Source organism: Rattus rattus, chromosome X (assembly GCF_011064425.1).
Source record: "Rattus rattus isolate New Zealand chromosome X, Rrattus_CSIRO_v1, whole genome shotgun sequence".
Taxonomy (NCBI): Eukaryota; Metazoa; Chordata; class Mammalia; order Rodentia; family Muridae; genus Rattus; species Rattus rattus.
Window position 1 is genome coordinate 8,619,552 of NC_046172.1, and position 144,179 is coordinate 8,763,730.

The 144,179-nt window shown below is 40.6% G+C and overlaps 3 protein-coding genes across 3 annotated transcripts; 2 read left to right on the forward strand and 1 right to left on the reverse strand.

Annotated features, from left to right (window-relative positions):
- The first annotated feature begins 12,396 nt into the window (after positions 1–12,396).
- On the forward strand, positions 12,397–95,439 carry Med14 (mediator complex subunit 14). Its single transcript, XM_032890208.1, is given in 35 exon segments — positions 12,397–12,908; positions 17,870–17,896; positions 20,015–20,120; positions 25,074–25,247; positions 25,856–25,985; positions 26,430–26,558; positions 26,829–26,936; positions 27,659–27,791; positions 28,531–28,681; positions 29,657–29,768; positions 46,070–46,195; positions 50,386–50,464; positions 53,824–53,983; positions 56,615–56,809; positions 57,700–57,834; positions 59,765–59,777; positions 59,780–59,849; positions 66,794–66,954; positions 67,039–67,166; positions 67,168–67,186; positions 68,252–68,343; positions 69,695–69,847; positions 70,116–70,388; positions 75,324–75,461; positions 78,384–78,495; positions 82,493–82,624; positions 84,835–85,017; positions 85,839–85,955; positions 85,958–86,004; positions 86,006–86,074; positions 87,227–87,406; positions 87,506–87,613; positions 90,103–90,228; positions 90,569–90,761; positions 93,343–95,439. Coding segments are annotated over 35 exon segments (4,386 nt in total). The 5' UTR covers positions 12,397–12,675; the 3' UTR covers positions 93,417–95,439.
- Positions 95,440–95,728: 289 nt separating this feature from the next.
- On the forward strand, positions 95,729–117,912 carry CXHXorf38 (chromosome X CXorf38 homolog). Its single transcript, XM_032890209.1, has 7 exons — positions 95,729–97,606; positions 97,760–97,894; positions 102,173–102,292; positions 104,355–104,504; positions 105,762–105,941; positions 108,836–108,998; positions 117,541–117,912. The coding sequence occupies exons 1-6, from the start codon at positions 97,391–97,393 to the stop codon at positions 108,995–108,997; spliced, it is 963 nt and encodes a 320-aa protein (XP_032746100.1). The 5' UTR covers positions 95,729–97,390; the 3' UTR covers position 108,998; positions 117,541–117,912.
- Mpc1l (mitochondrial pyruvate carrier 1 like) lies at positions 113,607–114,510 on the reverse strand. Its single transcript, XM_032890207.1, has one exon. It carries the CDS (start codon positions 114,360–114,362, stop codon positions 113,802–113,804), a length of 561 nt encoding a protein of 186 aa, XP_032746098.1. The 5' UTR covers positions 114,363–114,510; the 3' UTR covers positions 113,607–113,801.
- Positions 117,913–144,179: the final 26,267 nt, after the last annotated feature.

The following is a 144,179-nucleotide window of genomic DNA, read 5'->3' on the forward strand; positions in this document are numbered from 1 at the left end:
TACACACTGCCTTACACATGACAAACAAATAAGTTTATAAAATTAAGGAGAGAGGGGTTGGGGATTTGGCTCAGTGGTAGAGCGCTTGCCTAGCAAGCGCAAGGCCCTGGGTTCGGTCCCCAGCTCCAAAAAAAGAAAGAAAAAAAATTAAGGAGAGAGACAGGCATGATATCCTGGGTTTGATCCCTAGGACCTAAAATCTAATATCGCTAGGGTTGGATGCAGATTTAGAGATCTGAGTCAATACTGCTGTAGTCTCATGAAAGAGAAAGAAAGTATCAGGAAGGATGAGCTTGCCCTGTAGCAGTACTGCCTGTACTCATGGGCTATGACAGAAGCCCAGCTGAAAACATCACTTCTAAGGACCGTTTAAGATTGTTTTGGAAAAGGGTCACTGGAGAAACAAAGTAGGCCTTTACTGAGCACTGTACTAGCTACTTTTCTTGTCGGTAATCTCAGCATTCCAGAAGTAGTAGATGGACTGGCAGAAGGACCAGTCCAAAATCATCAGCTACATAGCAAATTCAAGGCCAGCCTGAGTTTACAAGTCTGTCTCAAAAATGTAATTAAAAAATAAAGTAGTGTTTTCCTCAGGCTGGGCTTCACTTATTTTTGTTTTTGTGAAGTCAGAGCCCACGGTGTTACAGACTAAGATACAATCTGGTATTTGGCTGAGGTCAGCCTAGGACTGGGCAAGTCTATAAATGAGATGTTACAACTACATACCAGGGACAGATGAAAAGTTCAGTTCCACAACTCATCAAAACAGGATTGTGAATAGTCTCTTCAATCTATTTATTGTTTGTTCTATCTGTAAACATGCTCTCTTGTAAAGATTTAATGCTGTGACATTAAACCATGACCTGCAGTGTCAGACTAATAGAATGCAACATCCATAAAGGCTTTTACTCACATTCAGCAGGACAGACCGGTACCTTTTGCCAAATATAAGGTAATTTTGTCTAACTTTTCTGGAGTTAAGTGGAGATTCTAAGGGCTAATTAAAGGTTGGACCCAGTGTTAGGATTCAAGGTACAGTTTCATTCTCTTGTACTTGGATATCTTGGTGGCACACAGCTTTAATAATCTTTTGACAATATTCAGAGGAAATCATTTATTTAGCCTTCATAAATAGCAAAACACAATTCAAGTTTACAAGAGCAGTATGGAGTTTATATCTATAATCTCAGGCCTTGGGATGCAGATGCAGATGCAGAAGTAAAACAAATGCAAGGCCAACTTGGGTCACACAATTAAATTTCAGTTCAATCTGGACCACGGAGTGAGAACCCTCTCAAATCCCAACCCTCAACAAAGCAACTATAAAACTCAGGTTATAATTTTGATTTTCTGGGTTTAGCCACCAGCAAGTCCCAGATGCCAGAAAAGCAAGAGGCTCCCAGGACCCAATAGGGATGAGATCAGCTGAAACTCTCCACAAAGGAGAAGGAGAAACTGTAGATTCTATATCCAGAGGTTAGGCAGGGCCCCTGGTTGAGGGATGCCACACCCTTGTCAAAAGGTCTAACAGAATGGCTCCTGTCTAAAGGGAATACGGAACAAAAGAGTGGAGCAGAAACTGAAGGAAAGGCCACCCAGAGACTGCCACACCTAGGGATCCATACCATCTGCAGCCACCAAATTCAGTCACTATTCCTGATGCCAAGAAGTGCATGCTGACAGGAACCTGATATGGGTGTCTCCTGAGAGGCTCTGCCAGAGTCTTACTGATACAGATGAGGATGCTTTGCAGCCAACCATCAGACTGAGCACAGGGACCCCAATGGAGGAGTTAGAGAAAGGGTGCTGAATGAATTAAGATTTGCACGCTCCATAGGAAGAACAACTGTGTCAACCAACCAGACCCACTCCCAGAGCTCCCAGGGACTAAACCACCAACCAAAGTGTATACATGGAGGGACCTGTGGCTCCAGCTACATATGTAGCAGAGAATGGCACTGTCTGGCATCAATAGGAGGAGAAGCCCTTGGTCCTGTGGAGGCTGGATTCCCCAGGGTAGGGGAATGCGAGGGCAGGAAGGTGGGAAGGGGTGGATAGTTGGGAGGAAATAGCCTCATAGAAGAAGGAGGGGGGGGATGGGATAGGGGATTTCCAGAGGTGAAATCAGGAAAGGGGATGACATTTGAAATGTAAATAAATAAAATATCCAATAAAAAACATAAAAATAAATATATTCATAATATTCTTCAGAAAAAATAATTTTTATCTTCTTCTGGAATAGTGCTTCTCCCTAAGCTTTATTTAGTTTGGAATTTAGTTTCTCTTTTGATTCATTCCATCTTCTTTAAAACTGTAGGAAATAAGAGTTTAAGTTTGGCGGTTTTAGTTGGGAGTGCCAGAATCAAGGTTTCAGGTTTGTTCTTTGTAGAGCTCAGGAAATCCATAACTGCCTTGGGCAGTTCAGACCTGACTGGAGCTCTTTGTCCTCAGCCTTGCTTTGAACCTAGCACAAAAGTGACTCATTTAACGTCACTGGCTTCCCAACTTTACCCTAAGTTTCAAAGTCCTTCTTTCCTTCCCTCTATCTGGCAGCCTAAGGCATTATTCCTGCTGTCCCACTGTGCTGTCTGCATTTCGGTATACCACCAGTGTGCTCATGGAGGCTAGAAAAGGGGGAACTAAACTTCAGTGCTATGAAGGAGCAGCCAAAAGCTCTTAACCACAGTGGTTTCTTCAGAACTATTCCCACAGGCTTTCCTCTGAAAGATACCATTTCAATAGGTACTTTAGAAAAACAAGTTTCTCAGTCAGCTTGGGAGCAAGAGTCACCCAAAGGTGCTGGCTCTTGCGGTACTTTCTAGCTGTAGTGATCCCTTGGGAGAGAGGTTATTTTCTGTTACCAATCAGTTGGCTTTTTCTGGGTATCATTCCAGCTTAATGAAAGGCTGGGCAAATTTGTACTTTCTCACTCTGAGCTGACTTATTTCCCTTTTGGCCAAGAGCCATGAAATTCAGCCCCCACAACATTATTTTGTGAAATCTAGAAGTGTCTTACTGAAATCCAGTCAGTGGAAGGCCATGTAGACAGTTGGAGTGAAGTCAAGGTTTCTTCTTCCTGGGCTTGTGAGAGGAACTGTTAATTTATGTAACAATGACTGAACAGTAGCATTTATGAGTTAAGATAACACACTTGAACTCTCAACAGACAAATGTAACATGTTTTGTTACAAAGCAAGCTTTGTAGTGAGTGCACTTTGAAAAGGAGTCAAGTGTATCTAAACTAAACTCAAACCGGTTGTCTTCTCTATTCTGTTCTGAGGAGTCCAGAGGCAGACACCTTATAGTAGTAGGTATATCAGCCTAGTTTTCTAAGAGATTTCCTTATTCCCTATAGAGTACTTGGTGGTAAGTGCCATCACCCAGGAAGCTACTTGGTAAACTGGCTGGCCTATCACAAAATGTCTAGACTAAAGGAGTTGGATAGACAGTGAATACAAACTCAGTGGTTGCTTTTCCTTTTCTCTCCTGAGACAGGGTTTCTCTGTTTAGCCCTTGGTGTTCTGGAACTCTCTATATAGACCAGGCTACCCTCCAGCTTGCAGAGATTCACCTGCCTTTGTCTCTCAAGTGCTAGGATTAAAAGTGCATTCTACTGCCACTGGGCTAAGTTGCTTTTTTACCTTTCAGACAAATTACAAACAAATTGCAGTCAGGTGTATTGTTAGACCCAAGAAGCAATTAAAGCTGCAAAGTACAATATTAAAACTATGGGCACACATATTATCGTAGTTGTTTTACATAGTCTCACTGTGTAGCCCTGGCTGGCCTAGAATCCACTAGGTAGCCCAAGCTATCTTAGAACTCACAAAGATCTGACTGCCTTTCTCCCTAGTGCTGGGATTAAAGGCGTGTACTACATGCCTGGTTACAGTTTTGAAGATCTCAGCAATTTAATCCTTATGTGGCAAAAAGGAATCATTTCTAGTGTTATGAGTGGATGAAATTTGGCCACATCTGGCTGTGACCCAGTCATCCTGTGCTTTAGGGACATCATATAAAGGGACACTTTGAGATACTTGGCTCTAAGGAGCAATAACATGGAATATTAGTCTTGTGTTAGGTTAACAGTACTGGCCAATGACCTTCTCCTTATACCTTGCAAGATGTTTTCCTATAATTTTTCCTCCAGAGGACAAAGTGTCTGGCTTTCAATTGTAAAGAGGTTTCTTGTCCTCAGCACCACTGACCAAAATTCTCTGCTGTGGGAGGACTGTCCTAAGCTATAAGGAGCTTCCCAGTGCCTTTGCTTCTACCAGCCCCAGGAATGGAAAGTGCTTCAGGTTGTGCCCTGGTCCTCAGACAGCGGAGGAGCTGCTGCAACTGCCCCTGTTCAGAGGATGTACTGAAAAGTATCCTTGGGCCTGTGACGAGCAGAAGTGATTTGGGCAGTCAAGAGTTGGGTTAAACGTAATCTCTTTTCTTTTCCCTTTCTTTTTAAAAATCAAGGTAAGGTCTGCCTTTGTAGGTTTGTAGGCCTGCTTGGCCGGAATTGTATTTAGATCAGGGTAGCCTCCTCCTTGCAGAGATTTACCTATTCTGGGGTTAAATGGCTGTATTACCGCCATGCCTTATTTCTTGAGACAAGGTCTCCCTTTATAGCCCAGTCTAGCCTTAAATATACACATACTGGAAGACAAACTACAACTTGTTATTCTCCCGTCTCCATTTCCCGAGGACTGAGATTACAGGTACGCATACCATGCCCAACTGATAGGGACTGAAGATAGGCAAAAACTCTACCAACTGGACTCCGTGCCCAGACCAAGATGTGCAATCCTCAAAAATAGTTAGCTGCAGTTATAGTGAAGTATCACTATTATTGGAAAGAAAAGTCAACATTTTTCAATGGAAAAGTATTTGCAGCTTTTTCTGCTACTGTTATAGTTGTATATTTATTTTTCAAGTTTTGTTGATGCTCAGAACAAATACAGAATGGACAGACACATTTATATAATATAGTTGGGGCAGCTAAATAAAAATTAGAAGGAGGTGACGACTTTGTGATTCGGTTTTCTAGTTCATTTTTTACAGTTTGGACAGATTCATACAGAGGTGGGAAGGGCATCTTTGTTTTCCCTACCAGTGCTGGTTTTTATAAATTTGTGAATTTGCTGGTGTAGTACACACACACCTTCAGTCCCAGCAGAGAAGGCTGAGGCAGGAAGATCTCTCTGTAAGCTGGAGGCAGCCTAGTTGCCATAGTGAGTTTTAGGCTTTAACAACAATGAAACAAAATAACAAAGAACAAATCAAGAAGCTACTTAATTTCTTTGGGCCTTGATGATGTGACAGACCAACTCCTGTCAGCACCAGTGGAACAGAAACAAGTGGGATCCTCTCTTAGGGTAAAACACAATGCTTTTACAAGGACAGAAAAAGTTCTGGGGAGTACGAACATGTCACAAACAATGGGGACAGTGACAAGTTTCCAGGCTTCTTTCCTTTTACAAAACATTTACTTACCTTCATTGCCACAGCCCTCCCCACCACTGCGGGGGTGCCAAAAGAGTACAAGGGATGTCCTAGAGCTTAAGTTACTCGCAGCTGTCAGCCACTTCATGGGCATGTGCTGGGAATTGAACTCTTCTTGGTCTTTAGAAACACAGCAGGCCCTCTTAACTACTTAGTCATCTCTCCTGCCTCCAGCCCTTCTTGATTTTTATCTTTTAGCAGTCTAGCATTACCTTTCATTGACAAGGATACTGAAACCTGAAAGGGAAGCAAATTTGTAGACAACTACTGTAGCAATGTATGTGCTATTAGGAGCACATTTACTTTCACTTGAAGGTCCACAATCGCTGACAAGTATTCAAGCGATTTAATTTATATACAAGTGACCTAGGAAGACTGAACTTGTTTGATTGGTTACTCTCACAAATTTTCCTCCTAGTCCCTCCCCACTAAACCTTGGGGCATACAGAATCCTTACAATAGTTTTGAGTTCAAATATGAAAAGGCTGAAGCAAATCAAACTAGTGTTTCTATTTAAGTAGTATGCCTTCCTATTTGTTTGTTTGTTTGTTTGTTTAAGACTGTGTTTCTATGTGTAGCCCTGGTTGTTCTGAACTTGATCTGTAGAATAGGCTGGCCTAGAACTCAGAGATCTGCCTGTCTCTGTCTCTGTGTAATCCTTGGAGGCTGAAGCAGGGGATCATTATAGGAGTTCAAAGGCCATCCTGAGGAAGAGGTGCAAAGATGTTTAAGGTAAAAAGGGAAGACAGTGGATTTGCTACTGTCTTAGTTTGAGTTTTTATTGATGTGAAGAAACCAACATGACCACTGCAATTCTTATAAAGAGCCAAACATTTAATTGGGGCTGGCTTACAGTTTTAGGGGTTTGTCCATTATCATCATGGCAGGAGGCTTGTGGCAGTGTGCAGGCAACAACAGGTACTGGAAAGAGCCAAGGTTCTACATCTTGATCCACAGGCAGCAAAAGGAGACTGTGTGTCACACTTGAGCACAGAAGACCTCAAAGCCCATCCTCACAGTGTCACACTTCCTCAAACAAGGCCTCAAACAGTGCCACTTCCAATGGCTAAGTATTTAAGCACATGAGTCTATGGGGGCCGTATCTATTCAAACTACTACACTGACTTAGAATAAAAATACTATGTGACCTTGGAGACAGTAATAACCCAGTTACCTAAGAAAGACATATTTAGTTCCTAGCAGGTGTAAGTTGGGGGTGTAGGTGCAGCATTTAATGTTTTCTTCATCTCCTAGATATAGAACTGTAGTATCACAAAACATCTTGTTTACCTGTGTTTGGTAGCACTTGACGTTATCAATGGGAGCCTGCTACTGATCCTCATCCTCTCCCATGAAAGAAGAAATGTTCACAGTGGCATGGCTGGATCCAAAATACTTTGTGATACTGGGAAGGCAGGATAGCACAGCCATTCAGCTGGGATAGTTTCCATGGGACTATGACAAAAGCAGAAGTGTGAGCAGGTGCTTCTCACCTGAGCTACTTCCTCATCTGTGCACCGAGACAGCCTCATCTCAATAAGATTGAGAAGGATTAAGGCCTGGAGTTGCTGGGGATGTAGTTCAGGTGGTAGAGTGCTTGTCTAGCAACTACAAAGCCCTGGATCCCATCCACAGCAATTCATAAAAATCAGTACTTGGTATGATGGTGCAGGCCTGGACTGGGAAGTAGAAGGAGAATGATCAAATAGATGTTGAAGTTCATGTATTCTAGGCAACATATGGAGTTTGAGGCCACCCTGAGCTATTGGAGAACCTATCTTAAAACAAACAAAACAAAATAAAATTGAAACCAAACCAAAAGTGAAATTAAAGCCACCAGAACAAAGGGAACAACATAGTGGAGACCCTGGTCCTGGGGCTCTCAGTTGTGGCTCAACTCATTTTGTATAGTGGCTCTATGACAATGAGCCCATCCATGAGACTTGAGGGCACTGGAACTTGGCCATCAGCTATGATGCTGATGATGGCTCTGCTGTTTACTGTGCTGAGATTTATTTGAACCCTTCCTGGAGAGAGGCCCTGTAATCTTTCCAAGCTTCCCGGGTCTGGTAAATTTCACTAGTGTCTTGTAAATCCTTAGCTTTCTGAGTCTGAGGAACCTATTACATTTCTTCAGAACTCAGAACTGAATGTTTCAATTCAGAGGAAATAAATTGAAACAGAACCACAGGTGGGCTACTCCTTAACAAAGAAACAAAGAAACAAAGAGGCATGGGAAAAATTCATCTCCTAAGTGAAAGATAAAAGTTTTAAAGTTGCCCCCCTAGACACAAAGTTTAGAGCAGAAAAAAAAAAAGAAAACAGGTTAGGCCCCAGAATTGTATGTTCCAAGAAGCCTCTCCTAGGGGCTATAGAATGGATAATTACATTGGCCAGCTCAACAGCTTTCTCCCAGAAAACTAAGACCATAAATCTTAGAGAACAATCTTGAGAAGCAGGAAAAACAACTTCTCCCAGGAAACTGGCGGACCATGAAGTTAAACAATCTAAAGCAGGAGACAGCTTCTCCTAAACAATCTTGGGGGACAGAAGTTCTTCCTTGTGAGATTTTTTTACTGTTATTCTACACTTTCCAATGGCGCCATCCTGCCCCCCTCAGGCTGTGGTTTTCCTTTAAATCCTCTTCTCCCAGCCTCTAGGGGTCGAACTCCCTTGCCCCTCGTGGGTCGAGTCTCATTGACCCCTGCAATTTGCTATCGATAAACCTCATGTGATTACAACAAGGACGGTCTTGTGTGAGTTCTTGGGGGGTTGCGTCATCCCGAGACTTGAGTGAGGGTCTCCCCACTCCGGGGGTCTTTCACTAAGGAAGAATAATTAGATTCTGTCTTGATTCGTTTTTGTTGTTGTTTTTGTTTTTTGAGCTGGGGTTTCTTTGTGTAGCCCTGGCTATCCTGGAACTGGATAATCAACTGGCTGGCCTCTAACTCAGAGCTCTGCCTGCTTCTGCCTCCTGAATACTGGGGTTAAAGGCCTGCACCACTCCACTTGGCTAATAATTAGATTCTAAATGGGGACTTCCTTTCCTTCTAAAGTGCCTTTCTTTTTCTTGTTTGCTCACTAGCAACCATTCATTTATAGGATATTAAATTTTGGATAGCTAGAAAAAATTAATGTTCTAAGCCTAGGATTTTTTTTTTTGAGATAAGACCTCACTGTATATCCCTAACACATAGAAATCCCTATGCAGACCAGGCTGGCCCTGAACTTACAGAGCTCTGCCTATCTACATGTCTCACCCTGATAGTCTCCTTTACCCACAACTTGGCAAGACTCTCTCTAGGTAGAACCTTACTGCCTAATTAAATACAAAAAGACAAGGTTTGTGACTATGTTTATACAAGGAAACACAACTGAAATCCTTTCTTTTTTTTTTTTTTTTTTTTTCAGAGCTGGGGACCGAACCCAGGGCCTTGTGCTCGCTAGGCAAGCGCTCTTCTGCTGAGCTAAATCCCCAATCCCTGAAATCCTTTCAACATCATACAGAACTACAAAGTGTTAGAGAAGGCTCATTGAATCATCTTATACAACCATCTTTGGTACGTGACAGCCAGAATGTCTTAACTGAAGTCAATAGTGTTTTCAAAAGAGAGAAAAAACTTTCAATAAGACAAGTCAAAACTGGAAAAGAAATGTCTGATTCTAGTTGACATAAATGTTGTCTGTTCCCCATGGAAATTAAAAAGAATATGACCTTACATCAGTGTGATGAGTATTCCAGGTTGTCAACTTGACTATATCTAGAATGAACACAGTCCAGAACCTGTGATCCAGACCATGAGGCTGGAAGACACAGGCTTCTGACCCAGATCTTGACATGGGGCAACACATGCTTTTGATCCAGAATTTGAGGCATAGTGACCATGAAAAGTTAGGCCCAGACAAGGTAGTACATAGCTTTTATTCTAGGCAACTGAGGCAAGCAGATCTCTAAGTTCAAGGCCAGCCTGAGAGAGAAAGCAAGATCTAAAACCAGGCGGGGTGGCCACACCTTCGGCTGGAGGACTATGTAAGGAAAAAGGAGGAAGGCTTTGCCTGCTTTCGCTTGCTTGCCAGCACAGCTGTTGGAACCTACGTCTTCAGGATTCCAGCTTACACAGAAGAGCAGCTGAAGCCCCTAGCCTCGTGGGACTGAGCAATTAGGAAATTCTTGAACTTCCCACTTACAGTTGCCCATTGTTGAGTTAGTTGTACTGCAGACTATAAGTCATTCCAATAAATCCTCTTTATAAAGACATTCCATAAGCTCTGTGACTCTAGAGAACCCTGACTAATACAATCTTCTACAATGGTCATGAACAAAAAGGATACAAATGGTAAAGATGGTGAGCCAAGAGAACCATTGTCTACTGTTGATGAGAAATCAAAATTCCTACAGCCATTTTGGAAAACAGCACGAAAGACCTAAATCTACTAAAGAGATTACCAAATGACCCAATAATTCAATTTTCTGGGTATACGTTAAAAGGAAATGAAATTACTATGCCACAGAGATATTCGCACTACTATCTCTTTTTTGTTTTTGGGACAGGGTTCTCTTTAAAGTTGTCCCTGGAACTTTCACTCTGTAGACCAGGCCTGACCGTGAACAAAAATCTACTGCCTTTTGCCTCTTAAATACTAGGATTAAAAGGTATGTACCTCCCAGTTTGGGATCGAAGATTTACCACCCCACCAAGGCTAATACTTTTTATTTTTGAAACGGGGTCTCCTACATTGGCCTTGAACTTGTTAGGGCTTTGAGAACATCTTTAACTCCTGGTCTTCCTGGCTCTAATTCCAAAGTGTTTCAATTACAGCAGTCCACTGGACAAATACGGCATCATCCACAATAGCCAAGACACAGAAATAACCTTCGTTATCAATGGAGAGAAATCAAATGGCTAGAGAAGATGCTGAGCTGAATGCAGAATATAAAGGTCTGTGGTTGGTCCCAACATAACCACAAAATGTATGTCCTGTCTCATGCACAGTATTCTAGCATTCAGGAGTGAGGCAGGAGGAATTTAGCTTAAAATCAGTCTGAGTTACTATGAGACTTTGGACATGTGTACTGTATATCATACACACAATGAAATGTCACCTGCAACAACATGGATGGACCATGAGGACATTATATAGTCAAATAAGACAGGCATACAAAGCCAGTATCTCTTCTCACTTTAAGTGGAATCTTAACAAGTTTGATTCATTGAAGCAACAGTAAATAATTTTTATCAGAGGCTGAGGGCAAAGAAAAGGGAAATATTACTCAAAATATAAAATGTTTCAGTTAGGCAGCAATGTGTTATGCAGCTATATTAGTTAATATCTCTGACACAGAATAACAGCTCCTATAGATAAGAGTGGATTTTAGTTCCATATAGGGTGCACACCTACAATCCCAGCCACTTGGGAGATTGAGGCAGGAGATCACAAGTTAATCAGTCTAATGTATGTAGCAAGTCCCAGGTAAGCCTGTCAGTTAAGGAAAACCCAACTCAACAAGAAATAGCCGGGGATATAATGGCAGAAAGTTTGCCTGCTATAGGCAAGGATTTGGTTGGGTTCAATACTTGGTCCTGCCAAAAGGCAGGGGTGCAGCAGGGGGTGGTGGTATATTAGCTGTCACCACAAAGAATAAAGTATGAGGGGTGATCAAAATTAATGAGTCTGATTTGTTCATTCGGGAGTGTATTCTTGTACGGTAGCCCATAAATATATGCAATTTAACACTGTATCCCATTAATACATGATTTACCAATCTGAAAAATGGATGAGGTGTAGTGCAGGAGCTTGTAAACCCAAATACTTTGAGTTCAAGAGCCAAAAAAGGCCAGCCCTGACAACACAGTGAGACCAAGAATCAAGAGCACTGCAATTGTACAAGTGGAGAACAAAGAGAATTGTCTAACCTTAGGTTCAGCATGAGCATCTGTCACATCTGCGAGAGATGAAGCTGCAAAACGATGTTTAGGTAGGGTCACAAAAATAGACGCTTTTAACAGTGAATTTCTTCGTGAGTTGTGCGTGAGAATCGCTAGGTTACTAAACAAAAAGCAAAAATAAACACACGCAGAGAACCTTTCGAAGCCCAGACATCACGAAAGACCAATTGCTCCTGAATCTATGGAAGTGGATGGAACCCATAGATATTTTTAAAGGCTTGCAATTGATTTCAAACAGAAGCCAAGCTTAGAAAACAGACAAATCGTGGATTTTTGGAGAAAGAGGCGGTAGGGAAAGATGAAAACCCAGGCAGGATAGGGCGGCTACTGCAAGGGCAGGGACAAAAGCCAAGAGTACCAGCAAAGGATTTAAGGACATGTGTTTCAATGATGGGTTTTGGGTGACAGCACAAGCGCGGCACACAGAAGGCGGCGTTCAAATGACGTTATTGTGCTGTTGCTCCTGTTAATTGACAAAAAAAAAAAAAAAAAAAAGGGGTTGGTAAATGTTTTTTCTCAAAGCGTCGCTCCCAGAGTCGCCTACAGGCAGAACGCGTTGGACAGTAACAACGCGCAGTCACTGCAAACCGCCTTTGGGGCCTCAGGGGAGACAGGCGGTTTCTCTGCAACCATCCTCTATTCACCTTCCGCTGCGCAATTTGCCCAGGCAGGGTAAAGGGCCTTGGGGACTACGGACGTTACTGTGACGAGGCTGCTGGACTGGCGGCCCGGCTTGGCGCCGTGCGCACCCCTTCCGCTTTCCCGCCCACGCGCCGCTCGGCCCCGCCCGCTCCCACGCACCCCTCGGTCCCCCTCAACCCCCCCGCGCCTCAGAACTGCACAACGCGGGGAACCGTTGCCGGTTGCCTTAGGAAAGGGCCTCCCGCGGGTTCTCCTTCCGTTCTGTCTGGCGACTTCCGCTCTCGGCCCAGCAACATGGACGCTGTAAGGCCGGGCGGCCGCTGAGAAGTCGCGGAAGCTTCCCTCATTGAGTGACTGCCCACCCGCCTGCCTCTCTGCCCTCCCGCCCCGCGCTCGCCTCCCTGTGGCCAGCCGGCCCGGCCCTACATGGGGGCGGGCCTCCGCAGCCTGGGCTCGGCTTCCTGTTCAGAGGCGGCCTGGCAGTAGGCGGCGGCCACTCTGCCTGCGCCCGCTTCGGTGCGGTCACCGAGCCGGGGAGGAGGCTCCAGGGCCGCATCTCAGGCGGTTGCCCGGAGCCGCGCTGTGCGCCGCCATGGCCCCAGTGCAGCTGGAGAACCACCAGCTGATCCCTCCTGGCGGCGGAGGTGGCAGCGGTGGCGGTGGAGGCAGCAGCAGCGGCTCTGCGTCTGTCCCGGCTCCCCCGCCGCCCGGAGCCGCTGTGGCGGCGGCAGCTGCGGCTGCGGCTAGCCCTGGATACCGGCTTAGCACGCTCATCGAATTTCTGCTGCACCGGGCCTACTCCGAGCTTATGGTGTTGACGGACTTGTAAGTACTGCGAACCCATGCCTGCTTCCCGGCGCCTCACTTGCCCTTCCCGCCTTCAATAGAGGCTTATACCTGCCTTTTACTGAGCTAGGCTGCTGAGCGTAGAATTTTGAAATTCATGGGGTTTAGGTTCTGGGGACTGGGAAGAAGTAGCTATTGGGGATCTGGCTGACGATGAAAGCGCGGAGACTGGTTAGTTTCGCGTGTTAACACTTGCGCTGAAGATCGACTTTGGGATTTTCTGTTGGGATTGAGTTCCCAACAGAACGGTATTGATTTCTATGTGGAATCTTTTTAAAAACCTGAGAGGAAGAGTAAGCGTTGAGGACTACGTAGAATTCGAACTCAACGGGATTTTCAAAGGAGGGAACTGTTTTACAGCCTTTTGACAATATGTTTTAAATGAAGGTTGCAATCTTTGGATGCTGGAGGAAGAGTCTGTGTAAAACAATTTACGTTATGAATTCTGAGTCTTTCTGCAATATTTGGAAGCGTGCTAAGTCTTTATGAATGTAGGGAAAGTAGAATACTTCTTTCTAATGAGCCTCCGGATTTCAGTCATCTAGTTACCTATGAAATGCCTTGGGGCGTGATTAGGGAGTTTAATGCTTTCAAGCAGACTACACTGACGGTTCAGTGTGCGAATAAAAGGTATTAGGAAATTTTGGAACTCTTTTGCATCTTCTAGATGAGGTTCATAAAGTTTTCACCTTTTTACCTATTGTTAGGCTCAGTCAGGTTTCCAGGGAAATACATTAGTATGCAGACGCTAGAATCTATCTTGTGATACTTGGCTACTGGAGAATTTGTTTGTACATGACTGAAAGAATTAGAGACGGCTTCGGTTACTCTTGTAAAACACTCTTTTTCAGTTTTGATGTACTATATTTTGTGGAATGAGACAAAAGCTTAACCTTGTCAAAAGAGGTGGTATTATTATTACTATTGAGACGGGGTCTTCCTGTGTAGTCAGGCTGGCCTCAAACCTTCAGTCCTGCTCAGCCTCTTTAGTGTTGGGATTACAAGAATGGGCCACTGACACCTGGCTGAAATTTTTTTAAACGCAGAATTCCCGGATCTACTAAAAGCTGGATTACAGGTGTGTGTGTGTGTGTGTCCGTCCCCACCCTCAACGGCTTCTAAATGAGAGAAATAAATTTCAAGCTTAGGAGTTCTTGTAGTAATATATGTATATTGCATGTGTTCATAAGAATTCACAAGAAAGTTTAATATATGTCCTGTGCATAGCTGTGATAAAAAGACTGTGATCGTGGATCATGTGATTGGTTTTCTGTAAAGAATTTGTAGAAATTTATTGTGTTCTATTTTTAATTTTAGGACTTAGTTTATGGAGAGGGATCTGTTTTATTGATGTAGAATAATATAGCTGTAGTCCCCCACCATTTGTATGACTCCTAAACATATCTCAAGCACAGACCTCAGCTGAATTCCAAATTCTGTGTCCAGATCCATTCAACTCAATATCTAACCCAGGAGCTGTGTTTAGTGAAATGGCTTCAGTGTTTGGGAAGCTAAAAGAGGATCACAAGCTTTAGGCCAGAATCAAACTACAAAGTGAGACTCTATTTCAAAAAGGATTCCACAGCCAAACATGGTGGTGCATGGCTTTAATTCCTGCAGAGGCCCCAAGTACATGCCAGTCTCAAGTTTGAGGCTAGCCTGGTCTATATATAGCGAATTCTAGGACATTGAGGGCTACACAGTAAGACCCTGTCTCAGCCCAACCACCACCACCCCAGTCCAGAAAAGGCACACAAACTTACAAACAATAAAATACACAGAAAAAAAGTTTTTAGAATCACTTCTCTATTAGAACATAAAATTTGTGGTCTAAACCAGGATACCTTTGAACATAGGAAAAAATGTTATAAAGATATACCCCGTAGTCCTAGCACTTTAGAAGTCACAGCAGGAGCCTTAGAAGTGAAAGAACAACCTACAGCCTAAGGCCACACCAGGAAGTTTGATGTCAGCTTGGGCTGCCTTGGTATTATGTTTCAGTAGTAGTAGTAGTAGTAGTAGTAGTAGTAGTAGTAGTAGTAGTAGTTGTTTCAGTTGTAGTAGTAGTATTAGTAGTAGTAGTAGTAATAATAATGATAATAATAATAATTCTACACATTGGGTACAGAATGTAGCCTTGGTATTGTTTCAGTAGTAGTAGTAGTAGCAGTAGTAGTGTAGTAGTAGTAGTAGTATTATTAGTAGGTAGTAGTAATGATAATAATAATACATTAGGTACAGAATGTAGCCTAGTGGTGAAACACTGCCAGGGTCCTGGCTCAGCTCTCCAGCACCCACATTTTTTAAAAAAAAAATAGAATGACAGCCTACCCTGGGTCTATGCTATATCAAGGCTATTTCCCTTTTACCTTTAAGGCCTTGAGAACTGTGCCTTACCTACTTTACCTCTTTAATTCATGTGCTAATAGTATCATTCTGTTCCGTCTACCCACCCTAACCTTGATAGTTCTTCACAAAATTTATAATTGGATAATGTCTTTGTTCTTTTTTCCAGAAATACATGTGGTTTTCCTTCTCTTTTCCTTTAGGTCTTATATAACTTCGATCAAAGACTTTGTCCAAGTGCTCATCCTCCTTTGGTGTTTTTTTTCCCCCCACAATGCTTACTGCTTGAGACATCATTAATATATTGTGCCTTCCCCATGGAATAGGAAATCCAGGAGAACAAGAATTTTGATTTGTTTTGCTTTTCCACATGGCAAGATCAATGTCTGGCATAATGAATGAATTTTCAGCTATATCTTTAAGCCACTGATAATTATAGGAAAAGCAAGTGTTATTCTTGATACTTAAAACAGCAAAAACAACAAAACCTTTTGTAATTCAGATTGGCATAGAACTTTGTATCCTTTTCTACCAGCATATTTAGGTGATTTGGTTTGAGCCCCAAATTTCTAGATTTTTTTTTTCTTATGCCTGTTCACCTCCGATATATACTGATACTTTTTGCCTTAATGTTTTAGGGGTTTATATTCTATTCTTTGCTTTTTAACCTCTTTTTTGTGGTTTGGTTGGTTGATTTTATTTTTGTTATTATTGTTGTTGTTGTTTTGAGACAGGGTTTCTCTGTGTAACCCTCCCTGGCTGTCCTGGATTCATTTGTCTACCAGGCCAACCTCCCAACTCCCAGAGATCCCGTCTGCCACTGCCCCCCAAGGGCTGGGATTAAAGGTGTGAGCCACCCCCTACCCCCTACTGCCTTTTAACCTCTTATGTTCGGAAAATTAACATAAACTTTTACTAAAATTGTGGCATAAATATGTATGCTTTGTGCCTTTTTTCTTTCATCATTTGCATCTAAGCTTTTTCTCCATGTGGTGGATTTTCATAAAGGAATTTAAAATAGAAGTGGGAGCGTTGGGAGAAAAGGGAGGCAGGCAGCAAGTTTTGTCCTTTGTCTTAGAAATGCAGGCTTTCTGGTGGGAGCTGATCCTTTAGTGTGTGTGTTGGGTGGGGGGCAGGTAGGGGCTGGAAGAATAGTTTCTGCCTTCCTAATCGATCCCTAAACTCTACTGTACTCCCATCCCCCAATCCTCACTTTCTCTCTTGAGAACCATGCTTCTCTGGGAGTACTGTGAGGTGCTTTTTTCACGTAGAGGAACTTTCTAGGGGCTGCTTTTATTTGCACTCTTTGAGACAGGGTCTTACTTCCCACCCTAGGCTGGCCTTGTGGCAGTCCTCTTATCTCATCCTCCCAAAATGCTTGTGATCACAGGTATATGAGGTACCATAACTGGTAGTTATTTGTAGCCTTTATAATAGGCCCTTAACTTCTGCTTGACTTCGTGATATCCTAGCCTTTCCAGCCTCTAACTTAGTTTAAACCTTCCCCTAAACCCTACCTGTCTCCTAGGAATTGAACCCTGGAATGAGCTGTGCAGGTGCTTTACCACTGACCTAGATCCTCTGTTACTCTGATCATACCTGTAGCTTTCATCCATCCCAATGTCTTCCCTGAGAATAAGACAGCTCACTTTAGTAGTTTCCCCCTCTTGTACCCTTTCCTGTTTGCCGCACGTGGTGTGTGTGTAAGAACATGAAGCAGCTGGGTTTATTTTTTTCAGGATCTGACGATTGCTGGGCAGGTTTGACACGTATTCAGGCAATTGAGTCTTGGACTGAGAGCTAGAGGATACTGGAATGCGGGGGTTCAGGAAGCTGATTAGGACCTTTCAAAGCATTAATAGAGTAATATAATTTATCAAGGAAAAAGTTGACATAGGTTACTAGCAATCAGTACTGGAGAAGGAGCAAAAAGAAATAAACACAACTGGAGCTACTTAAAAGCAATATAAATCCTTCATCTAACCACCATGCAAAGTCATTACTACTATAAAACCTTGATTGCACCCTTAACATCCAGATTTACCTACAGTAACACAGCATGATGGGATTACTGCTAAGAATCCAAGTGTTCACAGGTTCACAGATGCTGACAGCGAGGTACTATTCCTACAGCTGTAGCCGTTTTGGTCTTAAAAGATACTTTCTCTGCCTCTGATATTTATTTATTGGAGACAGGGTCTCTATATAGTCCTGATTGTCTTGGGACTCACTACGTAGACCAGGCTGGCTTTAAACTGAGATAGATTGTCCTGCCTCTGACTCCTAAGTGCAGGGGTCAAAATGTATGCACTATGGTATCCCCCAGGACTTGAGCTTTTAAACTGTTTAAGGTTTACACAGTATCTTCCGAAGCATTTTGAATGGGAAGAAATATTGCTTTTTCAGTTTTTACTTTATAGCAATATTGTTGGCGAACGTATCAGTGCAGAGAGTTAGCAGCCACTTGAGCCTGTGGTTACATTTTGCTCAATTTTTCTGAAACATGAAGATAGCAAATACAGTCAGAATAAAGCCCATTATCATATTTTGAGAAGGCATGCATATATTTAAACAAGTTTTTTTCTTCTTTTTAGATTGCCAAGAAAATCGGATGTGGAAAGGTGAGTATGATAAAAGTTAAATCTGTCTCCTCATTGATTTTTTTTCCACTGGGAGCATGAGTGTGGTGCTATTTATTGGTGCTGTAGGAACATAGGTCCAAAGCAACTTAGGACTGTATATTTTGTTGGGAGCACCAGGGAATGCAGTTTTTGTCTTCTTGGTACTTGAACGTAGAACCTTTCTTTTTTAAACCTTTATTGATGGCTTTACTGATGGCTGACCAAGGCAAGTCCTTGGGAGGGGGAATAAGAAAATGTTATGGAGGTTGAGTTGTCTGGCTTTGGGCAGCTGGCTGTTAATATAGCAGTTGTTGTAATGATGCTGTTAGATCCTTTTAGCACTTTAGTCTCCTGCTATCGCTATTTTATAATGGAAATTTTTTTTGATTCAATTTAGACTTGGGGCTTAAAATTTAACACTCTTATGTTTCCATAGGCCAAAGGAACAAAATTTAGAGAGATCATGTTATTGGGATTTAAATCGATACTATAAGGCTAAGTTGATAATATCTTTGATCCTACCTATGTTCCTTGGTTTTGGTTTTTCATTCCAAGTCACTAGGGGGAGGTTTGTAGTATTCATTAATAGTTAGCTCTCCATTACCAGCACCAAATGCCATATTTGTAGACTTAGGAATCAAAAAGAGCTGGAAGACACAATTGAAACTTAACCTGGTTTGTGACTTGACTGGTCAGTTTTCAAAGAAGGAAAGAAGCTAGGTTTGTTCTGCCTGTTGTGGAGTAGGAATGAACACTGGGTTTTTGAAGGACTGACTCATGATGCACGAGCACACTAACAGTTGAGAAAGTGTGGTGTCAGAAAACTACATTAGAGTAGTTTACAGAGAAGGGCAGCTTTCTGATAGAGGAGCATATTTAGGGAAAAACATCAGTCAAGTCTTGTGCTTGTGGTAAGGGAGGGACAGCACTGGCATTCCAAGCCTTGAGGTTGGTGGTGTCTAGGTGGTTGTATATTTGTGTGTGGTGCCTTAACATTCTTGAGTTACAACCCCAGCCCTGTCAGATCTTAATGCACTTTTAACACTTGTGTCTCATTCTTGCTTACTTTCTTAACTTGACAGAGACTGACAAAGATCCATAAGTGTGCCCTTGGCTTTTTTCCTTTTGTTTCCATGGTATAATCATAGTGTTGACTGTTCTTCATAGGAAGCCTTTTAGGTTGTATGCAATCTTAACACACTCTCAATAGCTACTTGACTTTAATGTATTCAGTCAGCAATAGACTTCAGCAAAAACTTATGTGGGTGCAAGATGGAGAGATGTTGGTTGGATGTGTAGGTCATTGAAAAGTCACATTAAATTAATACATAGCTTCAACTGCACCTAGAGGTTGGTTAGTATTCTTAGAGGTAGGTTAGTATTCTTCTGGGTCTTGTTAGTAATTAGTCCTGGCATGTTGAAATTTTTTTTTCAGTGTCTTAAACCACGAGAGGTATGATTGTCAGTTGTAGTGGTCCTGAAGTAAGAGGTCTAGCTAATATATAGAGGGTAGAGAATTTTTTAATGACACTCTTAAAGCTTTATGAGATGATAAATATTGGTGATTGCTGGGTAAAAAAAGCATAGAAATGAATACAGTAGAATAATAGATATGGACAGATCTACCCAAAATCAGCATACTATTTTTAATTTGGGTAAGGTAATGGATTCAACTTTGTCATTGAAATTCATTGGAGTTTTGTTTGTTTGTAATGCTATTGTAAGTTGGGAAATAACCCTATATAAAGGACACAATTTCAAGCTTTGGTAAAAAATATATTTCAGCTCCTCTAACCAAAATGGTAACTAATTACCAGTAACTTCAGGTTTATACTTTATAGCTCCTAACTTCCACTATCATATATCCATAGATTTAGTATATTTTAGGAATCATTTATTATAATAAAAAACAATTTCAAATTATAATTCATTGTGGAAAAACTATTGGATTTATTGCTCTGTGGTAAAGATATGAGGACAGAAATGAGATGAAATTAATATTTATGTAAATATTTTAGGTTAATTTTGTTGTGCTTATAAACATGCTTTTTTATTCAGATAAAGCAAATTGTGAAAAATAATGTGCTGATTCAGATGAGAATTGTTTTATTTTTATAGGAAAATAGAAATTGTACAGTTTGCTAGCCGGACACGTCAACTCTTCGTTCGATTATTAGCTTTAGTAAAATGGGCCAATGATGCTGGCAAAGTAGAAAAGTGTGCGGTGAGTTAAACTTTTGGTTTTATTTTGTATAGAATAACTTTGAGAGCTGGACATGGTAACACATGCCTGTGATCTTAGCACCCAGGAGTCTATGTAGTGATGGTCATGAGGTCTAGGTTAGAAACAAAATGGCTGTCTCAAAAAATGCCTTTAAATGTTATATGTATAATTTAGAGATTTAACTTTGACATCCGTTGATTTCAATGTTCTTACCGATGTCAGTAATCATGTTCTTTTATGATAATACATAAATGTGTATCTGTGGAAGGCTAGTATTTGTATATGGACTCTTGACCAAAAAGAAGAAGAGATATGTAAAAGATATTATACTAGGAGACTTTAGATATAACACTGGAGAAACTAAAAGGGAGGGAAGAAATAGTTAGCTTCAAAATTGTATGATTCTTTACAGCAGTGGTTCTTGAATTTTGAGTAGAGGAAAAGTTCTTTCTTCAAAATTAATTATATTACAATTCATAACAGCAAAATTACAGTTGTAAGAATTACAAAATTACAAAAAAATAATTTTAGGGTTGGGGGATCACCACAACATGAGGAATGGTACTAAAGGGTCTCAGCATTAGGAAGGTTGAAAAGTCCTGCTTTGAGGTTAAGGAGATTCTCTTTTTTAAAAGATTTATTTATTAAATATATATGAATACACTGTAGCTGTCTTCAGACACACCAGAAGAGGGCATCAGATCCCATTACAGATGGTTGTGAGCCACCATGTGGTTGTTGGGATTTGAACTCAGGACCTCTGGGAGAGCAGTTGGTGCACTTAACTATGGAGCCATCTCTCCAGCCCAGGAAGATTCTCTTGAAGTTTTTTTTATTGATTTTTGATGCCCTTGTGAGAATGGCAGAGTCTGTATTTTCTGTTTTACAGATTAGATGAATAAATTTCTAGAAAATATGTGGCTTCCTCAAGGTCACAGAACTGATGACAGCATGTATCAGTTCAGTTGTTTTTCATTTACTCAAATTCCAAAAGTACTGAGCATGGGCTGTAAGGGATAGCAGGGAAAGACTTGAGTAAAGCACACTTACTGCTTTCCAGGAGACTCAGTCTTTTGACTGTTGAATTACTCTTAATTCAGAGAAGTGACTTCATTGAGTGAAGTGTAACAAAGATTAAATCTGCCCCTAAAATGTTTTAGGGAGCTGGGGATGTAGTTCAATTGGTAGAGGGCTTGTACAGCATGTAGGAAGCCCTGGATTCCATTGATTTCCAGCACTGCATAAACCAGGCATAGTAATGTTTGCTCGGTAATTTCAGTACTTGGGAGGTGGAGGCAGGAGGATCACAAGTTTAAGATCATCCTCTGCTACTAGTCAGTCGAAGCCATCCTGGGCATCAGATTCTTTCCCACGCAACAACAGTAACACAAACCAAGTTTCAACCTAAGAATGTTAAGAGGATCTCCTAGGGGCCTTGAGTGAGTTCACTGTGAGAACTTGGGGAGGATGATATGGTGTTCACAGATGAGGAACACTGGCTCTTGCTTTACTTACTTCAATCACTCCTAAAGAGGTCATTCTGGAAAGGGCATTAAATAGTGAATGAAGTCCTGAAATGAAGACAGCACTTCCCCACTTTCATTGAGCTTCCCTTTTTAAGCACAGCTCTACAAGACCAACTATATGTCTAGCTGCTCTCAATTAAATTTGTAAATGGAAAGGAAGTACAGAGATCACTAGCTTGGCAATGATTCTCACATTCCTTTTTTTGTTCTCATTCTATTATGTAATGACATGTTTAAAAGGTTTCTAGTTTTCATAGATTAAAGCAGATTAACAAATTGGACCTATCTAGATTAAATTTGAGAGCTTCAAAAGTTCTCTGTAGTTTTTTAAGCTTCTTACAGAAAAATCAGCAGGGTGGTGATGTTGGTGCACATCTTTAATCCTAGCACTTGGGAAGCAGAGGCAAGTGGATCTCTGTGAGTTCCAGGCCAGGTTGGTCCATAGACTGAGTTCCAGGACAGTCAGTCTACACAGAAAAACCCTATCTTGAATAACCAAAGAAAAGAAAAAAAAAAGAAGAGCTGCCAGGCATGAGATATACATACATATATACATACGTACATACATATATATATTATACATACATATATACATACATACATACATATATATTATACATACATATACACATACACACACACACACACACACACACACACACATATACATACACACTCTGGTAAACTAGTGCAAGAATTGAAAATGGAGGAACTTTTCTATTTGTTGTAGCTAGTGAGGTTCTTAGTCCACAAAAGTCCCTAGTCTGCAAGAAATCTACCCAACACAGCTGTATTTTGCAGATGATTTCTGACATTTCACCTCAGTTTAAGCCTGCTTTAGTCTTTGCTTAGCCTGATTTCTAGACTCCCTTATTATTATAACCAAAACTTAGGTGAAAGTTGCCAAACTGAAAGAAGGGATAAGATCATAAAGTTGGACTTTGGAAAATTCTAGAATATAGGTTTGCTTTTTGAAGCATATCCTGTTAGTTTCTATTGTAAGTTTGACACAAACTAGAGTATCCTGGGAAGAGAAAACTCACTCTCCCCAGTTGAATAACTGCCTTGATCAGCTAGGCTTCCGGTCATATATTTAGAGTATTTTCTTGGTTGCTAATTGATATGGGAAGCCCAGTCCACTGAGGGTAATCTTCCCTGCTTAGTATACAAAAGTCTTGGGCGATGTAGACCCCCAAAAAAAAAAGGCTGGGAGGGTGGTTCAGGGGGTTAAGGACACTGACTGCTCTTTAGAGGCCTTGAGTTCAATTCCAGCAACCACTTGGCTCACAACCATCTGTAATGGGATCGATGCCCTCTTCTGGTGTGTTTGAGGATAGCTACAGTGAACTCATACATGAAATAAATGAAAAAGAAAGCCAGCTGAATATAAACTAGTGAGTGAGCCAGCAAGCATCATGTCTTTGTGTTTTCTGCTTGTGTTCCTGTCCTGACCTCCTTTAATGATGAATTAAGATATGGAAGTGTGAATTGTACAAATCCTTTACTCTAAGTTGCTTTTGATCATAGGGTTTTGTCACAGCTGCAAAAAGCAAACTAGAACACGGGGAAATAATTTTTATTGATATCAGTGCATAGTTCTAGTTCTGGCAGCTTAGCCCATGACAGCAGTAGACCAGTTTTGTCAGATATGCTTTTCTGTCTCTGAGTAAGCTAATATACCCTTACAGAATTATATAGAATATTGATCAGAAGCATATTTGGCCTAGGTTGGCCTTAAACTATCAGTCCTCTTGTTTTAGTTTCTCGAGTGCTGATCTTACAGAAGGATACCATCACCACACTCAGTTTTTGAGGTAGAGTGTTTGTATTATATGTTAAATTTTCCTTAAGGTGTGAGGTTGTGCTGGATAGATAGATGGCCCAGTGGTTAAGAGCATTAACTGCTCTTCCGGAGGACCCAGTTTGATTCCCAGCACACACATGGCAGCTCATAGCTATCTCTAACTCCAATTCCAGGGAATCTAATGCACTCTTCTGTTTTCTGAAACCTCTTTGGGCACCAGGTATATACATGCTACATAGACATACATGCAGACAAAACAGCCATGCACAAATAAGTGCATAATTAAGATTTTAGAAAGAAATTCCTTAAGGGAGAAAAGTGTCCATTGTCTGTGTATGTGATTTGCAAACTTTTGTATGCTAAGCAATATTCAGTGTACTAAGGTTAGCGTATTTTGAATGTGTGTTTCATTACACAGATGGAGTAGTGCAGGCTGGATAAACTGATACCTCAGTTTATCTCCCATCATCCCAGAACGAGGTCTCTGATTTTATTTTCCCTTTACTTGGTCTCAAGAATATTTTCACCTGAGTGGCAAGATTCGTAAAATGGCCTAAATCAGAGTTAAAACCAGTTCAGCAGTTGAGACTGTTTTAGTAGTTTCATGGCTACGAATAAGAAGTTAGAGTTGGTGACATTGATAGAACATTGTATCAGGTAACATTTCAACATATGCACTGGGTCTAAAACTAAGAGAAGAAAACCCATTTTCTGCTTCTAGCTTCTCTAATTATTAAGCCATATTGAATATGTGAATCAATTTTCTCATCTCTAGGGTGATAGTAATCATCTGGTTTTGTTTTCTAGAGTTGTAGAAATTGCACAATAAAACTGGAACTATAAAAAAAGATCACTGTGTATGTATGATGCCCTCTTATATTAAGTCTGGTTTGAAGGACATGAAAGAAAGGGAAATTAGATATTGATATAAAACAGAACTAAAGGTTTGAAGGAGATGGTTTTCAGCCCTGTGATGGCTCTACTACTGAAATGACTAGAAAAATGATAGAATTTCTGTATTGGGCAGATAGTTGTCCTGGATCTCATACTGGGCAATATGTACTGTTTCCTGTGTTCTAGGCACTGTTCTTATCCTCAGAACAAATTCATTAGGTTGGGAATAATTACCTCCATTTTACTGTTGAAAACCTGAGTCATCCATGGGCAGTGGTGGCACATGCCTTTAATTCCAGCATTTGGGAGGCAGAGAGGCAGAGGCAGGCAGATCTTTTGAGGTTGAGGTCAGCCTGGTCTATCGAGTTCCAGAACAGTCAGGGCTGCACAGAGAAACTCTGTCTCAAGAAGAAAACCTTAGGCATATTTGCCCAAGTAGACAGAGCTAGTAATTACAGAGTTAAAATTTAGATCAAGGCAGTCTGGGAGTCTATGGTTTTAACCACTTCATTGCTATCCAACACTAAAAATCTGTCAGAATAATTTTTACTCTTACTATTTGATATTATGAATGTGTGATGTCAAAAATAGAGAATGAGAGAAAACTATTTTTAATATCAAATACAAATAGATATTTCATTGAATTAATAAAAAACCACCTGTATTAATTTCTTTTTAAATTTGCTTTGGAGTTTAGAATAAATGATATATTTACCCTTTGCTTTAAAGATGATCTCAAGCTTTTTAGACCAGCAAGCCATCTTATTTGTGGATACTGCTGACCGCTTGGCCTCCTTAGCTAGAGATGCCCTGGTCCATGCACGCCTGCCTAGTTTTGCTATCCCATATGCCATTGATGTACTGACTACTGGTTCTTATCCACGACTTCCAACCTGCATCAGGGTAAGTGCTTTCCCCCTGTACTTAGAAAAGTTAAAGGCTTTTTTGGTTTGCATTGCCAGAAACCGTTTTTTAAAAACAAGTAATTAGTTTCATGTTTTTTTTTCTACAAGTAAAAGTGTGGTAGTTTGAAATAAATTGGGGCAAATTGAACTGGGAAGGCTTTTTTCCCCTCCTTTCTTTTTCCTTTTTTTCTCCCATTTCCTTCCCCTACCCTGTCCTTGTTGGGAGTGAGTAGATGTGCAAATATAGTTTAGTGTGTATTTCAGCTGTGAACATGATTCCACAGCAGTGGTATTTTGGAAGTGCCTAAGATGTATTATGGTAATTGAATGAGTTGTTGCTATTGTATTCTGTACACTTGAGAAGTAGAAGAAGTCATCTAGTGATATTAACTCCGTGTATTAATGGAGCATGATGAAGAACATGATTTTAGCAAGGTGACTGAAAACTATTCACTCAAATGTATAGTCACTATTGGATGTAGACAACAGAAATGAGTGTTATGATTGTCTTGAGTATAGTAAGAAGTACTTAAGAAGTTCAGTCAGGTACAGGTAAACATTTACGTCTTTTGTATATTTAAAAATTTTTTTCTTTTTTTTTTGTAGGACAAAATTATTCCTCCAGACCCAATTACCAAAATTGAGAAACAAGCCACACTTCATCAGCTTAATCAGATTCTTAGACATAGGCTTGTAACGACAGATCTTCCTCCACAGCTAGCAAATCTTACAGTGGGTATGTACCTGAGATTGTTTTTGGAATATTTTCTAAGTGACCTTTTAGATTTTTTTCAAAGAACAAGTAAATGAAATTTTGGTTTTTGTGGTGGTTGAACCTATGATTTGCCAGCCATAACTGTTCTCTTTTTGGTACCTAAAAATAATATGTTGGTCTTTGCACTGGGGAGAAATGAGTGGGATTACCTGAAACTGGAAGAGAAAAGAGGTTCCGAAGTTGAGCCTGGAGGACATACTCTGGTGTTTATTCATAATGTGGGAAGAGTTGCCTTTGGTTTCTTAATGACCTGGGCATTGTGCTTTCTCTGACCCCCCGACTTGTTTCAACACTTAGGACCAAAGTTAAGTCTATTTAAAATGTCTTATAAATGAGACTGAAACTTGGAGATTAGCCAGAAGCTTATTGTTTTAAAGCAATATATACTTTTTCCTCTTCTAAAAGCAAATGGCCGTGTGAAGTTTCGAGTTGAAGGAGAATTTGAAGCAACCTTGACGGTGATGGGTGATGACCCAGAAGTCCCATGGCGTCTTCTCAAGCTAGAAATTCTAGTTGAGGATAAGGAAACAGGAGGTAAATCATCATAGTAATGGTTTTGACATTCTTATATTATTGAAGTATTCCTGTGGAAAAATATGTATAGCAGTTCTATAATTTGAAACAAAATTTTGATAAGCATAGGTACTAATGGAAGAATTTTCAATGTATAATCTATAGTTTTCTCAAAATAATCTGTTACTCTTTTTATAAATTTAAATTTATTTTTAGTGTACACTTGTCTCAGTTAATGCTCTAATGCTGACTTTTCTAATTAACTCCCTTCCTTTCTTCTGCCCATGGAAGATGGGCGAGCTTTGGTTCATAGCATGCAAATTGACTTTATCCATCAGCTGGTCCAGTCTAGGCTCTTTGCTGATGAGAAACCTCTTCAGGACATGTACAACTGCCTACGTATCCTTCTGCTATTTGAGACATGGACTGTAAGGATTTAATGTCTCCTTCTTTCTTCTACACTTTCTGTTTATCCTTTGTGTAGTAGTCTAGCCTCTCCTTCCCATACCCTCCCTTTTTCGGGTATAAATGGGCGTAGTGAGTCAGCCATTCTGTGAACATTAATGATACATCTGTAAGATATATTTCAAATCTTACCACTGCTTTGCAGGCAACTCCTAGAAGTGATTGCTTAGAAGTAGCACTGCTTGCTCAGCCTGTGATCCCAGCCCCTGAGAGGAGAGGCTGCAGGGGGACTTGGAGACCATCCTTGGCCAAGTGGTTAGTTCAAAGTCAGTCTGTTTTACATAATGAGAACCTGTCTCAAGAAAAGGTGCCATTTTGATCTGAAAATGTATTATTTGCTCAATTTGTATTTTCTAAACAATAATCAGTTAAAGGGGCAAACCTAGACCTTAGTTTTGTTTATTTAGGCCAAAATTATTATCCTCTTTTCTAAAATTATGCCACATATTCTACTACTACTTATGATGAGTCATTTGAGAATGTAATTCAGAAAACCACAAATTGTCATATTTAGGATGAGTTATTATACAAAAATGATTCTAGAAAATTTCTCCATAGCCAGCTTTTTTGGAATAGATTCCTTGTTAGATGAAGTTTACCTGTGCTTATTAGCTGCTTGAATAACGTGTTGTATTTTGCTTAACAAGATAAATCAGATTGTTTCTGTTTATCACTTCAATTAGAAGTCTTACATTCCCAGACACTAATGTTAATCCGAGAGAGGTGGGGAGACCTTGTACAGGTGGAAAGATACCATGCTGGAAAGTGCCTCTCCCTCTCAGTTTGGAAGTAAGTAATATTGGTTCTGGTAGTCATTGTAAGTGAATCCTGTCTGTTTGGTTTCTTTCCCTTGTACGACTGATTTATTACACGTGAATAGCCATGTGCCTGTGGAAATGTGCTTTAATTTAGTAAAGTCTCAGTATCATGTAGATCACATGAGGCACTATTACCTTACTGTGGGCACATGCCGTATTGAAAAACTAGGAGAAAATTAGGTTTTGGGTGATGGTGATAATCAATCTGGCCTTACTCATGCAAAGTCAGCACTCTGCCAATGGAGCTATATCCCCAGTCTCCAAAGGTTAGAGCGTTGAGTGTGTCACCTTGTAAACCATACTTGCTTATCACAGTTTCCCATTTTAAACTGTAACTTTGAAACCTGATTGGAGAAATTTACTATGAAGCTATTTGTTGTCTTTAATTCCTGTTTGAAATAGACTATGTTCTGATTTTCTGTGGATAAGTCAGAGGCAAATACTTATAAGACAGTTTCTGTTTCCAGATTTTCTTTTTCTGTGAGTGCATGTATTTTATTTTTAAATTCAGTGTCTATTTCTAAAGTGCAATAGAGCAAATGCTGAATTGGATTATGGGAGGTCTTCTCAGTATTAATTTATTCCCTGCACAAACACTGAGGGCCTGCTATGTTCAAGGTTCTGACTCAGTAGCATAATGCATGTTTCTATTTGACTATAAACGATACAAAGCTGTGTTTATATGTTATTCTCCCCCTGCCCCCTTTCAGTCAACAGGTTCTAGGGAGAAAAACAGGCACAGCATCTGTTCACAAAGTTACAATTAAAATCGATGAGAATGATGTCTCCAAGCCTTTACAGATTTTTCATGATCCTCCTTTGCCAGCTTCTGATTCTAAATTAGTAGAAAGAGCCATGAAGGTAAAGGGTTCTCAGTGTATTTTAATATTGATTTGATTAAATAAATATAATCTAGCACATATAAAACTTTTAGCACAAATTCTTCAAGATATGTAATCATTTCTAAAACCCTGTGTGAAACTTGTTTTAGGTCAGTGTTATACTTCTGTATTTGTTTTTGGTCTTTTAAACATCTGATACTATCTGTATAAGATTAATTTTAATATCTTCTTTCAGTTTTAGTTCATAGGAGAATGCTATGGGTTGCATCTAAGCATACATTTTTTATGAATTATGCTGAGTTATGCCCCTAGCCTAGTTTAAATTAGACTATTTTGTTTTTAAGGTCTGGCATCTGAGAACTGTGACTATAACTATATATAAACTCTAAATTTACACTTATCAAAATACTTTGTTGTTGTTTTGAGGCAGTGTTTCACAGTGTAGCCATGGCTTGCCTGGAACTTGCTGTGTAGACCAGAATGGCCTCAACTCATATAGATGGAGCTGCCAGCCTCTGCCTCCCAAGTATAAGGAAGGATCTCTCATGTCACCCAGCTGGCCTCAGTGCTGTTATGTAACTGAGAATGACCTTGAATTTCTGATCCCCCTGCATGTATCTGCGGAGGGCTGGGATGATAGTCATGATAGTCCCCACACAGTTTTCAATTTTCTGGGAATCAAATCCATAGCTTCTTGCATGCTGAGCACTTTCACCAGCAGGACTTCTCCACTCTCCTATACTTAGCAAAAAAAAAGATTAATTTTAGTTTGGAAGCTTCCAATATAATTAAAATAATTAAATATAGCTAAATATAATTAAAAGAATTAAAAGCTCAATCATTAAGTTATATTCTTACTTTACCTAAATTTGCTTATACTGGATAATCTCCAATACTGAAAGGAAGTATCTTAAGGCATAGCTGTGTCCATTCACATACTTATAGTGAAAACATTTTAATTGTACGTTGGGTTTTATTGTTGCTGTTTATGCAGATTGACCACTTATCAATAGAAAAGCTCCTGATTGACAGTGTACACGCTAGAGCCCACCAGAAGCTGCAGGAACTGAAGGCCATTCTTAGAAGCTTCAATGCCAACGAAAACTGTAGGTGTTTTCAGTTGATACTCTTTATTTTTCTTTTATTTAAGGATTTTCCTCATATGACTTTTCTCTGATGTACAGTTGTGTTGAGGATGCTGGACATTTGTTGCATTTAACCTGAAATCCACCAAATTTGTCCTAATTTTCTCTTTCTCTTACTTAGCTTGTCTTCATTTTTGAACTGTTTGCATGCTGCCTTTTCCTGAAAAATTTATACTTACTGAAATAGAAACATTTTAACGTGGCTCGTAATTTAATGCTTTTGACAAAGCAGTACTGCAGATGCTTTTATAATGTATTTATAAAATATGGCTGAGTAATGCAGAATTCACCCCATCTTCAGTTTTAGAAAAATGCGTAGATACATTGTATCAGTGTTAGTAAGAAATGCACATGTATAGAGTAAGTATTATTATTATAAGTCATAGAAGACATTGAGTCTTCCTGGTTTAATTACCTATCTAGTCTATTATGAGCTCTAGAAAGCAAATTCTGTTTCACCTGCCTCTCTATTTACTATTCTTACTTCCACCCCATCCACTTTTTTTCCTGGATACGGGATATCACTATATAACCCAGGCTGGCTTCAAACTTGTAGTCTTGCTACTTCAGTTCCTCATTGGCTAAGATAACAGGCATGGGGCAAGAACTCCAGCTTCTTCAAATGGTTTTAATCATAATTACCTTGTGTTCAAAGTTCATGTGTAATGAAAGTAGAAATTAGTAGTAGGGAAGGAAAGAGCCTAGATCACTCCATTACACTTATAGAAAAGGGACTTCTTAGGTAGCTTCTAGTAATTGTAGATTAAAGGTCATTCTGATAGAAAGATAAAACCACCTTTAGCAAAGATAATTTTGAGAAATGGACAGTACATATTTATTCAAGAACGTTGAATAGGGGGCTGGAGAGATGGCTCAGTGGTTAAGAGCACCGACTGCTCTTCCTGAGGTCCTGAGTTCAAATCCCAGCAACCATGGTAGCTCCTAACCATCATAATGAGATCTGATGCCCTCTTCTGGTGTGTCTGAGAAGACAGCTACAGTGTACTCCACATACATAAAAATAAATAAAAAAAAAAAAAAAAAAAAAAAAAAAAAAAAGGGCGTTGAATAGTAGACTTACTAACTAATAACAATGTACTATGTATTTTAAAATAGCTACAAATGAAATTTTTGGTTCTCATCACATAAATATTTAAGGAGATGAATATACTAATTACTGACTTGATTATGGCACAACTTATGTTATTATAATATGACATAATCTATAAATGTATGTAATTTTATCAGGAAAAATTCATTCAATGAAAATTAAAGAATAGATGTAAAAAGTAGGACTGATAAGCCAGAGTATTAATGCATGAATATATATTAAAATTTTTCTTTAAATTATTATGCAAAACAATAGGTCTCTTTCTTTTTTTTTTTTTTTTTTTTTTTTTTTTTTTTTTTTTAGGAGCTGGGGACCGAACAGGGCCTTGCGCTTCCTAGGTGGCTCTACCACTGAGCTAAATCCCCAGCCCAATAGGTCTTTCTTTTCATCATTACTTTTTTTTTTTTTCCCAGCTGGGACCGAACAGGGCCTTGCGCTTCACTTCAAGGCAAGTGCTCTACCGCTGAAACTAAATCCCCAACCCCCATCATTACTTTTTTTAAGTCTTATTTATTTTTACTTTATGTGTATGGGTGTTTTGCTTGCATGTATGCCTGATGCCCTGAGAGCCAGAAGAGAGTGCTGAACTAGAGCCCAGAACTAGAGTTACAGACTACGGTTAACTGCTGTGTCGGTACTGGGAATTGAATGAAGGTCTGCTGGACGAATAGTCAGTGTTCTTAACAGCTGAGCCATCTTTCCAGCTCCTTCTTTCTCTTCCTTCACTAGCTTTGTAGACCAGACTGGTCGTGAACTTGCAGCAATCCTGGATCAGTGCTTCCTCTCCTCAAGTGCTATGACAACATACATTAACCCTTCAAACCAGTATGATTTCATTGGGACATTTTCAAATGTGTATGTTGTGCTTTGCTCAGATTCATCCCCACTATTACTACCTCTTGTTCTCTTTTCCCCTCTCTGATGGCTTCCGTTCTCCCCTCAAATATCCCCCATTCTGCTTTCATGTCTTCTGTATATTGTTAAATATCTCTTTTCATACATTCTCTATATTAAATTTTGGTTCTTCATATCAAAGAAAACATACTTATGTCTTTCTGAATCTGGCTTATTTTGGTTAACATGATATTCTCTAGTTGTATTGATTTTCTGAAAATGCCATAGTTTTGTTGTATTTGTAGCTGAATGAAAATTCCATTGTGTATATATTTCACATATTAAAATACACTCATCTCATGATGGGCGTCTAGGTTGATTTTTCAGTCTTGGCTATAGTGAATAGTGCTGTAGTGAACATGCCTGTATATGTGTGTTTGTGGCAAGTTGACTTAGGCTCCTACCCAGGACTGATGTAGTTGTGTTATAAGATACTTTCAGTTTTTTAAGGAAGTTAAATTGTGCATACTGATCTCCCCAGTAAATGTACTAATTTACAGTCCTGTCATTGCCAACATGTTTTATTTGATTGCTTTGTAGTAGCCATTCTAATTAAATTGAAATGGAATCTCAGTGTATTTGCATTTTTTTCTTTTCAAAATTTATCATTTTTTTGGCTCTTGTTGGGAGATGTAATTTATTTATTTTCTCTCCATCTTTATTAAATTGGGTACTTCTTATTTACATTTCAATTGTTATTCTCTTTCCCAGTTTCCAGGCAAACATCCCCCTAACCCCTCCCCCATCCCTTTCTGTGTGGGTGTTCCCCTCCCCATCCTCCCCCCACTACCGCCCTCACCACAACAATCACGTTCACTGGGCGTTCAGTCTTGGCAGGACCAAGGGCTTCCCCTTCCACTGGTGCTCTTACTAGGCTATTGCTATCTATGGATTTGGAGCCCAGGGTCAGTCCATGTATAGTCTTTGGGTAGTGGCTTAGTCCTGGAAGCTCTGGTTGCTTGGCATTGTTATTCATGTATGGGGTCTCGGGCCCCTTCAAGCTCTTCAGTCCTTTCTCTGATTCCATCAGCAGGGTCCCGTTTCTCAGTTCAGTGGTTTGCTGCTGGCATTCGCCTCTGTATTTGCTGTATTCTGGCTGTCTCTCAGAGATCTGCATCCAGTTCCTGTCAGCCTGCACTTCTTTGCTTCATCCATCTTGTCTAATTGGGTGGCTGTATATGTATGGGCTACATGTGGGGCAGGCTCTGAATGGGTGTTCCTTCTGCCTCTGTTTTAATCTTTGCCTCCCTATTCCCTGCCAAGGGTATTCTTGTTCCCCTTTTAAAGAAGGAGTGAAGCATTCACATTTTGATCATCGTTCTTGAGTTTCATGTGTTCTGTGCATCTAGGGCAATTCAAGCATTTGGGCTAATATCCACTTATCAATGAGTGCATACCATGTGTGTTTTTCTGTGATTGGATTACCTCATTCAGGATGATATTTTCTAGTTCCCTCCATTTGCCTATGAATTTCATAAAGTCATTGTTTCTGATAGCTGAGTAATATTCCATTGTGTAGATACCACATTTTCTGTATCCATTCCTCTGTTGAAGGGCATCTGGGTTCTTTCCAGCTTCTGGCTATTATAAATAAAGCTCGATGAACATAGTGGAGCCTGACGTGTCTTTGTTATATGTGGGGCATCTTTTGGGTATATGCCCAAGAGAGGTATAGCTGGGTCCTCAGGTAGTTCAATGTCCAATTTTCTAAGGAACCTCCAGAATGATTTCCAGAATGGTTGTACCAGTCTGCAACCCCACCAACAATGGAGGAGTGTTCCTCTTTCTCCACATCCTCGCCAGCATCTGCTGTCACCTGAGTTTTTGATCTTAGCCATTCTGACTGGTGTGAGGTAGAATCTCAGGGTTGTTTTGATTTGCATTTCTCTTATGACTAAAGATGTTGAACATTTCTTTAGGTGCTTCTCAGCCATTCGGCATTCCTCAGCTGTGAATTTTTGTTTAGCTCTGAACCCCATTTTTCTATAGGGTTATTTGTCACCCTACAGTCTAACTTCATGAGTTCTTTGTATATTTTGGATATGAGCCCTCTATCAGTTGTAGGATTGGTAAAGATCTTTTCCCAATCTGTTGGTTGCCGTTTTGTCCTAACCACAGTGTCCTTTGCCTTACAGAAGCTTTGTAGTTTTATGAGATCCCATTTGTCGATTCTTGATCTTAGAATTGGTGTTTTGTTCAGGAAGTTTTCTCCAGTGCCCATGTGATCGAGATTCTTCCCCTCTTTTTCTTCTATTAGTTTGAGTGTATCTGGTTTGATGAGGAGGTCCTTGATCCACTTGGACTTAAGCTTTGTACAGGGTGATAAGAATGGATCGATCTGCATTCTTCTACATGCTGACCTCCAGTTGAACCAGCACCATTTGCTGAAAAGGCTATCTTTTTTCCATTGGATGGTTTTGGCTCCTTTGTCAAAAATCAAGTGACCATAGGTATGTGGGTTCATTTCTGGGTCTTCAATTCTATTCCACTGGTCTATCTGTCTGTCTCTGTACCAATACCATACAGTTTTTATCACTATTGCTCTGTTATACTGCTTGAGTTCAGGGATAGTGATTCCCCCCAGAAGTCCTTTTATTGTTGAGGATAGTTTTAGCTATCCTGGGTTTTTTGTTATTCCAGCTGAATTTTGAAAATTGTTCTGTCTAACTCTATGAAGAATTGCATTGGAATTTTGATGGAGATTGCATTGAATCTGTAGATTGCTTTTGGTAAAATGGCCATTTTTACTATATTAATCCTGCCAATCCATGAGCATGGGAGATCTTTCCTTCTTCTGAGGTCTTCTTCAATTTCTTTCTTCAGAGGCTTGAAGTTCTTACCATACAGATCTTTCACCTGCTTGGTTAAAGTCACACCGAGGTATTTTATATTATTTGGGACTATTATGAAGGGTGTCATTTCCCTAATTTCTTTCTCGCTTGTTTCTCTTTTGTGTAGAGGAAGGCTACTGATTTATTTGAGTTAATTTTATACCCAGCCACTTTGCTGAAGGTGTTTATCAGGTTTAGTAGTTCTCTGGTGGAACTTTTGGGATCACTTAAATATACTATCATGTCACCTGCAAATAGTGATATTTTGACTTCTTCCTTTCCAATTTGTATCCCTTTGATCTCCTTTTGTTGTCTGATTGCTCTGGCTAGGACTTCAAGAACTATATTGAATAAGTAGGGAGAGAGTGGGTAGCCTTGTCTAGCCCTGATTTTAGTGGTTTTGCTTCAAGTTTCTCTCCATTTAGTTTAATGTTAGCTACTGGTTTGCTGTATATGGCTTTTACTATGTTTAGGTATTGGCCTTGAATTCCTATTCTTTCCAGGAGTTTTATCATGAAGGGGTGTTGTATTTTGTCAAATGCTTTCTCAGCATCTAATGAAATGATCATGTGGTTTTTATCTTTCAGTTTGTTTATATAATGGATTACGTTGATGGTTTTCTGTATATTAAACCATCCCTGCATACCTGGAATGAAGCCTACTTAATCATGGTGGATGATTGTTTTGATGTGCTCTTGGATTTGGTTTGCAAGAATTTTATTGAGTATCTTTGTGTCGATATTCATAAGGGAAATTGGTCTGAAGTTCTTCTTTGTGTGGTTTAGGTATAAGAGTATTTGTGGCTTCATAGAAGGAATTTGGTAGCACTCTATCTGTTTCAATTTTGTGGAATAGTTTGGATAGTATTGTTTTGAGGTCTTCTATGAGGGTCTGATAGAAGTGTATTTGCATTTATTAAGAGCTAAGGATGTTGAACATTCACATTCATTGGCCTCGTCTCTTTTGAGCCAGTTCATTTGCTCATTTATGATTTGCATGATTTTTCTGTATTTAATGTTTTGAGTTTTTTATGGATTCTAGACACTAATATGCTTTCCGTCCATCCATCCATCCATCCATCCATCCATCCATCCATCCATACATACATACATAAATCCATACATATATATGGCAATGATTTTTTTCTTTTACTTTTTTTATGGTCCACCTGTTACTCCTTCCCAGTCTCCAAGAGGATGTCCCTACCCCGCCAGGCCCCCCCAATCCTTTGGGCCTCAAGTCTCTCTAGGGTTAGGTGCATCTTTTCTCACTGAGGCCAGACCAGGCAGTCCTCTGCTGTCTGTGTGTTGAGGTGCTCAGAACAGTTAGTGTAGGCTGCATGGTTGGTGGCTCAGTGCCTGAAGATTTTATTCTATAGTCTCATCTCTTTTCGCTGGTAATTGTTTACTGTGTATAACAGCCTTTTAATCCCACATAATCCTCTTTGTCAATTCTTGCTATTATTTCCTAATCTACTGGAGTCCATTGCATAATAAAATATTCTTCTTGTGTTTTATTTTAGCAGTTTCAAGTCTTTTAAGTTTTAGGCTTTAAAACATTTTGAACTGAAGTCTTAGAGACCTGATATGGAGATCTAGTTTCATTCCTCTATAGACAGATGTTAAAATTTTCTAGCACCATTGTGTTGAAGTTCCCCCCACCTACCCCCAGTGTGTGTTTTTGACACCTACATTAAAAATCAGGTGTGTGTAGTTTAATGTTTTTTTTCCCCTGGGGTTTATATTTTATTCCATTGGTCTGCAGGTCTGTTTTGTGACAGTACCATGCTATTTTTATTTTTCTACAGAATTACTACAGTTTAGAGGTATAGTTTGAAATCAGGCATTATGATGCCACCACTCTTATTGTGTGTCAGCGAGTTCAAGCCATGGGCCAGTATGGCCCTTGTTCTTTAGGAATGACGTTTTACCATAGGGTTCGTTTCTATTTTCTGTCCATTTAGTTTGATGTTAGCTACTGGCTTGCTGTATATTGCTTTTACTATATTTAGGTATGGGCCTTGTATTCCTGATCTTTCCAAGACTTTTAACATGAAAGGGTGTTGAATTTTGTCCAATGCTTTCTCAGCATCTATTGAGATGGTCATGTGGTTGTTTTCTTTGAGTTTGTTTATATAGTGGATTACGATAATGGGTTTCTGTATATTGAACCATCCCTGCATCCCTGGGATGAAGCACACTTGATCATGATGGATGATCATTTGGATGTGTTCTTGGATTCAGTCTGCAAGAATTTATTGAATAATTTTGTGTTGATATTCATAAGGGAAATTGGTCTGAAGTTCTCTTTCTTTGTTGGGTCTTTGTGTGGCTTAGGTATAAGAGTAATTGTGGCTTCATAGAAGGAATTTGGTAGTGCTCTATCTGCTTCTATTTTGTGGAATAGTTTGGACAGTATTGGTATGAGGTCTTCTATGAAGGTCTGGTAGAATTCTGCACTGAACCCATCTTGTCAGACCCTTACCTTTTATCTGACCTCATGTGTCTTGCAAGAAGTAGCTGTATTTGGGTCAGGTCATCTCTCTCGGCTCCAACCACTGCCTGGGGTTTCACCACTGCCTGGCTTGGAATATATTCTTTTTTTGAATTAAATTTATTTACTTATTTAGTTTACAACCCCATATCAGCCCTTCTTCTCCTCCTAGTACCCTTTCATATAAATTTCACCCCCTCAGCTCCATGCCCCCACCACAGAACACACACACACACACACACACACACACACACACACACACACACACACACACACACACAGAAGTCAAGAAAGCAAAGCATGACATCTGTCCTGGAAGACTATGTATCTCAGTGCTTTGAGTACAGCATATGTATATATATGTGTGTGTGTATGCGATATTTGTTTTTATTCATGTGCACAGCATATTTGTAGAAGTCAGTTTTCTTCTACCCTGTGAGTCCTACAGATTGAACTCAAGTCCTTAAGCTTTGTCGTGAGTGCCTTTACCTGCAGTCATCTCACTAGCTCTGTGAGAACATTTCAATGTGCATTTCTTGTTTCATGTTTTTGATCATATTGGAATTCGGTATTATACAGTTGTCTTATCCTGTGAGAATGTTTGGTAAAACAAATTCTAGTGCTTTTCTTGTGTTCAGAGTAGGTTGACTTGCAACATTGACATGTATTTAGAACTGCAAAGAAAGGTATAGTACAGTAGGCATTTAAAGTTTACAAAGGAGACAGAGCCTCGAAGTGCTTTTAAAACTCAGCCATCTTTCTCCTTCATTCCATGGATTCTTAATTTGGCTTTTTGTCATGCTGGTCTGATCTATTTTCTTTGATGTCTGATAGACATCCTTGTCTTCTATCTCTGGTATTGTTTTCTGCTTGATTTAGTCTATTGTTTTATTTAATTATGTATGAATGTTTTGTGTTCATGTTTACCATGTGTGTGCCTGATACTTGCAGATGTCAGATGAAGGCATTGGATCCTATGGAACTAGAGTTAAAGACTAGTTATAAGCCACCATGTGGGTTTTAGCCATTGAACTGGTTCTTCTACAAGAAGCAACAAGTGCCCTTAACTACTGGATCTTCTCTAGCTTCTTAACTTTAGTGTACTGGTGAAACTTTCTACTGTGCTTTTCATTCCAAGCATTTCTGTTCCCTTCCCCGACTCTCAAAGTCTCTTTTTGGTGAACTAATTTCTTTTTGGTGATGCTAATTTCATGTCTATATTTCAGGCTTTTGAAATCTGGATCCATAATTGACTTTCTTACTTAATTCATCTGTTTGTTATTTTCTGACAATATTTCTCCTGCAGAAATCCTTTCTCCAGTATTGGAGCTACCTTAGTATCTTTGGATTTGTTGATTGAGGAATTAGGATCTTTTGTATATGCTATGTTGCCTTGTTTATGCACCTGTCTGAATGGGATCTCTCTTCCACTTTTAATGGGGGATTTCTTACTGAGAAACTTTTTCTTGGATCAGTCTCCACTATCATTCAGAGAGGAGAAAAATGAGGTGCTATAACACTAAATCAAACCTGATATGGAAATATACTGAAAATCAGTTAATGCTAACTTGCATAACTTCTATGGCCACAGAACGGAAAATAGCTAAAAAGGGGCAGAATAAGTTGTTACCTTAAATTTTATTTAGAATAAAAGTAAAAATGATTAAATGAATAAAGTAAAGGTCAAAAGAAAGCAGAAAGAAAAAAAGAATAGGATTAAAGTATTGCACATTAAAGAGAATTGCATAAACACCATTAGATAAATGTAAGAAGAATAAAAAATTGAAACAAAAGTTTTACGTGAGGGAAAAGCTACCATTATGTAGCCTTTTATATCTGGACTATGACTATATTTTTGTGATTATTTTTCTATAATGAGAGCAACTAAAATTCACCAAATATTTACCTGTTTTTTCTGGTTTGTTTTATTAAAAAGTCTCAGTATGATAGTTCACATTTAGAATGCCAGCACTTAAGAGGATGAGGCTGGCAGATCTGGAGTTCAAGACCAGCCTGGACTACATAGTAAGCTCAAGGTCATCTGACCTAACATAGCAAAACCCCGTTCAAGCCCCTCCTCCCTGTATATAAAGTAAAAAATAATACTGAAATTATAATAAAATGACTACCGGTTGGTAGTCAAGAGGGAAAAAAAACTAAATAAGTGTCAGTATTTTTTTCTGTGTATGAAGTCTTCCCATAGGAAGAATGCATAATTGAAGTTGGAGTTTCTTTTTTTTCCTATTAGGAGGGCGCTGAACCTGGACCAGTTAAGTGTCAGATGTCCAACAGAGCTGTCTTCATTTTAGGAGCTTCCCTTCTTTGCATACCAGAAACCTCTTAGATTTCCAGCCTGTGGGCTATGCAGGTTGTCCCATACTCCAGAGACTCCCCAGTTGATTGCATTGGGGAGTCAAAGCAAAGCACTGACATCTGTCCTGGAAGACTATGTATCTCAGTGCTTTGAGTACAGCATTAAACACCCTTTGGGAGGGAGGAGGCTGCAAAAATTGAGAGAACTCCACTGGACCTGAGCTTCAGAGTTCAGTCCCAGCAGCAGAGAACCATGCAGCTGACAGGTGGCTCCAGAGGTTGGGCTGCCTGCTGATATTGGGCTCAGGGGCTGTAAGATGAATGGGGTCTATTCTTATCATGGCCCACCAGACCCTTCAACGCCCAAGCTTCCTGTTGCCTGAACTCAGCATGGCCACATCTGGCTTTCGTCCAGGGGCTCTAGCATGTTGCTTCCCCAGGTCCCTTGACTTGTGATTGTTCCAGAATAGTTTATGCTTTATATAGTAGGCCTTTTCTCAGAGTGGCACCCGGTCACAGCCCTTCTAGACATGAGTGATTAAACGGATCTCGTCTCCATTTCTGACTCATCAACACAGATGGAGTCATTCTCTTACCAAATCCCCAGTCATTATCAGGGCTTCCTGGCCTACCTTTTGGATGAGGCTTCAGTTTTTGGGTCTTGTCCCTCCCAGACCCTCCTCACCAGGGAGTCCTAATATTTCCCAGAACTAGGAAAAGGGAAGCTTAGCAAAAAATGCAAATGCAGGCCTTAGGGAAGAAAGATGGGCAGTCAAGAACTGCGGTGCATGTATTGGTTGGTTTTCTTTCTCCAAGTGTGTGTTAATTGTCAGTGTTCACTAATAGTAATTATAAGAAGCTAACCCCTTTCATCTGTCAAAATAAAAGTGGATTAGAAAGTATAATTGAAACTCATAGGAACTAGAAAGGGCAATAATCCCCCAGGTTTTTCTTAGCAATATTGTTGAAATATTCATGTACACTTAATGGGACTTTTAGTAAATTTAACAGTTCAATTTTAGAATATTTCAGTCATCCCCCAAAGAAACAGTTATACCCACTAGTGGTCATTCTCTATTTACCTCTCTCTAGCTCCTGACAGCTACTCATCTGCTATATATATATTTATCTGTATAAACATTTCATATACATGAATCATGTAATGAGTGTTCTTTTGTGTATTTTTTTGAGGTCTGTCCATGTTATAGCATGTTTTTAATAATTTTATTGTTATATATACCATTCTCTGTGGTTATTTTTAATTTTCGACTATTGTCAATATAGCTGTGAACATTTGTGCACATTTTCATGTGGATGTACACTTGTATATATGCCTTTGAATATAATGGCTGAGCGATCTGGCCACTCTGTTTAACCTTTTTTCATACTGAGCACTACACATCCTCACCAGCAGTGTGTAAGGGTTCTGCTGTCTCCATATTCTTAACTTGTCTGTTCTATATTGGGCATCTTTTCATTTATCTTTGGCAAAAACTGTCTGTTCAGATCCTTTGTCTATTTTATAATTTCATTTATTTTTTTCTTATTAATGAATTGTAAGAGTTTCTTTTTATATTTTGTATATAAGTCCCTTTTCATACATTATGATTTGCAAGAATTTTTTCCACGCTTGGTAACTTTATTAATGGTATTTCTGCTACTGATTTCTTCCTGGCCTCCCTCCATTAGGGTGTCATGTGGTTTATTTTGGCCTCAAACTTGCTATGTAGTTGAAAATGGCTCAAACTCTTGCTTCTTCTACTTCCGTTTTCCAAAGTTTTCAACTGCTAGGACTAAAGGTGTATAGCACCATGCCTGACTTCTTTTTGAGATAGGCTCTCCCAATGTGCCCCGGTTGACCTGTTACTTTGCATCCATCAGGCAGGCCTTGGACTTGAGGCAGCCCTTCTTCTGCCTTTACCATCCCAGTTCTGAGATTATAGGTGTATACCACTATGCTCAGCTTTATTTTACTTTAAATGGCACTCAGTGTAAACTTTTATGTTTATACTTCTTGTGTTGAACTTAAGAATCCGGGCTGGAGAAATGGTTAAGAGCACTGACTGCTCTTCCAGAGGTCCTGAGTTCAAATCCCAGCAACCACATGGTGGCTCACAACCATCTGTAATGGGATCTGGTGCCCTCTTCTGGTGTGTCTGAAGACAGCTATAGTGTATTCCTTTATAATAAATAAAGAAATAAATCTTTAAAATATAAAAAAAAGAATCCATGTGTTAAAATCCTGAGATCCTGAAAACATACACCTACTGTCTTTAAACGTTAATATTTAGCTCTGAATCATTATGAGTTAATTTTTGTGTATAGAATCAGGTGTTGAAGAAGATAGGCAAGTTGTACCAGTAATAGTTCTTCTCAAGGAGAACTCTAAGCATTCTACAATATTTTTTCCCTCCACGGAATCAGGGGTTTGCAACGTAGCTCTGGCTGTCCTGGTTTTCACTTTGTAGACCAGGCTGGCCTGGACAGAGATCTGCTTGCCTTGGCCTCGTGAGTGCTGAGATTAAAGGCCTGTGTCACTCACTACACCTGGCCAAGCATTTTGCAATCTATTTCTTATTTCTAATTTTACAAAATGGGAAGATTCTAAAATTCTGTTGTCAGAGCTGCAGAAAATGAAGATTTGTGGTGTTTTGATAGGCTTTTGTTTACTCTGGTTTATATTATCAGTAAACAAAGCTTAGTAAAAACTGTCAGAATGATTGCCCAGAGGATGTTATTTTCAAAGTGGTCTCTAGGGCAAACTATGCAGCTCAGTTGGTAAAGTGGTTGCCTAGCATCCATAAAAACTGAGTTCAACCTCATTACCACATACCATACGTTACATTGGCCTGTAATGTTAGCACTAATAGGTAGAGACTTAGAAGTAGAGGGTAGTGGGTTAGGAATTCAAGATTATCTTCAAGTACACTGGTTAGCTTATGTGAAACCAAATGTGAGCTCTTATATTTGAAATCAGGGTCTCCTTAAGTATACCTGGTTGGCTTGGAAATCACTGTGTAGTAATTTATGTAGTAATTTGAGGATACCCTCAAACAGAGCTCTGTCCACCTCTGCTTCCAGTTTAAAAGTGTATACCACCACACCTAGTTAGGGGTAAAGTGTAACTGGTAGTGGTAGTTTGGTGCACTGATTTAAGTTCTCAGAATTTCTCTTACATGTATATTGTAGTCGTGTCTCTACCTGAGCCAGAAGGCCTTGAATTCAGGTGCATACTCTCAAACATAAATGTGCTTTTAGCTCTACTCTCCAACTGTAATTGGAAGCCATTGTTAGCATATGTTCTTTCTAGATCTCTAGTTCCAGTAGGAACATGTGCTACCTCAGTTGCTTTAAGCAGTTGTTCCTAATGTCCTAGGTGTTTGAAATAGTGTTATAGGGACTATGATTTGGAGATGAGGAAGGAGCTTCCTTTTGCGATTGGTCCCTCAAGTATCAGTGCTTTTCTACAAGGGAGAAGGGTCTGCTAGTCTACTTTGTTAGGGTATAAGTCGTTCTTGGTTTGGTTTGAGACAGTCTCACTATTTAGCCATGGCTACCATGGAACTCAGAGATCATCTTGGCTCTGCCTCCAAGTCGGCACTGGGATTAAAGGTGTTATGTGCCTGGCCAATAGATCTGGAGCCCATTCTTTGAATCTGTTAGTGCTGTTGCTTTCAAGCTGTTGAATTTCTCCAAATTTCTAACTGGAATGGCCTGAAGTGAGTGATTTAGAGATTAGAATATTTCAAGAAAGGCCTAGGGGATGGACGGCATAGCTGCCGGGATTTGAAGTAGTACAGATAGAAGCACGTAGTTTCCCCAGAGTAAAGTTACCTCAAGGGCAGCCAGGTGTAGAGAAGACTAAATAGTGCAAGGTGGAGAGATGTGATATGGCCAGTTCTCAGTGGTGTCTGAGTCTGGGAGTCTCCACCCACTAGGCCTGGTTTGGCATTGTCAGGTGGAAGCAATAACAAATAACTTTTTCATCATGCTTAATTTCATATTTCTCTTCATTTTCTCAAAAAACAAAACCAACTAACCAAACAAACCTGCCAAAAGTAGATGTTGGTGGCTATAGGATATATTCAAATATATGTATAGACATTATTTTCTTTTGGATATAAATCTTGTGATGCATGTTTATATGAGATCATTCAGGTTTTTTTTCTTTATTTTCAGAACTGGGACGAACCCAGGGCCTTGCGTTTGCTAGGCAAGCGCTCTACCACTGAGCTAAATCCCCCAACCCCAAGAGATCATTTAGTTTTGATAATTATAATTGTTATCCCAATTGACAGTTGTACCTTATTGTTTAAAAATGATTTTGATTTAAAGAATGCATTGTTTTGTACCCCATTACAAATTATAACTGTATAGAAATGTTTTAAAAATTAGTAACCCCTATCAGGTGATGGGACTCAGTAATTGAGTATGGGCTTAGCATGTTTAAGGCTCCAAAGCCACATAAACGCAGAGTCAGCAACCCTGCTTCAAAATTGCATAATGTACTGTTTTCAAGACACTATTAGTTTAATCTCATTTGTTGCACTGGTGTTGAATTATAAAATACTGTATCAAAAATTTTTAGTCTCCTTCAGTTTTTTACCTTAAAAATTTACATTACATTTTGTTTGCATAGATAGTACCGATGGCATTTTAAATATTGTAAATTTATAAGAGGTAATGGACCAATTCTGTGATTCACAAATGGTGACTTGTAAAAGTATCTTTTATTCACTGTCTCAATCTGCTAACTTAAGGCCTAGTCCTGGAAGCTTCTAGCCTCCATACAATCTAATCCAGGCCTAGAATGTTTTTCAGCCACTGAGACTCATTGCTGAATAAGGTCATCCTCTCTAGCTCTTTCTGAACTCTGGCTAGCTGGTTCAATTCAGCTGTTGTGATTCAAAACTCCTCTCCAAGCTGACTGACTCAAACTTAGCTTCTTTCTGCTTCTTACTGAATTGCTCTGCTTAGCCTAAAACTAACTCTAGCAATCTTTTCTAATCTTCTGGCTCCTTTTCATTGTTTGGCTCATTCTATCTTTAACTGTTGTTCTGCTTGCAAACCTGTGTCTGTAAAGCTTTCCACCTCTGAATTCCACAAACTGAACAGGACTGACTAGAAAGAACTAAGATCTGCATGCCTGTCTCCTGAGTACTGGGATTAAAGATGTGTACATGCCTGGACCTAAGCTTTTTTTTTTTTTTTTTTTTTTTTTTTTTTCGGGGCTGGGGACTGGAACCCAGGACCTTGCGCCTTCCCTAGGCAAGCGCTCTACCACTGAGCCAAATCCCCAACCCCTGACCTAAGCTTTTTCTTTACCTGAAGCTTACTCTATACCATGCTGGTCTTGAACTCAGAGATGTTTGACTCTGTCTTCTCAGATTAAGATATGGCTATACTTCAGCCAGATTACACAGACAAGAAGGTTTTTGGGTGTGATCTCTTGCCAGAGCAGCCATGTTCTGAATTAAAATTAAAATTCCTCTACAGTGGTTCATGCTTCTAATACCTTCACTTGGGAAGCTGAAGCAGGAGTATTGCTGAGATGGAGGCTAGCCAGGCTTCCACAGTGAGTGGCTACACAGTTAGAGCCTGTCTTAAAACAAATGTGAATGCAATAATGTGCTTTTCCCACCATGCCACAAGCAGGCCTGGCCCTGCCCGGTCTGCAAGATGACACTGGGCCGTGTTCAAAGTTGTGTGGGCACAGATGACATTTTTTATTTGTTTGAGGCCAGAGGACTTTCCTTTTGTAGGCCTCACCACTCTGAGCCCTGGCGTGGTTTTTAGTGCTTTGAGTTTGCCTATTTGAAGGACGAGTTGGTGGGGCCTGGTGCAAGTACCACCACACTCTTAGATTGATTATCAGCTTTAGAGGTTTGACTGTAGCAGTTTGCTTCGTTCTTACCTCAGCTAGGACTTACAAATGAAAAGAAAAAGTCCCATGTAATAGTACAAAAGAGTTCTTAAGTGCTTCTTAAAAACCATGAGCTCTTGATGTCAGGAAAAAAAAAACACCTGTTGTTTTTAAAATAAAAATTGGATTGAAAATCTTTTTAGGATATAAATTTGTGTTGTAAAATATGTTTTTCCTGATATTTTTCAGCTAATTAAGAAAATCTCAGGTGGGCAGTGGGGACTCACTCCTTTCATGTTTGGGAGCAGAGACTTGGGAAATGGAGACAGGTGGATCTGTGTGAGTTCAAGGCTTGCCAGGCTACAGAGTAAAACCTTGTCTCAAACTAAAACCAAACCAAAAAAGGGGGTGGGTGGAGATAATTTATAAACATTTTAAACCTGACCTACTGAAATGGAAGGAACTCAGTTAACTCCTGGGGTTGGACTTTTACTAGATAAAAGTAACTCCTTTTTTAATGGAATTTCAGGTTTTTTTCCTGTCTTTTTTATCCTTTCTATATATGTGTGTGTGTTTTGTGTATCAACTAGAAAATGCCATTCTTCCTTTCAGCTGCTAGTAATTGACATTGTGATCCAGTTCCAAACTTTATAAAATTCTGTCTTTTACATTCAGACTTCCTCGTGTTTCTACTATTGAAAAATGATTTGAGCACATATTCATATAGAAAAATAATTTTTAATTCTTAACTGTTCAGCTTCCATAGAGACTGCACTTCCAGCTCTTATTGTACCCATCTTGGAGCCCTGTGGTAATTCGGAGTGCCTACACATTTTTGTAGATTTGCATTCTGGAATGTTCCAATTGATGCTTTATGGACTTGGTAAGTTACTAAATGTCGTCACTCAATGTAAGTATTTGTGTGTGTGTGTGTGTGTGTGTGTGTGTGTGTGTGTGTGTGCGCGCGCGCGCGCGTGCATGCGTACTGCTTGCATATATGCATGCACACCACATGAGTGAGTGTTTAGTGCCATTAGCACTAAGGTCAGAAGAGGACACCAGATCTCCTGGACTGGAACTGGAATTACAGATGGCTGGTCCTGGGAATTGAACCTGTATTCTCTGCAATAGCAGCAACTGCTCTTAACCCCTAATCCATCTCTGGCCCAAAGAAAATTTTGTAAGAAAAGCAAAATAAAAATAATGTGTAGAAAGAGGTGGCGAGTGCAGCATTGAGTAAGTATGAAAGGAGTGATGAACTGTCTGACGTCTCTTTCCTCTGACCTCGTTTTTTTTAAAGTCTGATTTGAAATTTTTTTTTTTTTTTGGTATCAGAAGTTAAACTTTTATTATGTAAAAATAACAGTAATGTCTTGTTTTTAGATTATCTGTTTAGGAGTTCAGTTTTTTCATCACTAATAAATTGACATAGAAATGACTACTAGGAATTGCTAGTATCCTTTGTGACTAGAGACCATATTTATGACAAGTCTTTATAATGACTTGAAATATGGAGCCCTACAGGGATTTTCTCTGGACTCAACTCAGTGGAAATGAAAGTTTATTTCTAGTCAAGTATATGAACTGAACTATATTCCCAGCCCTAAAATTGGATTTCTTTCGAGGCCAGCCTGGTCTACAGAGCTAGTTTCAGGACATCCAAGGCTACACACAGAAACCCTGTCTCAAAAAAAAAGTTTGATTTCTAACTTGGTTCTTTATTGTGTGGCTATTCTCAAATGATACATATTTACTAGGAACAAAAATGTTTTCTATGACTGCTCAAAGAATATTCCTGAATATGGTTTACATACTCTATTTGAAGTTAGTATTAAACAACAGAAACTGATTAAGGAATTTTTTTATTCTATTATGCAGCTATAGAGGTAAGTTAAATTTTATTATTAAAATTGTTTTTGAGACAGGGTATGTAGCTTTGGCTGGCCTGGAACTTGCTATGTAGTCCAGGCAGGCCTTGAATTCAAAGAGCTATCCCTATCTATGCTCTGGGCTGGGATTAAAGGCATATACCTACTTGGCTAGAAAGGTAGAATTTTGAAACACATATTAGCAGCTCATGGAAAATAGTACTTTGAATTACATTTATGATAGGTAAATGGCATGTGACAGTGGTTTGTTTTTAAACTGCCCACATCATTTAAAGAGGAAATAGCACTTATTTGTTGCTCAAGTATACAACAGATAGTTCTATATAACAGCAGACAATCCCAAGGAAACACGGAAACTCCATCATCTGGTTACTACTCACCCTTTCCTCATCGTTATTTGCTCTCTAGGGTAGCCATGTCTTCACAGGCTTCAGAAAACTTTCCTTTCTCCATCTCTTCCCTGATATACCAGTTGACAAGGGTAAATTTGGCATCTGTCAGGTCAGACATGATTGATCCAAGTAAGCCTGGGCCTCAGCAGTGACTGTGATTTTGTTCGGACATCCATAGCTCATTGCATATTGGCTAGGTCCACAAGCTACCTTAGTAGGGGCTGCTAAGTATGCTAATCTTGAAGCTAGTGAATAACCAAGCCAAACTGGGTAGTACAGTTTTGAGGCAGCAATGACTGCTTTAACATTTTTGGGAACCATGTCACTGTGATATAACGTTAATACTGTTATAACTGTTAATGCTGTTAATACTGTGCATTTATCATGCCATGGCTGACCATCTCGTTGGCTGAATTAGCAAGATGATGGGCATTTGGGGACAGAGGAAAGACACCATGAAATGTCTCCCAAAGGAAGGCAGTGATTGGAGGCATGGATGGCCAGTAAGGTGGTTAAGGTTGGTTAGTATAGTACTCAATCTCAAGGTTTTTGTAATGGATGGTATAGAGGCCCTGGTTTTTCATTATGAAGGCATACAGTGCTCCAAGTCGGTATGGGCAATAACTGGAGAGCTAGGTAAGTAGACTTCTAGCTTAGACTTCTTGCTGTGATCAGTCTGGACATTCCTCAGGGCAGTGACAAATACAGCTAGCCAGTTCCACCATCAAAGCTACTGAAAATCCTCAAGTTCTGTATATTACTCAACATATTGGGTACAAATTCCTAGCTGTTGATGAGCTGCCAGAGTGTAAGTTCATAAATAACCTGGGTTATTCAAACACAACTTTGGGTTCATGCCTGCCACTCCCGATGCTCCTACTCGGGACCCACTGAAAAAGGATTACCATAGTGATCCTTTCTCTTGTACTTGACCACCTACTGAATACTGTATTCTGTTTAGTAGAGCAGGCAATCATAATTAATCTGGAAACTAGCCTAGCCAATGTGGATGGATATGCTTACATGTGTACCACATGTTTAATATACATAACTTTTAGGTTTCTATTCCACAAGTCAGGAGAGAAGTGGACTACAAGGAACCTCCACTAAGATACTTCCAAAGAGTCTGAGGGAGTAGAGTGATAGGTCAGCTGGCTCTGAGGGTTCAGTATATGGCACACATCCCCAGCTGGGAGGTTGGGCTTATGGTCCCTGCTCCAGCTACGGCTCTTCCACCCCTGTATCCCTGTATGTCTTTTGTTTCCCAAAGCCTTTTCTTTATCTATTTTCTCTAATTCATACTATACACTCAGATAAGCAAATAAAAGTTGAAAAGGATCGACAGTAGGATTTTCTGCATGGAAGTCAAGATGGTCTAACAAGATGCAGTAGAAATGTATTCCTCACTGTTATGGGGGCTGCAGAATAATAAGCTAATGTTAATGGGCTTCTTTTTTTACTCAAAAGAGCAGGCATTTAGTGTTTCCTTTTAATGAAAATGCTAGTAATGAAAGTAGAAATGTCTTCTGAATTGGAGGCTTCATGCAATCTTGTACTTCCCACTCATGACGCGTAAAATCATCCTATAATATGGAAGGACCACAGGCATTACTATGCTGGGGCATTGGGAAGCAATACCTACCTTTATTGGCTAGAATTTTCTGGCTAAAAGCATATTCCAATGCCTTGTGATCATGAAACAGATACTACACAGAAGAGAATAAAGAAATACTAATCAACAGCTACTATTAGAGAACATTAGAGTTTTTAAAGTTACATGACGAATGGGGTTCATTTTAGTGTGGGCTTCACTCCTGACTCCTAGGCTTTCTGCCCATGTCCTTACAAGGGGTGCACACTCTCCTTTCCATTCCTGTAGAGTAGTGGTTCTCAACCTTCATGCTGTGACCCTTTAATGCATTTCCTCAGGTTGTGATTATCCCCACTTTAAGTTATTTTCATTGCTACTTCATAAACTGTGATTTTGTTACTGTGATGAATTGTAATGTAGATATGTGATATGTAGGGTATCTGATATGCGATCCCTGTGAAGGGGTTGTTCACACCCCCCCTACAGGGATCACCACTCATAGGTTGAGAACCACTGCTGTAGAGGTGCTCTTTTCTTTAGAACCCTTCTGAACCTCACAAAGTCTGCCTTTGAACCGCATTGCAGTGGAGATGAGGACCTAATGTGAGTTTTGGGAGATAGAACTGCAATGACTTTTTTTTTTTTAATTCTAGTTAGTTAAAAACATTTTGTGCCCTCCCTTTTTTCCCTTCTTTTCTTTTTCTAGATTTTGATCTAGTTAGTTAAAAACATTTTGTGCCTTTCTTTTTTTCCTTAGTGTATTTCTTACTAATATTTTCTACCACCATTAAAAATTTGGACTGGCATTTAATAAGCCAGTCATTTTTGGACAACGTATCTTGTTTATGCTTGAGAATATTTGTGTGCTGTTAAAAGCAACTTTTTAATAGGCGGTGATTTTTTTTTTACTTTAGTTAAGATTCTAAGTCTAGTAATTTTCTGAATTTTAAGTACTTTATAAGTTGGAAATGCTATTTAATTTATCAAACACAGGCAAAGAACTATTTATGCATTTGATACTTGTTCTTGCCAGTGAAATAGAAAGGAGGAAAAGCAAGTTGATTGATGGTTCCTGTTGGATTTATTTTATTCTATCACTCACAACATGCTTTTCTGCCTAAAAAAAGTTTAAAGTTTGGCTACATAGATAAAGATTTTGTTTGTATTTAAGCAGTGAGTGAATGAATTCTTTATTCTGTAGATCAGGCCACTCTGGAGGACATGGAAAAGTCTTTGAATGATGACATGAAGCGGATCATCCCTTGGATTCAGCAACTTAAGTAAGCTTACTTAATTTAGCTCAAGACTGGAAAGGGAAACTTAGCTTGACAGTATTTATTTTCTTCTCCATCATTAGTCTTAAGCAGTCACTGTCCTTAAAGTTTGTGACATGAAACCTGAGGACCTTTGGTGCCTTGGAACACATCCAAGATGGCTGTCCTCATATCAGATTCCCCTCTAGATCCAATGTTGGTCAAAAGGACATGACACTAAACTTTCATTCCTCAGCATATTTTCTCCAGAACAGGCACTTCACAAACTCTTAGTGAATATTTGTACCATGTCCTCTAATAGAATCCTATTTGTTCTAGTTCAGAACCTTTGTGGTATTGGTCTCTCAGCAGATACTGTTCTTTTTTCCTCTAACATTGTCATTTAGTCTGTTTCAAAATTACCCTTGGAATAGGACCAGAGACAATTGTCTGGGCTTTCATTACCATTCTGGCTCCACTGAGGTAGCACTAAGGCAACTCTTAGCAAACTCTTACTCGTTTATTTCTGTTTGTGAGACAGGGTCTCACAACAGAAGCGTACCTCAGAATTTCTATGTAACTGAGACAAGTTTTGATCTCTTGATCCTCCTTCCTCATGTACTGGAATTATATACATGTGCCACCATGCCCAACTCAGAATCTTTAAAATATTTTATAGGATTTATTAATTTGTAGTAATTTTACCACGTTTGACAGCTGTCTCAACAGTCTAGTTGTACAACATTTTTTTTAGTACCTTTCTATTGCCCATGTACAGTTAATCATCATTGCTAGCCTGAGGTAATCACAAATCTATTTCTCTAAATTTGTTTTTTTTAATAATTTTTCATACAAACAGAAGCATAAGCTGTATGATCTGATGGGCTTCTTCCGCTTGTATTTTTAAGAGTTATATTGTAGCATATATCAGTATTTTTTCCTTATGCTTTAATCATATTTTACTGAATGGATAGACCACATTTTCTTTTTTCTATAATAAATGGGTTTACAGTAAGTGGAGGTGTTACCGCTTCTTGGCTGTCGTGTGAACTTAAATTTTCATTTTCTGTGGCCAAAACTTGTCCATGGAATTGTTGACATAGAGAGTAAAAATTATGCTAGACTTTTGAAAGAAATCCCCAAACTTCTTTCCAAGGTACCTGTCACTTTGCCATTCAGTCAACATATGAGAGTTTCAGTTTTTGCATGAATGCTCAATGTTGTCTTTAGTATAAGGAGGTATCTCAGGGCAATCTTGGAATACTTCGCCCTAATGGCTAATGCTATTGAGCATCTGGTTTACAGGGTATTTTTGTATTATGGAACAAAAACAGATTCTATTTAAAGAAACAGCTGGGCATGGTGGCACATGCCTCTAATTCCACTCCTTAGCAGACAGAGGTAGGAAGATGACTGAGTTCAGCCTGGTCTCCATAGTGACTGTTAGGTCAGCCAGAGGTATATAGTTGGGGGTCCTAATCCCCAAAATACCATGCCAAACTAAACAAACCCCCCAAATACTCATAGATAAAATATAAACCCCAACTTCGTTAGTCAATAGACATGAAGTTATATGTACTCCAATAAAGAAAATCAGACAAACATACCCTAGGAAAATAATTATGGAAGCCGCACAGTTTTCATTCAGAATGTTTATGGGAAGTTAGTGTAAAGTACACATAGACATTTATTTTTGTCCAGAATTAAAGAGTCAAGGGTGAGATACTAAGGTGGGCATGTGGGTACAAGGCTCTTGTCCTAGCCCTCGAGTGGGTGAGATAGGGATGCAGATGGACTACAGAGTAAGACTTTGTCCCAGGGACAAAAAGAAAAGAGAAAAGGCGTATTTCCACATAGACTTTCAAGTGCTACTGTATATATTGATATTTATTTGGTTTTGCAAGACAGGGTTTCTCTGCTTAGCCCTGGCTGTCTTGGAACTTGCCTTGTAGACTTGGCCGGTCTCAGATTTAGGATTTTCAATATAACAGTGAACTTGATCTTATCTTATACCTTATGTAGGTGGTCTGATTTAACTTAGGATTGTGTGTATGTTAATTGTTTATGTGTTTTCTTTTAATGACATTAGTACACATAATAGTCTCAAAAAGATATTTTGGTTGGTATGAACATTTATTTGCAACACTTGCCACAAATGAAGCAAAGGATACATTTTTAAAGTTTACCTTTAGTTTTTCTAGTTGATTCTTTAAAGTTACGATTAACGATAGGTTTTAATGATTAAAAAACAAAAGCTTTCTAGGATTCGAGGGAGAGATGGCTGGGTTTGTGAGTTTGAGGCCAGCCTGATCTATATAGTGAGTTGCAGGCCCAATAGGCTGCATGGTTAGAGCATGTCTCATAAAAACCGAACAAACCCCAAGGACCCCCCTTCCTATTTCACTTTTGGGGAAGCTGGCCCACTACTTTTAAGATGTAATATATTCTGGCACAGTTTCCATGCACATGGCAAGCATACCATTTGTAGCACATGTTGTGTGCGCTAGAGTACGGCTTTCCAAACTGACCTACACAGTTTGATAAATGGAGCAAGTATCTCTCAGTATTTGGCCACTTTGGCACTGCTACATTGACGTGAAAGTCCCTTAGCTCATTGGGCATCAGTGAGTCTGAATGGGTGCTTATCTCTTTCTCTTTAGTTACCTACATTTCATCCTAGCCACAAGGATGGTCACATATAAGCACGGGGATGAGTACTACAGCAAACTCATCAAAGTAAAATCCTGTGTCTGACCTAAAAAGGAGGGAAGAGGGCAGTTAATGCTTTACACATACTTTTTATAAAAAGTGGGGCTGCCATCTATAGTGATGACAGAAATAAAATGTTTTGTGCTTGCTTGTTCAGTTGTATGAACACTTTAGATTATTTTTTATTTTATTTTTGAGACTATACTGTAAGTCCCTCCAAACCCTCCCATTTACTCATCCCTGCTCTTCAAATTCTGGCCTCCTTTTTCTCCTGTTATTGTATGTACAGATGTATATGTATATACATTCATATTCCTAAATATGGCCAGTTGAGTCCATATACTGTTCCATGTATGTATGTTTTTTAGTGCTGACCTTTCAGCACTGGATAGTTGGTGTGCTTTTCCCAGTTTACATAGTCTTTTGTTTATTTGTTTTGCTTTTTAGTTTTTCATTTTAGTTTTCCTCGTGTGGTCAAAGTTACTGTGGAACTTAATTCTGTAGACTAGGCTGGCTAGAACTCATAGAGATTCCTCTGCCTCTGCCTCCTGGGTGCTGGGAGCCACCACTGTCTGGCTTTTCCAGTTATTCTTTAGTGCTCTCTAATTTATTTGTAAATCAGTGGCATATAGTTAACCAGAGAAGTTATGATTTTATGATGTGCATTGTCTTTTAAGGTTTTGGCTGGGACAACAGCGTTGCAAACAATCTATAAAACATCTGCCTACCATAACCACTGAAACGTTGCAGCTTGCCAACTATGCAACACATCCCATTGGAAGCCTGTCTAAGAATAAGCTGTTTATTAAACTTACTCGCCTTCCACAGTACTACATTGTAAGTATGCGAAGCATGAGTGGTAGGTGTATACAGAAAGCTCTCTTGTCTAATTTCACCTGCCTATGAATTTTACTTGGTGCCTAACTTTCATAGAGGAATTTTCAACCCGGGGTGTATGATTGAAGGAATAAAAGAGGTCAAGTAAGTCTCGCTGGGGAATGTAAGGTAGCCGCCATCTCTTACCCTAGTGCCTCTGCCACAGTGAGAACTTGCTTGTTGGTGAGGATTTGTTTATATTAAGCAAGGAGGAAGGCTTAGTTTCTGATTGGAATTAATCTTATCTTTAGCTGGAAACAAAAAAATTGAGTGAAACTAACTATAACTATTATGAAGATTTAGAGATGTTTGGTATCAAGACAAACTTGCTTGGTTTTAGTTGAACAAGAATTTGCAAAAATATAGGATGAGCAAAGTACCTTTATTTTCTCCTTTATTGAAGGCATACTCTATTTTGCAGATGGCATTCTTTTAGTGCACAATGACATTTTTCCTTTTCATATTTCCATTCTTCCTAGATTTTGAGATTTGACTTTTAATATCTTTATTTTTCAGTTTGGTTTTTGTTTTGTTTTGAGATCTTTGAATTGGTTAGAATCAATTTTAAGAATTTAGTATAAATATATTTTCACACTTAAAGAAGTTTCTATTGACAACAAATATTTTTCGATGAACTCTATGGTGCTCATAAGTTTTAATTCAAGGTTTTTGGTTGAAAGGAATAGGAATGAATTTTTAAGATTTTCAGTTGTACCTTTTCATCATACTATCTTAAAGTAATACCAGGTACCGGGTGATCTATTGAGTTAATAGGATCCTGAGTCTATTGGTGACATGAATTTTATCAAAATTCATAAAACACCACGTGTAGAAGTAGATTTGAGTGCGGTGAAGAGCCGTGATTTCAGTTCTCAGTGAGGTGCCTGAGCTACATGTGAAGGATCAACCTGTGAGTATGCGCAGAACTCTGTGCTAAGTCACACCAAGAGTAAAACTGAAGGAAGTGCATACTGTTACGTTTCCGGCTTGATTTAGTGTCAGTGTCCTGGTAATAAAAAAAAAATTTGTTTCAGTGGTTTAGTTCAAACCTGAGTGTAGGTTCTTCTCCTTCCCTTAGATTTATCTCTACATTCATAAACAGAAAAGGAACTACAACCATAGCCATTAACAGTATAGGAGCCAGCGGGTGCTGGCATAGCCTTTAATCCCAGCACATGTAGGGCAGAGGCAAGCAGGTCTCTGGGATCTCTGAAGTGGAGGCCAACCTGATCTACATAGCAAATTTCAGGATATCCAGGGCTATACTCAGAAACTCTGTCTAGGAAAAAAGAAACAAAACAATACAAAAAAAGGAAAAGAAAGTATTGGTATCTAATTGATTGCCTCAGAGTTTCATTGTCCTTTATATTTTGTCACTCACCTCTGTGTTATAATTAGATACTGTGACAATCTGGGTTTTTCAGTTTCTGACATTTATTATTTGGGTGATACAAGAGATTGATTCCATGATATAACACATGCTGGGTGAGCAATTTATTACTGGCCCTTGTTTTTTATGTTTTAAGACAAGGTTTCATTAACTTGCTGAGTTAGCTTGGGACAGAGCTCTCTAGCAAGGCAGGCATTGAACTTATGTGTTTGTTTTAGTGTTGATGGTTTCTTTCATGTATGTTTGTGCTCCATGTGTGTATCAAAGCCCAAAGAGAAGATCTGATTCCCTGGAATTGGAGTTAATGTATAGTTGTGAGCTGCCTGTGGGTGCTGTGAATTTGACTGAGGTCATCTGGAAGAGCAACCAGTGCTCTTAACCTCTTGAGTCCTTTTAGCATTCCCCAGACCTTAAACTTGTAGTGCTCGTGCCCTGTCCTAAATACCTGGGATTAGAGGCCTGACCCACCAGGCGTACATCAAACATTTTTATTTTTGTACAGTATACATTTTGGTAAGTGAATACTGTTATAACTTCTATCTCTGTAAGGATATAGATTTATCATGACACTAAGTGTGCTCATGCTCTGGTTTCTGACTACATGTTGACATTTGTAAGATGCCATAGTGAATAACAGCAGCTTAGCCTCTTGGAAAAAAAAGAAAGAAACTGACACAGGGCACAAAACTAAAGACAAATTGTGGCCCCTTGATGGCACTCTCAGCAGGCTCGTGCAGCCCTGGTGTCCTCAGCTCTGTTTCAGTGCTGCTGCTTTCTTGTGTTGTGCTCACAGTGACTCAGGGTTCAGCTGCATGTGTTGGCACCAGAGGTTTATTCCCAGTCCATGGGAGGTAGAGGCAGGAGGAAATGTCTGTTCCCTTGTTTCCCAGTGACAGTCGTGTCAGGCCTCTAATCCCACTTGTTTTTTCCTTAGTTACAATAATTGAGGTTTTAGGGTGTATTCACAGGAAAGGGAAGTAAAAGGGCAATTTAAAATTAAAGGATAATAAAAATTAAAATATATAACTATAGAAGACCTGGTTGGCTTAAAACAGGAACTATCAATATCAAGGATAAGGAATGGCAGTAATTTAATTATCTCATTTCTTGTGTTTACTGTGTATAAACTGCACTTGATGTAAGATGTACAATGGTTCTTATTCTTCTGGGTCTCACCTCTTTTCTGATTTGGGTCATTTTAGGTTGTGGAAATGCTTGAGGTTCCTAATAAGCCCACACAGCTATCGTACAAGTATTACTTTATGTCTGTGAGTACTGCAGATCGTGACGACAGCCCTGCCATGGCACTGCTGCTGCAGCAATTCAAGGACAACATCCAGGACTTGATGTCCTGTACAAACACTGGGAAACAGACAAGAACTGGTACCAAGCACAAGGTATGCTCACATAGAAATCAGCACAGAATTGATCAGTGTTGATGTTTTTGCAAACCCCTTCCCATTTATTATGACTATTTTGGCTTTTTTTTTTTAAAAAAAGATTTATTCATTTATATATATAGGTACACTGTAGCTGTCTTCATGCACACCAGAACAGGGCATCAGATCTCATTACAGATGGTTGTGAGCCACCATGTGGTTGCTGGGAATTGAACTCAGGACCTCTGGAAGAGCAGTCAGTGCTCTTAACCGCTGAGCCATCTATCTCTCCAGCCTTATTTTGGCTTTTCAAGACAGGGTTTTTCTATTTAGCTCCAGCTGTCCTAGAGAACTGGCTCTGTGACCAGGCTGGCCTTAAACTCATAGATCCTTCTGCCTCTGCCTCCCAAGTGCTGGTTTTACAGGTATACGTTAACCATGCCTGGTTTCATTCTTTTTAAACGGAAAAGAGGTAACTGGTTTTTAAGGTACACAGCAATGAAACAGTTCTGCACATTTTCCTTAAAAGACTTCTTCCTCTTTTGAGAGTAAGGGGTATTGATAGAAGTGGAACCCAGGGCCTTGTGCTCTGTAGGTGAGCATGCTACCACTGAGTAATTCCCAGCCCTTTTGTATGTTTTTGAGAGAGATTTCGAACCTTTGTTTGTCATGTTACCTTTTCTTTGTAGTCCTGGCTAGCCTGGAGCATATAACATCCTTTTGTTTTTTACTCCCTGTGTGCTAGAATTGCAGATGTGTACTTTCACATTTGACCAAATGCTTTTGTTTTAATTAATAATAATATATCATTTGCCACAAAGGAACTTGCTAAACACAAAGTATTTGCTACTTAGTTAATTGTGTCTGTGGTTTTTTTTAACACATTTTTAAAAAAAATTACTTTCTAGTTGTCTGATGACTCGTGCCCGGTAGAATGTAAGAAAGCCAAACGATCAGGAGAAACGTGTGCCTTCAATAAAGTTCTAGCTCACTTTGTCGCTATGTGTGATACCAACATGCCATTTGTAGGACTTCGATTGGAGGTAAGTTAGGACTTTTCAGATGCTAACTGAAATATCATGGCTCCAGCATGAGAAGCAGTCTCTTGCCCACAAGCTCTTTTTGTCTCTGATACCATCACCTCATAATCTTCTCCTTAGATTAATGGAAATTAAATTCTTACCAGTTAAAGAAAGTAGACAACTTTTAAGAATTAATGTCTTCTACCTCATACATTGTTTAGGTCTTATTAGAGATGACTCTTGGGGAAGTAATGTGTGTTGTTTGAGCACTATTTAATACTGGGCTCCTGAGAAGTAAATCAGAAAAATCTTAAATAAATGTTACTTTGATATTGTGGAAGAACATCAGGTTGCTGATGCAGAATCCGTGTCTTTCATGAATATGGTGTTGTAGGGGCTGAAAAGATGACTCCGACATCAGGGGCATTGGCTGGTCTTTCAGAGAACCCAGGTTCAGTACCCAGCACCAACACGGCAGCTCAACACTGTCTATAACTCCAGCCCCAGAGGATCTGACATCTTCATATAGACATACATGCAGACAAAATAACAATGCATATAAAATAAAAATATGTCATTAAAAGAATATTGTGTTATGTCTACCACGGTCATTAACTATGAACGCAAAGTGAAGTGACAGTTCTGTTGGATTTTGTTTTTTGGAAAAGGGTCTTAATGTTTAAGACCTAGGCTGGCCTTGAACTTGCTATGTAGCTAAGTTCAACTTAAATTATTATGTTTTTGTTTCTACTTTCCTATCCTAAGATTATAGTAATATGCCATCATGCCTGCTGCAACTTTCCATTTTTCCTCATCATTATTAGTCTTTTTTATGTGCATTAGTGTTTTACCTACAGGTATGTCTGTGTGAGGGTCCCTAATCCACACTCTTTCTCTCTTGGATCTTATTTCAATTGATTATAGGAGTGTCACTGACTTATTGCTTTGGTGGTGGGAAGAGAATAGGTACATGATTTGGGAGCGGTACAATGCATTCCTATCCTCCTCACTGTGCACTGGGGAGAATTGAAAGAAATGTATGGTTTTGCAGGTGCCACATGGCTTTGAAACCTGTACACAGATGTCTTTGTCTTTTTCTTCTGTGATCCGTGCATGCTGTGCACATGGGAACTTCATGACAGTGCTTTCTTGAATTTGTTCAAGCTCTTAAAAACTTAATTACAGTCTCTCTTTGAATTGATAGATAATGTTAAAACACCAGCTCATTTTCTGCTTATAATGAATGATGTACCCTGAGTTGTGAATAACTACATTTAATCTTAATGGCAGTGTTTTTTCTCTTTATGATAACAAGTCATTTTTTGAACTATTCTAGACTTACTTCCTTTTGAGTGTGAACTTGTATTGTCTATTTGGTCATCAGCTAGCTTTCTAAACTTCTTTTCTTCCTGACCCTCTAAGTCACGCTAGACAAATTTGTGGAAGAGGATATATAAGAATTCAGTCATAGAAGATCTGTCATTGGTTACTGAGGGCAAGCCTTGCTTCACTCCATCAGAGGATCTTCTAGCATGCATGACTTTCAGCCCGCCCTACATTTGCTTGACTTGGAGTTTCATTTTGATCGAACAGTAGAATCACAAATAAAACCACTCTTTGTTTTTAGTTGCTTCATTTGGAACCGCTGGAACTGATTCTGGATTACTTTTAGCTTGTAGCAAAAAATGGGTTTGTTTCCTGAATTTTGAAGATTCCTGTACTGTGGAGATTTTCTTTTTAAGCTAAGGGATGAAGTACCTTCGACTTGCCCTTGCTTTACTATAGTTTCCAAGGAAGTCTAATAACAGGAAGACTGCTCACACTGATATAGTGTCACTTTGACAAAGACTGCCTGTAGAAGAGATTGTGTCAAAAATAGATAGCATGCAGAGAGAAGCCGATTTCCTGTGTGAACTCAACAGTTTAACCCCCGTGCCTTTTCTCATTTCAGTTGTCCAATTTGGAATACCACATCAGGAGTGCAAGTGGAAGGATGGCTTCAGCCATGCAATTGGCTTATTAAAAAGTAAGCTTGTGTTCTGGGTCTTCCTTGGCACCACACGTTACAGTCACTCTGGAGAACGGTTTCTCTACTCTGAAACAGCATACAGCAGCGCTCACAGTCTGTGTGTGTCACGGATTTCTGTGTAGAATTGCAGAAGTCCAAGGGAGGTTCTTCTTTGCTTATTTGGTGGCAATCCAGCACCATCTGGCATTTTAGAGTATCATTTGTTAAACATATTATCTAGTTAATGTAACTGTTTCAGGCTTGATATTTCAGCCCTCCAGAATGCTTTGGCTTTACATAGCAGGAAAATGTGGACTAGTTCAAAGTCAAGGTGGGAATTCCCAAGAAAGTGTCCTTTGTACTCAGACTGAAAGAGTCATGAGAATTAGCTGGAGGAAAGCGAGATTGAGTTAGAGTAGAAGCTTCTAACCAGAAGAGGTAATCGCTAATATGAAGGGCTTCAGGTAAGAGAATGCTCAGCCTGCTGGACTTGAATGTTGAGCAAGGCAGGAGATAAAAGATGCACACAAATGTGTAAGCCTCACAGTTACCTTCACAATTATTCAAGAGCCTGACGCCAGAGGACTAAAACCAGTGTAGACATTACAGTGAGATTCCCATTTTAAGGAACAAAAACAACACAAAAGGAAGCCAGTAGGTGATTTAAAGTACAAGCTGCCATTACTAGACAAGTTTTCTGGAAATCGAACCTTAGCGCAATATGCAGAGTAAAGGAGAGTAGGATTGAAGCAGCAACACTGTAGCTCAAGTGCTTCATGTTACAGTTGCTGTTGGTTCTATAAGGACTTAGGAGACAAAATAGTCAAGGGTTGGGGGCTGCATAGATTTCAGACGTACAGGGATGACAGCAAGGGCACATATTAATTTTTCTAAGTTTTCTACAAATCCATTGAACAGACATGTCTCAAGCTCAGGGCAACAGATTTGGATAGGTGACAAAGTCACCATCCCAGTTGTTAGTAACAGAGCTGAGGTAGCAAATTAGATGAATAGGAATGTGCAAACAAATGGAGTTGGGTGCTGGTGCTACATATCATATTTCTAGCACTTAGGATCTGGAGGCAGGAGGATTGTTATGAGTTCACTTTCAGTCCAAGCTCGGTAGTGAGATCCTATGTTAACCACCCGATCTGCACACATACACAGAAGGGGAAATCAAAGATGGGCACAGGGCCTAGTTTTAAACGGACAGAGGCTAACGACCCAAAGAATCCTGGGAAGGATAGGTAGTTGGGAACGGTGAATATGAGAAACAGATAAAGATGGGGAAATGTCACATGAACCTTCATATTTTGCACATAAAAAATTGACACTTGGAAAAGGGGAGCTGCTGATCTATTTCACTTGATAGCATATTTTCTTGATATACATGAGGCCCTGTATTGATCTTCAGCAACTCATAAACCAGATTTAATCCATGCCTATAGCCTCAGAAGGAAGAAAAGAGAAGATCAGTTCAAGGTTTGAATTGCTTTGCATAAAATATAGATACAAAATCAACAAGTTTTATTTGGCCATCACAGATTATTAGTGTTTTATTAGTGTTTTATTAGCATTAGTGTTTTATTCTTTTTAGTTTTCCCAACCTTTAGAAGCATCTTGTCAACATTTTTCCAAGCGCTTTCACATTTTGTCTCTGATGGAGCCCCAGGGCTTCTGACGTGTCAGATGAGCTACATCCTAGTACCCATTCTACTTGAACTCAAGCAAACTCAGAAGTGTCCTGCCTAGAACACATGCATTTTTCTTTTCTTTTTTTAACTTCCTTTTGTAACATTTAAGGAAAAGTTTTTAATTCTTCCTTTCCCCTCTATATTTACAATGTCAAGGGAAAATAAAAAAAAAGATAGATTTAAAGATATCGTTTTTCAGTAAATTCCATTATCATGGTAGGGTGTTTAAAGGGAAGAAGGCAAAAATAAATAATTAAATTTATGATTTATTAAATTAAAATTTATACTGGTTATTATAAGTAAAATGCATTTGATTTTAAGAAACTCTTCTTTTAAGCATTTAGTCCTAGATGAATTAATATCAAAAAAGAGAATGAGTCAAACTTTTTAAGCTCTAAGTTTGGGCGCCTTTTCTTCTCTTTGCTGAAAATATGTTCTGTTCTTATTCCAACTTATTTATTTCAAAGCATTAAGCTTTGAAAGCCTGTTGAATGGGCATCTGAAATGAAAGTACCAGTTATGTCACAGTAACTTTCTTCAGATGCTCTGGTTCACTTACCTGGTACCTTTGCTAACTCAGAACCTTGATCCTTTAGCACAGATGACATGGGACTCATCTGAGAGAGTTCGCTCATGCTGCTTAGCTTTTGAGCCCCTGGGTAAACTTCAGTTTTCACCTGAACTCAACACAATCTCAGCCATGGCTGTTTTCCTTTTTTTGTAGCCAAAGCCTGGCAGATAGGGATGATTCTTCTTTCCAAGTCCTCAGACCTCTATTCTGACTGTATGTGCATGCATAACCTTCCTCCTTTATTTTTCTGCCACATTTGGATATTGATTTTACTCTTCGCTCCTTCAGTAACCTTTCTGCTTGTCACCATAAGGCTATAATATATAGTTTGTGATGTTTGTGAACCTTGCTCAGGACAGAGCTGACATACATTACATGTCCCCTATAGGAGTTTAGTTTAATTTCTCAGGTTGTTCAGTGCTACAGAAACATCACCCAGGAGTACTATTTAAGTTAAACTTTTTAAAGTTTTTTTTTTGAAGTTTTCAAATCATGTTAACCCTCTTTGTTCATGAAATAGTTTCCATAGTTCTTATTTTTTTTGTGTTGAATTTTTTTGCATATGGTTATTTCATCTGTATGAATGTCTGTGCACTCTCTCTGTGTGTGTGTGTGTGTGTGTGTGTGTGTGTGTGTGTGTGTGTGTGTGTACATGAAAGGCGCGCGCAGTACCCTTGAAGGTCAAGGAAAAGCAGTCAACTGGAATTATAGGCAATTGTGAATTGCCCTGTGGGTACTGGGAATTGAACTCAAGATCTCTGGAAGAGGAACCAGTGCTCTTCACTGCTGAGCCGTGTCTCTTGATCTCTCAGTTCTTCATTCTTGTGTATTTTACAGTAATAGTTTTTATCACATTCCTTTAGAGGGATTGGTTTTATTTTCTCTACTAGTATAATCATACTAGAATTATCAAAGTTAATCCTGTTTCAAAAGCTTAACACTAGCAACAAAAACAAAAAATGCCAATGGTGCCCTTTCAGAGGTCTGCTGTAATTGAGAACTTGAATGGAGTCTTTATTTCCCTTAGTCCTCACTTCAGATATATGTAGGTTCTGTGCTTTCATTTTTTTGTTCAGATGGATGTGATGAAAATCTACCCAAGGTGAACCGAGTACATGTATGCATTTATATTCTCAAACACAAGGTGAAATGTCCAACTGAATTAGCTGCTATAGAGCTTTCCCAAGAATGGCTATGTTGTGAGGTCTAAGGGTGAGCAAGTTGAAAATCACTTATCCAACATAGACGTGGTAGTTTGAAAACGGTTAGCTCATAGAGAGTGGCATGTTGGGTTCCCTTCAGATGAAGATGTAGAACTCTCAGCTCCTCTAGCACCATGCCTGCCTGGATGCTGTCATTTTTCTTGCCGTGATGATAATGGACTGGACCTCTGAACCAGAAAGCCAGCCCCAATTAAATGCTGTCCTTTGGTCATGGTGTCTTCAGAGCAATGGAAACCCTAAATAAGAGTTGCGCTGTCAGTTAACGTATACATTGAAGCAACATAAAGTTGAGTGGATTAAGTGGAAGTCAGCTTTTAGAGTTACCTTTAAACAACGAGCTCTAGTTCCCTTACTCTGTGCCAGGCAAACGCTATAGCTAATGTTTCAAAATAATCAATAGAGGGGGACAAAGCACTTATATTCAAAATATTTTTGGAGAGTTCCAAGAAAACTGGTTAATAAAAATAGAGATTGAGCTATCTATAACATGGCATATTCAATTTCAGTCTCAGGTTTTGCTATGCAGTCGTTATTAGTATTAATGCCAACACAAAGCACAGTTTGTTAAATGAATCACACTGTTGTCCTTCTCCCTTGGTGTGCATGTGCACCTGTTTGTGTGTGTGTGAGTGTGTGTATGTGTGTGTGTGAGTGTGTATGAGTGTGCGTGTGAGTTGTGTGAGTATGTATGTGTGTGTGTGTGTGTGTGTGTGTGTGTGTGTGTATCCCCCTATCCACCTTTGCATATTAAAATGTAAATATACATCTACACAGAAAGAGAGGCTTTTCTAGGAGCAATTTACAGGAAGTAGTCTGGGATATGCCAGATGGTATAAGTCTCTCCACAACAAGTTGCTAGACCAAACTTAAGAGATGGCTCGTTGGGTAAAGGTATTTGCTGCCAATCTTGTCTCTCTTAATTTAATCCCTAGGGTCCCTATCATGGAAGGAGAGAACTGAGTTGTGCAAGTTGTCCTCCGACACACCAAGGCACATGATGTATACTTTTACTTCCAAAATAAATAAATTTTTAAAAAGAAAATATTTTAAAGTGTCATCTAATTCTATGATAGTTACCTGTTCTTACAACAATACAGTAATTGGGCAAAAACAATAACTGCATTCTGATTTGGCACCCACATTACCCTCTATTTAAGCAGTCGGGCATGAGAAACCAGTGCTAGAGTAAAGATTTTTCGAAATGGCTTGTTTAAATACTGCATGATGAAATACCCCATGTACTATGATTGTCTGGCTCTGACTGACAGATTGATTATATTTGCTCTTCATGTGGCTCCTACACCATCCCTGACTTTTAATATGGATGGAGAGACCACTGTGGAACATAATATTTGTCTGCCTACCAAAGCTGTGAGTGAAAGACAAATTTCCAAACATTGTGATCTCAGTATGTTTTTGGCCTTTGATCATAAAAGCCACACATATCTGAGTCATTTGTCTGTTTTACAAGTGCCTTTCAATATTGCCATGCATTCTGGGATTTTTGCCCATTTTTTTTACTGTTTTATGTAGCTTAGTCTAGTCTTGACTGAAGTAGCAAGTTGATCTTGCTTCTGGTCTCTAGTGTAGGAATCGAATTGCCTTCCTAGTGGAGGCGGTATCAGCATGTTATTGAGCCCTACTTTTGTAATGCATTTTGGATGGAATTGTTTCCTTTCGATGTATTTTCCGTACAACTGTGCTATATCCGCAGGGTCTATGTGAGTTCTAGTTGCTCAGGATGGGCTTGAATTAGAGATCCCTCTGCCTTCATCTTAAGTAGCTGGGATTACATACACACTTGGGCCACCATATGCACTTATTAGAGGAGTCATGTTCTTTAGGGAATAATTGCCTGTCTACACTAGTGCCTATCAATAGCTAGATATCTTGAATACTTTCATTTCTTTTTTCGCCAAATTCTAGAGTTTCATAAGATATGGAATTGGCCCTATACATCTCCACAGATTCTAGAAAGATTATGCACATTTGATTATTGTATTCTAAACTCCTGGCCTTTTCATAACCTGTGTACTAGGTAGTGTTTCGGCATTCACCATCTTTCTGCTGCATGGCCCATGCGTTTTTCTTGGTAGTTAAGCAGAAACTTTTTTATGAGTGTTTATTGCTCTTTCTGGGTGTTTTTTACTGGTCCTGGAGGCCTCATTCCTCCTTTAGGCCTGTGACCTTCTACTTCTTTCCACCTACTTTCTCACCTGCCCTCCTCTCTTGAAGCTACCTATCTCTGTCCCTGCCCTCAGCTGAAAACTACCAGTGGGAGCTCAAGAAGTCTGGTGCCTGGTCCAAACCCTTCCACTGCTGGCAGTCCACTTCTGAGGCTGCCCTGGAGGCCCCAGTGGGCACCTGACCAGTGTTGCCCAAACTCTGCCTTTGGAAGCCAGTAAAGATGTCGGCCAAGAGCCACATGCTCACATTTCCTGTGTACCCTCTGGCTCATGCTGCCTGCCAGCCCCATGGGCCTCACCAGTGCACTCATCTTTCTGATATTTTTCTATTGGGCTAACTTTATCTGGTGATGATTTGGTTTCTGTCAATAATTTCAAAACTCAGTCGGCTTAGGCATGAGGATTGCTGCAAGTTTCAGGCCTGCCTGGACTCTAGAAAAATAAAACAACAAAGCAAAAATCTGCATGTTGAAGAGAAGATGTTTTGAAAGCTTCAATTGAGAACATTGCGGTACTATATTTTAATGCAATATATTTCACTCGCTCTACCTATATATTTATTTTTTGCCATATGCAAAAACAATAAAAACCCAAATCTGTCTCTTACTGTTTTTCAATTCCAGGTCAGTGTTTTCAACTTGGAGGTGGGCCATTTTTACCCTTCAAGGAACATTAAGGGCAATGTCTAAAAATAATTATCATTACTTGAGAAATAGGGGTCAAGTGCTATTGGCATGTAGTAGATTGAGGCCATGAAGGCCCAACACAGCCCCCTCTCCCCCTCAATAAAGAATTGTCCAGTCAAAATTAGTAATATTGCCAAAACCAAGGAGTCCTATCCTGGGTATTCTGAAGAAGAAAACTAAAACAAGTTTCTGTATTTCTTGTTACATACATTTTAGTGTTTTTGCCTTCATAGGAGTAACTATAAAATCTGAGTTCCAATCTATGAGTTGAGAGATACTATATAACACCTATTATTTCATCACTACTGAAATGCCAGCTAAAATATATTGTCTCATAGCATTGTATGATGTAATTATATAGTCTTCAGTGCCATAGAAGGAAATTTGAAACCCTGTCTCTGATGGGGGGGTAGTTGGGGAGGAGTTAAGATGAGAGTCCTAATATAGGTTGATGTGAACTGATGTGGCTTAAATATTACCAATTGCTGGGAACTGTTGCTTTGTAGAGGGGATCCAGAAGCCATGTTGAACCTAAAGCTCTGTCGTTATACCCTGTGTGCCATGTTTACTCTGTGCATAACATATATTTCATATGCTGTCTTTCGTCACCAGAATTCCTCCCTGTAAAGGAATCAGTGAGGAAACACAAAAGGCCCTGGACCGTTCTCTTCTTGATTGCACTTTCCGATTACAAGGAAGAAATAACCGCACATGGGTGGCAGAGTTAGTGTTTGCAAATTGTCCGCTTAATGGCACTTCTACCAGGGAGCAAGGTGAGATCTTTACACACTGTTTTTGTTTATGTGTGTAGTTTTAAAGCATTGATTACTATTAGTCTTCTCTTTTGAATCCTTTAGGACCATCCCGACATGTTTACCTGACATATGAAAATCTGTTATCTGAACCTGTTGGCGGTAGAAAAGTAGTTGAAATGTTTCTTAATGACTGGAGTAGCATTGCCCGATTATATGAGTGTGTGTTGGAATTTTGCACGTTCTCTACCAGGTACATGTAATAGTCTTCCTTTTAAATTAAAAGTACCTTCTTCATGTAAGAGAAAAGGTAAAACCTATACATTGTTTAAAAAAGAATATAGTCCAAAGTGTATCTGAGGAAAATTGTCTCCTTTACCTCGGTGTGCCTGCTGTCTTTTCTCCAATGAAAATAGCTGGTTTCTTTTATTTCTAGAAATTTGGGCACATAGACTTATGAGTAATATGCTTTTGCGTTATAATACGGTACTCATCTACTGTGCACGTGCAGTCTAATAAACATTGTGCTGTGTCAGCTTGACACCACTCTAGAGGACCTGAGAGAATGGAGCCAGTAAATGAGGCAGACTAAAGTCTCATGCATTAGCCAACTTTATTCAGGACATCATATAATTTATACTGTGAGGGTTAGCACTCCCTATGTGCTACACCTAGGAAGGGAACAAAAGCACTTTCCAAGAATGATTCTGTGTTTTTTAAGAAATTGAGGTCATAGGATACTTGTCTTGTTTTTGGGGGTGTTTTCTCACAAATGCTCAAAATTATCCCACGGCTCAATTCTTGGGCTGGGACTAGCACCAACATATTTAAATTGAACAGCTTCTTAGGAAATAGGTAATCCCCTGTGTTACAGATGACGAAAACGTTATAGAGACTTAAAAGCTTGGCTGAAAGTCGTAGAGCTGGTATGTGTAAGAGCATAAATCGGTAGCAGAGGAGGCAGAGAAAGTGCTTTGCTGTATTAGCCACTGCACTAGACATTTTCCGTGTCTCTCCTCCTCTGTCCTGCCTTTCCATGCTTATTTTACTACTGTCTTTTTAAAACAATGAACAGCAAACAAACAAACAGTCATGGCAGTGTGGGCCTGTAATCATGACCCTTGACAGGTAAAGTCAGCAATATCCAGGAGTATATCCATCATCCTTAGTACAGAGAGACTCTAAGGGAAAATCTGGGGTTCAAGGAGATCTTATCACACCAAATTAGGCATTGAATTTGCCAAAATGCTCTCCTTTTCATACCTGCTTTTTAAAAATGTACATGTCCTATCAATTCATTTTATTTGTTTCTGCTTAGAAATACCTGCTCATCTGAATATTTTCTCAGAAGTTCGTGTTTATAATTATCGCAAACTTATCTTGTGTTATGGAACCACCAAAGGAAGTTCAGTAAGTATATGAATTAAAACAGGGAAGCTCTGGGGAGGCTTGAGAGATGGCTTAGTAGTTATGAGCAAGCACTGTCAGTATTTCCAGAGGACCCGATTCAATTCCCAGCCCTCATACAGAAGCTCACAAGACATACATGCAAGCAAAAACCAATGCACGTGAAATAAAATAAATATAATAAAAATGGAAGTTCCTTTCTTATGTATCTTTTTTTAGTAGAGAATAGAGTTTATTCAGGGCATGGGGAGGGGAGTTAAGAGGGTAGTAGGGGCAGAGAGAGAGAATAGAGAGAGAGAAGTAGAGGAGTATGGAGAGAAGGGGGGAAGGTAATGGGGAGAGAGGGGACAAAGGGGTAAGAGGGTGAGAGCAAGAGAGGAGCAAGAGTTCTTATGTACCTTTTAAAAATAAAAAACTTAAATGACAGTTGCCAGGCATTGTGGCTTGGAAAAGAAACAAAGAAAAGAAAATTGCCTTAAATAAAGGCTCAAGTAACATCATAAATTCTAAATGCTTTGCTGAAATAAAAGTATGATATATGCTTAATTCTTTAAAACTGTAAAATAAATTATAGTGTCTTTAGAGCATATGATCTTGATTATAAAACAAGCACTTTGATTTTTTTTTCCTTCACTGACTTCAAATCAATTGAGATTCATGTCTGTCTGTATATGAATGGTTGTGAGAAATACAATTTATCTTTGGTTTGAATTATATGAATATATTCATTCTTTGTTCATGTCTTAATCCTAAATAATACTCCCTGTAATCTATACTTATTTACTTCTTTTCCTTAAAAACCTAATCAGTTGGGAACTAAAGAGAGGACTCAGTGATTGAGATGTTGTACTCGTCTCACAGAGGATCCTGCTCTGGGTTCCCAGCAGCCATCTGTAAATCCACTCCCAAGGGTCCTTGCACACCAGCCATGTGCGTGGTGCACAGAGACTTATAGAAAACGTATACTCTTTCTCTTTAGACATTCCTAACTAGTCATGTCTGAAGGCACTAGTCATTGAATGAGCATGCGTCTAAAGTAGCTTCCTCTTCCATTGTAACAGTGCTTCTTAGCTGGTGACATTGAGAATATGACTCTGCAGTTGAATAGAAAAGGGAGGCCTGAGAATTAAAGATGTTTTTTTCTAGTTTATATAGAAAATGGGAGCTGATATACATGCTCATAGGCTCTGTTCATCTATTTGAAAATCATATTTGGAGTTTGGGACCAAATTTTGCATTACTCATTTTTACAAAAAGATCTCATGTCAGTGTTTGCTTACTTGTCTTTTATCATGTTTTTCATTTCAAATCTGTAACTTTGCAATTTGTTCAACAAGTGTTCTCTTTGATCTAGATTAGTATCCAGTGGAATTCCATTCATCAGAAATTTCACATTTCTTTGGGAACAGTTGGCCCAAACTCAGGTTGCAGTAACTGTCACAATACCATTCTCCATCAGCTTCAAGAAATGTTCAACAAAACACCAAATGTGGTTCAGTTATTACAGGTAATTACATTCACTTCTCTGTCTTAAGATCTATTAGTGTGTTATTACAAAAGAACTCAAAAATTATCTGCATTTGTCTTTAATGACTAAGATGAATGTCTTTGTCTTTCGTGTTTGAAACACTTCCTTGAAGAACTTAATTAAAGCGATCTAGTCTACGTCAAGAGAAAGTTTTTTAGAATGTCCCAGAATGCTCATTTGGGACAGTGAGACATCAAAAGCTTTCTGCAGTTGTCAGGAACTGAGTGATCTCTCCTGTTTCTTCTAGGTTTTGTTCGATACTCAAGCACCATTAAATGCCATCAACAAACTCCCTACTGTTCCAATGTTGGGCTTGACTCAGAGAACTAACACCGCCTACCAGTGTTTCTCCATATTACCACAATCATCCACCCACATCAGACTGGCCTTCAGGAACATGTACTGCATTGACATATACTGCCCGTGGTCGGGATGCATGTGGCGATACTGGGGCCGGTGCCTATAGTCTTTTGATAACAGCAAGTTAGTTGAAGGCTTCTATCCTGCACCAGGATTAAAGGTACACACCTCCTTGTTAGAGAATAAATGAACATATCCTTGAAAACAGTCCTCTGAGGGAGAAACGTGGTCCCATTAGGATGTAGTAAGCAGTAAAGTTGGTGTATCTCTCTGCAACCTCATTTTGAAGGAGCTAGGCTTTGCATGAAGTTCTGTGTCTTTGTACATGAAATGCTTGGAGCCCCTTGTTTCCTATTCTTTGGTAAGTAAGATGGAGCTGTGCATTTGCTAATTGGGACCTTAAAGGAAGACTTTATTGCTGGAGATCCTCATGAAAGGTATTTGTGGAGTCAAATAGTTCTAAAGGCTGGTTTTGAAAACTTCCTCCCTTACCCTACTTCTGCTGTGTTCCTGCTCCTTGGATAAACCTGTTTTCACTTGTCAGGTAGCTCTTTATGTTTATATAGCCATGTCTCTGAGTACCAAGGAACACTGTCCCTTGTTGAGTAATTTTCATCCTGAAAAAGGAGGATTCACACCTTTGAAAACTTGGTTTTATATACTCTTTTCTCCTTCAGGCTGCTTCCAGTACATAAATAAATACATTGGCCTTTCTCCTGGTTTTACAATAAGATTAAGTAGCAATTGTGATTCCATAGTCTTTTTCTTTTTAATATTCTTGTTGTTCTTGAAGATACATGATGTCCTTTTGGGCCTCCATATTCAACTACACACAATGTGCTCCCACAGGTCTACATGTAAAGGAACAAAAATCCCTAGTCAAAACAAGGTTGCGGGGATTAGTGTGGCTCATGGTATGGCATGGCAGCAGGAGCTTGAGGTGTGTTGCTCTGTTGTGCTCACAGTCAGGAAGCAAGAGCAGGTTGCTTTCTCCTTTATTTAGTTCAGTACCCCAGACCCTGAGCCTAGGAAAGATGTTACCCACGTTCAGGATGTGTCATCTCAAGTCTCTTAAACCTCTCTGGAACCACTGTAGGACTTATGAAGGATTAGCTTACCCTGTCTTGGCAGAGCTTATTTAACAGTTGATGATACTGTGTCTGTTTATTTTTTTGGACAGCATTTTGTCTGCATATGGAGTCAGGGCATTTCTTGCCCAGTGAGTGGCTAGCCTGCCACAACTGAAGCAATGCCACATGGAGGCATTGATGCTCAACATTTTCTTTGAAGTGGAATGGGGAGACCGTCAGGAACAGACATGTCTCGTAGTAAAAAGATCTTTTAAAAATGAAATAATATGGGTTGGGGATTTAGCTCAGTGGTAGAGTGCTTGCCTAGAGGCATAAGGCCCTGGGTTGGTCCCCAACTCGAAAAAAAAAGAAGCAAAAAAAACAGAAAAAAAAATAATATTGAATGTCAGATTCTGTGGTTCTCTGACGCTTTTGAAGACCATCTATCTATATATAGCATAACTGAATTGTTAAACATTATTTTTAGCTATTTACTCTTTGATTGAAAATGAGAAAATTTAATTGTAATTAACTAAATTGGAATCTAATACAACCATGAGTTTACTATCTGGCCCTTAACTTGTATTAATCACCCTAAACAGTTTGTAATAGCAGCTTTTAAAAGGACTGAGTCTAAGCCTTGTATTCTTAAATGAGTTGCATAGGCGCAATTCCTATCTAAGAGTAACAATAGCAATTTTAGATTTTGTATCTTCAAAGCTTTATACTAATGAAAACCTTAAATCTGTATTGATAATGAAATTCTCTATCAATGTAATGACAAAATATAGCCTCAATTTTGCAACAAAACATGAAGATCTCTACCATTGTAAGATTATGGCTATAAAATGCTTTTATTTAAGAGTAGATATAATAATCTATCCTTATTCACCTAATTTCTTAGGATATTTCTATATGCCCCTATTTCTTACCAATCTTCTTCCCTTTACCTGAAAAAGAAAGGATAGAGAAGGAAAGCTAGAAATTCCTAAGTGTAAGCCCCCTATCTTATTTCTTCTGTGTCCATGACCATAATTATTTGTAAATTATCCCTTAAAGTAACAACGTTTATAATTCATAAAAACCAAAACCATCTACTCCAACTTAAGGTACTAGGATGACAGTATTCTTTTAATTGCTTCCTTCTGAATTGGGGAAAGGAAGTTGAAAAAGAGGTTGTCAAAATAAAGCTAGCTAACATTTGTTGTCTAGTCTTCATGTGTTGAGAAAGTTCAGAGCTTTTACTGAAGTTCTGACTGGAACTGTCTGAAAGGCTGGATGAACTGAGATCATTGTGGATTAGCAGCCTTTCCTCAAGCTGTTCTGGAAACAAGTCTCTGGAAACAGCATCAGTTGAAGCAGGATCAGGCAGGGAGCCCGAGCAACAGATCATTTCAGCATCCCAAGGGTGAATCTTGTCAGGCCTGCCCTCTTGGTGGTTCATTCTGTAATTATATGAATCTTATAAACAATATTTAGTTCTATAAAAATATTTGTATGGAATATGCAAGGTACACAGATCAGTTAAGGATAAATTTTTGCTCCTTGTTTGAGCAGGTGAAAGACAATAGTCTTTTTTATGAATTAGTTTGGTCAATAATCAATTGTAATAAATGTTCATTCATGCCACATGAAAAGATGGCATGATGAATTTTGAAAATTCTGTATCCAACAAGATTCATAAGCTATGTATAGCTGAAGCTGTGGCTAGAACATTTTTATGTCTCAGCCAGTTTCAGGGTTGTTCCTATATAGCAGGATCAACAAATCACGTTACCTGTCCTGTTTAGTCTTCTTGATTTCTTTTTCCTTCCTGTCTGCAATGAAGGTCTTCAGGGGGTCTTCCTCCATCAAATCTGACCCTTATTACTTTGAGCCTTTTTTTCTTTCCTATTAACACAGATATAGAGCCCCCTCTCCCCAAATAGCATGTCCTTAGTCTAGCAACCCAAAGTCATAAAAATATAGATTAATCCAGTTTACCAGCCTTAAGAGTTTGGTCTACATATATGTCTGTGCACCATTTACGTGTCTGCTTCCCCAGAACTAGAGTTACAGATGTTTGTGAGCTGTCATGTGGGTGCGTAGAATTGAACTGGTGTCCCTCTGGAAGAGCAGCCAGAGCTCTTAACTGCCAAGGTAATTGGCATTGCTACTTCCAAAGAGAATCTGGATGGAAATAGCTTTGCTTCTTGGCTTTCCCGGTGGCTTGCTTAGATTATGATTCTCATTGTGTAGTCAGCCATCTGCTCTAGCAGCTTCCACCAGCTTCAAGAGTTATCACTATTTTTTCCTTCTCTCATTTGAAAGACCATGTTCCTTTAATAATGCTCTATGATTTTAAGGAAATAATGACATGCTTATTTGAAGATGGTAAAGGGGTATTAAGTGGAGAATCAGGGACTAGAAAGGTGGCTCGTGGGATAAGAGCACTTGCTCTGAAAGAAAGAGAATCTGAGTTCAAATTCCTAGCACCCATATATAAAAAGGGCAGGCCACGCCTGGCTGTGTGTAACTATACATCCATTGTTGAATGAAGACAGCTGGTTTCCTGGAATTTACTGGCCAGCAAGCTTAACCTAAATGGAGAGCTTTGGGTTCTTTGAGATGCTATGTCTCAAAAAAATAAGAATATGACACCCAGTGTCCTCCATTGACCTGTACCTGAGCATGGAATCTATGCACATACTGAGAGACACACACAGAAGGCATTGCTTGGGACATAAACTCTAGTAGTTTTGCTTAAGTTTTTGATAACATGTCGTATTTGAAAAGACTGTCTCACTCCAGATGGTTCAGGATTAAAATTATGAAATCTAAAGCACCGATAGTTAACTTTGTGTGTGCAAGTGTATGAGTGGGGTACATGCTTGTATTGTAGGAATGCATGTGTAGGTGTGGAAGCCAGAGGTTGATGTTCAACTATTTTGATTCTTTATTTTACTTTTTGAGATGGAGCCTTTCCGTGGTCTTGGAGTTCACTGATTCACATGACTAGTTAGCTTACAAATCCCAGAGATCCTTCTAGCTGCAGCTTCCCAGTGCTGGGATTATACCTGTGCAGTGCCACACCTGGCGTTGTATCAGAAACCCTCTTATGTAGAAACACTTTACCAACAGAACCATTTCCCTTGTGTAGATCATATCTTTTTAAAAATAGAGTTTTGTTTTTTGGTTCAGCCTGGGCTCTGTTCCAACAGTCCTCTTACTCTTGCCTCTTATATGTCATGGTTATTGGCATGTGTTACCGTGCTAAGATCATTCACTTAATTCTTACTCATTTTTCATAATTTTATTGTCTAGATTAAGGTGTGAGATCTTGTGCCTGTCATTGTGGCAAATGTTTCTAATTGTAGCAAATCAAGGTAGATAGATGTCTGTATTCAATGCCAGTCTGGTCTTTATATATAGTGAGTCCCCAGGTCAGCCAGGACTAGATAGTGAGATCCTGCCTCAACATCCCCCCCCCAAAACAAACAAACAAAGGAAAAAGGAACCTTTTCTTTTACTAATGAGAAATTCCATGCTTATGTAGACGGCCTTCATTTCTGCGTCAGAGAATGCCATGTGGTTAGTGCTCTTAGGGTATTCTTAGTCTACTTAACTATTTTTCATTGCTTACAGTTTACCTCAATTGGCTATCTCCCTCCAGAACTCATAGTATCTCATAAGGTTGTCACAATATCATTTTCAGGGATATACGTAATATATGTATTATACGTATATGTAATACGCTTGTGTTATAGTATTCTCATAGATCATACATTTTTTTACTTAGTTTGTGAGATGTCTCAGCAGGTAAAGGCACTTGTCGTCATGCCTGACAACCCAAGACTTGGCCATGGAAGCCACTTGGTAGTAGGAGAGAACTCACTCTTGCAAGAGGTTTTTTGGCCTCAACCAATATGCCATTGCAGATACATACACATGCACACACAAGCATACACACATATACAAACAAATGGGTACATGGGGAAAAACTTGGAAGCTATTTTGCTACCGTAAATGTGTGTTTCTATCTGTAGACTTTCCTGAACATGTTTGTGGATAGCAATCAAGATGCTCGGAGAAGATCTGTCAATGAGGATGATAACCCTCCTTCTCCTATAGGAGGTGACATGATGGACTCTTTAATATCACAGCTCCAGCCACCTCAGCAACAGGTAAATGTCTCCCTGAAATTCTCCTTTCCCATCTGTGGAACAGCTTCTATAGGTGTTAGCATTTCTTTGTTAAAAGACAGGATGTCGGGGTTGGGGATTTAGCTCAGTGGTAGAGCGCTTGCCTAGGAAGCGCAAGGCCCTGGGTTCGGTCCCCAGCTCCGGAAAAAAAAAAAAAAAAGACAGGATGTCTTTGGAAGGCCTAAGAAGCCCAGGAAACCCCTATCTGTCAGAGACAGAGACAACAAGGAGACCTCTATTGGTAGGAAATGAGCACCTCCGGTCAAAGCCTTTTCCATTACTACACAATTCATTTTCTTTTTTTCTTTAAATATTTATTTTTATGTATGTGAGTACACTGTAGCTGTCTTCAGACACACCAGAAGAGGGCGCCAGATCTCATTTCAGATGGTTGTCACCATGTGGATGCTGGGAGTTGAACTCGGGACCTCTGGAAGAGCAGTCAGTGCTCTTAACCACTGAGCCATCTCTCCAGCCCTAGTATTCATTTCCAATTGGGAAAAAAGTCACCTGCTGGATGCAGGGCAACCTTTTATACAGCAGCCTCGCTCTGTCTTTCAAAGGCAGTTGTTGTAAGTTTGCTGTTGTTCACTAAGGTATCTGCAGAGCCAGCTAGACCATAATTTCAAGGGTTCTTGTATACACAGCTTCAGTAAGCCAGCCGATCACAGCTCCAAAGCTTTCAGCTCTCTTCTGACTCCTTCCCATGTCTAGTTGAACAGTCCTCAAGCCAGCCTTTGTTTCCACCTTGTCTCTCATGAAATAAAATAAAAAGTAGTCTGGCATTAATCTTGTACTCCTCACCCAGTGCCTTATGACTCCCGAGCATGGAAGAAGACTCTTGTGTGTCACAGCACATAGTGCCTCTTGGCTGGAGCCTTTAGCAGTTGATGTTAGTTGTATGTGAATAGACAACCTGTTGGCAAGGTTCCAAGGAACAGCCTTCAGAGAGGCACTTGTATGAAGTAACTGACTGCTCCTCATCCAGAATCTTTTTCAACTAGCACAGTACTATAAATGCCCTTGGGCTGCCTTGCTTCTGGCCTGGTTACTTAGTAAGTCCAATTTACTGGTGCTTGTGTCTTTAATAGAGTACTAGCCTCTTAACAACAGCAGGAGAGTTTGTATATTATTCCTGACAGCTATTTAGTTTTCTTTCCTCCCCTGTATTTGGTTTTCTAACTGACATTCATAAACAGGGCAGCCCAGTAAGACCCAATATGAATGCCTCTGTAGCCAGAGTGGGGCTGTGACTGATTTTGAATTAGATGAAGATGGTAGACCATCATAATGGAGGAGGACTTTGTCCAGCAGTGCCAGAGGAGGGCTCTTGCTGCTGCTGCTGCTGCTGCTGCTGCTGCTGCTGCTGCTGCCCTCCTCCTCCTCCTCCTCCTCCTCCTCCTCTTCCTCTTCCTTTACTCAGTAGCTTTTGAAACAGTCTGGGTTTGCTAAGAGTTTTATGTACCAGTAACTTTCATACTGGATATGAGATTTCCAAGTGGGAGGATACTGAGGCTCTGGCAGAAGGATTAGCGGTGGGTAGGTTAAGGAAGTTAGCGTGTTCTGCGAATATTCGGAAGATTCACCACTTTGTTACAACTCCAGAGATTCTTTGTTTCAGTTTTCTTTTTCTTGTTTCTTTGTTTATTTTTAAATCAAATGTCTGACAATGACACTCACAATACTTTGGGGTAAAAAAAAAACAGCAGGGGAAAAAAAAAACATTACCACCAACAACAAAAATTGTGTTTTCAGACATAGTCTCACTAAGTAGTCTTGGCTCTCTTGGGAACTCCCTATGTAGACCAGGCTGGCCTCAATTTCACAGAGATCTGCCTGCCTAGTCTTCCAAGGTCTGGATTAGAGGTGTGCACCACCACACCTGCTACTTAACTTTTTGAAACATTCATCAAATGATGCATTGAAGATTTCTTTATTTTTGCCTTCTCTTTTTCTTCTTGTGGGGCTGGTACTTAGAGGTACCCAGAATGGTCCAATGATAAATATACTGTTCTGGGCTTTCCTACGATGCAGCCTCTGACAAAACTGGGCTGTCTCCAACCTCTGGCAGTACAGTCGTTTGTTCATACCGAGAATGCTGCTAAGGCACCAAAATCTGCATGTTGTGCATGCTCAGGCTGACTTCAAGAGGTTCGTTTGTGCTGCGAGGTTAAAGTTCTTATGAGATTATCTAACACAAAGAAGCTCATCAACAGGGCCTTTGCTGGTTCCATGTGGGCAGTGTCTGTGAGAGGATACAAGATGCTTTTCTCGTTGATGACTGAAAATCATGAAAGGGTTGAAGGCACAAACACAGAGTCAGAAAGTCAAGCAACATGAAGCCTTTTAAGTAATTGAAATGCTGTTCTATATTTTACTATATATGATCAGTACCTTAACTTTAAAAAACATGCTTGGAGGGTAAATGTAAAATATGCCACTCACGTGTGTACACTTGTACACATGTGTTAGTAACAGTATCACTGGAAAATGGATCAGGAGAAAGTGCACTGCTATGGAAGGTATGCTTATCACTTTTTATTTACTGCAAAAAAGGTCCTAGTTAAAAGGAATGGGCATTAAAAGATTCACCTGATTTTACAGAGGTTAACATCAAGGATAGAAAATAAAACTGACAGGAAAATGGGAGGCAGAAATGGTTATATTGAAGCAGGTAAGAAATGAGGGGGTTTGGTGGTTTTCAAACAGCTGCAAGCCACCATTCTTCCAGACTTCATAGTTTGCATGGTCAACGTGTATTAGGAATAGATCTGTTTCTAAATGGTTTCCTATATGCCAACCAGTGAAGCAGCAAATCCTGATATTGGTCTATGAGGAAAAACTACACATTAATTCTCTGGTTGACCAGCATGCCAACATTAATTTATCTCTTTTTTCCCCCAGCCATTTCCAAAGCAGCCAGGGACATCAGGCGCTTACCCTCTTACTTCACCCCCTGCATCCTATCACAGCACAGTTAATCAGTCCCCTTCTATGATGCACACACAGTCTCCAGGTAAGAAATGTGTTATTCTCTCTTCCTGTCCGCCTTGAGAGGGAGCACTGCACAGGTGACCTCAAGTGTCACACAGGCTTTTCCCTGTTCTCTGTCCCAATAATTGCCTGCATTCATTGGAGTAGTGCTGCGACATCCACATTCGCAGTGCTTTAGGAGCATTTCAAGATGGTTTTACATGCCTAGAGCCAGACGTGTGACACTCTTTCCAAGATTGCTAGTAATTTCATGGTCTGCATTAGAGGTTGACAGTCTTAGGCCTAGGGCCAAATCTTAACTACTCTGTTCTTAAGTAAACAAAGAAATGGAACAAAGCCATGTCAGCTTATATGTTATCCATGCTGCTCCTTTTTCTCTCTCTCCATACATACATACATATATATACATATATATATATATATATATATATATATATATATATATATATATATATAGAGAGAGAGAGAGAGAGAGAGAGAGAGAGAGAGAGAGACTGGGTCTAATATTGCCTAGGCTGGCCTTAAACTCAATATGTAGTCAAAGTCACAAGGTGATGATGATGCTTCTCTGCTTTTTCCTCCCTAGTACTGGGATTAGAAGAGTACACCACCATGCCTGACTCCTTTGAGAATGTCCTTCTACTCCTGCTCCATTTGTGCAGCTTTGGGAGATATAGTGATTTGTTCTCCAGCTCCCAGAGTCGGGCACATCACATGTTATTTCTCCTGACAAAATGGCTTTGCTCAGCAGTCCTATGCACTGTCAGATGGGGTGGCATGGGAAATTTTTACTTTTGATGAAATAGTTCTGTGGAATCTCTTCAGCCTGAGGTTCAATAGGAAGCTGGGTCCCAGCCCTGGGCTCTCATTTACCATCTAACAATGACAGGCATCAGATTGCTTAAGGAAAATAACCTCTCACCTTGCAGTTCCCATATTCGAATTAATATGATAAAACGTTAAAACTGTTTTATCACAGAAGATGTATTAGCTAAAATTGCATGTAAAATAGAAGACATTAAATAATTTTTCCAGGCATGGTGATGTAAATCTGTAATCCCAGTTACTTGGGAGGTTGGGGCAACAGTTTAAGGATCAAAAGTTTAATATCACAAAAAAAAACAGAAAAACCAGAAAAGTCTGGGGTACAATTCAGTGGTTGAGTGGTTGCTTAGCATACATACATGAGACCCTGTGTTCAATTTTTAGTAGTAAAAGAAGAAAAAAATTTAAAAATTGCATAGTATCAATGAACTAATGGATGTTTTTATCATTTGAAGATGCTCAGCTTATTAGCTAGGGGTGTGTGTGTGTGTGAGTGTGTGACTAAGGATGGGACTCAAGGTCTCACATATGCTAAACAGATGCTTTACCCGTGACATTTCCAAACCCTAAGAGTTTTCATATTATAAAGCACAATTGCTATTAATATATTTTTCTTTTTTCTTTATAAATTACTTTTCCAAAATTCCTTAATACAGATATGTATGTATATGTGTACATACATATAAGAAATGTGCATGTACCTGCAGAATATGCTAATCTGAAAGATAAAGAGGTCTGGCTTGTTTAACCCACTCACTCTGTTACTATAAATAAGACCAGCATAAAGCACTGGCTATTCCAGCTACCACTTTTCCTCCGGTTTCATGGCAGCTTCCTATTCCGCTGCATGCTTCTCACAGCCACTCAGATTGCTCAAGGTATTAAAGGTTTTTGTTGGTGATTTTTAAAGTCAGGTCCTGGGGGAAGTAAACAGGCAGCCAGATCTTTATTTTTTAGAAAAGTCTTTAAATTTCTTACTTTTCGGAGGCTCTATGTGTATGTATGGTTCCTTCGTGTAGACACGCGTTACACCTGGCTAAGGAGCCATTCAGACTTTTGAAAGACTTGTTTGGTAGAGGACTGACCATTTCTGCCCTAGGGATGCTTCTTTGCTTGCCTCCTTCACCTTGACACAGCTCAAGATGAGACCTAATGGATGCCTTGGAGAAGGCCAGATGCAAGGACATAGACTAGGTGGGTGGGTATCCCAGGCACACCCATACCGTGTGTGTGGGGCCTGTGCTCCCAGAGTACACTGTCTTGAATGGCCAGAATATGGGTATGCTGGGCTCTTTTGAAGAGTTCGGTCTTTACTGGATCACCCTTCCATATTTAGACTTTACTAGAGTAACAAAGGGGTTCTTTATTATTATACGAGAGAGGAGCTGATTTCAGAGCTACAGAGTTCTCTCAAAGTTCTCCTGAAGATTTTCAAGTGTAAGTGTGCTGTAGACATGTGGCTCTATGGAGGCCTGTGGCTTATCAGAGCTTCTTGGACCATAGGTTGAACATTTGGAACTTGTCACCCCCAGGGTCATTAAAGGCTGAGCGGGTGGGAGAGCTTAGCCCTTGTGAATACTAGAGGTGATCACAGCCGGGGAGGATGGAGGCAGAGAGGTGCTCCGAAGTCCAGGGGTGTGTCTAGGAATAGCAGAGACTACTGTTTAGGAGGAAGGGGAGACTTCATTTTAAGAGATTATAATAGGAGACAGTTATGCTTGCTATGAATATGCCAAGCCTGATTCTAAGCGCTTTACTCATTTAATCCTCACAGCAAACTTATGGCATAGGTCCTATTATTATTTCCATTTTATGGAGAAAAACCGAGGCATGGAGAAGTTAAGTCACTTGTCAGATCATACAGCTAAATAGGTAAATATAACGCATGGAGGTTAATCAACGTGGTTGACATATTTATTGAGTACACGATATTGCCTAAGTACTTTAGACCATAAAAGTGAAATTATCCTAGATTATAGTGAAGAGTTTGAAACCTGCTAGTACTGAATAAATAAATAATAAAGCAAGAATTTATATGTTGAGTTTATTTTTTAAGTTTTGATAGTCATAGTTCTCCTTTTGAAATCCTTTAAAGTTAAAATCACTCACATGGCTTTAAGTGCCATCTCTAGGTGCCTATCTCCCAGCTTTTGTATGTATTTTAGATCTAACTTTGCAACTCCAGCCTTTTGTTTTCTAATTATCTATTCAGTACTTCCACTTAATGGCTTGCCAAAACTCATCAGGGCTGAAACTAAATTTCTGCTTTCCCAGTCCTGTGTCCTGATCCTTGCATAGACATACAAATTTAGAAAGGGGCAGTCCCTTCTTTAATAGTCCCTGAGCACATTCTGCTTGTATCAGAGATATGCAGAATATGTTTTGCTTTTATACCCATGTTGAGTTATTTTCCAAATACTTTTGACCCTGTCTTTTATGTTTAAACCCAAATTGAAGCCCTTTGCAATACCCCAGCCAGCCTTCAGTCACCCTGACAGCTTGTACTGGCTACTAGAGTGATCCTTTCTAGACCAATATTTGTTAATGCCTTCCATCCCAGACTCTAATGGCCACCCAACACGTGGTCTCACCTCTAAACTCTGTTATCTCCTCTCAGGCCACCCTTATTCACTCTTTTCCAGCACTCTGGCCCCCTTCCTATCACACAAACTGTATCTTTCAGGCCTTTGAATTGACTCTCCTGTCTGCCTGGATTATCTCTCCCTGTGTTGTGCCCTGCAGTTTTCTGCTGTCTGGTTCACTTGTCAATTTAGAGTCCTTACCTCTGCCACCAAAAGAAATTGTTCTTTTCCTTTGCACTGGTTTTTCTCCTCAGCACTTGCTCATTTTACTAGACTACATGCTCCGCGAGGGCAGAAATGGTCTCTGATGTTAACTATGTCCTCTGTGCCTAGAACAGTGCTTGGCAAGAAGATGGAACTCTCACCTATTAATGAAGTATATAACTAAAGTTCACTGGGTATATTTCTTTGCAGTTAGTATAAGAGTTACAATGTGGATCCATGGATTTGAACTTCTGGCCAATAGAGAGGTCTTTCCAATTTTCCTTCCTACTATTTATGGGACCTATTCAGTCTCTTTAGTCTCTAGGGAGTTTTTCTTTTTAACTTGTGCTCCTTGGTCAGGACATACTGTGTCCTGCGAGATCATCTGTAATTATTTTCCTTTATTAGGAAATCTGCATGCTGCCAGCTCCCCCAGTGGGGCTTTGAGAGCCCCATCACCAGCGTCATTTGTTCCAACTCCTCCCCCATCCTCGCATGGAATCTCAATAGGACCAGGGGCCAGTTTTGCTAGTCCACATGGTGAGTCCATACATGGAAATTGCTATAGTATTTAGAGCTTAATGGGAATTCATTTTTGTTAAATAAAATTTCTTATTGAAATATTAGTATTTATTTATTGAGAAATAACAAAAATATGACTTGAGCAAAAAGACAAGACATTTTTTCATAGTTTTCTCACACAGAGGCTCTGACTGGTTGGTCTGTGGCTGTCTTCCTCTGCTTCTCCTTTTTTGTTGCCTGCTCCTTGCTCGTTGGCCTGCCTGTATCTCTGTGTTTGCTTTCTAGCTATTGGCCTATCTCCTCCTCAGATACCTCCACCTAACCTGGGCGGGTACCTTCCCAAATGAATTGATTTGAAACTTGAATTTTCTATCTAAAAAAGATTCTGAGTGGATTCAAATAAACATTAGGAGGAGGTGGTCAGTGAAATGTCCCTTTGTTTTGTCTTTATTGAGATAAGATCTCACTGAATAGCCCAGGCTGGCCTCTAAGTTGAAACAGTCCTTTGCCCCATGTGCTGAAATTATAAGCAGGACACAGGACACCTGGCTCAGATGTTTCCTTTCATGTCACCAGCCAGCCACCTTACTTCTCTGTTGTACTGGTTTCTGATAGCTTCTTTTTTAGTTTATGTGTGTGAGTGTTTTGTCATGTGTGTACGTGGATCATGTGCATTCCTGCAGCCCCTGCCTGGAGATCAGAAAAGGGCATCAGAATCCCTGCAGTTGGAATTACAAGTGGTTGTGAGCCACCCTATGCGTGTTGGAAATCAAACCCTGGTAGATCCATTGTACAAGTGATCTTAATCACTGAGCCATTTCCCCCTCCCCAGGTTGCTGATACATTCTTGCAGATCTGTTACACACACACACACACACACACACACACACACACATGCATGCCTTGCATGCATGCCACGCACTTGCCATGACGCACATACATGCCCCTACCTCTCTCCTCCCCACCCCACATGGCAGCATATGAACTTCCTCAGTGTTTCAGCTGTGTTCAGCTACGACTTTACTTTTTATTAATACTGTTGTTTTTTATATTTGTTAGTGAACACTCTTCGCTGCCATTCTGCAGAGCTTTATAATTATATAGCATTTTGAATGTTTCCCTTTTTCACAATTAAAAATGCTGCCATATGTACTCATATCCATGATGATCTCCTTACATAAGTTCCTAGAAATGTCATTGAGGTCATACAACGTTTGAGAAATTTGCAACATTGGGCACATTTCTTACCTGAAGGGCTGTACCAATTTCTTGTAGCATTTGGGGAGAATGTCTGTTGTCCTGCAACGTAGCCAACATAGGATATTAAGGAGCTTCTAAAAGTAACCAGGCCACTTTTCTAGGTTTAAAAAATGACATTTTAATATTGTATATCTTTCTCTTCATTATTAGTGAAATTTTACTTACTAAATTCAAACTTTTTTTTTCAAATGCCCATTTGTTTCTAGTATCTCTTTAATTTCCACCAATTCACCTTGCCTACTTTCCCGGGCTGTCTTTTCCTTACTTATTTGTAAGACTTTTTTTTTTTTTTAAATAAGACCATTTATTCACTAAAACAGTAGAAATACTTTGTCAGTGTTTCATTTGGTGGTAAAGGGATGTAAACAATATATCAAAGGTGTCTTTGTGGTGAAATTTAAAATATCAAGTTATTTACAAAGCCAGTGCTTTCAAAACTTGATTCTCAGTTCTATTTCTTGGTCAGTGTGGCCTTCAGTAAGTAAAGAAAATACAGTCTCCCTCCCTCGTCCTTCCTCAGAAGAATGGAAACATCATTTGTCAGAGCTGGTTTTCCTTTCAGCAGAGCTTGGTGTTTTCTTTAAATGTGTGGAACTTTGTCTGAAGGTGAATTCATCCTTCCTCAGTCTTTTCACTTCTCTTAACTCTGTGACCCTGCTTGAAAGTACAGAAACCCTAGTAGGCCATGGTGGTGCACACCTTTCATTCCAGCACTATGGAAGCAGAGGCAGGTGGATTTCTATGAGTTCAAGGCCAGCCTGGTCTACATGGTAAGTTCTAGGATAGCCAGGGTTATGCAAAAAGACCCTTTGTCAAAAAACAACCAAACAGAAAGTCTACAAAGTCCATGAAATAGAGACTTAGACGTAATGTGGAAGAGAAAACGAAATGGCTCCCTCTCTACGGCTATGGCTGTCTGCACAGACGCGAGGATGCTTTGAGGATCATCTGTTTTATTTTTTTTCTAGGAGCCCTTGACCCTAGTTCTCCATACACTATGGTGTCACCAAGTGGACGAGCAGGAAACTGGCCTGGGTCTCCTCAAGTGTCGGGACCCTCACCAGCAACCCGTTTGCCAGGAATGTCACCAGCTAACCCATCTCTGCATTCTCCTGTTCCAGATGTTTCTCATTCCCCTCGAGCAGGCACAAGTGAGTGTGGTCGGCACTGTTTCTCCAGACCATCACTGGTGCATGACTCCACCTTCACATTTAAAAGCTAGTGTATTTTTCAAGGGAGACTTTCCAAACCTTAAACTTTTTTCCTTTGTAAATCAGTTTGGAACATTAATTAGCAATGTCATGGAAAATATAGTAAGAAAAGGGTTGTATTTTTTAGACATCTTAAGCAACTGTCAATGACCGCTAACTTATATCTGCAATATTGAACCATAAAAGATACCTTAAGTTAACCACCAAAGGCATAGAAGTAATATAACAGATTTGTACAAGTGTATCTGTTTGCTTTTGCTTCATAACTTTTAGTTCAGTGCTATGTTAGTTCATAATTCTGTGCTTTGACAGACTCTATTGAGCTAGCTCACTCGTATGTCTTCGGTAGGTGGCCTAACCACAGCCTCAGCTGGCATGGGTTCTCTCTGCTCTGTGTGGTCTCTCACTCCATCGTGACTTGTTTGCACAGTGGGTAGGTAGAGCACATGAAAGAGCACATGGAAGTCTTGTAAACTATCTCAGTGTCCCTTCCAAAAGCAGGTCACAGGACCAAGCCGACTTTAGGTTGAGAAGCAGAACTGACTCCTTTGAAGGAGTCCCTACAGGATCACATTGTAGGATACCTGGATACAATCAGAAGATTCAGGGTAGCTGATTTTGCTGACAACTGACATATGATTCCTTGGTAACAAGGAATAATTGCAAGTATACAGTTAGCTGACAACCCTTTGAAGACAAAGCAGGCAGTAATGAGATAGTATGCATTTACATTTGAAGTTACCTGTTTTCCTTCCCAAAAGGTTCCCAGACAATGCCAACCAACATGCCTCCACCTCGAAAACTACCTCAGCGCTCCTGGGCAGCATCCATACCCACCATTCTCACTCATAGTGCCTTGAACATCTTACTGCTACCCTCTCAACGCCAGGCCTTGTGCCTGGCCTGGCAAATAGTTACCTTTATTCCCCCACTCGAGAGATTCCTTGGCTCTGTCATCATGAGACGACACCTTCAAAGAATTATCCAACAGGAAACGGTATGAGTATTCTGTGACTTTCTAAGCGCTCATTGTCAAAGGCAGAAGAATTTTGTGAGGGATACTCTGTCACCTTAATCATCTTGTTAGAATTAGGCTTCAAGTCTTTACCTAGAATTAAAGATGGACCCCATTGTTTTCTGTCCTTAGATTAGAGGGGTTGTACAGTTTACTGTGCTAGATAATGTGATTAACCAGGACCTAGGAACGGATTACCACACAACACAGTAACAGTGAACATAGGGTTCACTGTTTGCACATACAAATGAATATTTGCTCTCTGATATGCTTTTGTAGACAGACAGACTTTGAAGTTGAGTCTTCATCAAAATCAAAATGTTGGTCATAGGCGTTCTGGCTTGCTTTTTAAAAAAATCGTGAGTAATTAGATTTGCTTAAAATGTTGTAGGAAAAGGCATCTCGCCAATCTTACGGTGGTAACCTGCTTTATTCCTACTTACCACCATTACCAGTAGTTGTACGTGTCAGTGAAGTTGCCAAACTGTTTATTGTTTGTTACATACACTGTACACTTGCCTGAAAGTTAATTCACAGTCTTTATAATCAGATATTTTAAAAAGAATGTAAAAAGTATTTTAATTTGGATTGTATAAAACTGGGTTTTCTTTTCTTTAATGTTAATTGTATTAATTCATTAATCATTAATTACTGGTTAATTAATGAAATTGCTTAATAAGTTTTAATTGTTTATTAATATATGAGAGTGTTGCCTTCATTTCGGTGGACAACTTGCACACAGTGCACATGGAGGCCAGAAAAAGCCATCAAATCTTGGAATTGGAATTAGAGTCATGAGTCACCATGTGGGTGCTGGGTGTCGAACCTAGGTCCTCTGGAAGAGCAGCTCCTACTTCAGCGTTTTTCATATGTGGACATAAGATACTTTTTCATACTCTCTCCAGTTGCCTTCTCTTCACTCTACCTCTACCCAGCATTAAGATATGTTAAGTAAGTTATCATCCAGATAGGAGCTCTGTTAGCCTTAGTTCTGCTACTCATGACCGGCCCCTGTAGAACTGTGCTTTGGGACTCTCATCAGCCTTACCTGGATCAACACGTTTTCTATTGAGACAATTCTGCCAGCATTGTTTGTGTCTTTCCCCGTTTATTTGCTGCATCCTTGTTTTGTAGTTGCAGCTGATCAATTCCAATGAACCTGGTGTAATCATGTTCAAGACAGATGCCCTGAAATGCAGAGTAGCTCTTAGTCCCAAAACCAACCAGACCCTTCAGCTAAAAGTGACACCTGAAAATGCAGGACAATGGAAACCTGATGAGCTTCAAGTTTTGGAGAAATTCTTCGAAACAAGAGTATGTGTCTCCCAATGCATGCTTGTGCTTTATTCAGTGACTCAGAGAAGTCAAAGTAGAACAAAGAGTAAGGTGATCTCTCTCCCCCGACTCCTGTAGGTTGCAGGACCACCGTTTAAAGCCAACACACTTATAGCCTTCACCAAGCTGTTGGGAGCACCGACACACATTCTCCGGGACTGTGTGCATATCATGAAGTTGGAGCTGGTGAGTGAGGAACAAAAGCTTTTCTGCTGAGGTCCGTCGGAAGAGGCTGTAGCCCAGAGCTTACGGTCCAGCGCACTTACTTTGTCTCTTGTTCCATCTCTCCTAAATCTCTTTCAATTATAACTAGTAGCAATTGATTTAGTTTTAAAACATTAATAGGAACTTACTGTGTAGCCCTGGCTACCCTCAAATTTATGTGTGTGCCTCTAGTCCCTAAAAGCGTGGAGTTAAAGGCTTCAATTTAAGAAGTGTATTCTTAATTTTGACCTAAAATTTGTCCTTGACCTAAAAGATGTAACCTCTCTCCAGCCATTCTCTGTTAGCAGAGTTCCTAGCAGCTAACTTCTCTTTGCAGAGATGGTCTGATGGGAAGAGCAAAGATCTCTCTTTTACTGGTATCTATTTTCATTATAAAACACTATCTATCTATCTATCTATCTATCTATCTATCTATCTATCTATCTATCTATCTATTTCTAATCTGACTCCCCGCCTTTGTTGGTCATAGACTTTGTGTCCCCTTAATAGCCGTGAAGTCTCAAGTGTTGAGTCACACAGAGCAGATGCCAAAAGGGCAGCAGCCATCTTTAGTGCTCTAGGTATCTGTTCTTGCTTTTGTTTGAGCCTTTTCAGGATTGCTGCTGTTTTCTATACAGCTTGGTTTTCACTTGTATTGGGTTTCTAGAGCCAGTAAAAGAATTGGCTACTGGCAGAGTGGTTTAAAACAATAGCTCTGGAGAGAAGTCCTAAACCAAGGTATCATTAAGGACATGTTCTGTAAAGGCTCCCCAGGAGGAATATGTTTCTTGTCTCTCCCCTGGTAAGACAGCCTTTGCTTATACACCCACCACTCTGGCCTATGCATCCCAGTGTGTGCTTCTACCTATCTTTTTTCCTCTTATGAAGGATAGCAACCATGAGGGCTCAACCTGGTGACCTCTTCTTAACTGGGTTATGCCTGCAAAGACCTCATTTTCAAGTGAGGTCATACTGAACTGGTGGTCCTGAGAATAAGACGTATCTTCTTCCGGCACTCAATTCAACCGATAACAACCCCCAGTATTTGCTAGTGCTTGTGAGAGAGACCATCTTTAGGACGTCCAGCTTGAGCTCTTGCCAGAAATGGAAGTATATCACATTTGTCCAGAGTAAATTTTGGAGTACTTTCCTCATTTTAGAGCATAAAATGTTTCCCATTTTCAACAAAGCTATTGTTCTTTTAAATAAATGAAGTGAGATGGCTAAATAACTGCTCCTCCCTAACCTTCATTCCTATCCTGGAATCGAACCTAGGACCTCATGTGCTCTATCATTTTGCTACATCCCCTGCCCCACAGTGTTCTCCGATGATCATTTTATTGGATTCTCACACATCGGCACTACAAAAGGACACAACAAAGTACTTCTCAAGTAGAGGTGTTGGTTTATCTGTAGTGTCATTTTCTAGGAAGAATTGATGAATCAAAGGATATGGAGATGTCATTAGGCAAATTATTCTCTGTTGAGATTACCCCGGTTTCTGTTCCCACCCCCAGCTCAGTTATCAATCTTTTTTTTTTTTTTTTTTCATTTTATTCCGTTGGTAGTTTTAGCTATTATAAAACCATTGGTATAAATAGCTATTTTAAACTTTTGGTAAGTTTAGCTATTTCTTTCTTTTCATTATTATTTACTTTCTCTTGTTCTTTCAGAATTACTTATTATTATGGAATATTTGCCTGTACCTTTGTCTATGCACTGTATGTGTGCCCGGTACCATAGGAGGACAGAGAGCTGTCAGATTCGGAAGGAGTGACTGTCTTATCTATAAAACACCTGTGATTTACTCTTCTACACGATCACCATGGCCTCACTAGTTTATTTAGGGAAGCAGTTAGAAGCAGGAATTAGAAACCAAAATGGACCTCAGTCAGCAAGAACCTTAAGTGACATGTGTTGGTTCTTTTTTTTTTTTTTTTTCTTTTTTTTTTTTCAGAGCTGAGGACCAAACCCAGGGCCTTGCGCTTGCTAGACAAGCGCTCTACCACTGAGCTAAATCCCCAACCCCTTCATGTGTTGGTTCTTATCGTAGGAGGGAACAGCATATGTCAGAGTGACACTGAGCGTTCGTGAGCATGAATAAAGCCTCACTTAAGATGTGGCTCTGAGAATAGGTGTAAGTGTGTACCTGTAGTGGAAGAAGGCACTGGTTGGGGTGCGGGAGGAAGCAGTGAAGCCCTGAGCTTTGTCAGCTCCAGGAAAACAATGAGGCAAGAGTCGGTGTTAGAGACACTGTAGCTGCTGGCCCTTGGCCAAATGAATGAGAACATAGTGCCCAAATTTACCCCAGAGTTTTTAGTTAGTTATTTTGTGGATTTTTTTTGAAGTAAAAGTGCATGGTGTCTGAATGAACAAATGTAAGATGAAGTTTTAACTCCTCAGACTCCATAGCAGATGTGATTTTTAAATGTTTACAGGCTTTTGTCATTATTTTTCTCCCTTTAAAACAGTTCCCAGACCAAGCAACGCAGCTAAAGTGGAATGTTCAATTTTGCCTCACCATCCCTCCCAGCGCGCCACCCATTGCACCTCCTGGGACACCAGCTGTGGTCCTGAAATCCAAAATGCTCTTTTTTGTAAGTATCACCTGGCATCATCTGAGCGTGCTGAGTTTCTGAGGAAAAAGTCACGTGAGCATTATAGAGTATCTTTTGAGTGAGCTCTTCCTACTGACTATGTGCCTAGAGTTCTCCACTGTTGACTATCGGGTTCTTAGCTCCCTTAGTAACAACAGAGATTTAGCCAACGTAGCAAGTGGGAGAGAGTCATGACACTCGGGTGGGTCTCACTTTTTTTTTTATCATATTTAATTTTCTTGTACTTGCTGTGTCTTAATCGGAAAGTAAATGATAGTACCTCTCACAAATCGAGACAAATATTTAATTTTCTGTTTTTATTCTCTTTGTGTATCTACAGCTTCAACTAACTCAGAAAACATCAGTCCCTCCCCAAGAACCTGTTAGTATAATAGTTCCAATTATTTATGATATGGCTTCAGGTACCACTCAGCAGGCAGACATTCCCAGACAGCAGAACTCTTCTGTTGCTGCGCCAATGATGGTCAGCAACATTCTGAAGAGGTTTGCAGAGATGAACCCTCCACGACAAGGTACATGAGCACTAGACGGTATTTTGTTGCATATATGTTATAACACTTCCTTTGAGAGAGACCTCCCATGTTCCCTCTCTTATCCCCCCTTCCCCACTCTGCATCCCAATTCTAGTACTAGTAGTCTGTTGCCACGGCCCTCTTAGTGTCTGCCTGTCGCTTTCTTTCTTTCTCACTGGTTCTTCAGTTTTGTCCATTTCTCTGCTGCCTGGACTTCATTTTTGTTAGCAAATTACTATTGGGACTGAGCCAGTTGCCAGTGCCAGAAACTTGTATTTATAGCACACATTGCCACAAAGCCCTAGGTTAGGATGATAGAATTTTCCATGGCTGTGAATCCCTGCCTTGCCATCAGTTCCTGCCACTCTGTACATCACAAAGTTGGAATGCATGTTGGGTTTTCATACTCCATGGTTCAATCATGAATAGAATACTATTATCAAAGTTGTGTATCTTCTAAATGTTTTGTGAAGAATAAAAGCTGATACAAATGGCATCACTGCTTTTTGGGCTTCTTATGTAAGTGTCAGGCGGGTGCAAGTGAGCCTTTTTCCTGAGTGCACAGTGAAGCTCTGAGACTGGACATTTCCGAGGAAAGCAAACAGCCCACGCTTAACATGTATGTGACTCCTGGCAATGCCAAATTTGGGGTTCGAAAACATGAAGCTCAGCAAAGAGAACTTTTCTTCAATTTTGCTCATTTCTAATATTTAGAAAATTTAAGTGAATGTTCACTCGTGCCTGATGCTCAGGAAGTCCTCTTTATATCCTTAGAATGGCTCGCAAATACAATTACGGTAAATGAGGAAAAAGCTGTTGTCTGAAACATTTTAAAATATCACAGTGTCAAAAATTTTAGAAATTCTGAGGAAAGGGGGAGTCTTTAAAATCTGTTTCCCCATCCCTTACCTAGGTAAGTTCTTGCTTCAGTTTCTAAGGACTACACTGGACAGTAGAGACTAGTACACTTCATTTGTTAGAGTACTTCTGATCTTATTTCATTCTTTAACCTTTCTCCTCAGCTGAGGATAGGACCTCAGGAATCAAACTCTCAAGCTACCACATTTCTCAAGTTAGCAGTTCAGTAGAACTAAGATGGTAAACGTAATTCCTTCATATAGATAACTTTTTAAATTAAAAATAAAAAGGGCAATGTTTGATCGTACTACGATCAAGCAAATTTTCTACCTATGACTGAAAGTGTTAAAGAAGTGTGTATGTGTATCCCTGTGTGCACAGGTGTGCATGCATACACATGCGAGTGCGCACGCACGCACGCACGCACGCACGCACGCACGCACGCACACCTCAGTTCCTTAAGAAATTAGTAAGGTATTGTGGCGGTGCTTTGTTGTTTTCCTTTGTTCCTCCTTTGCCTGGACAAACCTTTGGATTTCCTTTGTCCTTTTGTTCTGTACCTTCATTTTCCAGTGCTTGGTGCCAAGGCTGGCAGTGACTTGCACAGGAACACAGTGTCCTGCAAGACAGAAGGCCATAATTCATATGAGGGCTTCAGTTCACCCCCTATCAGCCATAAGGAGTGTCAAAATATGTTCTTGCAGCAAGGATCCAGTTTTGCTTTATACTTGAGGGGGAATTGTAAGGGTGAGGTGTGAGTCGTACCTCCACAAATCAAGTTTTTAGATCCTTGCTATGCTATACTTCAGCTTCCTCACCCTTTTCCCACATTGCAAAAGTTTTGAAGGAAAATACTAGTTTGGTTCAGTGCTGTTATATGGTAATCTCCACCCATGGAAGCTGTGGCAGGGAAATTGTGAGTTCTAAGCCATTCTGGGTTACATAGTGAGACCATCCATTGTCTCATAACAACTAAAACGAAAGAAAGGGGGTAAAAATAACTTTAAGCTTAAATAAACCTTTTCTCCTTTAAAAACAAAACCCCCTTATTTTTGTATTTAAGTGACCTCAGTCTTAATGTTCAAGTTGAGATGTCAAATATTTCCTTGAAGCCAACAATCTCCAGAAGCTGTCATAGACCTTCATTGTCCAATAAGTATAACTGCCATTAGCTAAATTAAAAATTTTACATAAATACAATATAAAATAAAAATGTTGAATTTTTTAGCGAAAGTAGTGCTTTGTAGAGCACTCACATTTCCTTTGCAGCCAAACATTCTGTTGGACAGTAGTATTCCAATAATGTAGTGGAAGCATTCTTATCTGGCCTTTTATGCAGCACTAACAGAAAGGATGTCACTGAAGTCATGACCAATGCACAAATATAAATGAGAACTAGCCTTAGATCTAAAACGCATTAAGTATTCTACAGTGTTCAGTTCTTAAGCCAGACTGTTAAATGCGGCACTGAAAAGCATCTCTCTCCTTCTCTGCTTAAACTTGACACGCTCTCCAGGTTTCTTCCTGAGATAAAAACAAAGCCCAACCCAAATATAATAAGTTATAGCACACCAGTTTCCAGTGCCTAAAAATCTGAATAGTTTAAAATACTTAAGTCTTTTATTTCAAATTCGTGGCTGATTTTAATCATCCCTTCCCTCACTGGTGTGTTAACGTCTCTCCTGTACTACGAATAGCTAATGACCATTTTTCTCTGTTGCAGGTGAATGCACAATATTTGCAGCTGTTCGTGATTTAATGGCTAATCTTACACTGCCCCCTGGTGGGCGTCCATAGACACTATTGTTTTTAAACCAGGAAGGCTGACAAATGAAACAAAACAACACACACACACAAAAAGGCTGAATTCAGCCATCAGTTTTAAAAAGGAAAAGGACTTTTTTTAACCTTAAGAGCTAAATATTCTAAACTGGCAACATTTTCAGGGTGCACTTCATCAAAAAGACCATCAATTTTTTTTTGTATAGTGATCTTGTATAGTGTGTTTAAATGCGACACATTTCAAACTAGGTAACAGATCAGTGTCCACGTGCCAGTAATAGATTTAATATTCTGTTTTAACCTATAATGAAAATGCCAAACATGTTTATTTAATTGTTTTCTTATGTTTTGGGTGTAATGGTCCTTTTTGATTTTTGTTTTGTTTTTTTAAGGCAGGTCTGTCAGTTTTAAATACTGTAAAGCTGTGACAAACTTTATATTGAAGCTGTATTTTAATATGACCGCTTTGAATCCTTACTCAGAAATGGTTTTGGGAGCTGTTAGACATATCCCAGAAAAGCAATATTTAATAAAACAAGGATATAAAAGAAACACTCACTTGTGTGTGTGTATAAGCTCTTTAGAGTTGTTAGGGCCTCCCTTCATCGTTAACCTAGTGGGGCCAGTCAGTTTTCAATTATATATGTCTGAAATTTGACCAAAAACACTTTGTTTTAATGTTAGTTTCTTCAGACATTCCTAACATGACTGGTGATAACACTTAGCTCCTCATTGTTTCTCAATCTAGGATTTGGATTAAATGGAAGAGCTTTGTCTTTGAAAAGAGACAGTGATTTATAATGATCAAGGGTCCCAAATGCAATTCTCCTGTGTAAGAAAATGGGAACCACTTTACTAGGAAAATGTCATTTTTAAGGTATACTTCTGCATACAGCATTAACTAGGAAGCAAAGAACGTGAATGCTCAAGTTTGCATGAAGTTTTGGTGACATTTCTTTATTTTATTTAACTTTTTACCTTCCCTATCTGGTGTTGTTCTAAACAATCTCAATTTAATCCGTTGTCAGCAAAACAATAGGACGTCAACCTAGTCCAGTCATTTGGAAAGTCCACGGTGCAGGGCATGTCCCGTGTCCAGTGGGGTTTCTGGCACTGGCACATGTCATAGGAGTTCTTTTTAGAGTACCGTACTGTCTCTTGCAGCCAGTCAGAGACTTTTTAAACTTTGATGAATATGGTCGAATCAAAATGTCTTGATGTTATTCGGAGCAGATTTTCTTTTTGTTTTGTGTGTTTTTTTTTAAATGATAATATGCTGAGTTATCTAGACAATGTATTATGATCCTTGATGAAATTTTAGATGTTTGTCTGATTATATTTTAAGATGATTGAGCTTCTACAACGATAACCATGGGATTCTAGTTTTTTTTGGTTTTTTTTTTAAGTATCCTACTGCAACTGTATCATGTATGTTCTCAACTTCGCTTGAGTCTCCCTTTGCAGTCAGAGTTGAGGCCTTCTTTGTCTTCTCTGTCTCTTTTCTGCCCTCATCTCCTGCTTTTCACCCAACTCTGCCACTGTTCCAGAGTAGGTGACTAAACTTTTATTCTTCCTTTAGCTTAACCTTTTTCTCCTTCTGTTTTCAGTTCTCTTCGCAGTACTAATCACGTGGGTTTGGCAATCTAAGATGTCTTGATCAGGAGTCAATCCTTTTCTATCTGGAGCTGAATCCTATCTTTCATGTAGAAATCTACATGTATATACAAGAAATGTATTTTTATCTGCAGGATGATATTGTTTCAAATAATTTTATTAATAGAATTAACTTTTCAGGTATTTTCTCTTTTAAGTGTGGTTTTGAAATGTTAAATGCGTTTTTATACATGATGCAGTCAATGGCTACTTTTTCCTAATTGAAACTCACCTTTGAGTGCATCATGTAAATCAAGTGAGATAGGATTCAATGAACAGAATTTGATTTGGATGCTTATTAAGAGTAAACCAATGAATTTGAATTTTGATATCATGCTTGGTACTTGGAATTGGTATATACTTTATTAAAGTTTGGAAATACTTAGCATTTGAATCGTAACTTTCATCACGAACCATGTCTTCTGCCTCTTTTGTTAACCAGATTCAATCAAAGAAACTGGATACCATAGTGACTTTTCTCTAGTAGGTGGTTTGGAACTTGATTTTGAGGTGTTTTCAATGTGATTTTAGTATTTGCGGTAATAAATAAAATTTATACAAGTTTCAGAGAACTACCAACTCTCTTTGGTGAAGATGTTTTGGGTTGTAATCTTGGCTTAGTATCAGTTTAACCCTGGAAAAGACATCAGTCCTGAATCACTCTTTTCCCTTTTACATCTGCAGAAATTTCATTTCCAAATGTATAAAAGGACTTTTAGAGTTAAGAGAAAAGGGAGAACATCATCAAAAGTATGGCCACTTAATAATTACAGGAACTGAACATTGTTTGAAAATTAACTGACTTAAGGGTAGCCATACATGGCTTTCTTGCCATGCCTTTTCCCTCCAAACTAAATACCAATTAAGTTTCCTTTTCTTTCTTTTTAAAAACAAGACAGGCCCTTTCCCTGTTGCCCAGACTGGCCTTGAACCCAAGTATCGGGAAGCAGGAATGCCCCCTCTCCTGGCCCCCACTTTCAATTGTTCTTGATACAAAATTCATACTTACAGAAAAGTTTTCAGAGAACTTATGATGGCAAATAAAAAGGAAGATCCTAATGTAGATTTCATTGGTTTTTTATTATTATTTTTATTTGGTTCGATGGGAATAGGGTATTTGGATTTGCTTTGAATGGGTCTAATGTTGAAGTTACTAAGACAAACTTAAGAGCCTGCCTGCACTGTAATTTAAGTCTCCGGATTGTCGCATCTGGTCTCTATTTTTTATAAATTGTCCCCACTTCTGACTGGCCAGTGGTTTGATAAAATGTCCAATGATGTAAATGGTGGATGAAAGGGCATATGTGGGTCTTTCATTCTAAGTGTTCCCATGTGTATAAATGCTCCTCACCATACTGTGAGGTAAGTATTAATAACCTCCTCTTACAGATGATAAACAGGTGCAAAGAAGTAAATAATGTCTTAGATTAAAATTAGAATCAGCCAAAATCAAACCACAAACACTTGACAGTTTGAACCCAGAGCTAGTAATCCTTAACATTGCCTATGCTGTGTGAACCATGCAGTCTTGGCAAGGTTTCTCTGTTTACAGTGTTCCTTCAGGGTCTTTCGATTACATACCACTTCAACATGTTTTTCAAGTTCAAAAAACTCACTAAAGGCATCTAAAAACATGCCGTTTTCTCCCTTGACATTGACAATCAAATTCATTCTGATCTCTGTAGCATATGACTGCCCTGTGCTGCTGAAATAACTTTTCTGAAGGCTTCAGCTTCTGGCTGTACAGTCCTCCCTCCAAATCCAGGAAATACGTTCTCCTTGCTTCTGCCAGGTGCTCCAATTCCGGTGTTTCTGGCCCTACTGTCACTTTAGCATATGTAGCTGGCACACAACACAATAAACCCACGCTGCAGGTGGAGGGCAGGCATGTTATTGATGTCCTGAATTTGCTATTCTATATTCCTAAACTTTGTTTAGGAACGAGTTGATTTTGTAGAATTGACACAATGCAAGGAACATAATGTCATTAAAGAAACATGCCTTGAGTATTCCTCCATCTTTACAATAAAAAAGGTCAGCACATTAGGAGGGAATCAGGTTGGTTAGACGGTTGACAGGCTATTTGGGGAATGAAAATGAAAGCTTAAAGGACTAGTCTCCATGGCCACAAACCAAGATGGTTCCTTTAAGCGAGGGTGGAGTTGTGGCTTCCTGGAGCGGAAACCACAGCTAACCTCTTGCTTCTGAAGTGTACGCCGCCGCCCCAGTGACGCTAAACGCTGGACGTTTGCTGGGTTGGGCTACGCCTGCGCTGTACAGGAGCATCCCAGGGTGCTATGCGCCCTTACCACAGGCCCCGCCTTCAGGAGTAAGACATGGTGCTGTCGGAGCTGGCAGCGCGCCTCAATTGCGCCGAATACAAAAACTGGGTGAAGGCAGGACAGTGCCTTCTGTTGCTACGCAGCTCCCTGCAGGGTTTTGTAAACCGCGAAGTGCTCTCCTTTCATCGTGGACTGCTGACTGCAGTCCCTGGCCTTGGTCCCCAGGCCACCTGCCGTGGCGGTTCACGGTGCAGCCCGCGCGCTCGCCAGGTGAGCTGCTTGCCCTTGACTTGAGCACACATCCACAGCTTGGCTCCGTGTGCTTGCTGTGTTTTTCCTTTGCGGGGGCTGCTTACCATTCCCAGGAGGGTGTTCCTTTTGCTGCCCTGCCCATCCGGTCCCTCCTCACCTCTGCCCCTGTAGTTTCAGCCTCATTGTCAGGTATGCACAGATTGGAAACGCGAGATCTTGCGGCATCACATCAACAGAAATGGAGACGTGCACTGGGGAAATTGCAGGCCTGGCCTCTGGCCGGTGGACCCTTGGGAGGTAGCCAAGGTAAGCACTTGTAGCCTGGAGGAAAGCAGATGAAGTTTTTTTCTGGTGTCCCAGGGAGGAGAGTAGGTTTTGAGTACAAGCTGGGACTTCAGAAAGTACAGGTATGAGAGGCTTGGTTGGTTCTCTGGGGTCTAGTGTCATAGTGGTTAGGGGATATTAGAGTGGACTCATCAAAGCTCAGAAAAATAGAAGTCAATGTTTTTTCGCTTTCTGCAGGCACTTGAGCTTTGCTTCTTCTCAGAAATTATACTAAAGATTCCAATAAGAGATGCTGGGGGAAATGTAGCATGAAGCCAAATGCAGTGACTCGTGTATTTAAATAATACCACCACTGGAGAGACTGAGGCAGGTTCGCTGCGTGTTTGGGGAAATCCTGGGCTATAAATTGTAGCACCCTGTATTAAAGTAAGGGGAAAAACAATACAGACCTAGGGACAAGGGAGAACAGTTAAGGTGTGCTTTACAGCGAGCTTACTAAAAGGCTTATTTTTGCTGTGAAGTACCAAGAGGATGCCTAGCTAAGGTACAGTTTTTTTAGAAAGTGGAAATATAAGTTATGAGGTAGGGGTCATTAGGCCTGTGTTTAGATTTTGTTACTGTAACTTAATGCCTAGTCTGATCGGGAATTTGTTTTGATTTCTTCTTGATGTTTCCTGGAAGCCATGTAGTGAGTGGAGGGAGGGGTCGGAAGTAGCTTCCTAACCCAAATTGCCTTTGGAGATACTTTATAGGCAAGCCCAACGATTGGGAGGTAGAGGGAGCACTTCTTGGACTCTATGTTCGGTCTGCCTCTGCCCCCCCTCCTCTTCCTCCTCTTCCTCCTCTTCATTTTTGTTTTTTAGACTAAAAGGTGTCAGGCTTAGCTTGGTGATGGCTTCCTGTCATCCAAGCACTTGCATTAATGTGTGACTGTATGCCACCTGTATTCTGGTGCACACAAAGGCCAGAAGAGGAAGGTGAATGCACTGGAGCTACAGTGACAGGTGCTTGTGAGTCTCCCAGCATGAGAAACTGAACTCCAGTCCTCTGGAAGAACAGGAAATCCTCTTAACCTGTGAAGCCACATCTTCAGCCTCGTCCTCTCCCACCACTAATACTGGTTTTTACTGCCACTGTTGTGTTGCCAATTTCTTTTACCTAGAGCATATGGGGGAAGACACCCGGAAGAAACAAAACTCCCCTTTTGTGGCTGTCTCTGCTACAGCATTCTTAGCTTTGGAGCCCTTCTGAAGCCTGTGCCACCTACTCTTGCCAGCCTTTCACTTTGTTGCTGGCCACCTGCAGACCACTTGGTTGAACCTTGTGTATGTATTCTGGCTCTAACTCCATTGTCTCAGTTCCTGGCCTCCCTGACTTAGCATCCTTGGTGTATTCTACCTCTGCATAGTGATATGTGCCCAAATCCTGTCTCTGTCCACACACTCTTCCCCAAACACTTGACCCTGCTCCCTGCTTTCACTGCTTCTCAATCCTGGGTAGTCTCCTCCCTTCTGCTTGGCTTTGCAATCATCTTCACTGTTTTCTTTCTCTGAACCTGCCTGGCCCAACTCAGGCACCCACAACACCATATGCTTCTACTTGACAAAGTAGCTCAGAAGGGAACTCACTGGTTTCACTTAGATTTCTTGTTGCTGAGCCCCAATACCTCTCTGTGGGCTTCTGTTCCTGGAGTTTATCTGTTCCTGTTTGCTTCTTCCCATTCCCTCTTTCATCCCAGCTGCTAGCATTACTCATGCTTCATGGAGTTGATGGATGCCCCAAACACAGACTTCCATGTCTTTGTGTTGAACCTATAATTCAACATGTGTGTGTATTACTTCTTTCTGCTACAAACTACCTTCCCACTTGCCCTGTCCTTCCACTTACGTATTGGCTCTCATCCTTTAAATCGTTGTCTGCTTTCTGGATTAATCTCATCACCATACAAATAGCTTTACTATTGTCTTACTTTGTGCTAGCTAGTTGGATGTCAACTTGACATAAGTAAAACCATCTGGAGAGGAGGAACCCAAATACAGTAGATGCTCCACAAGATCAGACTGGAGGCAAGCCAGTAGGCATTTCCTTAGTGACTGATATGAGAGGGCCCAGCCTACTGTGGGTGGTGCTGTCCCTGGGCTGGTGGTCCTGAGTTCTATAAGAAAGCAGACTGAGCAAGCCATGAGGAGCAAGCCAGTAAGTAACATCCCTCCATGGCCTCTGCATCAGCTCCTTCCTCTAGGTTCCTGCCCACAGTGATAGTCACTTAAAACTATCTGACTTAAAACCTCTGACTTACATACTTCTAGGGTATATCATAGCTCAGTAGAGCTATATTTATAATCTCTTGAAAAATACTTAGAAAATAAAATTGGGGGGAGAGGTTTTCTCTAAATCCATTCCTTCCTACTGTCTCACCATTTATCTATTAGCCATCTGTACAGCTACTTAACAGAACTTCAAGAAGACTGGATGCCTGTTACTCCTTAGTTTCCACATGTTGTTCTTCAACTCATGCAACCCTGGCTTCTGCCCCTGCATCTGTGACCTCTGTTCTCCAGCCTTCTTCCTTCCAAGGCTGGCAATGTAACCCAAGACCTTACACATGCTAGGAAAGCACTCTAACACTGAACTATACCCCCAACCCTGGGTTTATTGAGTCTCTATGTAGCCCAGGTTGGGGGCTCGCGCTCTCCGCCCCCCCCCCTACTTCTCAACCATTAGGTTTGCAAGTGTGCACTGTAGCTTCACTGTTCTTACCTATCAGGCACGCACCACTCACCACTGGCCACTTGGGCTCAGACACTCCCTGCTTTTGTGGCATCTCCTCCTCCTCCTCTAGCCTTTCTAGCAATGACCTTAGCCTTGCCCTTGTAATTCAGCGCTACTGATGTGCATGGCCCGGTGTTTCCATGCCCCCTTTCTGCATCTCCTCAGCGCTTAGCATTTGGTTCTACAGTGGGATTTAGCTACCTGATTCCCAATCAAAGAATATTCTCCTTTTCATGTGCCTGTGTGTGGTTTTGCCACACTGAGGAAGAGAATCCATGATGTTATGTGTGCAGTATAAGTACTCTACCATAGGGGTACATCTCCAGCCTCTCCCTAGAATCATTCTAGTTTCATCTTGCTGCCCTCCGGAATCCTGCCCAGGATTTTTGGGGTGCTTCTCCTATCGACCACTGCAGCACATCTTTTCATCTTCTGCCTAGATTCTGGCTGCAGCCACCCATCTGGCCTGCTGCACTGTTTGTGGCTCCTCTGGATAACTACACACACTGAGATGGGTAGACTTTCACATAGGACTTTGATGGCTTTGTTTCCCTGGAGAATATTTGGGGGCTGTTTCTTGGTGTCCGTCTAGTAAACCCTATACTTACTGCAGAGCCAGTGAGGCCCAGCATGGCCTGCCTGGGTTCAATGCTCCAGCTCCTCAGTGAGGAGATAGTGGGAGGCAGGGGGCTTTCCTAGGTCTTTCTCTGTTATGGTCACTGAGTCAAACATGTTGGTGTGCAGTACTATGAGGAGGCAGCAGAGGCTTCCTGTTAGCTTCTGCTTCCGAAGGAAAGGGAATAATTACAAAAATAGAACTAATATGGCAAAGACAAGTTGTTTGTATTAGCAAGAGCATGTTGGATAGAATCTACTATACACCGGGAAAGTAAAGCTAGGCCAATTCAGAGGCATTGATGGACCGGCTGAGTTTTCCCTTCAACAGCAGCTGAATTGGGCTGCTGGTTTTCTTTAATCTCCTTATATCACTTAGCTTCTGTGGCATTCCTCATAGACAAAGGAAGATTGTGACAAACCTGTGTTAGGCTGAGTACACAAAATTCTTTTGACTTATGGGAGGCTCAAGCATGGTGTTCTCCTGCCAAGAGAGCTCAATCTCCCTGTGCTTACTGCCAGCCTTCGGAGTATCATTATGAGCAGTCCTGGAGAAAGTGTCAGAGCTCCTTCTGACTGGCCTGTGTTTGCTTTCAAATAGACCTTTAAGTTAGAGTTTAGGGAGTTTGGAGCTATGTGGGCCTACATATTGAGCTCCAGGATAGCCGGGACAGTAGAGAGAGAGCATGCCTCAAAAAAATCAAAACAAAAGGGCAAGAAGGACAGTTTATCAACCATGTGTAATATTGCAGAGGGATAGTGCTGCCCTGCTTAGCTGTGATAGGACTTTCCTCACTTACACTTCAGGGAAAGAGAACATTAGTCATCAGTTAGGAAATGGGGAAAGAGTTTACCTCTGCAGCACTCAGAGTTTGGGGACACTCAGGTGACCTAGTATCTCCCTTACTGTAGGCCTTCATGCCCCGAGGACTGGCAGACAAACGAGGACCTGAGGAATGTGATGCGGTTGCTCTTTTAAGTCTCATCAATTCCTGTGATCACTTTGTGGTTGACCGGAAGAAGGTCACAGAGGTAAGAGCTGTCAGATCCAGAGCTGGCCACACACACAGTCTATCTGATAACACTAGGAAGACTATAACAACCTCCTCTGATAATAAGCCAGCCACACAGGTATAGCTTAGCAGCAATCAAACACTCGATCCCAAAGTCGGCATCACTAAGCAGCTCATGGACCTCATTTCATGTGTACCCTGTATGTCCAAGAATCTGAATGTGACTTTGATCAAGCAATAACCCTACACTTCTAGAATTACTTTCCTGACAGTGTGTTACTATGCTTGTCTTATTCACTATTCATTGCTGTGAAGAGACACCATGACCAAAACAACTCTTAGAAAGGACAACATTTAACTGGGGCTGGCTTACAGTTCTGAGGATCAGTCCATTATCATCATGGCAGGAAGGAAGCATGACAGGGTGCAGGCAGGCATGGTGATGCAGAAGGAACTGTGAGTTCTGCATCTGGATTGGCAGGCAGCAAGAAGAGAGGAAACTTTGGGCTTGGAATGGACTTTTAGAAACATCAAAGCCCACTCCAGTGACCCACTTCCTCCAAGACCACACCTAACACCACACCCTATGAGCCTATAGGGAGGGGGCATTCTCATTCCAAACTGTTGGCCATTCGAGTAGATGGAACTCAGATTTATCTTTTCTGCCATAAACAAAAGTAAAGAAATTTTCTGGATAAAATAGGTCTGAGGTCTTAGGGAGATGGATTAGGCAGTAAAGTGGTTGCTAAGCAAGCATGAAGATCTAACTTCAGTTCCTGAGTACCCATGTAAATGCTGGGTGTGGAAATGTATGTCTAACCCCAGTACTGGGCCAGGAACAGAGGCAATAGTATCTTGGGGCCTTCCCGGGCAGCTAGTCCTTAAAATTAGAACACTCCCAAGTTCACTGAGAGACCCTGTCTCAGAGTAAAGGTGAAAAGGTATGGGGGGTGTGTGTGTGTGTGTGTGTGTGTGTGTGTGTGTGTGTGTGTGCGCGCATGCATGCGTACGTGTTTTTTTTAGAGCCAATATGTTTGCCAAATGTTTTAAGACATTGAGAGAAAGATGCAAACTTTTAAAAGGACCTGGAGAGGAAAGGCTCTATTCAGCTTACATTTTTTCCAGCATGGTCCATCGTTAAACAAAGTCAGGGCATGAACGTAGGAGCACTGTTTCTCATGCCTTGCTCACCCTGCTGTTTATACAATGCAGGATGATAGAGCTTTTCCTCATTGAACCACCTCACCAGGTCTTGCCTACCTACTTCAAAACAATTTCCAAATTCCTAGTCATTTAATCTGAATTTCCATCTTCTTTGGGAAAAAACGAAGAAGACCTGGTGGCACTGGGTTCATAAAGCTCCTACAGCAAAAGCAATGAGCTGCTGCTTTAGATGGGACACACATTCTCCAGTTCATGCCGGTCCCTTCTGCCTTCATCTTTCTACCTGCATAGAAACCAGATTCACGAGGGTTATCATCCGAGCCTTTCAGTTTGGGATCCACAGGGACTTCATGGCTTGGCAGGTGTGCTCTGGGCAGGCAGAAAATAAATCAAGGTCTGACGTACAGGCTAGCAGGCTTCATTGTCCTCTATGCTGTTTTAAGTACATGCCAGGTCATGCAGTGGTCTCATGAAAGGTCTGGATACCAGACCACACTGGTCACTTTTGTAATTTAGTAAAGTATTTCTGTCCAGAAATACATGGTCCTAGTTTACCCTATTCACTTACAAGGCTTTTAAAAAGTGTTGATTATGTCCAGTTTGTTATTACTTTTTCTTACATTATACACCCGTGGAGGTCAAAGAACAAGTTGAAGGAGTTGGTTTTCTTCTTCTGTATGAGTTACTTTTCTATTGCTATAGTCAAGGCAACATATGAAGGGAAGGTGTAATTGGGCTTCCAGTTTCAGAGGGAACGTCTGCCGTGGTAGAGCAAAGGCTTGGCAGCAGGACAGCTGGGTGTGTACATGTGCTCCACGCAGGAGGTAGAGAGCACACTCGGGATGGCCTGACCCCTGTGAAGCACCTCCTCCAAACAAGTCTGGATTCGGAAGGCTCTTGTCTTTGTTTTTCTGTAGGTAATTAAATGTCGAAACGAGATAATGCACTCTTCAGAGATGAAAGTTTCATCTACTTGGCTTCGAGATTTTCAGATAAAGATCCAAAATTTTCTCAACGAATTCAAGAATATTCCAGAGATTGTTGCAGTATATTCCAGAATAGAACAGGTAAAAATCTTCATAGATTTATTTGGGTTTTCTTGAGACAAGATCTTACTGTTAGCCCTGCCTTCCCTGTAACTCTGTATGTAGACTACACTGTCCACAAATGTGTCTGCAGCAGTTCGCCTCTATGTAACTAACGAGTACTGGGGTCATAGGCATATACCATCCTGCCCATCCAAAACTGTAGTTAACAGTTCTGGTATACAAAACTTGATTCAAAAACGTCCATAGTCATTCATTTAGAATTTGATGTTAGTGGTACATGTAAATCCCAGCACTTGGGAGGTTGGGGCAGCCTATATTATGTACTGAATTCAAAGCCAGCCTGTACGCTATACTAAATTCCTAGGAAGCCTGGGCTACATCCTGAGACCCTTTCTCAAACAGAAGAAACCCAAATTTGATGCTTATTTTAACCAAAATGTATTTCTGTGTTAACTGATGTGATGCCGATGATAGCACACACACTGGTCCTCTTGAATGCTAGGCAAGTGCTCTACACTCCTAGTCTATTCTATTACGAGTGGAGGGCCTTCTTGGGGAAGAACCTAGGGCTGGGCCTCACTGAACTATAGCCCCAGCTCCAAGCTAAGTTTTATAATGCGAACAAAGGGAAAAAAACTGATAGAGAATCAGAAAGTAAAAACTTTCTAATGGTATTTTGCTATAAATTCTTTCAGTAATGCAGTAGAGTTTCTTTTCTGCTAAAGTAGTTCATTTATGTTGTGTGTATATATATGTATGCCCATGTGGGCACCAGCACGTACACACACACACACACACACACACACACACACACACACACACACACACACACACACACACACACACAGAGAGAGAGAGGGGGGTGCATTTCACAGTGTACATGTGGAGACTAGAGGACAACTCTTCAGAGTCTGTTCTTTTACCTTATGAGATCTTATGAGATGCAGGAGTGGAAGGCGGGTCCTCAGGCCTGCACTCAAATCCAAGCCTTCTGTTAATAGAGTGCAAGTGGCTGGGGGTGTTGCTGGGTTGTACATTAGTTATCTATCATAATTTAGTGTCTGAGTTCCGTTACCAACACTGCAAACAGTGACATATCTAGGGAATGACGTTTTAATGTACAGGTGACTCCAGAAGAAGTCATGAGGAGTAAAGTGACTATAACCAAAGTACATTGTGTGTATATGAAACTCTCAAGGAATTGATTAAAAAAATACTTTAAAACATGAACTTTAAAACGTAGTTTGTTGATGGATTTGTGTGGTTACCCCACAGCTGTTGACATCTGACTGGGCTGTTCACATCCCTGAGGAAGATGAACGAGATGGGTGTGAATTTGAAACAGAAAGTTACTTGAGTGTGAGCCAAATCCATGAAATCGAAATAGAACTGCTGAAGGAAAAGCTGCAAGAGATGTATCTTCAAGCAGCAGAAGAAGAGGTGTTGTCGGAAGAGGTACAAGAATGAAGTGTGAGAAGGAAAGAGGTGGTGGCAGCAGCTTGATGTGACACTTTCTATAGCTGTGATAAACACAACTTGGGGAGGCAAGGGTTGACTTCAGCTTACAACATAGGTTACTCTATCTCTGAGGGAAATCAAGGTAGGAACTTGAAGGCAAGGACTGATACAGAAGCCATAGAAGGGTGCTGTACTGCCTTGCTCCTCATAGCTTGTTCCGCATGCTTTCTAATACAACTCGGGCCCACCTGGAGTTCCCCCATCCATCCTTAGTTAAGAAAATGCCCCACAGGCTCGCCCACTGACCGACCAATCTGGTGAGAACATTTTCTTAATTGTGTTTCTGTCTTCCAAAATGACTCTAGCATGGGTTGACATAAAATTCTAGCCTGGACAGACACCAAGAGCAAGGTTTCTGATTAAATCAAGTGTTGTCTAGAAGTATGTATTCTTTTAATACTTAACTGATCATACATTTTAATGAGTATGTTCACTTAGCAAATAAATGCTTGAGGACCTAATAGGTGCTGGCACAAGAGCTCCAGCAGAATTTGGATCTGGAATTTGTATCATCTGCCATAAGGGGAACCCTCCCCACAAAAACAGAAAAGGAGCTATAACTCAAGGATTTAGTGAGAACTCAGTGGTTGGCCTGGATCGAAGGATGCTCTCAACAAAGGTGTAAAGTGCTAGTTAGTTTGTGCTCACCAGTGACCGGCAATGAAGATGTTCTGGGATAAAACCAGTGCAGATACTCCCATAGTTACCACTCTGAGTTTCCTCGTACTGGCTAAAATATTGAAAAGTATGTTGTTGGGAGACTTAAATCAGTAGAACTGCTGTACATAGCATTTCTGGCTAACTACTAAAATTAAGACAGATTTCACTCAATCAGAGTTAAAGTTGCTTTCTATTCTATAAACAGAAATGTCATTCATGTGGGCCACATGTGTGTATGTGTGTGTGTGTGTGTGTGTGTGTGTGTGTGTGTGTGTGTGTGTGTGTTGGGACATGGTTACTTGTCCCAACAAAAGGTTCAGAATGTATTGAAAATGGGCTTCCGTAATTGGAGTATTATTCAGCCATTAAAATCAAGCTTATGGGACTAGAAGGGTGACTTGGTACTGGCTGCTCTTGAGAGAACCCAGGTTTGGTTCCCAGCACTCACATGATGGCTTATGGCCATTTACATCTCCAGTTTCAGGGGGATCTGATGTCCTCTTCTGGTCTCTGCAGGCGTCTCACTCACTTTCTCTCTCACACACACACATAAAATAATGAGACTTGAGGCAAGAGAATCCTATGTTTAAGGCACGTCTGAAGGAAATAACAGGAGCCTGCCTCACTTTCTTTTTTTAACTGGTTGGTGGTGGTACAAGCCTTTAATCCCAGCACTCAGGAGGCAGAGACAGGTAATATCTGCGTTCAAGGCCAGGTGGTCTACAGAGTGAGTTCCAGGACAGCAAAGACTACACAGAGAAACCCTGTATTGAATATACATGTGTAAGAGGTCTTGACCTCTTTGCTAGTAGTAAATTCAGAGGGGCGGGGAGGAAAGAGAGGGGAAGTGGGTGCCTGTAGTTAATGTAACCCCTGGTGATCTTAGTAAGCTCCTGTGGATAGCCCCAATCAGGCAGTCATACAGATGGCCCTGATTAAACTCAGTGGGTTCCAGAATAAAGCCAGAAGTCCTGAATCTAGGAAAGGGACAGTTAGGGAGGAGTGAGAGGATAAGAGGGGTAAAGACTGGTAGGGAGAAAGCAGAACACTTTGTACATACACTCTGTGATTTAAAAAATGTGTACACACAAACACATGGCATATTTTTAGAAGAAATTGGATCATTTGTTATGGTCATATTTAAAGGAGAGAATGGAATAACTAGGGTCAGATTTAAAAGACTTTTTAACCTCATACCCTGTTGACTTGGAATTTTGGTATATGTACTGTTTTATAGATTTATCTTCTATCAGTAATATTTATATAGTCACAAACTCTCAAAAATACAAGATGAACACTTCCCATATAAATTCTAGTTTTGAAGCAAACAAACAACCCCCTATGTGGCTGCTGTTTCTGTGATCATATTTGGTTTGAGGGGAGAGTGCTTTTTTATTTTGTCTTATTTATTTTTTGGTGCAGGCTTACAATTTGTGGACGTCTTCCTCTCTCAGCTTTCCAAGTGCTGTCTTTAACAGGCATGAAAACCATGCCTGGCTAAGTCTACTTTTTGTGTGTATGTGTGTGTGCAGTGGGTTTTGTTTGTTTGTTTTGAAACAAGATTTCTGGCTGGCCTGCAGCTCACTATGGGGATGAAGATGGACAGAAAATTTCAGAGATTCACCTGCCTCTGCATTCCCAGTGCTGGGACAAGGGTTTGGGCCACACACACATGGGATGAGTGTGCCTTGTTTTAAAGAATGTGTTTGCTTTTTTTTTTTTAAAGGACTGTTTTATGTATGTGAGTACACTGTTCCCTGTCTTCAGACACACCAGGAAAGGGCATCAGATCCCATTACAGATGGTTGTGAGCCACCATGTGGTTGCTGGGAATTGAACTCGGGACCTCTGGAAGAGCAGTCAGTGCTCTTAACCACTGAGCCATCTCTCCAGTCCGAATTTGTTTGCTTTTAATTTGCAAACCTAACCTATGTGTTACTGGATACTTGGGTGTAGTCAGGGTTTCTGTCTTGTGGTAAATGTATAGATGGAGCAGGTGTTTTAGGGGATGAGCGAAGCTGGAAGCCAATACCTTGCACGTGCCAAGTGTGCTCCTACTGCTGAGCTATACCTGCAGTCCTGGAGCCAACCTTGAAATTACTTTTTCATTTGAACTGAATTTTGTTCTGATAATTATCCTAAGCAGCATTTTGTACACTTTGTTCTTACAGATCTCAAATCAACTGGATGTAGTGAAAGGGTTTCTGCAAAGCAACACAGATCTTAGAAATGGCCTTACAGAAGACTTGCAGAAACTAGACAGCCTCCATCTACAGCATCAAAAACAAATTTCAAAGGATGCAGGGAGTCAGACACCTGAAAGGAAGACTTGAGGTGAGTGAAGGTCCTGAATGTTAAAGAGGGACACAGTACCTCATCCCTTTGATGTCTGACTTCTAAGATGAACCAGCAGTCTCATCTGCTCTCCCCCGAGCCCTTACTATTAGAAAAGAGGGTTAAGTATGGAGGTACATACCTTTAATCTTGGCATCTGGGATGCAGAGACAGGTTGATCTCTGTGAATTCAAGGCCAGTCTGGTCTACAAAGTGAGATCCAGGCTAGCCAAGACTATACATAAACAAACATACAGACCTTTTCAAAAGAAGACCAGGTGCCCGTTCTGTCATTAATGGCTCACAGACCTGTGAAACCTCAATATTCTGTAGCAAGGTCAGCCACATATCCCTGAAGTCAGAGTCTGGTATTAGGTGGTCAAAAAGATTCCATTTTCAAACAATGCCAGGGATGCCCAGATTTTACTGTAGCATTAATTGTGCTTGGCTAGTGTTAATTAGAAAGCTGATTAACATAGATCTATTTTGTTTTTCTCCCAAATAATAAAAATGAAAATATTCTCTTTTATTTTACATTGTCCTTCGACAACATTCAGGCATGTTTTGTGAAAGTTGTTCTGGCTTCCAGGTCAGGCATCCTTCCTTCTCTGTGCAAAAATGAAACATTTCCAAAGCACAGGAGGTTGTCCTGGCCTTTCAGTAATGTAGCAGAGATACTTTTTCATATTCATCAACTTGGAATTATGTATTCAGTCAAAAATACTAGTCTTGTGCCGGATTTTGTTATCACCCAGGGACTTTTTGCTATTTCTAAGGAGAGTCTTTTTCTGGTTCTAAACTACAGCTATTTATATGGTGAGGACTAGATCTGTGAGGGAGTATTCTGCCCCTGGCAGAGGTGTACTGTACCCCCTGCCTCTGCCTGGAAATTTTACTTTGATTGTGCCAAAGAATGGTCTGGGACAAGTGTCCAAATAAAAGTTTTTAAAATTGGGAGGGGAGGGGATGTTTGTCCGAAACCGGGAAAAGGGAATAACATTCAAATGTATATAAGAAATACTCAAGTTAATAAAAAAAAAAAAAACAAAAAAAAAAAAGTTTTAAAATTTGATTTTGCTTGTGAGGCAAAAGGAAAGTGATTGTTTTTTTACCATTTCCTCTGAGTGTGGAACTATTACTATGGGCTAACGTAGCCAGAAACCGTAGGGAAGGAATTACCAGGCTGCTTAGTAGCAGGCTAGAGAACAGCTTGACTGAGCTTTGCAGGGGAGGGCTCAGGCCACTGTCCCAGAGGGAGTGTCTGTAAAAGGTCAGTTGTTCCTTTGCTGTGGACAGGGCATGAATGAGAAGTAAACCCCAGCAAGATGAGAAGGCTTGTGCCTGTAACCTCAAGTACTTATAAGACTGAGTAGGAGGAGCCCAAGTTCTAGGCCAGCCAGGGCAACTTGGGCAACTCCTATTTCAAAAATCATAAAGAGGTGGAGGTGTGGCACGGTTGTAGAACATTTTCTTCCTACATCAGGTCCTGGAGTCAGTCCTCAGCTCCCTATCCCCAAAGACCAAGTAAACTGTGAATGCTTCCATCATTCTTAGCAGTAGTCAAACAGCGTACTCTTTCAACGTACTCATAGATTCATTCCCAACTCCTCTTTCTTTTCTGTATTCCTGAACTGTATGGAAGCCTTGCACTGTTGGATGCAGTGTTCTATGGGAGTCAGATTCACTTCCACCTCTCCGTCCATCTGCTCATTCCCAAGGTCTGTGGCATCAGACTGCTTCATGTCACCTCTGGACAGAATGTTGCTGTGTTCCCAGAACTACCCAGAAGAAACGCTTCATGCCAAGGCTCAGTAAAGATGAATTCACTGTCTCAGCTGACTAGCTGCCTGCCCAGCAGAGACCGTCCAGAGAGTGGGTAGCAGTAGAGACTAGATTGGCATGTATTCTGACTTTCTAACCCACATGGATGCAAATGCACAGCTTGCTGTGTACTTTTCAGTCTTCCGTTTTCTTCCTCCCTTCATTTGTGAAGGTCCTCGAGAAGACGTCAAGAGTAAAGCAAGATTTTGCATTTTTTTGCAAGTTTGTCAAAGAAAATCAATTCCCTTCCCTACAAAGACCTGTTTTCTAACTGTAGGAAGTTTGAGATCTAGACCTTTCCTTTTACACCTGTGTCTAGTTTGTCCTTATCAATTCAGCACATACCAAGTCTCAGCCCTGTGCCAGACACTGGTTAGATACCAGTGTAAGGAGTAGATGTGCTGTGTACAGAGGTCTCAGCCTGTCGGCATCTCTGCCACGGAACTGTGCATCTGCGAGGGCATGTCCGGATGGATGATTACCACTGCATTGACACTAAGTAAGGGCAAACCATCTGTACTCTGCCCCATAATTATGATCCCGTACTGAAATGCAGTCATGTGAACTACATATGAAGCATCTAAAGTAAAGAAATGGTTTTGAGAGGGTGGAGTGAAGCTCAGTGGTGGGGTGCTTGCTTGCCCAGCGTGTACAGTGCCACTGCCAAAGCAAAGTGGTTAATAATACCTAGCACGCTGTAGTGCTGTTTGTGGTCTATAATAACCAAGGTCTGCAAAGGTATGGTTTTCCAAGTCATTCTTCTGTGTTATATCTCTGAGAAGAATTGTGGCTATGGGGAGTAGTCAGAAGGAATTTAGCTTTTCTGTTTTGTATAGTCTCTTTTAAAATAAGCATGCATCCATGTATATTGAAAATGTATTACTGTTTTTAATTTCAAAACAAGATACATGAGCAATATATACCAAATTGTATGCCTTTTGTGTCAAATTGCATGGATTTTGCTGTGGCCTCCATTTTGTAGCTCCACCTTGAGGGCTCCTTTTGAATCCTAGCACCAGGGGAAGAAATCCTTCTACTAAGGCTGCCTTCATCTCCCTGTGGAGTGCTTTCTCTTCATTCAGAAGTGTGGTTTATACTCAGTCTCTCCCTGGGACACAGGCTTGATAATTTGAAAGAATTTATAGAGAAGAATGGCTAAATCCTAGTTGCAAAGATAAGGAAATTATCAGAGATGCCCTCCTTTCCCTTTAGTAGGTTACTTAGAAACTTACCTGCTCTGGGAAGCATTCACTCAGCAGTGGCCTTTATTAAAATATATTCAAATTATAAAATAACTTTGAGACAGCCTAAATATTAATTTATACTCATGTGATACTCAGTGAAGTGAAAAAAATCCTTTAATGTTTTAATAAAAATCTTAATATAGTTCACTTGGCTGAGCATTTTATGCTAGCTCTTTGCAAGGCGAGTCTCTCTTTCTTTATTCTGGCTGTCAGAGAAGCAGGGCGGTTTATATTTCAGAACCTTGTGGGGCAGGCCAGCCTCCACAGGTGATCCCTAGTGATCCTTGCCTTCTGGCATTCCACCGTGCATCAGGATTACTGTGTGAACACTGCAAAAATAATGACATCACTTTATGATTAAGCTTCAGCACAGTAAGACGTTCATCTTCCATCCAGTGCAATCGCCATGATGGGGGAACCATGCTGTCTCTTTTTGGAGACTGCTACAGGAAAACATGGAGCTGAAGCCTCCCAGAAACACCCATGAACCTGGAAATAGATCTTCCAGCCAGAGACCACACAAACTATGAAAGTGTTTGTTCTTCTAAGCTGTTAAGTTATGGGGCGGCTGGTTATATTGTGGCAGGCAGCTAATATCCTATCCTATAATTTGTGCCCTGCTCTCCACCCTCTTATTCAGAATGTGAAAGGGACTTCCCACAAATGCCTGGGTGCTGCAGAAGGTGAGCCAAGAGCAGACAGCTTCAGAACCTTTCACAAGGGATTTTAAGATCTTTGCATTTGTAAACTTGATCAGAAGCAGGTTCAGCACTTCTAAATATGGGTCCCCAAGAAACCGCATGGGCTTTCAGCAGAATTCTAGGCAAGGCACCCCCAGATGTCAACTTGTCCTAGCTATAATCTTACCTCATAATTTCAGTCTTCCCTTCTTACAAGTTCTCTGGTTTATTACATCATTGGCACCCAGAGAATTCCTAGAGGATACTCTGAGCCACTGCTGCTGACCGGTGACCCTCACCCCCCACCCCATCCCTAGCTAGTTATCACCCCTGGGGCAGGGCTTAGCAACTGCACAAACTCCTGTAATTTTCCACTTTAAAGCGTAAAGGGAAAGCATTATAATTTGGACATGTTTACCTAGAACTTTCTGAATTGACAGCAACCATCCTGAGCCCAGAAACCATTCTGAGTCCTTTATCCCATCTCCGTGGCAACTTCCATTATTGTTCTAGGTAACCAAGAGACAGTAAACTCTTATTGTAAACTGGAATTTCACTACATTTATTTAAACCCACTTCTACACATTTCCCTCTACAGAAACAGCCCCCAACCCGACCCTCTTTGATGTAGGGATTTGTCACTACCAAATTTTAAGTCACCTGTGACACCAAACACCCTGGGCACCCAAAAGCCTATTCCCTAGAGAGGTTTTTTGGTTGGTTGGGTTTTGTTTTTGTTTTTTAAGCAAAGCTATGAGTAAATAGTTTGATTTTTCTCCTGTTTTCCTCCCACATCTAACCCTGAAATCTTTTGAAGAGGGAGACCCACCAATCTGCCCTCCCTCTTACCTAGGAAACCTTTCCCCTCCCAATTCACAAAACAGGCAACACTCAGTATCAATTTGATGTCTTTTTTTTTTTTAATTAACCAAACCAGGTTTAAATCGGGTTTGCAAACCAAAGTTTTCCTTGGCTTTTCTTTAGGAGGAACAGAGTCCAGTGCTTGCAGGCTGCCAAGTCTGGTTCAGGCTCCCCCTCTCACCCCCCAGTCATGAAGCTTATTTGGCTGGAGGTTTGGTGGCTTTGGCCGTGGCTCCACCACCATAGCGGTGGCTCAGGTAACGGCTCGCCTGGATGCTCTGCGCCAGCACGTTGGTGAAATGGCACGCCATCAGCAGGTAGTTTCGAGGCTGGACTCGGTAGGCAAAGCGCATGAAAGCCATGGAGTAGAAGATAAGGGCGGTCGTCATGCGGCCGCTGATGATGTCCGGAGGCGCCTTCATATCCTTAAAGGCGGCCAGCGGAAGGCCCCAGTTGGCCACAGGGCCCCAGAAGTGGGTGCTGGTTATATAATCCCGAAACTCCTTGGTCTTAATATAATCTCGTGTTTTCCGAATTAGCGCTACTACCACCGCCATGGTCGCCTCAGTCGGAGAAGTGCCAATGGCCAAGCCACCAACCAACAGTGGAGTGCGGAATGATGACCTCACAGAAGTTCCTGACGCAGCAATGGCCAGCAGCTTTATGCTTTTGCGCCTCTGCCATAAAGCACACCAGTTCACGTGCTGCTGACGTGAGGCTTTTGGCAAGGAAAGAAGTGGCTTACGGCTGTAGCACATAGGGCTTGTGCACCTGCGCCCCTCTGTATTATCCCTGTGGGAGGAGAGCCTGTATGGAGCCTGTTGCTCTTCCTATACCCAGACCCATGCGCAGTGATGACGCAGCCTGCTTCTTCTCTTCAGTTAATTTATTTCATCCAGCCTTTAGCTCCATTTCTCAGATTATTAATTTGAAGTCAGTGTGCCACTTTACCCCTAAATATTTTAGTATCTGTTTCTTAGGAAAAATAGCCACAATACCTTCAGACACACATAAATATTCAGGTCTATTACAGCACTGTTAGCTGATATCCAATATATAGTTGAATGTTAGATGACTATCTTTGTGTTTTCTTCTATCTCATTCTTATAGGACAGACTCACAATCTAGTCAAAACTCATATTTGATTTATTCCTGGAGTTAATCTTTAATCTAGGATAGTTTCCCAGGCCCCTCTTTCTGTTGTTTTTTCTGTTTGTTTGGTTTGGTTTCTGTTTGTATTTTCTGGCTTGGTGGGGTTGTTTTGGGTTTGTTTATTTGCCTTCTGTAACAATATTATTGAAGAGTCCAGCCCTTAATTTAGATTTGTGGATTTTTTAATAACTCAGTTAGGAAAAAATATATTTGTAAAACAAGAGAAGCAATACCAAGTTATAGTGTGTCTTTAATGCATCACCAGGGAGATGCTTGGTGTCGCTTTGTTCCATTATTGGTGGTAAGCCGGATACTTGGTTAAGGAGTTGTCTGACAATTTCTCCATTGTAAAGGTTTTTTTTTTCCTCTTCATGAATTGAATAATCTCAGACATTTTGATAGTATATGGGCACCCTATTCTCCAACAGCTTTCTATAACAATTTTTTTCTGACATAGTATTTTTATTGATTATTAGGGAATTTTACACAATGACACTTGTTTCCCATTCCTCCCAGATCCACCTTCGTTAGGGTTAGGGTTAGGGTTCGGGTTAGGGTTAGGGTTAGGGTTAGGGTTAGGGGTAGGGTTAGGACAGCCAGCAGCAACAGGGACCATGGACACCAACATGGCCTCCAATGACAGCATGGACCACAGACCCTAGCTTGGCTCCTGGCTGTAGCGTGGACCACATACACCAACATGGCGTTCAGCAGCAGCACAGACCATGCATGTCTTTCTAGGAGATCACCACCCTGTCAGCCCTACTTGCAACAATGTGTTCTTCTTCTGCTGCTGCTTCTGCTGCTGCTGCTGCTGCTGCTGCTCTCCCAGATCCATATCTCTTGACGATACACATCTCAGCCATCTTTTCTTCCAATGTCATGAGTGCAGTTTGTAAAAGCATCTTCCCACAAGACCCATCTTTTTTAGTTGTTCCAGTTATACTGTGGGCTCCTCAGACTCCACCTCAGCCTCCAGTCACCCTAGGAGCTTCTGTGGGTCTCTCTAGTTCCCCAGAGCTGTTCTGCAGTCCCTCCAGTACCAGTGGCCACCACCACGTTGAATCAAATCTCCATTACAATTTTTGATATCTGTTAATGAAAATTCTTTTCTCCGAAGACTTATTTCATGCATGTGTGTGTATATGTGTACACATGTGCCTGTTGTGTACTGGATCTACAGAGACCAGAGAAGGGTGTCTGATCACCTGGAGTTTGATTTATGGGTTGTTGTCAACCAATAGACATGGGTGTTTGGGAATTAAACTCAGGACCTCTGGAAGAGTGACAAGCACTTTTAACCACTGAGCCACCTCTGCAGTCCCACTGAAAATGACAAACTTAGAGCTTATTTTCCCAGTGATTTTACTTTAATAAAAATAGCAGTTGCAGGGCTAGAGAGATGCCCGGGGTTCAGGAGCCCTTTCTGTTGCAGAGACTAGGGTTTAATTCCTGATCTCATAGCTGCTTTTACAACCATCTGTCACTTTAGTCCCAAGGAATCTGAAGCCCTCTCGTGACCTTCAATGACAAGGCGTAAATATTTTATATATATATGCATGCAAGAAAAACCAGGAATATTAGGCACCCAGGATTGTCCTTTCAAAGGGAAAGAAATATAAGTTGTTTTCCGGAAGGCTGGGAATCCAAGATGATTACTAGTCTGATGACCTGCATTATCTGTTGGGCCAGGACATACCAAATTCCTACAGTCAGGACCAGAGGTCGCTAATAATCTAAATGGCCCTTCCACATTACCTGTATAATCAAGGGACACCCCAAACTCACAGCCAGGACCAGAGGTTGCGAATAGTCCAGATGACCTCTATGCTATCTTTATGACAGAGACCTGGCCAGATCCTGCCTTCAGCTAGTACAAGTAGCCTATTTCTAGAACCCATCTTGGAAAAAATGGCATGTATTTTGAGTTGAGTTTCAATGTAATTGAATCCTTTATACACTGCAGATTGTATTACACCAGGAAATCCCAAATTATATTGTGTTCAAATATGCTGGCAATAAACTGTCTGGCATCAAACTCTCTAGGACTTTCACAAGTCAGCCTGAACCGAGCTTTGCTCCTCCCGTCCTCTTTGTGGTTCATTTGCCTGCCTACCGTGACACTGGAAGGGACCCCCTCAGTGTAGCTCTCAGCTGGTTCATAGATGCAGCTTAAATACATAGTATAGCTAACAGTGAGACATCCCTGCGCTTGAAAAGCTTCAGTGTACTAGGGTTCTAAACAAACAGAATTGATATGAATATATAAAAAGGGGACTTATTAGGCTGGCTTACAAGGTGTGATCCAAGTAGTCCCAATATTGGCTATCGCATGATCGGTTGAGAATCTGGTAGTTCTTCGGTCCACAGGGCTGAGTATCTCCTCCTGGAGGATTCCGAAAGAACTGTTGCTCTTTACTCTACATTGGAATCCTCAAGAAATTGGACTTAAACCTGCAGCAACAGGATAGACAAGAATGCCCGTGAGAGTGAGGGCAAACAACATGTTTCCTTCTTCCGTGTCCTTTTCTGTCGGCTCCCACCAGAAGGTGGCCTGTCATGTGACTCAACCAAGCACCAACATGCACGTGACATGTAAGCTCACTATCACCCTTCAAGAGACAAGCAAACACAAAGACCCCTAGCTTAGGTCTGAGGAATGTACCATCATATTCTCAAGTTCTTGGTCACACAGCCTGTAGACTTTTACTTGACATGAATGACCACAAGCCAACACAATTTTCTGGTGAGTCCCAGTACATTCAATTGTTTTTTTTCTTACAGGAAACCTGGACTATTCTTGCAGGAAACCTGGACTATTCCTTATATTCTCAAGAAAGCAAACGATACCCCCCTATTTCCCACATATACCCTTTACTTAGATTCACACCAACCTCCATTCCCGCAGAACACACTATGTGACTGAGGATGACCTTGAACTGCTGATCCTTCTGCTTGTACCTCTTGAGAGGTGATATTACATGCCTGGCTCTAAGAGCATTTCTTTTAAACTTTTTGTAGATTCCTTGTGAATTTCACATCATGTACCCCAATCCTACTTATCTTCCCTTCCCTTTGTATCTACCATGCACCCTTGCGACCTCTGCCCAACAAAATAAAAAACTAAAATAAAAAAAAAAAACATTAAGAAACCTTGTCATGAAAGCTTTCGTGTGGCACAGTGTGCTCCACAGTTTACTCTTGTCCACATGACTTTACTCACAAATGTTCATTGCAGTGAGTCATTGGTCTGGTTCAAGGCCTCTGGCTTCTGCTCTACTATTCATATTGGATCCTCACAGGGACTCCTCCCATATACCCTGTCATTGCCCTGTGTCATGGAGATCCTGCAGCTTTTGATCAGCAAGACCTGACCTTTCATGCACTCTAGCAGTTCATCTATAGGGTAGATGTTGTGGTCGGCCAACTCAAGGTCCCGGATCTGGGCCTGGCTGGTAGCTGAATTGGTCTATTAATTGTGATCTTGAAAGTTCAATTGAAGCCTGTGGTTTAATGGAATGTCCCTCTGCTTTCTCGATGCCTACCTCTATGATATGAAAATGTTCATATTGAAAAGTCCGTGCGTGGGGGTGGGGGATTTAGCTCAGTGGTAGAGCGCTTGCCTAGGAAGCGCAAGGCCCTGGGTTCGGTCCCCAGCTCCGAAAAAAAAAAGAACCAAAAAAAAAAAAAAAGAAAAGTCCGTGCCTGGAGTTGGACATAGTGGCACACACCTTTAATCCCAGCACTTGAGAGGTAGTGACAGATGAAGCTCTGTGAGTTGAGGCCTTGGAAGACTGTCTCTAAACTTCATACCTTGGAACTTAACTCCCAAGGTGACAGTTACACGTGGGGCCACTAGGCCTGGTGGTATAATCTAGCCCTTGGGAGGTAGAGGTGGGAAGATGGGGGTATTTAAAGATCATCCTCGGATATTACATTAATCAGGCTTCCCTGAAGCAGTCCCATTCAGGTCTGGAGGTTATCTGGAGAGTTGCTGGTCTTCATGTTAGAAGGCTGAAATAGCTGGCTTCGGCTATCACTGACAGATGGTGGCAGTGTGACAGTGGTGTCGGCAGCAGCCCTAAAAAAAAAAAAAAAAAAAAAAACATGCAGGCAAAAAGCCAAAGATTTTCTCTCAGAGCTCTTTATGTCTGGGCCACTGGAAGGTGCTGCCCGCATTCAGGGTGGGTCTTTTCCACTTCAGTTAGCCTAATCAAAATCACTCCCAGGCCTGCCAGAGGCTTGTCTCATGGGTGATTCTTAGAAGCAAAGAAACCCATCCAATGCTGAATTGCCCAAATGCTAAAATTTTGGACCTCCCAGCTTCCAGAACTACGTGGACTATATTTCTGTTATTTATAAGTTACTCAGTCTAAGTCATGCAGTATAGATCTCGAACTGACAGCTATCTTGAAGGCACTCGTTTTGGACAAGCACAATGGAAGAGATGTTGTACCTCTCCAGTATTGTATTAGGAAGCACGTGGTCTCTGTGTGGCTCTTTATGATGCTACAGTTGCTCTCTCCCCTCTAAAGTCAGGGTTCCATCCTTTGCAGTTAACAAGTAATTTGTGGGACGATACTTTGAGACCATGTAAATGTCTCCTCATTAAGTATTTGAACCTTGACTGTTAACATCCACTGATGATTCTTACCAAGAATTAATGATAACAACGTTTTACTTTTTAAGAGTTTCTGTCTCCTAATTTAAAACACTAAACACCAAAAAATGTGTTTCATTACATTTGCCCTGGAATACTGGCCAGTGTTGTTGCTGTGTTTGTTTTTAATGTAGCTGGGGCATTTAGGAGTTGAGTAATTTAGGAAGCATTTCTTTTTTGCTATCTCTGGTGCTGATTTCCTTGGACTATTTGCTCATCATTTCTACCAAAGGGAATAAATAACGCTGGGCCTCATGAGGCTGGATGAATAAAACAATAGGCCGTTATATTGGCTCTGCTATTTTCAGTCACTGCTGAAAGCAATTTTCGAGCCATCTGTGGCCCTGATGCTAATCTCTCTCATTCTTTACTGGTTCTCTCATGTGTGTGCAGTGACCGAAGGTCGGGTGCCACTCTCAAATATACCAGGAGCTACAAAGACGATGTTAGTTTGACATGCTGTGCCTCAGTTTACCCAGTGGCCCACTGTATGCTCATTTAGTCAGGGTCTCTCAGTGCAATGAAATGGCAGAAGGGAATCAGTTGGGCTTGGCCTCCTGTCAACCTTTTGAGCCCAGCAGAAGGTGTGGTTTCCTCCACACACCCCTCTGCTTAGGGGGCCCACTTTTGAGGATCCTATTGCAGGGATGGCAGAATTCTCTACTCACCAAATCGGGTCCCAGCTGGACCTGAGACTAAAGTTGACACGAGAGATTAGCAGGAGAAAGGCATACAAATTTACTAAGTGAGTTCCATGACCTACAAGGAGTTGGCAGGACCATTATGCTTTTGTATTAGGTTGAACAAAGACAGGTAATTGTAGAAAAGTCAATCAGTGGGAAGACAAAGGAAGGTGATAGTTATTTTAACAAGGTTGTGGCACAGGTTCTCTCCACTAAAAAATTGTTTCTCTTGCTACACAAATGGCATCTTTATGTGGGAGAGTTCACCTGTATTCTGAAAAAATTAATCTGCTGTGTGTCAGGTACCTTTAAGCGAAAATAATCCCTTGGCCTAAGTGGCACATTTTGGGATGGCATGTTGACTGCCACAGCTGGTTAGTGCTTGCTCCTACTGCCCACTCTTTGCACCAGAAATAAACACTTAACCTTTCGGCGAGACAATCAACTACTATTTTACATCTCCGAAAGATGTATGTATAAATCAGGATTTAGGGACTGGAGAGATGGCTCAGCGGTTAAAACACTAACTGCTCTTCCAGAGGTCCTGAGTTCAATTCCCAGCAACCACATGATTGATGGCTCACAACCGTCTGTAATGAGATCTGATGCCTTCTTCTGGTGTGTCTGAAGACAGCTACAGTGTACTCATAAATAAATATATCTTAAAAAAATTTTTGACTTTAAAAAACTTTTTGTGGGTATTGGGGATGGAACCAAAGCCTAAACAAACACTCTTAGCACTAAAAACTTTTTATCTAAAAAAGATTCTGTGCTTATTGGCTGGGAAAATAGCCCAGTTAATGAAGTATTTGGCTTGCAAGCAAGGAAACCAGAGTTATAGTCCCAGAACCCACATTAAAAAGTCACGTGTGTCCGGAAACCAGGAAAGAGAATAACACTCGAAATGTAAATAAGAAATACTCAAGTTAATAAAAAAAAAAGTCACGTGTGGCAGTGCACTCCCAGTGTTCTCCAGCTGGTATGGTGGTGCACACCCCCAATCCCAGCACTCAGGAAGGAGAAGCAGGTGGATCTCTGTGAGTTTAAGGCCAGCCTGATCAGCACAGTGAGTACAGCAAGGGCTATGTAGGAATACATTTTCTCAAAAGAAAGAAAAATAAGAAATCATACTACTCTTGAAAAGTACCAGAGTTCAATTATTGCCAGCCATATCAAACACATTAAAATGGCCTTGACTCCAGCTCCTGGGTGCCCCAATGCCTGTGGATTCTACGGTCATCAGCAGTCGGGTGCACACAGACACCCATACACATAACATATTTGTAATTCTGTTGGGGAGGGAAGCAAAAAGCAGCAGTTAGCCGGTACATCTTGACTTACCAGTTTCTGGAACAGGTTTGGGCAATTTTTAGGGGACTTTCCCTAGGGGAGTCTTGAGAGTTGTCAGCTCTGGATCAGACATAAGAGCTATGACAAAGACAACATGGAGGAACCTTGGCCCTGTCACATACTCTGGACTCTGAGACAGGAGGATTCTGACTTTAAAGCCAACCTGGGCTATATAGTGATGCGCTATCTCAAAAGAGTACAGAGAAGTTCTGATATACTCTTGGTTCAGACACCAGTGTCAGCTTGTATCAGGGAATAAATGACCAAGGACTCAAGTCCTGGCACAGATTATATGGGACAGAGTTGAAAGAGCTAGAGAAGAGATTATGTTTGAAAGGCAGTTTGGAAGATTACAGGAAGCACCAGACAGCCTGAGAAGTCAAAGCAGAACCTAAGGAAGAAGGCTTAACCACTGTTTTTTTTTTTAAAGATTTATTCATTTATTATATATAAGGACACTGTAGCTGTCTTCAGATACACCAGAAGAGGGCATCAGATCTCTTTACAGATAACCATGTGGTTGCTGGGAATTGAACTCAGGACCTCTGGAAGAGTAGTCGGGTGCTCTTAACCACTGAGCCATCTCTCCAGCCCAACCACTGTTTTAATATGATGAGACACCAGGATCATGGCAACTCTTATAAAGTATTGGGGGGGCTTTAATGAGTATTTAATTAGTTCATTATCATAGCAGGCATGGAACCTGAGAAGTAACTTGAAAAGTATATCCTGATCTGTAGTCCAAGAGAGAGACTGGGTCTGCCATGGGCTTTTAAATCTTTTTTTATTGGATATTTTTTCTTTAAATTTCAAATGTTATTCTCTTTCCCGATTTCCCATCTATAAACCCCCTATCCCCTCCCCCCTCCCCCTTCTTCTATGAGGGTGTTCCCCCACCCACCCACCCCTTCCCACCTGTGCCTTGACATTCCCCTCCTGGAGGATTCTCTTGGCAGGACCAAGGGCTCCTCCCATTGGTGCCCAAAAAGGCCATCCTCTGCTACATATGCAGCTGGAGCCATGAGTCTGTCCATGAGTACTCTTTGGGTAGTGGTTTAGTCCCTGGGAGCTCTGGTTGGTTGGCATTGTTGATCTTATGGGGATGCAAGCTCCTTCAGCTCCTTCAGTCCTTTCGCTAATTCCTCCAATGGGGACCCCATTCTCAGCTCAATGGTTGACTGCTAGCATTCACCTCTGTGTTTGTCAGGCTCTGGCAGAGCCTCTCAGGAGACAGCTATATCAGGCTCCTGTCAGCATGTACTGCTCGGCATCAACAATATTGTCTGGGTTTGGTGGCTGGATGTATATGGACTGGATCCTCAGGTGGGGCAGGCTCTGTATGGCCATTCCTTCAGTCTCTTCTCTACACATTGTCTCTGTATTTTCTCCTATGAATATTTTTGTTTCCCCTTCTAAGAAGGACTGAAGCAATGAATTTCATGAAGTCATTGTTTTTGATAGCGGAGTAGTATTCCATTGTGTAGCTGTACCACATTTTTTGTATCCATTCCTCTGTTGAAGGGCATCTGGGTTCTTTCCAGCTTCTGGCTATTATAAATAAGGCTGCTATGAACATAGTGGAGCATGTGTCTTTATTATATACTGGAGCATGTTTCGCATATATGCCCAGGAATGGTATAGCTGGGTCCTTATGTAGTACATATCTAATTATCTGAGGAACCTCCAGACTGATTTCCAGAGTGGTTGTACCAGTCTGCAATCCCACCAAAAATGGAGGAGTGTTCCTCTTTCTCCACATCCTTGCCAGCATTTGCTGTCACCTGAGTTTTTGATCTTAGCCATTCTCACTGGTGTGAGGTGAAATCTCATGGTTGTTTTGATTTGCATTTCCCTTATGACTAAAGATGTTGAACATTTCTTTAGGTGTTTCTCAGCCATTCAGCATTCCTCAGCTATGAATTCTTTGTTTAGCTCTGAACCCCATTTTTTAATAGGGTTGTTTGATTCTCTGGAGTTGAACTTCTTGAATTTGTTGTATATATTTTATGTTAGCCCTCTATCAGATGTAGGATTGGTAAAGATCTTTTCCCAATCTGTTGGTTGCCGTTTTGTCCTAACCATAGTGTCCTTTGCCTTACAGAAGCTTTGCAGTTTTATGAGATCCCATTTGTCGATTCTTGATCTTAGAGCATAAGCCATTGGTGTTTTGTTCAGGAAATTTTTTCCAGTGCCCATGTGTTCGAGATTCTTCCCTAATTTTTCTTCTATTAGTTTGAGTGTATCTGGTTTGATGAGGAGGTCCTTGATCCACTTGGACTTAAGCTTTATACAGGGTGATAAGAATGGATCGATCTGAATTCTTCTACATGGTGACCTCCAGTTGAACCAGCACCATTTGTTGAAAATGCAGAGTTTCCCACTGGGTTGTTTTAGCTCCTTTATCAAAGATCAAGTGACCATAGGTGTGTGGGTTCATTTCTGGGTCTTCAATTCTATTCCACTGATCTGTCTGCCTATCTCTGTGCCAATACCATGCAGTTTTTATCACTATTGCTCTGCAATACAGCTTGAGGTCAGGGATGGTGATTCCCCCTGAAGTCCTTTTATTGTTGAGGATAGTTTTAGCTATCCTGGGTTTTTTGTTATTCCAGATGAATTTGCAAATTGCTCTTTCTGACTCTATGAAGAATTGAGTTGGAATTTTGATGGGAATTGCAGTAGATTGCTTTTGGCAAGATGGCCATTTTTACAATATTAAGCCTGACAATGCAGGAGCATGGAAGATCGTTCCATCTTCTGAGATCTTCAATTTCTTTCTTCAGAGACTTGAAGTTTTTATCATACAGATCTTCCACTTGCTTGGATAAAGTCACACAAGGTATTTTATATTATTTGTGACTATTGTGAAGGGTGTCATTTCCCTAATTTCTTTCTCAGCCTGTTTATCCTTTGAGTAGAGGAAGGCTACTGATTTGTTTGAGTTAATTTTATACCCAGTCACTTTGTTGAAGTTGATTATCAGGTTTAGTATTTCTCTGGTGGAACTTTTGGGATCACTTAAATATACTATCATGTCACCTGCATATAGTGATATTTTGACTTCTTCCTTTCCAATCTGTATCCCTTTGATCTCCTTTTGTTGTCTGATTGCTCTGGCTAGAACAATCTTGCTTTCTTGGGTGTAGTTTCCCTCCTTGTGTTGGAGTTTTCCATCTATTATCCTTTGTAGGGCTGTATTTGTGGAAAGATATTGTGTAATTTTAGTTTTGTCATGGAATATCTTGGTTTCTCCATCTATATTCATTGAGAGTTTTGCTAGATATGGTAGCCTAAACTGACATTTGTTTTCTCTTAGGGTCGGTATGACATCTGCCCAGGATCTTCTTGTATGTTTATGGGCATCTCTTTTTTTTTTTTTTTTTTCGGGGCTGGGGACCGAACCCAGGGCATCTCTTTCTTTAAGTTAGGGAAGTTTTCTTCTATGATTTTGTTGAAGATATTTACTGGTCCTTTGAGCTGGGAGTCTTCACTCTCTTCTATACCTATTATCCTTAGGTTTGATCTTCTCATTGTTTCCTGGATTTCCTGTATGTTTTGTACCAGTAGCTTTTTCCATTTTACATTTTCTTTGACAGTTGTGTCAATGTTTTTTTTTTTTTTTTTTTTTTTTTTTTTTTTTTTTTTTTTTTTGGAGCTGGGGCCTTAAGGCTTGCTAGGCAAGTGCTCTACCACTGAGCTAAATCCCCAACCCTGTGTCAATGTTTTCTATGGTATCCTCTGCCCCTAGATTTCCTCTTCTATCTCTTGTATTCTGTTGGTGAAGTTTGCATCTAGGACTCCTGATCTCTTTCCTAGGTTTTCTATCTCCAGGGTTGTCTCCCTTTGGGATTTCTTCATTGTTCCTATTTCCATTTTTAGATCCTGGATAGTTTTGTTCAATTCCTTCACCTGTTTGGTTGATTTTGTTTTTCCTCTTTAAGGGCTGTTACCTGTTTACCTGTGTTGTTCTGTGTTTCTTTAAGGAAGTTATTTATTTCCTTTTTTTAAAAAAGATAGATTTATTTATTTATTTATTTATTTATTTATTTATTTATTTAAAGTATAGACACACAAGAAGGCATTAGATCCCATTATGGATGGTTGGTTGTGAGCCACCATGTGGTTGTTGGGATTTGAACTCAGGACCTCTGGAACAGTGCTCTTAACCAATAAACAATCTTTCCAGCCCTTATTTATGTCCTTCTTAAAGAACTCTAAAATCATGAATTGTGATTTTAAATCAAAATCTTGCTTTTCTGGTGTGTTGGGGTATCCAGGGCTTGTTGTGGTCGGGGAACTGGGCTCTGATGATACCAAGTAGTCTTGGTTTCTTTTATTTAGGTTCTTGCTTTTGCCTCTTGCTATCTGGTTATCTCTGGTGTTAGCTGGTCTTCCTCTCTCTGACAGTGGATTGACCCTCCTGTAAGCCTGTGTGTCAGTACTACTTGGGAGACCAACTCTCTCCCAGGGGAATCTGGGTACAGAGAACTGTGGCACAGGGTCAGCTCCAGGGGGCAGGCAGAAACCGGAAGTGAGTTTTTAAATCTTAAAACTAACCTCAGTGACACACTTTCTTCAACAAGGCCACACCTCCTAATTCTAATCCTTCTCAAGTATTACCACTCCCTAATGACTAAGCATTCAAATATATGAGCGCATGATTTGCCATTCTTATTCAAACCACCAGAGAGAGCATGGAAGACTAGGACACTGTTGGCTAGAAAGAGTCATAATCAGGAAGAAGTGCTGGACATGGGGTGAAGAATGCAAACAAACCAGAACCTGCCTCACCCTTGCCTGTATCTTCTGTTGTCTATATGGCTACTGTAACTGACCTGGCAGAGAGAACTATAAAGGGACACTTTGGCTTTCAGACTATTAAAACACTGGGACCCAAGAAATTGGAATTTCCACCAGGAGTCTCACAATCAGGTAAGAATTGTCTGGGCTGGGGTTGGGGATTTAGCTCAGCAGTAGAGCACTTGCCTAGCAAGCGCAAGGCCCTGGGTTCGGTCCCCAGCTCCGAAAAAAAGAAAAAAAAAAAGAATTGTCTGGGCTAGCCAGAGAGATGTGACTCCCTGGTAAAGAGATTTGGAGCCTCGCAGAGACAATGATGGGTCAGTGGTGGCTAGTACCTCATCTTGACTAGTAATGGCTGTGTATGTGTATCCAGACCCTGGCTCTCTATTAAATTTTAATTTCACTTTGAGACCCCCCCAAAATGGACTGGAGAGGATCAGCAGATCTCTTGGTTCTCTTCACATCATAGCCATGTTGAATAAATTTCCCTTCTCTGCCTTTTCCTATTAATTTGACTTCTTGAGGATGAGGGGCCAAACCTGGCTTATCAGGGTTCAGACTGTATGTGACTAATTGGTTCACTAAAGATGGGTAGCCAAACTTGTCTTCTTAAGCTCAGAGTGTGCTCCCAAGTTTGTTAGACCTACTTTCTTCCAGCGTTACAAATCTTTCACAGTGATCTCTACAAACATGAGATTCTAAGAAACATCTTGAGGTTACCTAAATCAGTCTAGATCAAACCATTGCACTTCATTTCAGCAGATTGCTTTACTCTCTTCATGATGCCTGTGTGTACATGTAACTATATATACACATGCATCTGTGTGTGTGTGTGTGTGTGTGTGTGTGTGTGTGTTCCATAGCTACATTATTATTCTCTCTGAGTCTTTGGAAGTAGGGTCCTTCTGCTTGCCTTCTTAGGTCTTCCATCTAGTATAGCCATTATCCCATTATCCTTTTTAGGAAGTATAACATGGATACGATCTCTAGCATTGGTCAGCTGCCCCAGCAATATCCTTTATGGCATTTATTTCTTCAGTACACAATCTAGTCGTGTGTCAGGCAAAGAGTTTAGCCTCCTGAATTGAGAACAGTTCCTTGGCTTTGTTTTGTAATTTCATGCCATTAAATATTTTGTGTTTTTCTTTTGTTTGTTTGTTTTTGAGATGCCATTTCTCTGGGTAACAGAGCCTTGGCTGTCATGGAACTTAGTTTGTAGGCCAGGATGGCTTCAAACTCACAAAGATTCATCTGACTCTGCCTCCAGCGTGTGGGATTAAAGGCAGCAACACCCCCAGCAGTCATTGGTGCTTTTGAAGAATACAGTTGCCTCACAAAATGTTTCTTGGTTGGGTGTTATCTATTGTTTCATCAATATTACATTAACATTGTATGGTTCCATTCAAAACACTGTTCCCAGAGCACTGGGTACCCCGTGTCCCCAGAGCACCACATATAGAAAGAAGCACAGCTTGTCTCTCCTCCAGGATGTACCTTTTCAAAACTATAGTTACTTATTTCATGGAGGAGTGCAGGCCACAGTCAGATGACAACTTACAAAGCAGTCAGTTCATTCTTTCTACAGCATGGTTCTGGGGATCAAATTGCAACAAGTGCCTTCACCCACCAAACCATCTCAGCACCCCCAGAAGGCGCCTTTTGATCACCCAGTCAGGAACTGTCCAGCAGGTAGATACTGTCAACCTGGAAGCATTCTGCTCCTTACCATAGGATTAGCATTTGTCAGTGACTTTGTCCAATCAATGCTCTCATGAACTACTTTTCAACTCGTCCAGCACCACCAGGTACAAAGCAGCCAGCATTTATTTAGCTGTAAGAGAGACTCTGCCTTCTCTCCCTATTTGGTTACCTATCTATCATCAATATAGAATCAGAGAATCTCAGTTTACCCACTGGGTTATGATCTTGGACTAGTCTCCTAATATTAATGCACAAACTGGTCCAGTGTTGAACAGTATGTCCCCCTGAGGTCATCTACTCTCAAAGTGAAATTCGTCCCCTTATTTACTCTATTCTGTCTGATTTCACACCTTGTAGGAACTAACTCAGGCATTTGAGTTAGTTCTGTTTTCTGCTTTTTACTTCCTGGTTTGTTTGGGGTTTTTTGCTCTTTTACACCCCTTTCCCCAACACACACACCTTTTTTTTTTGCACTAAACCTCATAGGGCATGCCTTTAATCCCAGCACCAGGGAAATAGAGCTATGTGGATCTCTGTGAATTAGAGGCTAGGCTAGTCTACATTGTGAGTTCTAGACCAGTCAGGGTTTGCAGAGTAAAATTCTGTTTCAAAAAAGAAGAAGGAGGGGGGGAGAGGGATGGGGGAGTAGAGGAGGAGGAGGGGAGGAGGAGGAGGAGGAGGAGGAGGAGGAGGAGGAGGAGGAGGAGGAGGAGGAGGAGGAAAGGTGGTGCATCTTTAATCCCAGCACTTGAGAGGCAGAAGCAGGTACATCTCTGAGTTTGAGGGCAGCCTGATCTATGGAGCGAGTGACCTCTAGGACAGCTAGGGCTATATAGGAAAAACAATTTCTCAGAACAAACAAACAAACAAGAGAGTGGGGATTGGACCTGGCATGTCATTTGAAACCTTAGAGCCCACTCCTAGTAACACACCATCTCCAACAATGGCAAACCTATTTCAGCTGGGCCACGCCTCCTAATCATTTCAGTTTATCAACTAGAGACTAAGCCTATGCGGGCCATTCTCCTTGGAACTGCCACAGAGACAGTCATATGTAGCCCAAACTGACCTCAAACTCTTTGAATTAGTTTCTTTTCTGATGCTGTTATAAACACAATGACCAAAGTGACTTATAGAAGGAAACGTGTATTTGGGCTCATAGTTTCAAATGGATAAGAGTCCATTATTGTGGGAAGGTATGGCAGCAGGTAGGCGTGGCAGCCAGAGCAAGAAACCAAGAAATTGCATCCTCCACTGAAAGCATGAAGCAGAGTTAGTGACCTGGACGTGGGGTGAGGCCATGTAAATCTCAAAGTCTGCCCAAAGGAATGTACTTCCTCTAGCAAGGCCATACCACCCAAACCTCCCCCAAACAGTGCCACTAACTGAAGACCAAGTATTAAAATGCCTGAGCCTATGCGGTATCTCATTCAAACATGACATTCTACTCCTTGGAGCATATAGGTTTGCCACATAATGAGGTAAAATGCACTTAGTCCAACTTCAAAAGTCTCCATAGTCTTTCACAGTCTCAATACTGTTTAAAAGTCCAAGGTCTCTTTGGGACCTCAAGGTATCTCTTAACTGTAGCAAATTACATACTTCCAACATAAATGGCGGAGAAGATATTGTTCCAAAAGAGAGGAACTGGTGGATGGCATTGTGAGGAAATACTGGACCAAAATAAGACTGGAACCCAGCAAGGCAAACACCAAATCCTGTAGCCCCATGTCAAGTAGCAAAGGACTTAGATGACGTGACCCCTCCAGCTTTGTTGCCTACAGAATACATTTCTCTATTGAGCTGCTTCCATTAGCTATATGCAGCTTTCCTTGGTAGAGGTTTCACGGCTCTGGCTTCTCCAGCATCTTAGGTCTCTATTACAACCTAGTAGTAGGCATAATTTTTTACAGCCTACTTTAATAAGGGTTCAACCTCCCCTCTAGCCCACCACCCACCAGAGAGGTAGTGGAAAAGAAAGGTTATTAGGATATAGGGGAAGTGGAATCTGTTTAGAAATGGTTCTTTGGGGTGACTCCAATCTTTGTTCTTCTCAGTCCCGTCCAGAAGCAAACATGAAACACAATCAGCAGTGGCATCCCGGTGTACTCAGCAGACACCAGATGCGAACGAGCAAGGGTAGTCAATGTAGAAGAAACCAAGAGGCTTATCAACTGGCACATCTGGGGAAGCACAAGAAGCCACAGGAACACAGGAGAAGGTCTTTGGCAAGTGTCTATGAAGTCAGCAGAAGTGCAGCTCAGCAGTGTAATGGAAGGCAAAGCAATACATGAACGTCATCGGCAAAGACTAGCGAGGGGAAGCGAGCAAACCAATGCTTGGGCCACCACTATCTGTGGGGTCATATTTATATTCTTCATATAAATATCATACATCTTTTACATATTTGCTATCGCAAACACCCTTTCACCTGTGTCTGCTTCAGGAAAACACCTTTTCATGTGTCAGCTTTGGCAAAACATCATCTGACATAACTGCCTTTCCAAAGAGACCAGCTTTCCTCTTCACCCATATTTCACTATCATAGCTTCATACAGTGCTCTCTCAGGGCCTCCCCACCAATGGCGTCAATGACCTCTGAAACCAAAGAGGAAGAACACACAGTTCCTACACTCTTGCATTCTTCATGACTCAAAGACAATAGTTTAGGATGGACTCCGAATCACATTAGCAGCACCCCTTTTTTTTTTTTTTTTATTCTATTTGGCTTTCACAAGGTGGATGCTTAGCTGGGTGAGGTATTGCCCTGAGGGCACTCTACCCTCCCCCTTTCCAATGTGAAGCTAGCGCATCTCTTTTACTGTGCCGATCCCCTTAACATTTACAGCCCTTTCTCCCAGCACTTGCTTTGGTTCTAACATTAAGTTTCCTAGTGTTTTTCTCTCTCCAATGTATACATTTTGTATTTCTTTCTGCCCCACTTGTTCTTTCTCATTGTAGACCAGCATAAGTGTTATCAATAAGAACCGCACCACAGATTCAATGTTACGATGTCTTGAAATTTTCTCCACCAAAGAAATGAGTCCATTAGCCTTAGGCAGGTTTTTAAGATAAAGGCAGAAGGTAGCTAGATTATGTGCTGAAGTATCTCTAGCCTAGTAGCCGTTAAAGTACTTACTTGGACTGACTTCCAGGTTCTCAGCTGTATGCATAGTGATTATTTTTCTGAAAATATCTCTTGTCTTTTGAGATTGAACTTTTTCAGGCCTTGCAGCTAAGTTAATAATATGCCTTGAGATCATTTAAAACTACGTACTCAACCTGCTATCCTTCTGTGTACTTAGCCTGTTTAAGTGTAGCCTGCCCTTAAGAACGATGCGACCAACCTGACTATGCCTTGGATTTCCAATGCAGTCAGCTTTTACAACCTAAGTCAAATGCATAGCTTTCATCTTAAATGATGTATTTTTATACCCCAACCCGGTATACTGTTTCTGTGTGCTTGTATGTTGTAGTAATTGTTTGCTGAAAGCAACCTTAAACAAAAACAATATTCTCTATAAATTTTGGAAGCAATGTATTTCCATAGGTTAATTACATGTATGTGTTTTGGCATGTTATTCTGGGTCAGGGGCAGTCAGTAAAGTGATACCTTCCATTGTAAAGCCGTTACAGATATCTGCACAGAATCCCTCATTCCTTTCCCAAATCGTGTTTTTCCACACTGTCAAAAATACAGAGCAAAACCCTATGTGAAAGACACACACAGGGCTGGAGAGATGGCTCAGCGGTTAGAGCACCTACTGCTCTTCCAGAGGTCCTGGGTTCAATTCCCAGCAACCACATGGTGGCTCACAACCATCTGTAATGAGATCTGATGCCCTCTTCTGGTGTGTGTGAAGACAGAAACAGTACTCACGTAAAAAAAAAAAGTTGAAAGACACACACAGGCTCAACAGACATGTAGACACAACACCTAGATCAGTCAGGCAACAGGGACAGACAGATCAAGACATACACAATAGACAGACTACAGACAGGCCAGTAACCACCGACTACAGACAGACAAAAGACACAGAGAGAAATAGAAAATTCAAATTTGGGGTCACTCTAGATTTAAGCAGATGAAAAGGAAGTTACCCTTTTAAAAAAATTCTTTAATGTGACATTGACACATTTTGATGTCCCTTCTGGGACTTCTTTAATACATTAACAAAAGCAAGGATGGTCCTTTAAGTTCTGCTTACAGCCTTCAACTGTTTTTAGAGACCAGAGTTCCAAAGTCTTCCATGTAAAAGCATCCTGAAGAAAACGGACATATTTTCATGCATTTGTGGGTCTTGTGTCCCTCAGAAAGGTGTGTCCAGTGTAACTTCTATTGGCATCGGGTCACTATGGTGTAATTCACCAAGATAAAGTCATTCTGAAGTAGGATAAAACTGAAATTCAATGGCAGTTGTTCTCTTACAGAAGTCTGCTCTAAGCACATAATATAGAAATGCTGCCCGACTCTCCAGCATTCTTCCCTGTTTTGGTAATCCATGCAAGAACTATAAAGTCTTCAAAAATGTGTGAGCATGGAGAATTTTGAGTTTTAGAGACTTTTTTCCATATTCTCAAGACTGTACTATGTATATATGTATGTATGTATGTATGTATGTATGTATGTATGTATGTATGTATATGTATGTATTTTTATTTTATTTGCAGGGCTGTGCTCAGACCCATAGTCTTTAACATGCTTTAACTCTACCACCAAGCCACATCTCTTCATTTTAAGAATGTTCAGTTCAGGGGTTTAGAATACTTGCTGCTCTTGATTACCAGCATCCAGGTAGCAGTTCATAATCATTTCCAAGGGGGAATTAGTAGTAATAATAATAATAATAATAATAATAATAATAATAATAATAATAATAATAAACCTCAAGAACGAACATTTCCATTGAAATCCTTTTCATACACAATAGCTAGGCTAGTTAGAAAATTCTTGGCTTGCCTTTTTCCTTGTGTCTCTTGATAATACTGTTCCACTCTTCCAATCTTCCAGGGATTGAACTCAAGTCACAAGGTTTCCCCACTTTCCCCATTGAGCCATCTTGACATCCCTACTGCTTTTCTTCCTGAAGTAGCATAACAACACATGGGTTTCACCTCCCTGATTCGCTTCCCTTCTGTGAACAGCTTCTAGTTCAGTACATTGTGCTTTCTTCTCCTCAGGGAGATAGACTTCATATGAGATGAGGTGACTGGAGAACAGGACAGGCTAGGGATCAACTGGGACAATCTCTGGGAAAGGACCAGGATTTTTTAATTAAAATTGTGTTTTTTGTATATGGGTGATTTGCCTGCATATATGTCTGTAGACCACGTGTGCCCAGTGCCGATGGAGGTCAGAAGGGCCATCTCTCCTAACTGCTGAGCCATTCTCTAGCCTCAAAGACCAAAGTTATATTTTTTAACTTCAAATCTAAGGTGCACCAATATTTTAGTAAAATACAATAAAATTGATTACTTTGCTGAAATCTTTAAAATGGCATCAAACATAGGGTCAGTTATGTTCTTAAACTTAAAGAGATACCATTGCATTGTAACTAAATGTAGTTAGGAGAAACAAAAACTCGTGGCTTTGAAAGGGAATAAAGGTGATTGAAAGATGACCAGTGGGGCTGGGGAGACAGCATGAAGGTCTGAGTTGGAGCCACAGAACCCACATAAAGCCAGACGTCACACTCGGAGACAGGTGGATCTCTGGAGCTTGTTAGTCGGCTAGCCTAGCTCAATTGCGAGCTCCACACCAAGGAGAGACCCTGTCTCAAAAAACCAAGATGGAGGACACTAGATTTCAGGACCTCACACACAGGTGTACACACACACACACACACACACACACACACACACACACACACACACACACACTCTACCTATAACTTTTTTACCCTACACATACAACTAAATAGGAATCAAAGTAGTTTCACCATATTAAATGCCTGTATGCTTTTTACTTATTTATTATATATAAGTACACTCTAGCTTATATATAAGACATACCAGAAGAGGACATCAGATCTTATTACAGATGGTTGTGAACCACCATGTGGTTGATGGGATTTGAACTCAGGACCTCAGTGCTCTTAACTGCTGAGTCATCTCTCCAGCCCAGGACTAAACTTTTTATAGTGTCAATTATTAAATTTGTTGATCTTTAAAGAGTTGAATTGTTAACAGTTGTACATGTAGATGGTGATGCGTATCATAAATATTCTATGTTTTGTCTCAATTATTTACTTTTTCAGACAGGCCTTGCTATGTGTTCCTGGTTGACTTGCTACCAGCTGCATATTCCAGGCTGGTCTCAAACTCCTGCCTTACCCTCCCAAGTGCTGGGATTACATATGAACACAACCACTCCCAGCTGTAACTAGTTTTACAGCTACCAGCAATGAAAAAAAGATATTTAATGTAATCCATCCTGCTGAGTATACTCATTTGAAATATACAAAATACAATTTCTTTCCTGCGTCTTCTAATATATACCCACCAATTTATGATGTTGATGTTGGAGTTAAAAAACAAATTGGGATATAGCTCATCTCCAATGTCTTAAGATTGCTGTGAAGAGACACCATGACCAAGGCAGCTCTTATAAAGGACAACATTTAATTGGGGCTGGCTTAGAGAGGTTCAGTCCATTATCATCATGGCAGGAAGCATGGCAGCATCCAGGCAGGCATGGTGCAGAAGGAGGAAGAGTTCTACATTTTCATTTGAAGGCAGCAGGAGATTCTTTTGCATATTGGGTGGAACTTTAGCACCTTGGAGTCCTTAAAGTCCACCTACACAGTGACTCACTTCCTCCAACAAGGCCATGCCTATTCCAACAAGGCCACACCTCCTAATAGTGCCACTTCCATGGGCCAAGCATATGGAAACACATGAGTCTATGGGGGTCAAACCTATTCAAACTACCCCACCCCATAAAACACATATTCATATGTTCTTGAACGTATATAAAGCATTCTCTTTCTCTCTTTCTCTCTCTGTCCCCGTGTTGCTGTAGCATACGAATATAATCCTAGCATTCAGAAGATGATGGTGGAAGGGTCATAGATTTGATACTAGCCTGGGCTATAAGGTGAATTTCAGGACAGCCTAGACTATATACAGACCCTACCTCCAAGGGTGTAAATGGTACAAGCCTTTATGTACATATAAATGGTACAGGAGGCAGAGGCAGAAGGAACAATCTCTGAGTCCAAGGCCAGCCTGATCTACAAAGCAAGTTCCATAACAGCAAGGACCACATAGAGAGACCCAGTCTGAAAACAAAACAAAAGTTAGAGTTAAATAGAGATGTCATGTAACTGTGGTGATAGTTGGCAAACTGCCTTTAACTTAACTCACTTGCCTTTATGACATGGTTTCATTGTGTGTGACTAGGTTATATAAGGTCAATGTGTATATGAATCACTGTGCAAGCTTTATGACAACCAAACTCGTTCAACAAGTTTTATGATCACTTGGCAATCATAGAATGTCAAAATGCCAAACTCTCACAGCACAAGTGGTGGCACATGCCCGCAATCCTGGCATGACACAGGAAACCAAACAGTTTGAAGACAGCCTAGATTACATAGCAAGTTTCAGACCAGCATGGGCTATATCATGAGGCCCCATCTCAAACAAATGCCTCCCATCTGAGTACTCACTAGGCTCAACCCTGCTTAGCTTCACAGAGCGGAGATCAGGGATATTCAGGGTAGTGTGTCAGTACACGACTTCTCAACACTAATTCCATTGTTGTTTTGAACTTACCCGCTGTGCCGGTCCATTTTGAGTAGGCTCCTAGTCTAGAAGTTGCTTTCTGTCTTCAGGGATAGAAAAGTGTCAGTGATAAGAGAACTAGCTGAAGTGCCAGTTGAGTTTAAAAAGAACATGGAGTTGTGGACAAAAAAAAAAAAGCCGTAAAATGGAAATATGACCTTGTCTCTTTAAGATTTATTTATTTATTATATATAGGTACACTGTAGCTATCTTCAGACACACCAGAAGAGGGCATCGGATCCCATTACAGATGGTTGTGAGCCACCACGTGGTTGCTGGGATTTGAACTCAGAACCTCTGGAAGAGCAGTCAGTTCTCTTAACCACTGAGCCATCTCTCCAGCCCCATGATCTTGTCCCTTAAAGCAACAAACACAAATATGCCTCCCTCCCATTTTGTGTGTAAGGTTCATTTTCAACTTTTGCTTTTTTTAGCCCCTTCATGCCCCCCCAAGTCTTTCTCCCCAACATGCGCCTATGGTCAACTTGAAAATCCAGTCCATACCCTTCCCCTGCAGCAAAATACTCACACTGGGAAGAAGACAGCATCCTCAACAAATGCTGCTAGTCACACTGGATGTCTGCATGAAGAAGAATGCAAATAGATCCATACTTATCTCCCTGCGCAAAGCTCAAGTACAACTGGATCAAAGGCCTTAACATACATCCAGGTACACTGAACCTGCTAGAAGAGAAACGGGAACTAGCCTTGAACTCACTGGTACAGGAGTCAGCTTCCTGAACAGAACACTGATAGTGCAGGCCCTGAGACCAACAACTAACAAACGGGTCCTCATGAAACTGAAAAGCTTCTGTATGGTAAAGAATACCATCATCAGACAAGCTGGGAGGATACAGAATGGGAAAAGATCTCTACTAATTATACAGTCCGTAGAGGGTTGGTGTCAAAAACATAGAAACAAACTGGACATCAAGATCACAGTAACCCAGTTAAATAGTGGGGTACAGACTTAAGCAATGGGTTTTCAAAAGAGGCAACTCAACTGGCTGAGAAACAAAGAAATATTTAGCATCCTTAGCCATCAGGGAACTGCAAATCAATACAGCTTTGAGATTCTATCGTATACCTGTCAGAATGGCCACAGCTCATGCTTGGGAATATGGAGTAAGGGGACACTCATTCACTGCTGGTAGGAACGCAGACTTGTACAGCCTCTAGAAGATGGTTCCTCACGAAGATGGGAGTTGATCTACCTCAATATCTAGTTATACCGCACTTGGGCATATGCCGAGACTCTAGATCCTACTAGAGCGAGCCACTTGCTTATCCGTGTTCATCGCTGCCCTATTCCTAATAGCCACAAACTGGAAACATCCTAGATGTCCATGAATAATATAGAAAAATGGCCATTTTGATAAATGGATAATGAAAATGTGGTGCATCTACACAATGGAATACTAATCAGCTATTTTAAAAATTATTGAAAATCTCAGGTAAATCTCAGGTCTTAGGGTTTTTATTCCTGCATAAACACATGACCAAGAAGCAAGTTGGGGAGGAAAGGGTTTATTCAGCTTACACTTCCACATTGCTGTTCATCACCAAAAGAAGTCAACACTGGAACTCAAGCAGGAGCTGATGCAGAGGCCATGGAGGGATGTTTCTTACTGGCTTGCTTCCCCTGGCTTGCTCAGCTTGCTTTCTTATAGAACCCAGGACCACCAGCCCAGGAATGGCACCACCCACTATGGGCTGGGCCCTCCCCCACTGATCACTAATTGAGAAAATGCTTTACAGCTGGGTCTAATGGAGGCATTTCCTCAAGGGAGGCTCCCTTCTCTGTGAAAACTCTAGCTTGTGTCAAGTTGACACACAAAACCAGCCAGTACATAGGTGGAACTAGAAAAACCTGTCTTGAGTAAGGTAACCCAGACCCAAAAGAGACAATTACTATGTTTTCCTTTATATGTGGATGTTAGCTCTTACACTTTCAGAAGGCATGCTACAATCCATGTAACCACTGAGGTTAGATACAGAGCAAGGGACTGGGAGAGTAAGGGACTGGGGGAGGTGGGATCTCCCAGAGTGGGAAAGAGAATATATAGTTATTCAGAGATGGGGGAGACTAGCATGGGAGATATGAGACAAAAAGTCTACACAAATACCATTGTTTGTTTTGTGTTGACCATCTACTGATAAGCATGGGGCCTACCCTTAAGTGTGGTTAATATATCCAGTATTTTATGATGTTATGGTTTTTATGGGCTTTGATTTCGGGTATGTGCCTGTGTGCTATGTTGTGTGTGGAGTTAGGTATAGTGTGGTGTGTGTGTGTGTGTGTGTGTATATGTGTGTGTGTTGGTTTTAAATTCTGAGGTTTTTTTGCCTGTTTATTTTCCAAAGAGGGGAAACTATGATTAGAATACAGTATATGAAAAAAATTTCTTTCAATAAAATTTCAGTCCACAAAATATGTAGTACCAGAAAGTAAAATGCTTAAAATATGATGGGCAGAAGGACACATGAACCATAGGAGGGGCCCTGCTGGTCTATAATCTTAGACAAATAACAAAATAAGTGTCGGTAATGAGTCCAATGAAGAGACCAAAACAGGTTTCCTGAGACCATACCAATATGAAGACTGAAATTAGCTAATGGAGAAGGGAAAGTTCTTTTTTATACAATTAAAATTAATATATGGAAACTTGGCAAACATCATAGAAGTGTTAGACAAAAATCAGTGATGGATACTGATGTCCCAGTGAGTGGCCAAAGGTATGGTTTTTAAAACCAGATCCTGCACAGCACTGTCCTCTGAGCCAAACAGCCACCACTTCATAAGACCAACTATGTCGGCCTGCAAAGGATCCTCACACCTGGGGTGCTGGCTGCTGATATTCACTCACAGAAAGAGATGGAGCAGTTCATGTCACTGTCACTTGAGTATCCAGCCACCTTCACCCCTACCCCACCTGTCAGTTATATGCAATTCTTTTTTTTTAAAGATTTATTCATTTATTATATGTAAGTACACTGTAGCTGTCTTCAGACACACCAGAAGAGGGCATCGGATCTCATTACAGATGGTTGTGAGCCACCATGTGGTTGCTGGGAATTGAACTCATGACCTCTGGAAGAGCAGTCGGGTGCTCTTAACCACTGAGCCATCTCTCCAGCCCTGCAATTCTTTCTAATTGCATGTGGGCTTGGGGATTCACCAGAGTTCATAGACTGAGGAAGACTAGGTGAAGGGGGCTCCATGTAAGCAGCTTTGGGGAAGCCATCTTCCACCTCCATGCTGGCTGAAGACTTTTCCATTGGGACTACTTTGGGGTCAACCATGCTCCTGGAGGTAATCCCTGGACGGTTGTTTTTTTAATAAATCCAATAGACTCGTTGATTCTCAAGGGTGAACTTTGGTGGAATCAAACTTGGCTTTGTTATTGGGACTTCATGACAGGGATATACACTGTTCACACCACCCCCAAACAGGGAGAAAATTCTTGAACTGGGAAAGGAAGCTAAATATTAGTCTTTTTTTTTTCTTACACTGAATAAAAAGCAGTTCCAATTGGCCTTTGGAGCCCTGTACCTGTAGCTAGGAGCCTAGGTCAGCTGGAGAAGCTGCCTGGGGGCGGAGCGTCTACAGGAGCTGATCTTAAAGGCGCCAGCAGCTCCTCAGCTTCTGTGGTGCGGGAGCGGATGGCTGTTTCTCTTAGAAAAATCCCTGACTGATTATTAGACTTAGCAGGTGACAAGGTGCTTCTCTTAAAATCATAGCTAGAAAAGTAAAAATGGTGTTTGCTCTAAATATTAAAGAATAAAGCTACAGGAGTCTCTCTCTTCCTCTCCTGGCTTGACATGAATAACCTGTGTGTGAGTGTTTCTTTAATCCCGCAGGCTTTCGCTCGATTCTCGGTACCGTGTCGGTGCCGGCGCCTACATTACATTCTTTAAAATTTGTGGATAGATGAGGGAGGGTATGCGAGCCATGGCACATGACTGGCAGTCAGATGTTGAGGTTTGGTCTTGCCATCTATTGTAATGCTATGTATGGGCCCCCAAGACTTGGAATCTGCACATAGCCCTGTGACCCTGCCCCCAAGTTATTTCTGAATGTAAAGATGCCAACAGCCAAAAGCTTGGCAGAAGAGACATAGTTGGGGTGTAGGTTTCCTGGGCTTTGGGGTCAGAGGAGAACCCCAAGGAGAAGAAGGTGAAAGAGGAGGAAGAGAAGCCACCATGGGTTAGGTGAGCCATAAAAACGTGGCCCTGAGGGCTGGCCAATTGCAGTTAAGAGCAGCCCAGATGAAACATAGTCATAACTTGGGATTATCAATTAAAACATGGATTCTAATAGCATAGAGGGTAGGTATCTGCCCAGCTCTTGTGCTGTTTAAGGCTTATTGTAAACATAAAACTTGTGTGTATCTTTTATCCAGGAACTAAATGGTCAAAAGCAGGGTAGAAACCCCCAGGGTTGAGATTAAGTAATTTCTACAACAGTTAGAGGACAACCTATAGGAGTCAGTTCTCACCTATCACAATATGGATCGCATGGACTCTCAGGGGACAGGCTTGGCAGCAAGCACCTTTCCCATTTCTCCAGCCCCACGACTTCCAATTAACCATGAGCAAACATCAAACCCAAACTGAAAGCACTCTATAAAATAACTTGCCAGTTTTCAAAAGCAGTCATGTGTCCCAGATTAAAGATGACTAAGTAAACATGACAACTAAATAGGACATGTGCTCCTGGACTGGACCCCAATTTAGTAGGAGGATATTAGGACAAGCGACAAAGCCGAAGGGTAGTTTGTACCTCTGCTTACAAGCACGACATCATCAGTGGCCCAGTGGGAAGCCAGAGTTCCTGGGACTCACTGCTGTTAGTTTGTTTATATTTATTAAGCACTCACACATCTTATAATGTGCTCCCTGCCTACTGCCAGTTCCCACAAACCTGGGGTCTAGCCAGATTAAAAACTGATTCTGAGACTCTGGGATTTGCTCCAAATTGGTCAGCTAGTAAGTGAAGCCACAAATTACATCTATGTGACTGCAATACGTTTCACCATGGTACTGCCAACGGCCTACCCGAATTACAGTTCTCAAAAGAAACCAACCCAGGTCCCATTCTGTCGATAAAGGGCTGGACAAATAACTTAGCAAACTGTAAGGCTAGAGAAGGCCTGTTGTCAGAACATAGGCATTTGGCAGTGGGAATTGCTGGGGGTTTTGTTGTTTTGTTTCTGGCTTTTGACAGCTATACTTGCTATGTAACCCTGCCGGATTCAAACTTGTGATTCTCATGCCACAGCTCCCTGAGCACTGGGTGTAGGTGAATGGGGGAAAAACAGGAAACAGCCACCCAGGCTGGTCAGCATCTTAAGTGATAGCAATGTTACCACACATCTCCTGTAACTCTTTCCTCCCACCCCCCCTTCATCATTCTAGCCCCTTTAGCCTTGCTGCCCAGTATTTTAAAATGCCCAGTCAGAATGTAGGCTATTCTATATGGGAGACAAAGAATCCAACATTATATAAAAACTCTACTCCACTGTATTGGGGCGGTCTTTAAGGGGGGCACCCAGGAGTCTGGGCTAACATACTTTCTGCAAAAGAGCCTTTTTCTTATACCACTACCACTAGACATAGTCCATGAAATTGCTCATTTAATAACCCATTAGAAAGTTTATAGACTGGAGATAAAGCTCAATTGATGAAGTACTTGCCTAGCATGTCAGACCCTCACACAATAATAGTGGGAGATTTCAACACCCCACGCTCGCCAATGAACAGATCATGGAAACACAAACTAAACAGAGATAGTGAAAGTAACAGAAGTTATGAACCAAATGGATTTAACAGATATTTATAGAACATTTCAACCTAAAACAAAAGAATATACCTTCTTCTCAGCACCTCATGGTACCTTCTCCAAAATTGACCATACATCAGTCAAAAAACAGGCCTCAACAGATACAGGAAGACAGAAATCAGAGCACCATGGACCAAAACTAGACTTCAATAACAACAAAAACAACAAAAAGCCCACATACACATGGAAACTAAATAACTCTCTACTCAATGATAACTTGGTCAAGGAAGAAATAAAGAAAGAAATTAAAGACTTCCTGGAATTCAATGAAAATGTTGACACATCATACCCAAACTTATGGGACACAATGAAAGCTGTGCTAAGAGGAAAATTCATAGCACTAAGTGCCCTTGTAAAGAAATTGGAGAGATCCTACATTAGCAACTTAACAGCACACCTCAAAGCCAAACTAACTAGAGGGCACAGAGACAGTATCTGAATTTAAAAAATTAGTAATGAAATGGAAGACATAACAGAAACTGAGGAAATTCTTAAAATCATCAGATCCTACTACAAAAACCTATATTCTACAAAACTGGAAAATCTAGATGAATCTAGACAGATAACATGTACCGGAGTTAAATCAGGAGCAGGTACACTATCTAAATAGGCCCATATCCCCTAAGGACAAATAGAAGTCATAAAAAACCTCCCAACCAAATAAAAGCCCAGAGCCATGGTTTCAGTGAGGAATTCTATCAAGCCTTCAAAGAAGAGCTAATACCGACACTCCTCAAACTGTTCCATAAAACAGAAACAAAGAATACTGCTAATTCATTCTATGAAGCCACAATTACTCTAACATCTAAACCACACAGGACCCAACAAAAAAAAAAGAGAACTTCAGACCTATTTCCCTTATGAATATTGATGCAAAAGTATTCAATAAAGTTCTAGCAAACCAATTGAATCCAAGAACACATCAAAACCATCATTTACCACAATCAAGTAGGCTTCATTCCAGGGACTCAGGGTTGGGTCAATATATGAAAATCCATTAATGTAATCCACTATATAAACAAACTCAAAGAGAAAAATCACATGATCATCTCATTAAATGCTGAAAAAGCATTTGCCAAAATACAACACCCCTTCATGTTAAAAATATTGGAGAGATCAGGAATTCAAGGCCCATTTCGAAACATAATACAAAGAATATACAGCAAACCAACAGCCAATATCAAATTCAATGGAGAGAAACTTGAAGCAATCCCACTAAAATCAGGGACTAGACAAGGATGCCCACTCTCCCTGTATCTATTCAACATAGTACTCAAAGTCCTAGCCAGAGCAGTAAGACAACAAAAGGAGATCAAGGGGATTCAAATTGGCAAAGAAGTCAAGATATCACTATTTGTAGATGACATGACAGTCAGTATAAAAGCAACCCCCAAAATTCTACCAGAGAACTTCTACAGCTCATAACAACTTCAGCAAAGTGGCTGAATATAAAATTAACTCAAGCAAATCAGTAGCCTTCCTTTATATAAATGATAAAAGGGCTGAGAGAGAAACTAGGGAAACAACACCCTTCACAATAGTCACGAATAATATAAAATATCTTGGGGTTAACTCTAATCAAACAAGTGAAAGATCTGTATGGTAAGAACTTAGGGGCTGCAGAGATGGCTCAGCAATTAAGAGCACTGACTACTCTTCCAGAGGTCCTGAGTTCAATTCCCAGCAACCACATGATGGCTCACAACCATCTGTAATGGGATCTGATGCCCTCTTCTGGTGTGTCTGAAGACAGGTACAGTGTGCTCATATACTTTAAGTAAATAAATCTTTAAAAAAAAAAAGAACTTAGTCTCTCAAGAAGAAATTGAAGGCGAGCTCAGAAAATGGAGAGATCTCCCATGCTTATGGATTGGTAGGATTTATATAGTAAAAAGGCCATCCTATCAAAAGCAATGTACAGATTCAATGCAATCCCTATCAGAATCCCAACTCAATTCTTCATAGAGTTAGAAAGAGCAACTTGCAAATTCAAATGGTAAAACAAAAAAATCCAGGATAGCAAAAACAATTCTTTATTTTATTATATATACTGCATGTATGCCTGCTGGCCAGAAGAGGGCATCAGAGGGCATCAGATCCCATTACAGATGGTTATAAGTCACCATGTGGTTGCTGGGAATTGAACTCAGGACCTCTTGAAGAGCAGCCAGTGCTCTTAACCTCTGAGACATGTCTCCAGCCCCTTGAAAACAACTCTTAACAATAAAAGAACTTCTCTGGGGGAATCAACATCCCTGACATCAAGCTATACCCAAAAGATGCCCCTCCATACCAAAGGGGCACATGCTCCACTATGTTCAGAGTAGCCTTATCTATGATAGCCAGAAGCTGGAAAGAACCAAGATGTACCACAGCAGAAGAATGGATACAGAAAATGTGGCACATCTACACAATGGAATACTACTAAGCTAATAAGAACCAAGACATCATGAGTTTTGTAGACAAATGGATGGAACTAGAAAATGTCATCCTGAATGAGGTAACTCAGACCCAAAAAGACATGCCTGGTATGTACTCACTAATAAGTGGGTATTGGTTAAACAAAGTACAGAATACAGAAATCAAGAAGGTTAACTAGCAG

Bases quoted from the DNA above. Each gene is read 5' to 3' on its own strand.
- CXHXorf38 (XM_032890209.1), top strand. From the start codon at position 97,391: ATGGTGCTGTCGGAGCTGGCAGCGCGCCTCAATTGCGCCGAATACAAA. The intron at 97,895-102,172 runs GTAAGCACTTGT...CCCTTACTGTAG, and splicing joins ACCCTTGGGAGGTAGCCAAG to GCCTTCATGCCCCGAGGACT. The intron at 105,942-108,835 runs GTACAAGAATGA...TTGTTCTTACAG, and splicing joins AAGAGGTGTTGTCGGAAGAG to ATCTCAAATCAACTGGATGT.
- Mpc1l (XM_032890207.1), bottom strand. From the start codon at position 114,362: ATGTGCTACAGCCGTAAGCCACTTCTTTCCTTGCCAAAAGCCTCACGT.